This window comes from Gorilla gorilla, chromosome 10 (assembly GCF_029281585.2).
Source record: "Gorilla gorilla gorilla isolate KB3781 chromosome 10, NHGRI_mGorGor1-v2.1_pri, whole genome shotgun sequence".
In the NCBI taxonomy this organism is placed as follows: domain Eukaryota; kingdom Metazoa; phylum Chordata; class Mammalia; order Primates; family Hominidae; genus Gorilla; species Gorilla gorilla.
Window position 1 is genome coordinate 148,819,556 of NC_073234.2, and position 136,272 is coordinate 148,955,827.

At 56.4% G+C, this 136,272-nt stretch overlaps 1 protein-coding gene across 4 annotated transcripts; it reads left to right on the forward strand.

Moving 5' to 3' along the window:
* Positions 1-512: 512 nt before the first annotated feature.
* Positions 513-66,016, forward strand: LOC134756600 (mucin-2-like). 4 transcript variants are annotated; one of them, XM_063694527.1, is made up of 3 exons: positions 513-523; positions 932-1,064; positions 62,103-66,016. In XM_063694527.1, the coding sequence occupies exon 3, from the start codon at positions 62,516-62,518 to the stop codon at positions 63,812-63,814; it is 1,299 nt and encodes a 432-aa protein (XP_063550597.1). In that variant the 5' UTR covers positions 513-523; positions 932-1,064; positions 62,103-62,515; the 3' UTR covers positions 63,815-66,016. The 4 variants fall into 4 exon arrangements, with proteins under 4 accessions (XP_063550597.1, XP_063550596.1, XP_063550595.1 ...); XM_063694526.1 differs by lacking the exon at positions 513-523 and adding an exon at positions 2,318-2,389 and having other exon boundaries at positions 930-1,064; XM_063694525.1 differs by lacking the exon at positions 513-523 and adding an exon at positions 2,321-2,389 and having other exon boundaries at positions 933-1,064.
* The last annotated feature ends 70,256 nt before the right edge of the window (positions 66,017-136,272 follow it).

Genomic DNA, 136,272 nt, shown 5'->3' on the forward strand with positions numbered 1-136,272 from the left:
GTCAGTAAGCTCCCCGCCCCGGACCCGGCCCCGGCCCCCCGGCCCCGGCCTGGCCCCCCGGCCCGGTCCCCCGGCCCGAAACGCGCGCAGCGGGCGCGGGAGGTCAGTAAGCTCCCCGCCCTGGCCCCGGCCCCGGCCCCGGCCCCCCGGCCCGGCCCCCCGGCCAGAAACGCGCGCAGCGGGCGCGGGAAGTCAGTAAGCTCCCCGCCCCGGCCCCGGCCCCGGCCCCGGCCCCCCGGCCCGAAACGCGCGCAGCGGGCGCGGGAGGTCAGTAAGCTCCCCGCCCCGGACCCGGCCCCGGCCCCCCGGTCCCGGCCTGGCCCCCCGGCCCGGTCCCCCGGCCCGAAACGCGTGCAGCGGGCGCGGGAGGTCAGTAAGCTCCCCGCCCCCCGGCCCGGGACCCCGCCGCGACCCGGCCCCGCCTTTTTCTCTGCCTCCCCTCCCTGCACGTACGGGTCGCGCTCCTCGCGCGACGTGTTTTGTTGACCGGGAAATGGGTTCTCCGGAGCCAAGGTCCGCTCGGGTGAGTGCCGTCCGCTTTTTGTGGCCAAACCCAGCCACGCAGTCCCCTTCCTGCGGCATCCTCCACACCCGGGGCCTGCTGGTCTCCGCGGATGTCACAGGCTCGGCAACCGCCCTCCTGTCGGCGGGGAGTCCCGCGACGCCCGGAAATGCTCCGGAGCCTGTCGCTCAGCTGCCAGATCTGCGTCTGTGTCCGGTTCCGTCACTGAGGTCGCCCCTGTCCGGCCCTTCCACCCTAGTTCTCTTCACCGTCCGCCCATCCTGTCGCGCGCCGCGTCAGGTCCCCATTCGGCATGTGGCTTGTCTTCCATCGTCCCCACCCTCGCCCCTCTTGGCCCCTCAGGGCAGCCCTGGGATTCGGCAGACGCCAGTCCTCCCTGAGATGCTTCCCCATCCTTCCCTCTGCCAGGCCCTACGTCTCCGCAAACCCCACGCTTCGGGGTGACCGCCTCAGACAGGACCCTGAGCCCGAGACTGGGGTAGGGGACCTGCCCGATCCTGTAACAACCCTCGTGCTTCTGCACAGTCGCCTCCCACTAGCGGTGAGTGTTGGGTGTTTACCTTCCCGGTGTCCCACTGAGAAGTGGGCTCTTCCTTGGCGGAGGCGTCTTCATTGCCTCGCTGTGGATGTCGAGGTGGGGCAGGAGAGTGAGGAGAAAACGGAGAGGAGGGAGGTAGAGCCAACGAGCGAGAAAAGGGGAGGGAAGTTTAGATGGGAAGTGGATGGGTCTGAGGAATTTGAACAAACACTGACAGTGAAGGAGAGTGACCTGAGCAAGTAGTAGTGGGGTAAATGGAAATAGACAAAATGGGAATCAGCAGAGACATGGAGGACAGAATACAATGAGGAGGCCTTGGCCGTCAGTAGCAGAGAGGGCAACAGAAGCCTAATTCCCAAATTCCTTAGATGGTTTTCTGATTTCCAAATTAGTTTCCCTTTTAAATTTGTTGTGTCAGGTTCAGCTTATGAGGCCTCAATACTTTTCAGTCTTAATTGTATATTGAAAATACTTTTTGTTTACTAAATACTTTTTACATTAATTCAGTGTGCACTTCGTAAGGATATTGATGATTTGAGTTAGTTTAGTATTCAACAGCTTCCTCTATTCCTTTATATGATCTCTGTATTTAATGGCTGTGGCATAAAGTTTCCAACTAAGTATAAGTATCAGGTTTTCTTTGTGCTGTTTTCTGCAAATATTGAAGGATGACCTGGATTGTCCTAGAACTTTGTTCCAACAGATTACATGTGTTCATAATGAATAAATTGCTCAAGGATATTTCCAAAGCTCACCTTTTATGTTTTTCAGTTCCAATAATTACATCTTTTTAAGGTTTATATTTTTTGATGACTTAATGTGATGTTCTGGAGAAGACAAATGCTTTTAATCAATATGACTGAAACCGTGAAAGACAAATCGCTGTTACTTAAGAGTGTGACATATGATCTGAAATCTTTAGGGGGCAGGGATGTTAAGGGAAAACTGCCGCTATCGTATCAAGGTCATGCCATTCCTGTGAAGCTGGTGCTGGTTACTCTCTACTGGCTTCTGTTCACCTTTCCACCGGCCCCAAGACACACACATACTGACACAAGGCAGTGGATAGGGAAAGAGCAAGACTTTATAAAGTAAGCACAGAACAAAGGTATCTTTCTAATGAGGAGGAGGTGTTGGTTCTGGGAAGGAAGCTTGGGATTTGGGTATTCAGGATCCAGAAGTGAGAGAGCCTGGGAAGTTCAGGAACCAGAGAAAGAAAAAGACTTGCCCATTCTCACCCATGACCCTGTGCTCAGCAGGTACTAGAAGAGACTTCAGGCTCCGTGACTAAAAGGCGTCAGACCAGTTGATATACCCACAGCTGCCATGTAAGTATGTGTGTGGACTTCACTAGGGAAGAACGGTGTTATGAAAGAAGGGGCAGAAAAACTCACCTGTTGGTCTCCATGTAGACATTTATTGTCCTGAATTCCTGGAGGTTCAGTGAAAAGCAGAAGATTGTCTTTTACACATGTTGAGTTATGCCCCCATATATGTGGTTGTGGTAAAGAAAGAGGATGTGTTGATGAGAGGTCCTGAAATGCATTTTCCTAATACTCAGCAGGGGCTTCTCAAGAAGGATCTTCCCTAAGAAAGAAGCTCAGAGAACAAAAATGGAAAAGGATTAGATATGGCACTTTCACTGGAAAAAGTCATGTTATTCATTGACTGTTTTGTCATCTCCCTCCTTAAGTGTTGTTTTTAGGATGTGGTAATCTCTGACCCTGCCTAACACATTTCCCAACTCACCCATAGCCTTCCCTTAACGTCCTCCCATCTTCACACTATCACACTGTGACCCAGTGAATTCGAACTTGTGAAGTTCCATTCGGGGGATCATATGGGAAGGGCTTCACACTCAGACATAGATTATAGATGGGAAGTGGGCCACATGGTGTCAGTGAGGCAAGTATGGATCGTTTAGGGACAATGCACTGTCAGATCTTTGTTGACCATGATTAGAGAAACTGTGCATATTAGTAGTGAATTAATGTCAGGAATAGCTGACAAATCCTGGAAAAGAAGACTGATGAGAGGAAATGTGTTCTGCCCAACTGTATAATGCATTTGAAGCTTAAAACAATGAATCAGTATTGATCTGGTCACAAAATATTAATGATTTGAATTAAAAAGAAAAGTTTAGAAAATGATAGCTTTGACAAATTAAGGTAGCATTACATCCACACGATGGAATGTGTTTTATTCAGTAATTGATTTAAAAATGGAATCAACCTAAGTGTCTAACAGGAGGGAGTTTTATAAATTGTTCACAGAGCATCTGTTCCAAGGAGACCTTGATGTTCATAGATTTGTAAAGAATGCTGCTTACTAGCACACTGACTCCTCTGCAAATGTCTGAGGGTTCGTCCACTTGGGGCAAGTTGGGGGTTTGATCGCAGAGTAAATAAATGGTGCATTTTGTAATGTAATATATTCTAGCAAGATGCAGCCCACAAACTGTATAGATACTCTTATGTACCACGTAAAGTTCATCTACTACTTTAACCAGAACTTGATACTGTATGTATGTTTTTTTTTAGATTTGGATAAAATGACAACTCATTGTTATTTCCAGTTCACAAAGTAATTGTGAGGCTGAATAAATTTTATTATTTTATAGACATATATGTAAAATGAATTTTTCTATGGAACTCATTTTTGATGTATATTAGATACTATTTTATATTCTGTAGTTTAATTATATGTACGCACACACAAACACACACTTCGGTGTCTTATTATGTTTCTGCAGTGAAACCAAAATCCTTCCTTCACGCCCTTTGATTTTATGTTTTCCTCAGGAAGGCAGGAGCTATGGTATATGATAAAATATTATGTTTTATTCAGTCCACTTATGAAATTGTTTAATATTGTTATAAATATTTATATAACTTATTTTAATTTTCCAAATAACATAGGTCACATGAAATTTGACAACTTTTTTTCTTCTCACAACTATTTTGACTGTATACTCAACAAAAATCAAAATTTAGACAAAATTGACTTTTAGACTAATTCTCATTTTTTACATGTAAAAGACGACATGGGACTTTTAAGTCTAGGTTGCCCTGAGTCTACAGTCACTGAGGTTTTATGTCACTATGTCCTCCATTCAAATAATATGATTTTCGGGCTTTATTCATGTCATTTTTATATCCTCATTAAGATTTAAAATTTATTTACATGGGTCTACAAATTTATTTCAAATCGTAGTCATAATATTTGGCTGTTGTAAATAGACACTGATTTTGTGTGTTTGCTTTTTTTAAGGACTAATGTTGCTGGACAGGCAGGTATTAGAGACAGGGTGGATCTGCTGGCCAGGCAGGTAGTGTAGACAGGGTGGATCTGGTGGGGAGGCAGGTACTGTAGACAGGGTGGATGTGCTGGGGAGGCAGGTAGTGTAGATAGCGTGGATCTACTGGCCAGGCAGGTAGTGTAGACAGGCTGCATCTGCTGGGGAGGCAGGTACTGTAGACAGGGTGGATGTGCTGGGGAGGCAGGTAGTGTAGATAGCGTGGATCTACTGGCCAGGCAGGTAGTGTAGACAGGCTGGATCTGCTGGGGAGGCAGGTACTGTAGACAGGGTGGATCTGCTGGGCAGGCAGGTAGTGTAGACAGGGTGGACATGCTGGACAAGCAGGCAGTGTAGACAGGGTGGATCTGCCAGCCAGGCAGGTAGTGTAGATACCGTGGATCTACTGGCCAGGCCGGTATTGTAGACAGGGTGGATCTGCTGGGCAGGCAGGTAGTGCAGACAGGATGGATCTGCTGGACAGGCAGGTAGTGTAGATAGCGTGGATCTGCTGGACAGGCAGGTATTAGAGACAGGGTGGATCTCCTGGACAGGCAGGCAGCGTAGATAGGGTGGACATGCTGGACAGGCAGCTAGTGTAGACAGGGTGGATCTGCTGGACAAGCAGGTAGTGTAGACAGGGCGGATCTTCTGGGCAGGCAGGTAGTGTAGACAGGGTGGATCTGCGGGCCAGGCAGGTGTAGTACACACAGGGTGGATCTGCTGCCCAGGCAGGTAGTATAGACAGGGTGGATCTGCTGGCCAGGGAGGTAGTGTAGACAGGGTGGATCTGCTGGGAAGGCAGGTACTGTAGACAGGGTGGATATGCTGGACAGGCAGGTAGTACAGACAGGGTGGACCTGCTGGACAAGCAGGTAGTGTAGACAGGGTGGATCTGCTGGCGAGGCAGGTAGTGTAGATTGCGTGGATCTGCTGGACAGGCAGGTAGTGTAGACAGGGCGGATCTGCTGGCCAGGCAGGTAGTGTAGACAGGGTGGATCTGCTGGCCAGGCAGGTAGTATAGACAGGGTGGCTCTGCTGGCCAGGGAGGTAGTATAGACAGGGTGGATCTATTGGACCGGCAGGTAGTATAGACAGGGTGGATCTGCTGGCCAGGCAGGTAGTGTAGACAGGGTGGATCTGCTGGGGAGGCAGGTAGTGTAGACAGGATGGATCTGCTGGGAGGCAGGTACTGTAGACAGGTAGGATCTGCGGAGCAGGCAAGTAGTGTAGACAGGGTGGACTTGTTGGAAAAGCAGGTAGTGTAGACAGGGTGGATCTGCTGGCCAGGCAGGTAGTGTAGACAGGGTGGATCTGCTGGGAAGGCAGGTACTGTAGACAGGGTGGATATGCTGGACAGGCAGGTAGTACAGACAGGGTGGACCTGCTGGACAAGCAGGTAGTGTAGACAGGGTGGATCTGCTGGCGAGGCAGGTAGTGTAGATTGCGTGGATCTGCTGGACAGGCAGGTAGTGTAGACAGGGCGGATCTGCTGGCCAGGCAGGTAGTGTAGACAGGGTGGATCTGCTGGCCAGGCAGGTAGTATAGACAGGGTGGCTCTGCTGGCCAGGGAGGTAGTATAGACAGGGTGGATCTATTGGACCGGCAGGTAGTATAGACAGGGTGGATCTGCTGGCCAGGCAGGTAGTGTAGACAGGGTGGATCTGCTGGGGAGGCAGGTAGTGTAGACAGGATGGATCTGCTGGGAGGCAGGTACTGTAGACAGGTAGGATCTGCGGAGCAGGCAAGTAGTGTAGACAGGGTGGACTTGTTGGAAAAGCAGGTAGTGTAGACAGGGTGGATCTGCTGGCCAGGCAGGTAGTATAGACAGGTTGAATCAGCTGGCCAGGGAGGTAGTATACACAGGGTGGATCTGCCGGAGAGGCAGGTAGTATAGACAGGGTGTATCTGCTGGCCAGGCAGGTAGTGTAGATAGCGTGGAGCTAATGGCCAGGCAGGTAGTATAGACAGGGTGGATCTGCTGGGAAGGCAGGTAGTGTATACAGGGTGGACCTGCTGGAGAAGCAGGTAGTGATGACAGGGTGGATCTCCTGGCCAGGCAGGTAGTGTAGATAGCGTGGATCTACTGGACAGGCAGGTTGTGTAGACAGGGTGGATCTGCTGGGCAGGGTGGTAGTGTAGACAGGGTGGACCTGCTGGATAGGCAGGTAGTATAGACAGGGTGGATCTGCTCAACAGGCAGGTAGTATAGACACGGTGGACCTGCTGGACAAGCAGGTAGTGTAGACAGGGTGGATCTGCTTTCCAGGCAGGCAGTGTAGATACCGTGGATCTACTGTCCAGGCAGGTAGTGTAGACAGCGTGGATCTGCTGAGCAAGCAGGTAGTGTAGACAGGGTGGACATGCTGGATAGGCAGGTAGTTTAGGCAGGGTGGATCTGCTGGAAAGGCAGTTAGTATAGACAGAGTGGATGTGCTGGACAGGCAGGGAGTGTAGATAGCGTGGATCTACTGGCCAGGCAGGGAGTGTAGACAGGGTGGATATGCTGGGTAGGCAGGTAGTGTAGACAGGTTGGACCTGCTGGACAAGCAAGTAGTGTAGACAGGGTGGATCTGCTGGCCAGGTAGGTAGTATAGATAGCATGGATCTATTGGCCTGGCTGGTAGTATGGACAGGGTGGATCTGCTGGACAAGCAGGTAGCGTAGATAGGGTGGACATGCTGGACAGGCAGCTAGTGTAGACAGGGTGGATCTGCTGGAGAAGCAGGTAGTGTAGACAGGGCGGATCTTCTGGGCAGGCAGGTAGTGTAGACAGGGTGGATCTGCTGGGCAGGGTGGTAGTGTACACAGGGTGGACCTGCTGGATAGGTGGGTAGTATAGACAGGGTGGATCTGTTCAACGGGCAGGTAGTATACACACGGTGGATGTGCTGGACAGGCAGGTAGTGTAGATAGGGTGCACCTGCTGGACAGGCAGGTAGTGTATACAGGGTGGACCTGCTGGACAAGCAGGTAGTGTAGACAGGGTGGATCTGCTGGCCAGGCAGGTAGTGTGGATAGCATGGATCTATTGGCCAGGCAGGCAGTGTAGACAGGGCGGATCTGCTGGTCAGGTAGGTAGTGCAGACAGGGCGGATCTGCTGGCCAGGCATGTAGTGTAGACAGGGTGGATCTACTGGCCAGGCAGGTAGTGTAGACAGGGCTGAACTGCTGGAGAGGCAGGTAGTATAGACAGGGTGGATGTGCTGGAGAGGCAGGTTGTATACACAGGGCGGATCTGATGTACTGGCAGGTAGTGTAGACAGAGTGGATCTGCTGGACAGGCAAGAAGTATAGACAGGGCGTGTCTGCTGGTCAGGCAGGTAGTGGAGATAGCATGGAACTACTGACCAGGCAGGTAGTGGACATAGCATGGAACTACTGACCAGGCAGGTAGTATGGACAGGGTGGATCTGCTCGGAAGGCAGGTAGTGTATACAGGGTGGACCTGCTGGAGAAGCAGATAGTGATGACAGGGTGCATCTCCTGGCCAGGCAGGTAGTGTAGATAGCGTGGATCTACTGGACAGGCAGGTTGTGTAGACAGTGTGGATCTGCTGGACAGGCAGGCAGTGTAGATAGCGTGGATCTACTGTCCAGGCAGGTACTGCAGACAGCGTGGATCGGCTGCGCAAGCACGTAGTGTAGACAGGGTGGACATGCTGGATAGGCAGGTAGTGTAGACAGGGTTGACCTGCTGGACAAGCAGGTAGTGTAGACAGGGTGGATCTGCTGGCCAGGCAGGCAGTGTAGATAGCTTGGATCTACTTGCCAGGCAGGTAGTATAGACAGGGTGGACCTCCTGGACAAGTAGGTAGTGTAGACAGGGTGGATCTGCTGGGCAGGCAGGCAGTGTAGATAGCGTGGATCTACTGGCCAGGCAGGTAGTATAGACAGGGTGGATCTGCTGGTCAGGCAGGTAGTGTAGATAGGGTGGATGTGCTGGCGAGGAAGGCAGTGTAGATAGCGTGGATCTACTGGCCAGGCAGGTAGTGTAGACAGGGTGGATCTGCTGGGAAGTCAGGGAATGTAGACAGGGTGGATCTGCTGGCTAGGCAGGTAGTGTAGATTGCGTGGATCTGCTGGACAGGCAGGTAGTATAGAGAGGGCAGATATGCTGGCCAGGCAGGTAGTGTAGACAGGGTGGATCTGCTGGCCAGGCAGGTAGTGTAGACAGGGGGGATCTGCTGGCCAGGGAGGTAGTATAGACGGGGTGTATCTATTCGACAGGCAGGTAGTATAGACAGGGTGGGTCTGCTGGCCAGGCAGACAGTGTACACAGGGTGGATCTGCTGGGGAGGCAGGTAGTGTAGACAGGATGGATCTGCTGGAAGGCAGGTAGTGTAGACAGGTAGGATCTGCGGGGCAGGCAAGTAGTGTAGACAGGGTGGACTTGCTGGAGAAGCAGGTAGTGTAGACAGGGTGGATCTGCTGGCCAGGCAGGTAGTGTAGTTTGCGTTGATCTGCTGGCCAGGGAGGTAGTATAGACAGGGTGGATCTGCTGGCCAGGGAGGTAGTATAGACAGGGTGGATCTACTGGACATGCAGGTAGTATTGACAGGGTGGATCTGCTGGCCAGGCAGGTAGTGTAGACAGGTTGGACCTGCTGGACAAGCAAGTAATGTAGAGAGGGTGGATCTGCTGGCCAGGAAGGTAGTGTAGATAGTGTCGATCTATTGACCTGGCAGCTAGTATAGACAGGGTGGATCTGCTGGGCAGGCAGGTAGTGTAGACAGGGTGGATCTGCTGTACAAGCAGGTAGTGTAGACGTCGGATCTGCTGGGCAGGCAGGTAGTATAGACAGGGTGGATCTGCTGCAGAGGCACGTAGTATAGACAGGGCGGGTCCGCTGGACAGGCAGGTATTGGAGATAGCGTGGAACTACTGGCCAGGCAGGTAGTGTAGACAGGGTGGATCTGCTGGGCAGGCAGGTAGTGTAGATAGCGTGGATCTACTGGTCAGGTAGGTAGTGTAGACAGGGAGGATCTTCTGGGCAGGCAGGTAGTTTAGACAGGGTGGACCTGCTGGAGAAGCAGGTAGTGTAGACAGGGTGGATCTGCTGTCCACGCTGGTAGTGTAGATAGTGTGGATCTACTGGCCAGGCAGGTAGTGTAGACACGGTGGATATGGTGGGCAGGCAGGTAGTGTAGACAGGGAGGACCTCCTGGACAAGAAGGTAGTGTAGACAGGGTGGATCTGCTGGCCAGGCAGGTAGTGTAGACTGGGTGGATCTGCTGGGCAGGCAGGTAGTGTAGACTGGGTGGATCTGCTGGGCAGGCAGGTAGTGTAGACAGGGTGGATCTGCTGGCCAGGCAGGTAGTGTAGACAGGGTGGATCTTCTGGACAGGCAGGTAATTTAGACAGGGTGGATCTGCTGGCCAGGAAGGTCGTGTAGATAGCGTGGATCTACTGGCCAGGCAGATAGTATAGACATGGTGGATCTGCTGGGGAGTCACGTACTGTAGACACGGTGGATTTGCTGGGTAGGCAGGTAGTGTAGACAGGGTGGACCTGCTGGACAAGCAGGTAGTGTAGACAGGGTGGATCTGCTGGCTACGCAGGTAGTGTAGATTGCGTGGATGGGCTGGACAGGCAGGTAGTGTAGACAGGGCAGATCTGCTGGCCAGGCAGGTAGTGTAGACAGGGTGGATCTGCTGGCCCGGCAGGTAGTATAGACATGATTGATCTGCTGGCCAGGGAGGCAGTATAGACAGGGTGGATCTATTGGACAGGCAGGTAGTATACACAGGGTCGATCTGCTGGCCAGGCAGGTAGTGTAGACAGGGTGGATCTGCTGGGGAGGCAGGTAGTGTAGACAGGGTGGATCTGCTGGCCAGGTAGGTAGTGTAGAAAGGGTGGATCTGCTGGCCAGGCAGCTAGTGTAGACAGGGTGGATCTGCTGGCCAGGCAGGTAGTATAGACAGGGTGGATCTGCTGGACAGGCACGTAGTGTATAGAGGGTGGACCTGCTGGACAAGCAGGTAGTGTAGACAGGGTGGATCTGCTGGTGAGGCACGTAGTGTAGATAGCATAGATCTGCTGGCCAGGCAGGTAGTATAGACAGGGTGGATCTGCTGGGCAGGCAGGTAGTGTAGACAGGGTAGATCTGCTGGACAGGCAGTTAGTATAGACAGGACGGATCTGCTGGACAGGCAGGTAGTGTGGACATGGCGGATGTGCTGGCCAGGCAAGTAGTACAGAAAGGGCGGATTTGCTGGGCAGGCAGGTAGTATAGACAGGGCGGATCTGCTGGACAGGCAGGTAGTGTAGACAGGGTGGTTCTACTGGAAAGGCAGGTAGTGTAGACAGGGTGGTTCTACTGGAAAGGCAGGTAGTGTAGACAGGGTGGACCTGCTTGAAAGGCAGGTACTGTACACAGGGTGGATCTGCTGGATAGGCAGGTAGTGTAGACAGGGTGGATCTGCTGGCCAGGCAGGTAGTACAGACAGGGTGGATCTGCTGGACAGGCAGATAGTATAGACAGGGTGTATCTGCTGGCCCGGCAGGTAGTATAGACAGGGTGGATCTGCTGGCCAGGGAGGTAGTATAGACAGGGTGGATCTGCTGTATATGAAGGTAGTGTAGACAGGGTGGATCTGCTGGCCAGGCAGGTAGTGTAGACAGGGAGGACCTGTTGGACAGGCAGGTAGTGTAGACAGGGTGGATCTGCTGGCCAGGCACCGAGTGTAGATAGCGTGGATCTGCTGGCCAGGCAGGTAGTGTAGATAGCGTGTATCTACTGGCCAGGCAGGTTGTGTAGACAGAGTGGACCTGCTGGACAGGCAGGTACTGTAGACAGGGTAGATATGCTGGACAGGCAGTTAATGTAGACGGGGTGGATCTGCTAGACAGGCAGGTAGTGTAGACAGGTTGGATCTGCTGGACAGGCAGGTAGTGTAGACAGGGTGGATCTGCTGGCAAGGCAGCTAGTATAGACAGGGTGTATCTGCTGGCCAGGCAGGTAGTATACACAGGGTGGGTCGGCTGGCCAGGCAGGTAGTATAGACAGGGTGGATCTAGTGGACAGGCAGGTAGTGTAGACAGGGTGGATCTGCTGGGCAGGCAGGTAGTGCAGACAGGGTAAATCTGCTGGACATGCAGGTAGTGTAGACAGGGTGGATCTGCTGGACAGGCAGGTAGTGTAGACAGGGTGGATCTGCTGGGCAGGGAGGTAGTGTAGACAGGGTGGACCTGCTGGATAGGCAGGTATTGTAGAAAGGGTGGATCTGCTTGACAGGCAGGTAGTATAGACACGGTGGATCTCCTCCACAGGCAGGTGGTGTAGATAGCGTGGATCTACTGACCAGCCAGGTAGTGTAGACAGGGTGGATCTACTGGCCAGCCAGGTATTGTAGACAGGGTGGATCAGCTGGGCAGGCACGTAGTGTAGACATGGTGGATCTGCAGGAGAAGCAGGTAGTGTACACAGGGTGGATCTGCTGCCCAGGCAGGTAGTATAGATAGCTTGGATCTACTGGCCAGGCAGGTAGTGTAGAGAGGGTCGATCTGCTGGACAGGCAGGTAGTGGAGACAGCGTGGATCTACTGGCGTGGCAGGTAGTGTAGACGGGGTGAATCTGCTGGCAGGCACGTAGTGTAGACAGGGTGGATCTGCTGGACAAGCAGGTAGTGTAGACAGGGTGGATCTGCTGCCCAGGCAGGTAGTGTAGATAGCGTGGATCTACTGGCCAGGCAGGTAGTGTAGACAGTGTGGATCTGCTGGGCAAGCAGGTAGTGTAGACAGGGTGGACCTGCTGGACAGGCAGGTAGTATAGACAGGGTGGATCTGCTCGAAAGGCAGGTAGTATAGACAGGGTGAATCTGCTGGACAGGCAGGGAGTGTAGATAGCCTGGATCTAATGGCCAGGCATGTAGTGTAGACAGGGTGGATCTGCAGGGTAGGCAGGTAGTGTAGACAGGGTAGACCTGCTGGACAAGCAAGTAGTGTAGACAAGGCGGATCTGCTGCCCAGGCAGGTAGTGTAGATAGGCTGGATCTACTGTACAGGGAGGTAGTATAGACAGGGTGGATCTGTTGGGTAGGCAGGTAGTGTAGACAGGGTGGATCTACTGGACAAGCAGGTAGTGTAGACAGGGCGGATCTGCTGGGCTGGCAGTTAGCGTAGACAGGGCCGACCTGCTGAGCAGGCAGGTAGTGTAAACAGGTTGGTCTGCTGGACAGGCAGGTAGTATGGACAGGGTGGATCTGCTGGTCCGGCAGGTAGTATAGACAGGGTGGATCAGCTGGCCAGGGAGGTAGTATAGACAGAGTGGATCTGCTGGACAGGCAGATAGTATAGACAGGGTGTATCTTCTGGCCAGGCAGGTAGTGTAGATAGTGTGGAGATAATGGCCAGGCAGGTAGTGTAGACATGGTGAATCTGCTGGCCAGGCAGGTAGTGTAGATAGCGTGGATCTACTCGACAGGCAGGTAATGTAGACAGGGTGGATCTGCTGGGCAGGCAGGTAGTGTAGACAGAGTGGATCTGCTGGCAAGGCAGGTAGTATAGACAGGGTGGATCTCCTGGCCAGGGAGGTAGTATAGACAGGGTGGATCTTCTGGACAGGCAGGTAGTATAGACAGGGTGGATCTGCTCGCCAGGCAGGTAGTTTAGATAGCGTGGATCTACTGGCCAGGCAGGTAGTGTAGACAGGGTGGACCTTCTGGGCAGGCAGGTAGTGTAGACAGGGTGGATCTGCTGGCCAGGCAGGTTGTACAGACAGGGTGGATGTGCTGGCCAGGCAGTTAGTATAGATAGGGCAGATCTGCTGGACAGGAAGGTAGTGTAGACACAGAGGAACTGCAGGACAGGCAAGTAGTATAGACAGGGCGGGTCTCCTGAACAGGCAGGTAGTGGAGATAGCGTGGAACTACTGGCCAGGTAGGTAGTGTAGACAGGGTGGATCTGCTGGGTAGGCAGGTAGTGTAGACTGGGTGGACCTGCTGGACAAGCAGGTAGTGTAGACAGGGTGGATCTGCTGGCCAGGCAGGCAGTGTAGATAGCATGGATCTACTGTCCGGGCAGGTAGTGTAGACAGCGTGGATATGCTGGGCAAGCAGGTAGTGTAGAGAGAGTGTACTTGCTGGATAGGCAGGTAGTATAGACAGGGAGGATCTGCTGGACAGGCAGGGAGTGTAGACAGGGTGGATATGCTGGGCAGGCAGGTAGTGTAGACAGGTTGGACCTGCTGGACAAGCAAGTAATGTAGAGAGGGTGGATCTGCTGGCCAGGAAGGTAGTGTAGATAGTGTCGATCTATTGACCTGGCAGCTAGTATAGACAGGGTGGATCTGCTGGGCAGGCAGGTAGTGTAGACAGGGTGGATCTGCTGTACAAGCAGGTAGTGTAGACATGTCGGATCTGCCGGGCAGGCAGGTAGTATAGACAGGGTGGATCTGCTGCAGAGGCACGTAGTATAGACAGGGCGGGTCCGCTGGACAGGCAGGTATTGGAGATAGCGTGGAACTACTGGCCAGGCAGGTAGTGTAGACAGGGTGGATCTGCTGGGCAGGCAGGTAGTGTAGATAGCGTGGATCTACTGGCCAGGCAGGTAGTGTAGACAGGGTAGATCTGCTGGGCAGGCAGGTAGTGTAGATAGCATGGATCTACTGGCCAGGTAGGTAGTGTAGACAGGGAGGATCTTCTGGGCAGGCAGGTAGTTTAGACAGGGTGGACCTGCTGGAGAAGCAGGTAGTGTAGACAGGGTGGATCTGCTGTCCACGCTGGTAGTGTAGATAGTGTGGATCTACTGGCCAGGCAGGTAATGTAGACACAGTGGATATGCTGGGCAGGCAGGTAGTGTAGACAGGGAGGACCTCCTGGACAAGAAGGTAGTGTAGACAGGGTGGATCTGCTGGCCAGGCAGGTAGTGTAGACTGGGTGGATCTGCTGGGCAGGCAGGTAGTGTAGACTGGGTGGATCTGCTGGGCAGGCAGGTAGTGTAGACAGGGTGGATCTGCTGGCCAGGCAGGTAGTGTAGACAGGGTGGATCTTCTGGACAGGCAGGTAATTTAGACAGGGTGGATCTGCTGGCCAGGAAGGTCGTGTAGATAGCGTGGATCTACTGGCCAGGCAGATAGTATAGACATGGTGGATCTGCTGGGGAGTCACGTACTGTAGACACGGTGGATTTGCTGGGTAGGCAGGTAGTGTAGACAGGGTGGACCTGCTGGACAAGCAGGTAGTGTAGACATGGTGGATCTGCTGGTGAGGCACGTAGTGTAGATAGCATAGATCTGCGGGCCAGGCAGGTAGTATAGACAGGGTGGATCTGCTGGACAGGCACGTAGTGTATAGAGGGTGGACCTGCTGGACAAGCAGGTAGTGTAGACAGGGTGGATCTGCTGGTGAGGCACGTAGTGTAGATAGCATAGATCTGCGGGCCAGGCAGGTAGTATAGACAGGGTGGATCTGCTGGGCAGGCAGGTAGTGTAGACAGGGTAGATCTGCTGGACAGGCAGTTAGTATAGACAGGACGGATCTGCTGGACAGGAAGGTCGTGTGGACATGGCGGATGTGCTGGCCAGGCAAGTAGTACAGAAAGGGCGGATTTGCTGGGCAGGCAGGTAGTGTAGACAGGGTGGATCTGCTGGACAAGCAGGTAGAGTAGACAGGGTGGATCTGCTGGCCAGGTAGGTAGTGAAGACAGGGTAGATCTGCTGGGGAGGTAGGCAGTGTAGACAGGGTAGATATGCTGGATAGGCAGGTAGTATAGACAGCGTGGATCTGCTGGACAGGCAGGTAGTGTAGACAGGGTGGATCTTCTGGACTGGCAGGTATTGTAGAGAGGGTGGACCTGCTGGACAAGCATGTAGTGTAGACAAGGTGGATCTGCTTGTAAGGCAGGTAGTGTAGATAGTGTGGATCTGCTGTCCAGGCAGGTAGTGTAGAGAGGGTCAATGTGCTGGACAGGAAGGTAGTAAAGAGAGGGTGGATCTGCTGGAAAGGCAGGTAGTGGAGATAGCATGGATCTACTGTCCAGGCAGGTAGTGTAGAAAGCTTGGATCTGCTGGCAGGCACGTAGTTTAGACAGGGTGGACCTGCTGGACAAGCAGGTAGTGTAGACTGGGTGGATCTGCTGGCCAGGGAGGTAGTGTAGGTACCGTGGATCTACTGGCCAGGCAGGTATTGTAGACAGGGTGGACCTGCTGGATAGGCAGGTAGTATAGACAGGGTGGATCGGCTCGAAAGGCAGGTAGTATAGACAGGGTGGCTCTGCTGGACAGGTAGGGATTGTAGATAGCGTGGATCTACTGGCCAGGGAGGTAGTATCGAGAGGGTGGATCTGCTGAGCAGGCAGGTAGTGTAGAGAGGGTGGACCTGCTGGAAAAGCAAGTAGTGTAGACCTTGTGGATCTGCTGTACAGGCAGGTAGTGTAGATAGCGTGGATCTACTGGCCAGGTAGGGAGTATAGAGAGGGCAGATCTGCTGGGCAGGCAGGTAGTGTAGAGAGGGTGGACCTGCTGGAAAAGCAAGTAGTGTAGACCTTGTGGATCTGCTGTACAGGCAGGTAGTGTAGATAGCGTGGATCTACTGGCCAGGTAGGGAGTATAGAGAGGGCAGATCTGCTGGGCAGGCAGGTAGTGTAGAGAGGGTGGACCTGTTGGAAAGGCAGGTAGTGTAGACCTTGTGGATCTCCTGGACAGGCAGGTAGTATAGATAGCGTGGATCTACTGGCCAGGTAGGGAGTATAGACAGTGTGGATCTGCTGGGCAGGCAGGTAGTGTAGACAGGGTGGACCTGCTGGATAGGCAGGTAGTATAGACAGGTTGTATCTGCTGGACATGAAGGTAGTGTAGATAGCGTGGGTCTACTGGCCAGTCAGGTAGTGTAGACAGGGTGGATCTGCTTTGCAGGCAGGTAGTGTAGACAGGGTGGACCTGCTGGATAAGCAGGTAGTGTAGAGAGGGTGGATCTGCTGGCCAGGCAGGCAGTGTAGATAGCGTGGATGTACTGGCCAGTCAGGTAGTATAGACAGGGTGGACCTGCTGGGCAAGCAGGTAGTGTAGACAGGGTGGTCTGCTGGGCAGGCAGGTAGTGTAGAGAGGGTGGATCTACTGGCCAGGTAGGTAGTGTAGACGGGGGATCTGCTGGATAGTCAGGTAGTATAGACAGGGTGGATGTGCTGTAGAGGCAGGTAGCATAGACAGGGCGGATCTGCTGGACAGGCAGGTAGTGTAGACAGGGTGGATCTGCTGGACAGGCAAGTAGTGTAGACAGGGCGGGCCTCGTGGACAGGCAGGTAGCGGAGATGGCGTCGGACTACTTCCCGGGCAGGTAGTGTAGACAGGGTGGATCTGCTGGGAAGGCAGGTAGTGTATACAGGGTGGACCTGCTGGAGAAGCAGGTAGTGTAGAGAGGGTGGATCTCCTGGGCAGGCAGGTAGTGTAGACGGCGTGGACCTGCTGGACAAGCAAGTAGTGTAGACAGTGCGGACCTGCTCGCCAGGCATGTAGTGTAGATTGCATGGATCTACTGGTCAGGCAGGTAGTATAGACAGTGTGGATCTGCTGAGCAGGCAGGTAGTGTAGACAGGCTGTATCTGCTGGACAAGCAGGTTGTGTATGCAGGGCGGATGTGCTGTGTAGGCAGGTAGTATAGACAGGGCGGATCTGCTGGGCAGGCAGGTAGTGTAGACAGGGTGGTCTGCTGGACAGGCAGGTAGCATAGACACGGTGGATTTGCTGGCCAGGCAGGTAGTATAGACAGATTGGGTCATCTGGCCAGTGAGGTAGTATAGACAGGGTGGATCTGCTGGAGAGGTAGGTAGTATAGACAGGGTGTATATCTTGGCCAGGCAGGTAGTGTAGATAGCGTGGAGCTAATGGCCAGGCAGGTAGTGTAGACATGGTGGATCTGCACGCCAGGCAGGTAGTGTAGATAGCGTGGATCTACTGGGCAAGCAGGTAGTGTAGAAAGGGTGGATCTGCTGGGCAGGCAGGTAGTGTAGACAGGGTGGATGTGCTGGCCAGTCAGGTAGTATGGATTGGGCGGATCTGCTGGACAGGCAGGAAGTGTAGACAGGGCAGATCTGCTGGACAGGCAGGTAGTGTAGACAGGGTGGACCTGCTGGACAGGCTGGTAGTGTAGACAGGGTGGACCTGCTGGATAAGCAGGTAGTGTAGAGAGGGTGGATCTGCTGGCCAGGCAGGCAGTGTAGATAGCGTGGATGTACCGGCCAGTCAGGTAGTATAGACAGGGTGGACCTGCTGGACAAGCAGGTAGTGTAGACAGGGTGGTCTGCTGGGCAGGCAGGTAGTGTAGACAGGGTGGATCTACTGGCCAGGTAGGTAGTGTAGACGGGGGATCTGCTGGATAGTCAGGTAGTTTAGACAGGGTGGATGTGCTGTAGAGGCAGGTAGCATAGACAGGGCGGATCTGCTGGACAGGCAGGTAGTGTAGACAGAGCGGATCTGCTGGACAGGCAGGTAGTGTAGACAGAGCGGATCTGCTGGACAGGCAAGTAGTGTAGACAGGGCGGGTCTCGTGGACAGGCAGGTAGCGGAGATGGCGTCGAACTACTTCCCGGGCAGGTAGTGTAGACAGGGTGGATCTGCTGGGAAGGCAGGTAGTGTATACAGGGTGTACCTGCTGGAGAAGCAGGTAGTGTAGAGAGGGTGGATCTCCTGGGCAGGCAGGTAGTGTAGACAGCGTGGACCTGCTGGACAAGCAAGTAGTGTAGACAGTACGGACCTGCTCGCCAGGCATGTAGTGTAGATTGCATGGATCTACTGGCCAGGCAGTTAGTATAGACAGTGTGGATCTGCTGAGCAGGCAGGTTGTGTAGACAGGGTGTATCTGCTGGACGGGCAGGTTGTGTATGCAGGGCGGATGTGCTGTGTAGGCAGGTAGTATAGACAGGGCGGATCTGCTGGGCAGGCAGGCAGTGTAGACAGGGTGGTCTGCTGGACAGGCAGGTAGCATAGACACGGTGGATCTGCTGGCCAGGCAGGTAGTATAGACAGATTGGGTCATCTGGCCAGTGAGGTAGTATAGACAGGGTGGATCTGCTGGAGAGGTAGGTAGTATAGACAGGGTGCATATCTTGGCCAGGCAGGTAGTGTAGATAGCGTGGAGCTAATGGCCAGGCAGGTAGTGTAGACATGGTGGATCTGCACGCCAGGCAGGTAGTGTAGATAGCGTGGATCTACTGGGCAAGCAGGTAGTGTAGAAAGGGTGGATCTGCTGGGCAGGCAGGTAGTGTAGACAGGGCGGACGTGCTGGACAGGCAGGTAGTGTAGACAGGGTGGACCTGCTGGACAGGCTGGTAGTGTAGACAGGGTGGACCTGCTTGAAAGGCATGTAGTGTAGACAGGGTAGACCTGCTTGAAAGGCAGGTAGTGTAGACAAGGTGGATCTGCTGGACAGGCAGGTAGTGTAGACAGGGTGGATCTGCAGGAAAGGCAGGTAGTGTAGACATGGCGGAACTGCTGGACAGGCAGGTAGTGTAGACAGGGCGGATCTGCTGGCCAGGGAGGTAGTATAGACAGGGCGGATCTGCTGGACAGGCAGGTAGTGTGTAGAGGGTGGACCTGCTGGACAAGTAGGTAGTGTAGACAGGGTGGATCTGCTGGCCAGGCACGTAGTGTAGATAGCGTGGATCTACTGTCCAGGCAGGTAGTATAGACAGGGTGGATCTGCTGGGCAGGCAGGTAGTGTAGACAGGGTAGATCTGCTGGACAGGCAGGTAGTGTAGACAGGGTGGATCTGCAGGAAAGGCAGGTAGTGTAGACATGGCGGAACTGCTGGACAGGCAGGTAGTGTAGACAGGGCGGATCTGCTGGCCAGGGAGGTAGTATAGACAGGGCGGATCTGCTGGACAGGCAGGTAGTGTGTAGAGGGTGGACCTGCTGGACAAGTAGGTAGTGTAGACAGGGTGGATCTGCTGGCCAGGCACGTAGTGTAGATAGCATGGATCTACTGTCCAGGCAGGTAGTATAGACAGGGTGGATCTGCTGGGCAGGCAGGTAGTGTAGACAGGGTAGATCTGCTGGACAGGCAGGTAGTGTAGACAGGGCGGATCTGCTGGACAGGCAGGTAGTGTAGAGAGGGCGGATCTGTTGGATAGGCAGGTAGTGTAGAGAGGGCGGATGTGCTGGTCAGGCAGGTAGTATAGAAATGGCGGATCTGCTGGACAGGCAGGTAGTGTAGACAGGGCGGATCTGCGGGACAGGCAGGTAGTGTAGACAGGGCGGACCTGCTTTAAAGGCAGGTACTGTAGACAGGGTGGATCTGCTGGACAGGCAGGTAGTGTAGACAGGGTGGACCTGCTGGCCAGGCAGGTAGTATAGACAGCGTAGATCCGCTGGACAGGTAGGTAGTGTAGATAGCGTGGATCTACTGGCCAGGCAGGTAGTGTAGACAGGGTGGATCTGCTGGGCAGGCAGGTAGTGTAGACAGCGTGGACCTGCTGTATAGGCAGGTAGTATAGACAGCGTGGAGCCGCTGGACAGGCAGTTAGTGTAGATAGCGTGGATCTACTGGCCAGGCAGATAGTGTAGACAGGGTGGATCTGCTGGGCAGGCAGGTAGTGTAGACAGGGTGGACCTGCTGTACAGGCAGGTAGTATAGACAGCGTGGATCCGCTGGACAGGCAGGTAGTGTAGATAGCGTGGATCTACTGGCCAGGTCGGTAGTATAGATAGGTTGGATCTGCTGGGCCGCCAGGTAGTGTAGACAGGGTTGATCTGCTGGATTGGCAGGTAGTGTAGACAGGGTGGATCTGCTGTACGGGCAGCTGGTGTAGACAGGGTGGACCTGCTGGACAAACAGGTAGTGTAGACAGGGTGGTTCTGCTGGCCAGGCAGGTAATGTAGATAGCGTGGATGTATTGGCCAGGTAGATAGTGTAGACAGGGCGGATCTGCTGGTCAGGTAGGTAGTGCAGACAGGGCGGATCTGCTGGCCAGGCATATAGTGTAGATAGGGTGGATCTACTGGCCAGGCAGGTATTGTAGACAGAGTGGATGTGCTGGAGAGGCAGGTAGTAGAGACAGGGCGGATCTGCTGGACTGGCAGGGAGTGTAGATGGCATGGATGTAATGGGCAGGCAGGTAGTGTAGACATGGTGGATCTGCAGGGCAGGCAGGTAGTGTAGACGGGGTAGACCTGCTGGATAAGCAAGTAGTGTAGACAGGGCGTATCTGCTGGTCAGGCAGGTAGTGTAAATAGCGTGGATCTACTGGCCAGGGAGGTAGTATAGACAGGGTGGATCTGCTGGGCAGGCAGGTAGTGTAGACAGGGTTGATCTGCTGGACAGGCAGGTAGTATTGACAGGGTGGATCTGCTGGACAGGCAGGGAGTGTAGATAGCATGGATGTAATGGCCAGGCAGGTAGTGTAGACAGGGTAAATCTGCAGGCCAGGCAGGTAGTTTAGACAGGGTGGATCTACTGGACAAGCAGGTAGTGTAGACAGGGCGGATCTGCTGGGTAGGCAGGTAGTGTAGACAGGGGCGACCTGCTAGGCAGGCAGGTAGTGTAGACAGGTTGGTCTGCTGGACAGGCAGGTAGTATAGACACGGTGGATCTGCTGGCCAGGCACGTAGTATAGACAGGGTGGATCAGCTGGCCAGGGAGGTAGTGTAGACAGGGTGGATCTGCTGGACAGGCAGATGGTATAGACAGGGTGTATCTGCTGGCCAGGCATGTAGTGCAGATAGCGTGGACATAATGGGCAGGCAGGTAGTGTAGACAGGGTGGATCTGCTGGTCAGGCAGGTAGTGTAGATAGCGTTGATCTACTGGACAGGCAGGTTGTGTAGACAGAGTGGATCTGCTGGGCAGGAAGGTAATGTAGACCGGATGGATCTGCTGGCCAGGCAGGTAGTGTAGACAGGTCGGATCTGCTGGCCAGGCAGGTAGTATAGACAGGGCGGATATGCTGGCCAAGGTGGTGGTGTAGACAGGGCGAACATGCTGGACAGGCAGGTAGTGTATACAGGGTGGATCTGCTGTCCAGGCACATAGTGTAGATAGCGTGGATCTACTGGCCTGGCAGGTAGTATAGACAGGTTGTATCTGCTGGGCAGGCAGGTAGTGTAGGCAGGGTAGATCTGCTGGATAGGCAGGTAGTATTGACAGGGTGGATCTGCTGGAGGGGCAGGTAGTGTAGACAGGGTGGATCTGCTGGACGGGCAGGTAGTGTAGATAGGGCGGACCTGCTGGACGGGCAGCTAGTGTAGACAGGGTGGACCTGTTGGACGGGCAGGTAGTGTAGACAGGGTGGACCTGCTAGCCAGGCCGGTAGTGTAGATATCGTGTATGTATTGGCCAGGCAGTTAGTGTAGACAGGGCGGCGGATCTGCTGGTCAGGTAGGTAGTGTAGACAGGGCAAATCTGCTGGCCAGGCATGTAGTGTAGATAAGGTGGATCTACTAGCCAGGCAGGTCGTGTAGACAGGGCGAATCTGCTGGACAGGCAGGTAGTATAGACACGGTGGACGTGCTGGAGCGGCAGGTAGTATACACAGGGCGGATCTGCTGGACAGGCAGGAAGTGTACACAGAGTTGATCTGCTGGACAGGCAGGTCGTGTAGATACGGTGCACGTGCTGGACAGGCTGGTAGTTTAGACAGGGTGGACCTGCTGGAGAAGCAGGTAGTGTAGACAGGGTGGATCTGCTGGCATGGCATGTAGTTGTAGATAGCTTGGATCTTCTGGCCAGGCAGGTAGTGAAGACAGGGACGATCTGCTGGACAGGCTGGTAGTATAGAGAGGGTGGATCTGCTGGACAGGTAGGTAGTGTAGATAGCGTGGATCTACCAGCCAGACAGGTAGTGTAGACAGGGTGGACCTGCTGGACAAGCAGCTAGTGTAGACAAGGTGGATCTGCTGGCTAGGCAGGTAGTGTTGATTGCTTGGATGGGCTGGACAGGCAGGTAGTGTAGACAGGGCGGATATGCTGGACAGGCAGGTAGTGTAGACAGGGTGGATCTGCTGGCCAGGTAGGTAGCATAGACAGGGTGGATTTACTGGCCAGGGAGGTAGTATAGAGATGGTGGATCTATTGGAAAGGCAGGCAGTGTAGAGAGGGTGGATCTGCTGGCCAGGCAGGTAGTGTAGACAGGGTGGATCTGCAGGGCAGGCAGGTAGTGTAGACAGGGTATTCCTGCTGCACAAGCAAGTAGTGTAGACAGGGCGGATCTGCTGGCCAGGCAGGTAGTGTAGATAGCGTGGATCTACTGGCCAGGGAGGTAGTATAGACAGGGTGGATCTGCTGGGCGGGCAGGTAGTGTAGACAGGGTGGATCTACTGGAGAAGCAGGTAGTGTAGACAGTGCGGATCTGCTGGGGAGGTAGGTAGTGTACACAGGTCGGACCTGCTGGGCAACCAGGTAGTGTGGACAGTTTGGTCTGCTGGACAGGCAGGTAGTATTGACACGGTGGATTTGCTGGCCAGGCAGGTAGTATAGACAGGGTGGATCAGCTGGCCAGGGAGGTAGTATAGACAGGGTGGATCTGCTGGACAGGCAGATAGTATAGACAGGGTGGATTTGTTGGCCATGAAGGTAGTGTAGATAGCGTGGAGATAATGGCCAGGCAGGTAGTGTAGACAGGGTGGATCTGCTGGGCAGGCAGGTAGTGTAGATAGCATGGAACTACTGGACAGGCAGGTAGTGTAGACTGGGTGGATCTGCTGGGCAGGCAGGTAGTGTAGACAGGGTGGATCTGCTGGCTAGGCAGGTAGTATACCCAGGACCAATCTGCTGGACAGGCAGGTAGTGTAGACAGTGTGGACCTGCTGTATAGGCAGGTAGTATAGAAAGGTTGGATCTGCTCGACAGGCAGGTAGTATAGACAGGGTGGATCTGCTGGCCAGGCAGGTAGTATAGACCGCGTGGATCAGCTGGACAGGCAGGTAGTGTAGATAGCGTGGATCTACTGGCCAGGCAGGTAGTGTAGACAGGGTGGACCTGCTGGGCAGGCAGGTAGTGTAGACAGGGTGGACCTGCTTGACAGGCAGGTAGTGTAGGCAGGGTGGATCTGCTGGGCAGGCAGGTAGTGTAGATAGGTTGGATCTGCTGGCCAGGTAGGTAGTATAGACAGGGTGGATCTTCTGGACAGGCAGGTAGTATAGACAGGGTGGATCTGCTGGACTGGCAGGTAGTGTAGACAGAGTGGATCTGTTGCGCAGGCACGTAGTATAGACAGGGCGTGTCTGCTGGTCAGACAGGTAGTGCAGATAGCGTGGAACTACTGGCCAGGCAGGTAGTATAGACAGGGTGGATCTGCTGGTAAGGCAGGTAGTGTGTACAGGGTGGACCTCCTAGAGAAGCAGGTTGTGATGACATGGTGGATCTGCTGGCCTGGCAGGTAGTGTATATAGCGTGGATCGACTGGCCAGGCAGGGTGTGTAGACAGGGTGGATCTGCTGGGCAATGTGGTAGTGTCGACAGGGTGGACCTGCTGTATAGGCAGGTAGTATAGATAGGGTGCACCTGCTGGAACGGCAGGTAGTGTAGACAGGGTGGACCTGCTGGACAGGCAGGTAGTGTAAACAGGGTGGATCTGCTGGCAAGGCAGGTAGTGTAGATAGCGTGGATCTACTGGCCAGGCAGGTAGTGTAGATAGGGTCAATCTGCTGGACAAACAGATAGTATAGACAGGGTGGATCTGCTGGACAGGGAGGTAGTGGAGATAGCGTGGATCTACTGGCGAGGCAGGTAGTGTAGACAGGTTGCATCTGCTGGCAGGCACGTAGTGTACACAGGGTGGACCTACTGCATAAGCAGGTAATATAGACAGGGTGGATCTGCTGTTCAGGCAGGCAGTGTAGAAAGCGTGGATCTGCTGTCCAGGCAGGTAGTGTAGACAGCATGGATCTGCTGGGCAAGCAGGTTGTGTAGACACGGTGGACTTGCTGGGTAGGCAGGTAGTATAGACAGGGTGAATCTGTTCGAAAGGCAGGTAGTATAGACAAGGTGGATCTGCTGGACAGGCAGGGAGTGTAGATAGTGTGGATCTACTGGCCAGGTAGGTCGTGTAGACAGGGTGGATCTGCTGGGCAGGGAGGTAGAGTAGACAGGGTTGATGTGTTGTCCACGCTGGTAGTGTAGATAGCATGGATCTGCTGGCCAGGCAGGTAGTGTAGACACGGTGGATCTGCTGGGCAGGCAGGTAGTGTGGACAGGGTGGACCTCCTGGACAAGAAGGTAATGTAGACAGGGTGGATCTGCTGGCCAGGCAGGTAGTGTAGATAGCGTGGATCTGCTGGCCAGGCAGGTAGTGTAGAGTAGGTGGATCTGCTGGGCAGGCAGGTAGTGTAGACAGGTTGGATCTGGTGGCCAGGGAGGTAGTATAGACAGGGTGGATATTCTGGACAGGCAGGTAGTATACACAGGGTGGATCTGCTCGCCGGGCGAGTACTGTAGATAGCGTGGAACTACCGGCCAGAGAGGTAGTGTAGACGGGGTGGGTCTGCTGGGCAGACAGGTAGTGTAGACAGGGTGGACCTGCTGGACAAGCAGCTAGTGTAGACAAGGTGGATCTGCTGGCTAGGCAGGTAGTGTTGATTGCGTGGATGGGCTGGACAGGCAGGTAGTGTAGACACGGCGGATATGCTGGACAGGCAGGTAGTGTAGACAGGGTGGATCTGCTGGCCAGGTAGGTAGTATAGACAGGGTGGATTTACTGGCCAGGGAGGTAGTATAGACATGGTGGATCTATTGGAAAGGCAGGCAGTGTAGAAAGGGTATTCCTGCTGCAGAAGCAAGTAGTGTAGACAGGGCGGATCTGCTGGCCAGGCAGGTAGTGTAGATAGCGTGGATGTACTGGCCAGGGAGGTAGTATAGACAGGGTGGATCTGCTGGGCATGCAGGTAGTGTAGACAGGGTGGATCTACTGGACAAGCAGATAGTGTAGACAGGGCGGATCTGTTGGGCAGGCAGGTAGTGTAGACAGGGCGGACCTGCTGGGCAGCCAAGTAGTGTGGACAGGTTGGTCTGCTGGATAGGCAGGTAGTATAGGCACGGTGGATCTGCTGGCCAGGCAGGTAGTATAGACAGGGTGGATTAGCTGGCCAGGGAGGTAGTATAGACAGGGTGGATCTGCTGGACAGGCAGATAGTATAGACAGGGTGTATTTGTTGGCCAGGAAGGTAGTGTAGATAGCGTGGAGATAATGGCTAGGCAGGTAGTGTAGACAGGGTGGATCTGCTGGCCAGGCAGGTAGTGTAGACAGGGTGGATCTGCTGGCCAGGCAGGTAGTATAGACAGCGTCGATCCGCTGGACAGGCAGGTAGTGTAGATAGCGTGGATCTACTGGACAGGCAGGTAGTGTAGACAGGGTGGACCTGCTGGGCAAGCAGGTAGTGTAGACAGGGTGGACCTGCTTGACAGGCAGGTAGTGTAGACAGGGTGGATCTGTTCGAGAGGCAGGTAGTATAGACAGGTTGGATCTGCTGGCCAGGGAGGTAGTATAGACCGGGTGAATCTTCTGGACAGGCAGGTAGTATAGACAGGGTGGATCTGCTGGTTAGGCAAGTAGTGTGGATAGCGTGGATCTACTGGCCAGACAGGTAGTGTAGACAGGGTGGATCTGCTGGGTAGACAGGTAGTGTAGACAGAGTGGATCTGCTGGAGAAGCAGCTAGTGTAGAGAAGGTGGATCTGCTGGCTAGGCAGGTAGTGTTGATTGCGTGGATGGGCTGGACAGGCAGGTAGTGTAGACAGGGCGGATCTGCTGGCCAGGCAGGTAGTGTAGACAGGGTGGATCTGCTGGCCAGGTAGGTACTATAGACAGGGTGGATTTACTGGCCAGGGAGGTTGTATAGACATTGTGGATCTGTTGGAATGGCAGGTAGTGTAGAGAGGGTGGATCTGCTGGCCAGGCAGGTAGTGTACACCGGGTGGATCTGCAGTGCAGATAGGTAGTGTAGACAGGGTATTCCTGCTGCACAAGCAGGTAGTGTAGACAGGGCGGATCTGCTGGCCAGGCAGGTAGTGTAGATAGCGTGGATCTACTGGCCAGGGAGGTAGTATAGACAGGGTGGATCTGCTGGGCAGGCACGTAGTGTAGATAGCCTGGATCTACTTGACAGGCAGGTAGTGTAGACTGGGTGGATCTGCTGGGCAGGCAGGTAGTGTAGACAGGGTGGATCTGCTGGCTAGGCAGGTAGTATACACAGGACGGATCTGCTGGACAGGCAGGTAGTGTAGACAGGGTGAACCTGCTGTGTAGGCAGGTAGTGTAGAATGGGTGGATCTGCTCGACAGGCAGGTAGTATAGACAGGGTTGATCTGCTGGCCAGGCAGGTAGTATAGACAGCGTGGATCTGCTGGACAGGCAGGTAGTGTTGATAGCGTGGATCTACTGGCCAGGCAGGTAGTGTAGACAGGGTGGACCTGCTGGGCAGGCAGGTAGTGTAGACAGGGTGGACCTGCTGGGCAGGGAGGTAGTGTAGACAGGGTGGATCTGCTAGCCAGGCAGGTAGTGTAGATAGCGTGGATCTGCTGGCCAGGCAGGTAGTGTAGACAGGGTGGATCTGCTGGGCAGGCAGGTAGTGTAGACAGGGTGGACCTGCTGGACAATCAAGTAGTGTAGAGAGTTGGATCTGCTGGCCAGGCAGGTAGTGTAGATTGCGTGGATCTACTGGCCAGGCAGGTAGTATAGACAGTGTGGATCTGCTGAGTAGGCAGGTAGTGTAGACAGCATGTATCTTCTGGACAAGCAGGTTGTGTAGACAGGGCGGATGTGCTGTGTAGGCAGGTAGTATAGACAGGGCGGATCTGCTGGGCAGGCAGGTAGTGTAGACAGGGTGGACCTGCTGGACAGGCAGGTAGTGTAGACAGGGTGGACCTGCTTCAAAGGCATGTGGTGTAGACAGGGCGGATCTGCTGGCCAGGCAGGTAGTGTAGATAGCGTGGATCTACTGTCCAGGGAGGTAGTATAGACAGGGTGGATCTGCTGGGCAGGCACGTAGTGTAGACAGGGTAGATCTGCTGGATACGCAGGTAGTATAGACAGGGTGGATCTGCTGGATAGGCAGGGAGTGTAGATAGCATGGATGTAATGGCCAGGCAGGTAGTGTAGACAGGGTAGATCTGCAGGGCAGGCAGGTAGTGTAGACAGGGTGGATCTACTGCACAAGCAGGTAGTGTAGACAGGGCGGATCTGCTGGGCAGGCAGGTAGTGTAGACAGGGGCGACCTGCTGGGCAGGCAGGTAGTATAGACAGGTTGGTCTGCTGGACAGGCAGGTAGTATAGACACGGTGGATCTGCTGGCCAGGCAGGTTGTATAGACAGGGTGGTTCAGCTGGCCCGGGAGGTAGTATAGACAGGGTGGATCTGCTGGACAGGCAGATAGTATAGATAGGGTGTATCTGCTGGCCAGGCATGTAGTGCAGATAGCGTTGAGATAATGGCCAGGCAGGTAGTGTAGACAGGGTGGATCTGCTGGCCAGGCAGGTAGTGTAGATCGCGTGGATCTACTGGACAGGCAGGTAGTGTAGACAGGGTGGATCTGCTGGGCAGGCAGGTAGTGTAGACAGGGTGGATCTGCTGGCCAGGCAGGTAGTATAGACAGGGCAGATCTGCTGGACAGGCAGGTAGTATTGACAGGGTGGATCTGCTGGCCAGAGAGGTAGTATAGGCAGCGCGGACATGCTGGACAGGCAGGTAGTGTATACAGGGTGGACATGCTGGACAGGAAGGTATTGTAGACAGGGTGGATCTGCTGCCCAGGCAGGTAGTGTAGATAGCGTGGATCTACTGGCCAGGCAGGTAGTATAGACAGGTTGGATCTGCTGGGCAGGGAGGTGGTGTAGACAGGGTAGATCTGCTGGATAGGCAGGTAGTATAGACAGGGTGGATCTGCTGGACTGGCAGGTAGTGTAGACAGGGTGGATCTGCTGGAGGAGCAGGTAGTGTAGGTAGGGCGGACCTGCTGGACAGGCAGCTAGTGTAGACAGCGTGGACCTGCTGGACAGGCAGGTAGTGTAGACAGGGTGGATCTGCTGGTCAGGCCGGTAGTGTAGATAGCGTGGATCTATTGGCCTGGCAGGTAGTGTAGACAGGGCGGACCTGCTGGTCAGGTAGGTAGTGTAGACTGGGCGAATCTGCTGGCCAGGCATGTAGTGCAGATAGGGTGGATCTACTGGCCAGGCAGGTAGTGTAGACAGGGCGGATCTGCTGTTCAGGCAGGTAGTGTATACAGGGTGGATGTGCTGGTCAGGCAGGTAGTATAGACAGGGCAGATATGCTGGACAGGGAGGTAGTGTAGACAGAGTGAATCTGCTGGAAGGCAAGTAATATAGACAGGGCATGTCTGCTGGTCAGGCAGGTAGTGGAGATAGCGTGGAACTACTGGCCAGGCAGGTAGTATAGACAGGGTGGATCTGCTGGGAAGGCAGGTAGTGTAGATAGGGTGCACCTGCTGGATAGGGAGGTAGTGTATACAGGGTGGACCTGCTGGGCAAGCAGGTAGTGTAGACAGGGAGGATGTGCTGGCAAGGCAGATAGTGTCGATAGCGTGGATCTACTGGCCCGGCACGTAGTGTAGACAGGGTCGATCTGCTGGACAGGCAGGTAGTATGGACAGGGTGGATCTGCGGGACAGGCAGGTAGTATGGACAGGGTGGATCTGCTGGACAGGCAGGTAGTGGAGATAGCATGGAACTGCTGGCCAGGCAGGTAGTGTAGACAGGTTCGATCTGCTGGCAGGCACGTAGTGTAGACAGGGTGGACCTGCTGGACAAGCAGATAGTGTAGACAGGGTGGATCTGCTGGCCAGGCAGGTGGTGTAGATAGCGTGGATCTACTGGACAGGCGGGTTGTGTAGACAGGGTGGTCCTGCTGGGCAGGGAGGTAGTGTAGACAGGGTGGATCTGCTCGACAGGCAGGTAGTGTAGATAGCGTGGATCTGCTGGACAGGCAGGTAGTGTAGAGAGGGTGGACCTGCTGGACAAGCAGGTAGAGTAGACAGGGTGGATCTGCTGGCCAAGTAGGTAGTGAAGACAGGGTAGATCTGCTGGGCAGGCAGGCAGTGTAGACAGGGTAGATATGCTGGATAGGCAGGTAGTATAGACAGCGTGGATCTGCTGGACAGGCAGGTAGTGTAGACAGGGTGGATCTTCTGGACTGGCAGGTATTGTAGAGAGGGTGGACCTGCTGGACAAGCATGTAGTGTAGACAAGGTGGATCTGCTTGTAAGGCAGGTAGTGTAGATAGCGTGGATCTGCTGTCCAGGCAGGTAGTGTAGAGAGGGTCAATGTGCTGGACAGGAAGGTAGTAAAGAGAGGGTGGATCTGCTGGAAAGGCAGGTAGTGGAGATAGCATGGATCTACTGTCCAGGCAGGTAGTGTAGACAGCTTGGATCTGCTGGCAGGCACGTAGTTTAGACAGGGTGGACCTGCTGGACAAGCAGGTAGTGTAGACTGGGTGGATCTGCTGGCCAGGGAGGTAGTGTAGGTACCGTGGATCTACTGGCAGGCAGGTATTGTAGACAGGGTGGACCTGCTGGATAGGCAGGTAGTATAGACAGGGTGTATCTGCTCGAAAGGCAGGTAGTATAAACAGGGTGGCTCTGCTGGACAGGTAGGGATTGTAGATAGCGTGGATCTACTGGCCAGGGAGGTAGTATCGAGAGGGTGGATCTGCTGGGCAGGCAGGTAGTGTAGAGAGGGTGGACCTGCTGGAAAAGCAAGTAGTGTAGACCTTGTGGATCTGCTGTACAGGCAGGTAGTGTAGATAGCGTGGCCAGGTAGGGAGTATAGAGAGGGCGGATCTGCTGGGCAGGCAGGTAGTGTTGAGAGGGTGGACCTGCTGGACAGGCAGGTAGTGTAGACCTTGTGGATCTCCTGGACAGGCAGGTAGTATAGATAGCGTGGATCTACTGGCCAGGTAGGGAGTATAGACAGTGTGGATCTGCTGGGCAGGCAGGTTGTGTAGACAGGGTGGACCTGCTGGATAGGCAGGTAGTATAGACAGGGTGTATCTGCTCGACAGGCAGGTAGTATAGACAAGTTGGATCTGCCTGACATGAAGGTAGTGTAGATAGCGTGGGTCTACTGGCCAGTCAGGTAGTGTAGACAGGGTGGATCTGCTTTGCAGGCAGGTAGTGTAGACAGGGTGGACCTGCTGGATAAGCAGGTAGTGTAGAGAGGGTGGATCTGCTGGCCAGGCAGGCAGTGTAGATAGCGTGGATGTACTGGCCAGTCAGGTAGTATAGACAGGGTGGAGCTGCTGGACAAGCAGGTTGTGTAGACAGGGCGGATCTGCTGGCCAGGGAGGTAGTATAGACAGGGCGGATCTGCTGGACAGGCAGGTAGTGTGTAGAGGGTGGACCTGCTGGACAAGCAGGTAGTGTAGACAGGGTGGATCTGCTGGATAGGCAGGTAGTGTGTAGAGGGTGGACCTGCTGGAGAGGCAGGTAGTGTAGACAGGGTGGACCTGCTTTAAAGGCAGGTACTGTAGACAGGGTGGATCTGCTGGAGAGGCAGGTAGTGTAGACAGGGTGGACCTGCTGTATAGGCAGGTAGTATAGAAAGGGTGGATCCGCTCGACAGGCAGGTAGTATAGACAGGGTGGATCTGCTGGCCAGGCAGGTAGTATAGACAGCGTGGATCCGCTGGACAGGCAGGTAATGTAGATAGCGTGGATCTACTGGCCAGGCAGATAGTGTAGACAGGGTAGATCTGCTGGGCAGGCAGGTAGTGTAGACAGGGTGGACCTGCTGTTCAGGCAGGTAGTATAGACAGCGTGGATTCGCTGGACAGGCAGGTAGTGTAGATAGCGTGGATCTACTGGCCAGGCCGGTAGTATAGATAGGTTGAATCTGCTGGGCCGCCAGGTGGTGTAGACAGGGTAGATCTGCTGGATAGGCAGGTAGTATAGACAGGGTGGATCTGCTGGACGGGCAGGTAGTGTATATAGGGTGGATCTGCTGTACGGGCAGCTGGTGTAGGCAGGGTGGACCTGCTAGACAAACAGGTAGTGTAGACAGGGTGGTTCTGCTGGCCAGGCAGGTAATGTAGATAGCGTGGATGTATTGGCCAGGTAGATAGTGTAGACAGGGCGGATCTGCTGGTCAAGTAGGTAGTGTAGACAGGGCGGATCTGCTGGCCAGGGATACAGTGTAGATAGGGTGGATCTACTGGCCCGGCAGGTAGTGTAGACAGAGTGGATGTGCTGGAGAGGCAGGTAGTAGAGACAGGGCGGATCTGCTGGACTGGCAGGTAGTGTAGACAGAGTGGATCTGCTGCAGAGGCACCTAGTATAGACAGGGCGTGTCTGCTGGTCAGGCAGGTAGTGGAGATAGTGTGGAACTACTGGCCAGGCAGGTAGTATAGACAGGGTGGATCTGCTGGTAAGGCAGGTAGTGTGTACAGGGTGGACCTCCTGGAGAAGCAGGTTGTGATGACATGGTGGATCTGCTGGCCTGGCAGGTAGTGTATATAGCGTGGATCGACTGGCCAGGCAGGGTGTGTAGACAGGGTGGATCTGCTGGGCAGGGTGGTAGTGTCGACAGGGTGGATCTGCTGGCCAGGCCCGTAGTGTAGATAGCGTGGATGTACTGGCCAGGCAGGTAGTGTAGACAGGGTGGATCTCCTGGGCAGGCAGGTAGTGTAGACTGGGTGGATCTGCTGGACAGGCAGATATTATAGACAGGGTGGATCTCCTGGACAGGTAGGGAGTGGAGATAGCGTGGATCTACTGGCCAGGCAGGTAGTGCAGACAGGGTGCTTCTGCTGGGCAGGCAGATAGTGTTGGTAGGGTGGATCTGCTGGGCAGACAGGTAGTGTAGACAGGGTGGATCTGCTAGCCAGGCAGGTATTATAGACAGGGCGGATGTGCTGGGTAGGCAGGTAGTGTAGATAGGGTGGACCTGCTGGGCAAGCAGGTTGTGTTGAGAGGGTGGATCTGCTTGTAAGGCAGGTAGTGTAGATAGCGTGGATCTGCTGGCCAGGCAGGTAGTATAGACAGGGTGGATCTGCCGAGCAGGCAGGTAGTGTAGACAGGGTAGATCTGCTGGATAGGCAGGTAGTGTAAACAAGGGGGATCTGCTGGACAGGCAGGTATTAGAGATAGGGTGGTTCTGCTAGACAGGCAGGTAGCGTAGATAGGGTGGACATGCTGGACAGGCAGCTAGTGTCCACAGGGTGGATCTGCTGGCCAAGCAGGTAGTGTAGACAGGGTGGATCTGCAAGGCAGGCAGGTAGTGTAGACAGGGTATTCCTGCTGCACAAGCAAGTAGTGTAGACAGGGCGGATCTGCTGTCCAGGCAGGTAGTGTAGATAGCGTGGATCTACTGGCCAGGGAGGTAGTATAGACAGGGTGGATCTGCTGGGCAGGCAGGTAGTGTAGACAGGGTGGATCTACTGGACAAGCAGATAGTGTAGACAGGGTGGATCTGCTGGGCAGGCAGGTAGTGTAGACAGGGTGGTCTGCTGGACAGGCAGGTAGCATAGACACGGTGGATCTGCTGGCCAGGCAGGTAGTATAGACAGATTGGGTCAGCTGGCCAGTGAGGTAGTGTAGACTGGGTGGATCTGCTGGAGAGGTGGGTAGTATAGACAGGGTGTATATCCTGGCCAGGCAGGTAGTGTAGATAGCGTGGAGCTAATGGCCAGGCAGGTAGTGTAGACATGGTGGATCTGCACGCCAGGCAGGTAGTGTAGATAGCGTGGATCTACTGGGCAAGCAGGTAGTGTAGAAAGGGTGGATCTGCTGGGGAGGCAGGTAGTGTAGACAGGGCGGATGTGGTGGCCAGTCAGGTAGTATAGATTGGGCGGATCTGCTGGACAGGCAGGAAGTGTAGACAGGGTGGACCTGCTGGACAGGCAGGTAGTGTAGACAGGGTGGACCTGCTGGACAGGCTGGTAGTGTAGACAGGGTGGACCTGCTTGAAAGGCATGTAGTGTAGACAGGGTAGACCTGCTTGAAAGGCAGGTAGTGTAGACAAGGTGGATCTGCTGGACAGGCAGGTAGTGTAGACAGGGTGGATGTGCAGGACAGGCAGGTAATATAGACATGGCGGAACTTCTGGACAGGCAGGTAGTGTAGACAGGGTGGATCTGCTGGCCAGGGAGGTAGTATAGACAGGGCGGATCTGCTGGACAGGCAGGTAGTGTGTTGAGGGTGGACCTGCTGGACAAGTAGGTAGTGTAGACAGGGTGGATCTGCTGGCCAGGCACGTAGTGTAGATAGCGTGGATCTACTGGCCAGGCAGGTAGTATAGACAGGGTGGATCTGCTGGGCAGGCAGGTAGTGTAGACAGGGTAGATCTGCTGGACAGGCAGGTAGTGTAGACAGGGTGGATCTGCTGGACAGGCAGGTAGTGTAGAGAGGGCGGATCTGCTGGACAGGCAGGTAGTGTAGACAGGGCGGATGTGCTGGCCAGGCAGGTAGTATAGAAATGGTGGATCTGCTGGACAGGCGGGTAGTGTAGACAGGGCGGGTCTGCGGGACAGGCAGGTAGTGTAGACAGGGCGGACCTGCTGGGCAGGCAGGTAGTGTAGACAGGGTGGACCTGCTTTAAAGGCAGGTACTGTAGACAGGGTGGATCTGCTGGACAGGCAGGTAGTGTAGACAGGGTGGACCTGCTGGCCAGGCAGGTAGTATAGACAGCGTAGATCCGCTGGCCAGGCAGGTAGTGTAGATAGCGTGGATCTACTGGCCAGGCAGATAGTGTAGACAGGGTGGATATGCTGGGCAGGCAGGTAGTGTAGACAGGGTGGACTTGCTGTATAGGCAGGTAGTATAGACAGCGTGGAGCCGCTGGACAGGTAGGTAGTGTAGATAGCGTGCATCTACTGGCCAGGCAGATAGTGTAGACAGGGTGGATCTGCTGGGCAGGCAGGTAGTGTAGACAGGGTGGACCTGCTGTACAGGCAGGTAGTATAGATAGCGTGGATCCGCTGGACAGGCAGGTAGTGTAGATAGCGTGGATCTACTGGCCAGGTCGGTAGTATAGATAGGTTGGATCTGCTGGGCCGCCAGGTAGTGTAGACAGGGTAGATCTGCTGGATTGGCAGGTAGTATAGACAGGGTGGATCTGCTGGACGGGCAGGTAGTGTATATAGGGTGGATCTGCTGTACGGGCAGCTGGTGTAGACAGGGTGGACCTGCTGGACAAACAGGTAGTGTAGACAGGGTGGTTCTGCTGGCCAGGAAGGTAATGTAGATAGCGTGGATGTATTGGCCAGGTAGATAGTGTAGACAGGGCGGATCTGCTGGTCAGGTAGGTAGTGCAGACAGGGCGGATCTGCTGGCCAGGCATATAGTGTAGATAGGGTGGATCTACTGGCCAGGCAGGTATTGTAGACAGAGTGGATGTGCTGGAGAGGCAGGTAGTAGAGACAGGGCGGATCTGCTGGACTGGCAGGGAGTGTAGATAGCATGGATGTAATGGGCAGGCAGGTAGTGTAGACATGGTGGATCTGCAGGTCGGGCAGGTAGTGTAGACGGGGTAGATCTCCTGGATAAGCAAGTAGTGTAGACAGGGCGGATCTGCTGGTCAGACAGGTAGTGTAGATAGCGTGGATCTACTGGCCAGGGAGGTAGTATAGACAGGGTGGATCTGCTGGGCAGGCAGGTAGTGTAGACAGGGTAGATCTGCTGGATAGGCAGGTAGTATTGACAGGGTGGATCTGCTGGACAGGCAGGGAGTGTAGATAGCATGGATGTAATGGCCAGGCAGGTAGTGTAGACAGGGTAGATCTGCAGGCCAGGCAGGTAGTTTAGACAGGGTGGATCTACTGGGCAAGCAGGTAGTGTAGACAGGGCGGATCTGCTGGGTAGGCAGGTAGTGTAGACAGGGGCGACCTGCTAGGCAGGCAGGTAGTGTAGACAGGTTGGTCTGCTGGACAGGCAGGTAGTATAGACACGGTGGATCTGCTGGCCAGGCACGTAGTATAGACAGGGTGGATCAGCTGGCCAGGGAGGTAGTGTAGACAGGGTGGATCTGCTGGACAGGCAGATGGTATAGACAGGGTGTGTCTGCTGGCCAGGCATGTAGTGCAGATAGCGTGGACATAATGGGCAGGCAGGTAGTGTAGACAGGGTGGATCTGCTGGTCAGGCAGGTAGTGTAGATAGCGTTGATCTACTGGACAGGCAGGTTGTGTAGACAGAGTGGATCTGCTGGGCAGGAAGGTAATGTAGACAGGGTGGATCTGCTGGCCAGGCAGGTAGTGTAGACAGGTCGGATCTGCTGGCCGGGCAGGTAGTATAGACAGGGCGGATATGCTGGCCAGGGTGGTGGTATAGACAGGGCGGACATGCTGGACAGGCAGGTAGTGTATACAGGGTGGATCTGCTGTCCAGGCACATAGTGTAGATAGCGTGGATCTACTGGCCTGGCAGGTAGTATAGACAGGTTGTATCTGCTGGGCAGGCAGGTAGTGTAGGCAGGGTAGATCTGCTGGATGGGCAGGTAGTATAGACAGGGTGGATCTGCTGGACGGGCAGGTAGTGTAGATAGGGTGGACCTGCTGGACGGGCAGCTAGTGTACACAGGGTGGACCTGTTGGACAGGCAGGTAGTGTAGACAGGGTGGACCTGCTGGCCAGGCCGGTAGTGTAGACAGGGTGGTCTGCTGGACAGGCAGGTAGCATAGGCACGGTGGATCTGCTGGCCAGGCAGGTAGTATAGACAGATTGGGTCAGCTAGCCAGTGAGGTAGTATAGACAGGGTGGATCTGCTGGAGAGGTAGGTAGTATAGACAGGGTGTATATCCTGGCCAGGCAGGTAGTGTAGATAGCGTGGAGCTAATGGCCAGGCAGGTAGTGTAGACATGGTGGATCTGCATGCCAGGCAGGTAGTGTAGATAGCGTGGATCCACTGGGCAAGCAGGTAGTGTAGAAAGGGTGGATCTGCTGGGCAGGCAGATAGTGTAGACAGGGCGGATGTGCTGGCGAGTCAGGTAGTATAGATTGGGCGGATCTGCTGAACAGGCAGGAAGTGTAGACAGGGTGGACCTGCTGGACAGGCTGGTAGTATAGACACGGTGGATCTGCTGGCCAGGCACGTAGTATAGACAGGGTGGATCAGCTGGCCAGGGAGGTAGTGTAGACAGGGTGGATCTGCTGGACAGGCAGATGGTATAGACAGGGTGGACCTGCTGGCCAGGCCGGTAGTGTAGATATCGTGGATGTATTGGCCAGGCAGTTAGTGTAGACAGGGCGGATCTGCTGGTCAGGTAGGTAGTGTAGACAGGGCGAATCTGCTGGCCAGGCATGTAGTGTAGGTAAGGTGGATCTACTGGCCAGGCAGGTCGTGTAGACAGGGCGAATCCCCTGGACAGGCAGGTAGTATAGACACGGTGGACGTGCTGGAGAGGCAGGTAGTATACACAGGGCGGATCTGCTGGACAGGCAGGAAGTGTACACAGAGTTGATCTGCTGGACAGGCAGGTCGTGTAGATACGGTGCACGTGCTGGACAGGCTGGTAGTTTAGACATGGTGGACCTGCTGGAGAAGCAGGTAGTGTAGACAGGGTGGATCTGCTGGCAAGGCATGTAGTTGTAGATAGCTTGGATCTTCTGGCCAGGCAGGTAGTGTCGACAGGGTCGATCTGCTGGACAGGCTGGTAGTATAGAGAGGGTGGATCTGCTGGACAGGTAGGTAGTGGAGATAGCATGGATCTACTGGCCAGGCAGGTAGTGTAGACGGGGTGGATCTGCTGGCAGGCACGTAGTGTAGACAGGGTGGACCTGCTGGACAAACAGGTAGTGTAGAGAGGATGGATCTGCTGGCCAGGGAGGTAGTGTAGATAGCTTGGATCTAATGACCAGGCAGGTAGTGTAGACAGGGTGGTTCTGCTGGGCAAGCCGGTGGTGTAGACAGGGTGGACCTGCTTGATAGGTAGGTAGTATAGACAGGGTGGATCTGCTGGCCAGGCAGGTATTGTAGACAGAGTGGATGTGCTGGAGAGGCAGGTAGTAGAGACAGGGCCTATCTGCTGGACTGGCAGGGAGTGTAGATAGCATGGATGTAATGGGCAGGCAGGTAGTGTAGACATGGTGGATCTGCAGGGCGGGCAGGTAGTGTAGACAGGGTAGACCTGCTGGATAAGCAAGTAGTGTAGACAGGGCGGATCTGCTGGTCAGACAGGTAGTGTAGATAGCGTGGATCTGCTGGCCAGGGAGGTAGTATAGACAGGGTTGATCTGCTGGGCAGGCACGTAGTGTAGACAGGGTAGATCTGCTGGATAGGCAGGTAGTATTGACAGGGTGGATCTGCTGGACAGGCAGGGAGTGTAGATAGCATGGATGTAATGGCCAGGCAGGTAGTGTAGACAGGGTAGATCTGCAGGCCAGGCAGGTAGTTTAGACAGGGTGGATCTACTGGACAAGCAGGTAGTGTAGACAGGGCGGATCTGCTGGGTAGGCAGGTAGTGTAGACAGGGGCAACCTGCTAGGCAGGCAGGTAGTGTAGACAGGGTGGACCTGCTGGATAAGCAGGTAGTGTAGAGAGGGTGGATCTGCTGGCCAGGCAGGCAGTGTAGATGGCGTGGATGTACTGGCCAGTCAGGTAGTATAGACAGGGTGGACCTGCTGGACAAGCAGGTAGTGTAGACAGGGTGGTCTGCTGGGCAGGCAGGTAGTGTAGACAGGGTGGATCTACTGGCCAGGCAGGTATTGTAGACAGGGTGGACCTGCTGGATAGGCAGGTAGTATAGACAGGGTGGATCTGCTGGACAAGCAGGTAGTATACACAGGGTGGATCTGCTGGCCAGGCCAGTAGTGTAGATAGTGTGGATCTACCGGCCAGACAGGTAGTGTAGACAGGGTGGATCTGCTGGGTAGACAGGTAGTGTAGACAGGGTGGACCTGCTGGACAAGCAGCTAGTGTAGACAAGGTGGATCTGCAGGCTAGGCAGGTAGTGTTGATTGCGTGGATGGGCTGGACAGGCAGGTAGTGTAGACAGGGCGGATATGCTGGACAGGCAGGCAGTGTAGACAGGGTGGATCTGCTGGCCAGGTAGGTAGCATAGACAGGGTGGATTTACTGGCCAGGGAGGTAGTATAGACATGGTGGATCTATTGGAAAGGCAGGCAGTGTAGAGAGGGTGGATCTGCTGGCCAGGCAGGTAGTGCAGACAGGGTGGATCTGCAGGGCAGGCAGGTAGTGTAGACAGGGTATTCCTGCTGCACAAGCAAGTAGTGTAGACAGGGCGGATCTGCTGGCCAGGCAGGTAGTGTAGATAGCGTGGATGTACTGGCCAGGGAGGCAGTATAGACAGGGTGGATCTGCTGGGCGGGCAGGTAGTGTAGACAGGGTGGATCTACTGGTCAAGCAGGTAGTGTAGACAGGGCGGATCTGCTGGGCAGGCAGGTAGTGTACACAGGTCGGACCTGCTGGGCAGCCAGGTAGTGTGGACAGTTTGGTCTGCTGGACAGGCAGGTAGTATAGACACGGTGGATCTGCTGGCCAGGCAGGTAGTATAGACAGCATAGATCCGCTGGCCAGGCAGGTAGTGTAGATAGCGTGGATCTACTGGCCAGGCAGATAGTGTAGACAGGGTGGATCTGCTGGGCAGGCAGGTAGTGTAGACAGGGTGGACCTGCTGTATAGGCAGGTAGTATAGACAGGGTGTATTTGTTGGCCAGGAAGGTAGTGTAGATAGCGTGGAGATAATGGCCAGGCAGGTAGTGTAGACAGGGTGGATCTGCTGGGCAGGCAGGTAGTGTAGACAGGGTGGACCTGCTGTACAGGTAGGTCGTATAGACAGCGTGGATTCGCTGGACAGGCAGGTAGTGTAGATAGCGTGGATCTACCGGCCAGGGAGGTAGTATAGACAGGGTGGATCTGCTGGGCAGGCAGGTAGTGTAGACAGGGTAGATCTGCTGGATAGGCAGGTAGTATAGACAGAGTGGATCTGCTGGACAGGTAGGAAGTGTAGATAGCATGGATGTAATGGCCAGGCAGGTAGTGTAGACTGGGTAGATCTGCGGGGCAGATGGGTAGTGTAGACAGGGTGGATCTACTGGACAAGCAGGTAGTGTAGACAGGGCGGATCTGCTGGGTAGGCAGGTAGTGTAGACAGGGACGACCTGCTGCGCAGGCAGGTAGTGTAGACAGGGTGGTCTGCTGGACAGGCAGGTAGTATAGACACGGTGGATCTGCTGGCCAGGCAGGTTGTATAGACAGGGTGGTTCAGCTGGCCAGGGAGGTAGTATAGACAGGGTGGATCTGCTGGACAGGCAGATAGTATAGATAGGGTGTATCTGCTGGCCAGGCATGTAGTGCAGATAGCGTTGAGATAATGGCCAGGCAGGTAGTGTAGACAGGTTGGATCTGCTGGCCAGGCAGGTAGTGTAGATAGCGTGGATCTACTGGACAGGCAGGTAGTGTAGACAGCTTGGATCTGCTGGCAGGCACGTAGTTTAGACAGGGTGGACCTGCTGGACAAGCAGGTAGTGTAGACTGGGTGGATCTGCTGGCCAGGGAGGTAGTGTAGGTACCGTGGATCTACTGGCCAGGCAGGTATTGTAGACAGGGTGGACCTGCTGGATAGGCAGGTAGTATAGACAGGATGGATCTGCTGGACAGGCAGGTAGTATAGATAGGGTGCACCTGCTGGACAGGCCAGTAGTGTAGACAGGGTGGACCTGCTGGACAGGCAGGTAGTGTAAACAGGGTGGATCTGCTTTCAAGGCAGGTAGTGTAGATAGCGTGGATCTACTGGCCAGGCAGGTAGTGTAGACAGGGTCGATCTGCTGGACAAGCAGGTAGTATGGACAGGGTGGATCTGTTGGACAGGCAGGTAGTGGAGATAGTGTGGATCTATTGGCCAGCAGGTAGTGTAGACAGGTTGCACTTGCTGGGTGTACACTGGGTGGACCTGCTGGACAAGCAAGTAATATAGACAGGGTGGATCTGCTGCTGAGGCAGGCAGTGTAGACAGCGTGGATCTGCTGTCCAGGCAGGTAGTGTAGACAGCGTTGATCTGCTGGCCAGGCAGGTAGTGTGGACAGGGTGGATGTGCTGGCCAGGCTGGTAGTGTAGACATGTTGGATCTGCTGCCCAGGGAGGTAGTATAGACAGGGTGGATCTTCTGGACAAGCAGGTAGTATACACAGGGTGGATCTGCTGGCCAGGCCAGTAGTGTAGATGGTGTGGATCTACCGGGCAGACAGGTAGTGTAGACAGGGTGGATCTGCTGGGTAGACAGGTAGTGTAGACAGGGTGGACCTGCTGGACAAGCGGCTAGTGTAGACAAGGTGGATCTGCTGGCTAGGCAGGTAGTGTTGATTGCGTGGATGGGCTGGACAGGCAGGTAGTGTAGACAGGGCGGATATGCTGGACAGGCAGGTAGTGTAGACAGGGTGGATCTGCTGGCCAGGTAGGTAGCATAGACAGGGTGGATTTACTGGCCAGGGAGGTAGTATAGAGATGGTGGATCTATTGGAAAGGCAGGCAGTGTAGAGAGGGTGGATCTGCTGGCCAGGCAGGTAGTGTAGACAGGGTGGATCTGCAGGGCAGGCAGGTAGTGTAGACAGGGTATTCCTGCTGCACAAGCAAGTAGTGTAGACAGGGCGGATCTGCTGGCCAGGCAGGTAGTGTAGATAGCGTGGATGTACTGGCCAGGGAGGCAGTATAGACAGGGTGGATCTGCTGGGCGGGCAGGTAGTGTAGACAGGGTGGATCTACTGGTCAAGCAGGTAGTGTAGACAGGGCGGATCTGCTGGGCAGGCCGGTAGTGTACACAGGTCGGACTTGCTGGGCAGCGAGGTAGTGTGGACAGTTTGGTCTGCTGGACAGGCAGGTAGTATAGACACGGTGGATCTGCTGGCCAGGCAGGTAGTATAGACAGGGTGGATCAGCTGGCCAGGGAGGTAGTATAGACAGGGTGCATCTGCTGTATATGAAGGTAGTGTAGACAGGGTGGATCTGCTGGACAGGCAGATAGTATAGACAGGGTGTATTTGTTGGCCAGGCAGGTAGTGTAGACAGGGTGGATCTGCTGGGCAGGCAGGTAGTGTAGACAGGGTGGACCTGCTGTACAGGCAGGTCATATAGACAGCGTGGATTCGCTGGACAGGCAGGTAGTGTAGATAGCGTGGATCTACTGGCCAGGCCGGTAGTATAGATAGGTTGAATCTCCTGGGCCGCCAGGTAGTGTAGACAGGGTAGATCTGCTGGATAGGCAGGTAGTATAGACAGGGTGGATCTGCTGGACGGGCAGGTAGTGTATATAGGGTGGATCTGCTGTACGGGCAGCTGGTGTAGGTAGGGTGGACCTGGTAGACAAACAGGTAGTGTAGACAGGGTGGTTCTGCTGGCCAGGCAGGTAATGTAGATAGCGTGGATGTATTGGCCAGGTAGATAGTGCAGACAGGGCGGATCTGCTAGTCAGGTAGGTAGTGTAGACAGGGCGGATCTGCTGGCCAGGGATACAGTGTAGATAGGGTGGATCTACTGGCCAGGCAGGTAGTGTAGGCAGAGTGGATGTGCTGCAGAGGCACGTAATATAGACAGGGCGTGTCTGGTGGTCAGGCAGGTAGTGGAGATAGCGTGGAACTACTGGCCAGGCAGGTAGTATAGACAGGGTGGATCTGCTGGGCGGGCAGGTAGTGTAGACAGGGTGGATCTGCTGGGCAGGCAGGTAGTGTAGATAGCATGGATCTACTGGACAGGCAGGTAGTGTAGATAGCGTGGATCTACTGGCCAGGCAGGTAGTGTAGACAGGGTGGACCTGCTGGGCAGGCAGGTATTGTAGACAGGGTATACCTGCTTGACTGGCAGGTAGTGTAGACAGGGTGGATCTGCTGGCCAGTCAGGTAGTATAGATTGGTCGGATCTGCTGGACAGGCAGGAAGTGTAGACAGGGTGGACCTGCTGGACAGGCAGGTAGTGTAGACAGGGTGGACCTGCTGGACAGGCTGGTAGTGTAGACAGGGTGGACCTGCTTGAAAGGCATGTAGTGTAGACAGGTTAGACCTGCTTGAAAGGCAGGTAGTGTAGACAAGGTGGATCTGCTGGACAGGCAGGTAGTGTAGACAGGGTGGATCTGCAGGACAGGCAGGTAGTGTAGACATGGCGGAACTTCTGGACAGGCAGGTAGTGTAGACAGGGCGGATCTTCTGGCCAGGGAGGTAGTGTGGACAGGGCGGATCTGCTGGACAGGCAGGTAGTGTGTAGCGGGTGGACCTGCTGGACAAGTAGGTAGTGTAGACAGGGTGGATCTGCTGGCCAGGCACGTAGTGTAGATAGCGTGGATCTACTGGCCAGGCAGGTAGTATAGACAGGGTGGATCTGCTGGGCAGGCAGGTAGTGTAGACAGGGTAGATCTGCTGGACAGGCAGGTAGTGTAGACAGGGCGGATCTGCTGGACAGGCAGGTAGTGAAGAGAGGGCGGATCTGCTGGACAGGCAGGTAGTGTAGACAGGGCGGATGTGCTGGCCAGGCACGTAGTGTAGATAGCGTGGATCTACTGGCCAGGCAGGTAGTATAGAAATGGTGGATCTGCTGGACAGGCAGGTAGTGTAGACAGGGTGGATCTGCTGGCCAGGCACGTAGTGTAGATAGCGTGGATCTACTGGCCAGGCAGGTAGTATAGAAATGGTGGATCTGCTGGACAGGCAGGTAGTGTAGACAGGGCGGATCTGCGGGACGGGAAGGTAGTGTAGACAGGGCGGACCTGCTGGACAGGCAGGTAGTGTAGGCAGGGTGGACCTGCTTTAGAGGCAGGTACTGTAGACAGGGTGGATCTGCTGGACAGGCAGGTAGTGTAGACAGGGTGGACCTGCTGGCCAGGCAGGTAGTATAGACAGCGTAGATCCGCTGGCCAGGCAGGTAGTGTAGATAGCGTGGATCTACTGGCCAGGCAGATAGTGTAGACAGGGTGGATCTGCTGGGCAGGCAGGTAGTGTAGACAGGGTGGACCTGCTGTATAGGCAGGTAGTATAGACAGCGTAGATCCGCTGGCCAGGCAGGTAGTGTAGATAGCGTGGATCTACTGGCCAGGTAGATAGTGTAGACAGGGTGGATCTGCTGGGCAGGCAGGTAGTGTAGACAGGGTGGACCTGCTGTATAGGCAGGTAGTATAGACAGCGTGGAGCCACTGGACAGGCAGGTAGTGTAGATAGCGTGGATCTACTGGCCAGGCAGATAGTGTAGACAGGGTGGATCTGCTGGGCAGGCAGGTAGTGTAGACAGGGTGGTCCTGCTGTACAGGCAGGTAGTATAGACAGCGTGGATCCGCTGGACAGGCAGGTAGTGTAGATAGCGTGGATCTCCTGGCCAGGTCGGTAGTATAGATAGGTTGGATCTGCTGGGCCGCCAGGTAGTGTAGACAGGGTAGATCTGCTGGATTGGCAGGTAGTATAGACAGGGTGGATCTGCTGGACAGGCAGGTAGTGTATATAGGGTGGATCTGCTGTACGGGCAGCTGGTGTAGACAGGGTGGACCTGCTGGACAAACAGGTAGTGTAGACAGGGTGGTTCTGCTGGCCAGGCAGGTAATGTAGATAGCGTGGATGTATTGGCCAGGTAGATAGTGTAGACAGGGCGGATCTGCTGGTCAGGTAGGTAGTGCAGACAGGGCGGATCTGCTGGCCAAGCATATAGTGTAGATAGGGTGGATCTACTGGCCAGGCAGGTATTGTAGACAGAGTGGATGTGCTGGAGAGGCAGGTAGTAGAGACAGGGCCTATCTGCTGGACTGGCAGGGAGTGTAGATAGCATGGATGTAATGGGCAGGCAGGTAGTGTAGACATGGTGGATCTGCAGGGCGGGCAGGTAGTGTAGACAGGGTAGACCTGCTGGATAAGCAAGTAGTGTAGACAGGGCGGATCTGCTGGTCAGACAGGTAGTGTAGATAGCGTGGATCTGCTGGCCAGGGAGGTAGTATAGACAGGGTTGATCTGCTGGGCAGGCACGTAGTGTAGACAGGGTAGATCTGCTGGATAGGCAGGTAGTATTGACAGGGTGGATCTGCTGGACAGGCAGGGAGTGTAGATAGCATGGATGTAATGGCCAGGCAGGTAGTGTAGACAGGGTAGATCTGCAGGCCAGGCAGGTAGTTTAGACAGGGTGGATCTACTGGACAAGCAGGTAGTGTAGACAGGGCGGATCTGCTGGGTAGGCAGGTAGTGTAGACAGGGGCGACCTGCTAGGCAGGCAGGTAGTGTAGACAGGGTGGACCTGCTGGATAAGCAGGTAGTGTAGAGAGGGTGGATCTGCTGGCCAGGCAGGCAGTGTAGATGGCGTGGATGTACTGGCCAGTCAGGTAGTATAGACAGGGTGGACCTGCTGGACAAGTAGGTAGTGTAGACAGGGTGGTCTGCTGGGTAGGCAGGTAGTGTAGACAGGGTGGATCTACTGGCCAGGCAGGTATTGTAGACCGGGTGGACCTGCTGGATAGGCAGGTAGTATAGACAGGGTGGATCTGCTGGACAGGCAGGTAGTATAGATAGGGTGCACCTGCTGGACAGGCCAGTAGTGTAGACAGGGTGGACCTGCTGGATAGGCAGGTAGTGTAAACAGGGTGGATCTGCTTTCAAGGCAGGTAGTGTAGATAGCGTGGATCTACTGGCCAGGCAGGTAGTGTAGACAGGGTCGATCTGCTGGACAAGCAGGTAGTATGGACAGGGTGGATCTGCTGGACAGGCAGGTAGTGGAGATAGCGTGGATCTATTGGCCAGCAGGTAGTGTAGACAGGTTGCACCTGCTGGGTGTACACTGTGTGGACCTGCTGGACAAGCAGGTAATATAGACAGGGTGGATCTGCTGTTCAGGCTGGCAGTGTAGACAGCGTGGATCTGCTGTCCAGGCAGGTAGTGTATATAGCGTGGATCTGCTGGCCAGGCAGGTAGTGTGGACGGGGTGGATGTGCTGGCCAGGCTGGTAGTGTAGACATGTTGGATCTGCTGGCCAGGGAGGTAGTATAGACAGGGTGGATCTTCTGGACAAGCAGGTAGTATACACAGGGTGGATCTGCTGGCCAGGCCAGTAGTGTAGATAGTGTGGATCTACCGGCCAGACAGGTAGTGTAGACAGGGTGGATCTGCTGGGTAGACAGGTAGTGTAGACAGGGTGGACCTGCTGGACAAGCAGCTAGTGTAGACAAGGTGGATCTGCAGGCTAGGCAGTTAGTGTTGATTGCGTGGATGGGCTGGACAGGCAGGTAGTGTAGACAGGGCGGATATGCTGGACAGGCAGGTAGTGTAGACAGGGTGGATCTGCTGGCCAGGTAGGTAGCATAGACAGGGTGGATTTACTGGCCAGGGAGGTAGTATAGACATGGTGGATCTATTGGAAAGGCAGGCAGTGTAGAGAGGGTGGATCTGCTGGCCAGGCAGGTAGTGTAGACAGGGTGGATCTGCAGGGCAGGCAGGTAGTGTAGACAGGGTATTCCTGCTGCACAAGCAAGTAGTGTAGACAGGGCGGATCTGCTGGCCAGGCAGGTAGTGTAGATAGCGTGGATGTACTGGCCAGGGAGGCAGTATAGACAGGGTGGATCTGCTGGGCGGGCAGGTAGTGTAGACAGGGTGGATCTACTGGTCAAGCAGGTAGTGTAGACAGGGCGGATCTGCTGGGCAGGCAGGTAGTGTACACAGGTCGGACCTGCTGGGCAGCCAGGTAGTGTGGACGGTTTGGTCTGCTGGACAGGCAGGTAGTATAGACACGGTGGATCTGCTGGCCAGGCAGGTAGTATAGACAGGTTGGATCAGCTGGCCAGGGAGGTAGTATAGACAGGGTGGATCTGCTGGACAGGCAGATAGTATAGACAGGGTGTATTTGTTGGCCAGGAAGGTTGTGTAGATAGCGTGGAGATAATGGCCAGGCAGGTAGTGTAGACAGGGTGGATCTGCTGGGCAGGCAGGTAGTGTAGACAGGGTGGACCTGCTGTACAGGTAGGTCGTATAGACAGCGTGGATTCGCTGGACAGGCAGGTAGTGTAGATAGCGTGGATCTACTGGCCAGGCCGGTAGTATAGATAGGTTGAATCTGCTGGGCCGCCAGGTGGTGTAGACAGGGTAGATCTGCTGGATAGGCAGGTAGTATAGACAGGGTGGATCTGCTGGATGGGCAGGTAGTGTATATAGGGTGGATCTGCTGTACGGGCAGCTGGTGTAGGCAGGGTGGACCTGCTAGACAAACAGGTAGTGTAGACAGGGTGGTTCTGCTGGCCAGGCAGGTAATGTAGATAGCGTGGATGTATTGGCCAGGTAGATAGTGTAGACAGGGCGGATCTGCTGGTCAAGTAGGTAGTGTAGACAGGGCGGATCTGCTGGCCAGGGATACAGTGTAGATAGGGTGGATCTACTGGCCAGGCAGTTAGTGTAGACCGAGTGGATGTGCTGGAGAGGTAGGTAGTAGAGACAGGGCGGATCTGCTGGACTGGCAGGTAGTGTAGACAGAGTGGATCTGCTGCAGAGGCACGTAGTATAGACAGGGCGTGTCTGCTGGTCAGGCAGGTAGTGGAGATAGCGTGGAACTACTGGCCAGGCAGGTAGTATAGACAGGGTGGATCTGCTGGGCGGGCAGGTATTGTAGACAGGGTGGATCTGCTGGGCAGGCAGGTAGTGTAGATAGCGTGGATCTACTGGCCAGGCAGGTAGTGTAGACAGGGTGGACCTGCTGGGCAGGCAGGTATTGTAGACAGGGTATACCTGCTTGACTGGCAGGTAGTGTAGACAGGGTCGATCTGCTGGCCAGGGAGGTAGTATAGACAGGGTGGATCTGCAGGGCAGGCAGGTAGTTTAGACACGGTAGACCTGCTGGACAGGCAAGTAGTATATGCAGGGCGTGTCTGCTGATCAGGCAGGTAGGGTAGATAGCGTTGAACTACTGGCCAGGCAGGTAGTATCGACAGGGTTGATCTGCTGGGAAGGAAGTAGTGTATACTGGGTGGACCTGCTGGAGAAGCGGGTAGTGATGACAGGGTGGATCTCCTGGCCAGGCAGGTAGTGTAGGTAGCGTGGATCTACTGGCAGTCAGGTTGTGTAGACAGGGTGGATCTTCTGGGCAAGCAGGTAGTGGAAACACGGTGGACCTGCTGGATAGGCAGGTAGTATAGACAGGGTGGATCGGCTTGAAAGGCAGGTAGTATAGACAAAGTGGATCTGCTGGATAGTCAGACAGTGTAGACAGGGTGGATCTGTTCAACAGGCAGGTAGTATAGACAGAGTGGATCTGCTGGAGAGGCAGGTAGTGTAGATAGGGTGCACCTGCTGCACAGGCTGGTAGTTTAGACAGGGTGGACCTGCTGCACAAGCAGGTAGTGTAGACAGGGTGGATCTGCTTGCAAGGCAGGTAGTGTATATAGCGTGGATCTACTGGCCCGGCAGGTAGTGTAGACAGGGTCGATCTGCTGGACAGGAAGGTAGTATAGACAGGGTGGATCTGCTGGTACCCTGCCCAGAGGCATGAGCCCCTGCCACACACTGGCTCCTCCCACGCTGAGAGAGGTCAGCGTGAGCCCTTGCCTCACACCGGCCCCTGCCACGCTGAGAGAGTTCGGCGTGAGCCCCTTGCCTCACACCGGCCCCTCCCACGTTGAGAGAGGTCAGAGTGAGCCCTTGCCTCACACCGGCCCCTCCCACACTGACAGAGGTCCATGGGAGCCCCTTGCCTCACACCGGCCCCTCCCACGCTGAGAGAGGTCAGCGTGAGCCCCTTGCCTCACACCGGCCCCTCCCACACTGACAGAGGTCCATGGGAGCCCCTTGCCTCACACCGGCCCCTCTCACGCTGAGAGAGGTCGGCGTGACCCCCTGCCTCAACAGGCCACCGTGAGGGAGGAGCAGGGTCGCACGCGGGCTGCTGGGAGGCAGGCAGCGACTTGGGCCTGGGAGGTCGTGGTGGGGTGAGAGCTGGGCCTGGAGACACCCCTGGGAGGCAACAGCGGGGCCTGTAGACGCTCGCCTCCAGCCCGAGCTGGGACTGTTCAGGTACTGGGAGGTGGGATGTGGGTCTGAAGAGCTTGGTTGCAGAAACTTCGGGGTCTACAAACGCAGGCGGGAGCTGAGCCAAAAAAGCTTGTTTGCTGGGAGGCGGGAGATGCAGCCAGGAGAAACAGCTGTGCCTGCAGAGGCCGCCATGCGGGAGGCGGAGGCCAGGCCTCCTCAAATCGGCCTCTCCAGACCCACTTGCAGCCTCCCGGCATCCTCTCCGGGCCCAGCTCTTCCTCCCGGCTGCGTCTCCAGGCCTGACTCTGGCCTCCCAACAACGTCTTTGGACTCAGCTCCTGCCCAGCTCCCAGCAGGCCCAAGTCGTCGTCAAGTCGGCCTGGAATTGGGCCCGGAAGAGCAGCAAGTCGGCCTCCCCGGGCCCAGCTCCGTCCTCTCGGTGGCCTCTCCAGGTGCAAAACTTCCTCGAGTCAGCCTCTCCAGGCCCAGCTCCTCCTGCCTCCCAGTGGCCTCTTTCAGCCCAGACCAGCTCATGGCTCTCGGCGGCCTTCCCAGGCCCCGCTTTTGACTTTTGGTGGCCTCTTCAGGCCCAGAACTTGACCTCCAGTGGGCCTTTGCAGGCCCGGCCTCCTGCCTCTCGAAGGCCTGCACGGGCCCGGACTCACAGCGGACTCACAGCGGACTCTCCATGCCCAGCTAGCTCTCGCCTCATTGCGGCCTCCCGAGTCCAAAGCTCCTGCCTCTCGGCCGCTTCGGCAGGCCCAGCTCCCGCCTGCCAGTGGCCTCTTTAGGCCCAGCTCATTCCTCACAACGGCCTTCCCAGGCCCCGTTTTTCCCTTCTGGCAGCCTCTTGGCCTCTAATTTGTTTATCTTTTGTGTATAAATCCCAAAATATTGAATTTTGGAATATTTCCACCATTATGTAAATATTTTGGTAGGTGATTTATTTGGGGTGAGTTTCTGCACCAAGCCCGAATTTTTTATTTTATTTTCCTTATTATTTGGTGTTAAACAGGTTTAATGACGGTCACGGCAACTGTTTGACACAATGAAAAATATCGCCCATGATCAACGTGTTCTGTTCTGGGGAAGGGGGCAAAGGCAGGGTGAATCACTTTCTGCAAAAGTATAGCTCAAGTTGGGAGTGCAGAGGGAATGGGGAGAAAACCCTCCCGCTGCCTGTGTCGAAGTGCAGGAGCCCCCACCCCCATACTCACCTGAGTCCAGCCCCTCTGGGGAAAGAAGGGGTGCATGAACTCCCCCTAGTCCACAGGCACCTCCCTGTGGCCCAAGGCCCTCTTCACACTCCATCTTGTAGCCCCAACAGGAGCTATTTTCCGAAAAGTGAAAAGCTCTGAAGGTCCCACAATTCATGGTATGTACAGGGGCTCGGAGGAGGGAAACTGCCCAGCTTTCCCCCGGCGCAGCTGCAAGGGTAGGGGGTATAGATAAGAGGACCAGGCGTTGGCCAGGCGTGGTGGCTCACGCCTGTAATCCCAGCACTTTGGGAGGTGGAGGCAGGCGGATCACGATGTCAGGAGATCGAAATCAGCCTGGCCAAGATGATGAAGCCCCGTCTGTACTAAAAATACAAAAATTAGCCGGACGTGGTAGCGTGCACCTGTAATCCTAGCTACCCGGAAGGCTGAGGCAGGAGAATGGCGTGAACGCGGCAGGAAGAGGTTGCAGTGAGCCAAGATCGCACCACTGCACTCCAGCCTGGGCGACAGAGCAAGACTCCGTCTCAAAAAAAAAAAAAAAAAAAAAAAGAGGCAGGCCTTATTCCATCCCAAACTGAAAGGATTTGGGACCCTGATGACTGAGGAGCCTGGTAGCTCCAGGTCACCCACGCTTTCAGGCCTCTTGCCCCAGAAGGTGGCAGAATCCATTGGGAGGAAACAGGTCACCTTGGAAGGCGTCCGTGGGTCCCCATCCCCAGGGGTAGGGGCCATAGGGGGCCCGCTCTGCTGCCTTGACCATACTCCTGGGCTTTGAAGGCTCCTGGGCCCAGTAAGAAGGAGGTGGGTGCCAAGGTTGAGGAGGAAGCATCCGAGTATGTGTAGGAGGAGGACAGGGTGGGACCATAGACTTTGCCAAAAGCTGCAGGTGGATCGGGGGACCGTGGGGGCTCAGGATCCAGCAAGGGGCGGCAGGAGTAAAGGAGGAAGGAATGACAGGTGCAAATACCTTCCCACCAAAGCCCTTGTTGCCCTCTGGCTCCTCCCCAGAGTTGTCCCCACTCTCAGTCGGTCACCCACTCCTTGAACTTCAGATCAGTGTCAGTGGTGCTAAAGCCATCATCAGCAATGACATCATCACCCCCTCCTCCTCATGGATGACCGTGTGCTCCTCATCACTCGCTATGTCCTCACTGGCCATGTGCTGGGAATGAGCAGCTCAGGTGGACAGCAGCAGGGCTGCCCACTGGTCACCTCCCTCACCAGGGGCTGCAGAGTGGCCTGGAGCTCCATACTGAGTAGAAGGCTTTGGGCCAGAGTATGATGCAGTGCCAGACACCACCTGTGTCAATTCCTGTAGTGCCTGATGGTCTATTTCCCTGCCGTCCAGGCTGTGTACCCCCCTGTGGGAGAAGGCTTGGGCCAGGCTGAGCCAGGTTCCCTGACTGTGCAGTTAACGCAATTATCACAGGGTCCTGCGGGGACATTCATCCTCAGCTTACGAAGATGACCGGATTAAGAGATTAAAGACAGGCATAGGAAATCACAAGGGTATTGATTGGGGAAGTGATAAGTGTCCATGAAATCTTCAGAATTTATGTTCAGAGATTGCAGTAAAGACAGGCCTAAGAAATTATAGAAGTATTAATTTGGGGAACTAATAAATGTCCATGAAATCTTCACAATTTATGTTCTTCTGCCGTGGCTTCAGCCAGTCCCTCCGTTTGGGGTCCCTGACTTCCCGCAACACGTTTCTCTCTACTCACAGACTTCTGACCAAATGTGTGTGCAGAGTTTCTACACCAGTTCTCCAACTCTCTGGATACCAACTGCGTATCCCACGATTCCATTCTGACACTACCTAGAGTTAGCACAGAACCCACAGGTTAGGGGCTCAGCCCCACAAGACCACCCTCACTTCAGATGCCAGTTGCAAGTCCTAGGTTGTCACCTGTATTTGGACCAACCAGTTAGAAATCAGGGTTTCCCATGACCCTCTTCTTGAGTTTAATTATTTACTAGAACAACTCACAGAACTTAGAAAAACAGGTTTTTTTTCTTTTCTTTTTAAGAGACAGGGCCTCGCTCTGTTGTCCAAGCTGGTGTGCAGTGGTGCAATCATAGCTCATTGAAGCCTCAACCTCCAGGGCTCAAGTGATTCTCCTGCTTCAGCCTCTCAAGTAGCTGGAATTACAGGGTTCCCACCACCACATTTGGCTAATGTCTTTTATTTTTTGTATAGATGGGGTCTTCTTATGTTGTTGGTTAGGGTTATGGTTAGGGTTAGGGTTAGGGTCAGGGTCAGGGTTAGGGTGTTAGGGTTAGGGTCAGGGTCAGGGTCAGTTTAGCAATTCTAACAGATATAGACCAGCTGTGCTATCTCATTGTGGTTTTCAATTGTAACCACATTGTGGTTTCAATGTGTTTACTTGCCATCTGTAGATCTTCTTCGGTGAGGTGTCTGTTCAGATGTGTGTGCATTTTTAGTTGGGCTGTTTAACTTATTGTTTAGTTTTAATAATTTTTTATATATTTTGAAGACAAATTCTTTCTCAGATGTGTATTTTGCAAATATTTTCTTCAATATGTGGCTTGTCTTTTTGTTCTCTTAAGAAGGTCTCTTCCAGAGTATAAACTTTAAATATTAAGAAATCCACACTGTCATTTCTTTTGTGTATATCTACCTTTTGTGTCATTTGTTAAAATTCATTACCAAACCCAAAGGCAGATAGCTTTTCTTCTATTGTTTCTTCTAGAAGTTGTATAGTTTTGCATTTTTAGTGTAAGGATGATTTTGAGTGATTATTTGTGTAAGTTGTAAAGTTTTCATCTATATCCATATCATTTCTTATGGTTTCCAATTAATCGTTCCCTCACGATTTTTGGGAAAGTCACAGGATAGTGGGCTTTGTTAGAGTAGATAGGTAGCTAGACATGAACAGGAGGGGCCCTCCTGGAAAAGGGAAAGTCTGGGAAGGCTCACCTGGAGGGACCACCAAAAATTCACATATTAGTAGCATCTCTAGTGCTGGAGTGGATGGGCACTTGTCAATTGTGGGTAGGAGGGAGAAGAGGTGCCTATGCAGAAAGAAACACCCTAGAACTCCTCTGAAGATGCCCCAGTCATTCACTCTGCAATAAAAATGTCAGAATATTGCTAGCTACATGCTGATAAGAAGGCCAAAGGGGACATTCTTAAGAGAAACCTGGCACTATAAGTACAGATTAGGGCAGAGAAGGACATTCAAAAGAGGCAGGTGCAGTAGGTACAAATGTGATCGCTGTCAGCGTGCCTGGGATGGTGGGAAGGAGGCTGGTGCTAAAGTGGATTCGTATTGATCACCACACGTGTACCTCAACCAACAGTGAGGAGGTCCCACAAGCCTAAGTGGGGCAAGTTGGGGAGCTAAGGCAGTAGCAGGAAAACCAGACAAAGAAAACAGGTGGAGACTTGAGACAGAGGCAGGAATGTGACGAAATCCAAAATAAAATTCCCTGCACAGGACTCTTAGGCTGCTTTAATGCACGCTCAGCCCACTCCTCCCTATTTTTCTACAATAAGCTCTTTACACTGTATTTCTTTTCAATGAAGTTATCTGCCATCTTTGTACTGCCTCTTGGTGAAAATGTTTCTTCCAAGTTAAACAAGAACTGGGACATCAGCTCTCCCCAGTAATAGCTCCGTTTCAGTTTGAATTTACAGAACTGATGGGGCTTAATAACTGGCGCTCTGACTTTAGTGGTGCAGGAGGCCGTCACACCGGGACCAAGAGGGCCCTGCCTAGTCCCCATCTGCCCGCAGGTGGTGTGCTGCCACGACACTGACAGCAATAGGGTCTGGCAGTGTCCCCAGCTGCCAGCAGTGGGCGTACGACGACTACACTGTGAGCAAGAGGGCCCTGCAGTGTCCTCAGCTGCCAGCAGGTGGCGTACGGGCACCACACCATGAGCAAGAGGACCCTGCAGTGCCCTGTCGTGCTGCCACTACACTGTGAGCAAGAGGATCCTGTCGTGCCCCCAGCGGCCAGAAGAGGGCGTGCCCCGACTACACTGCAAGCAAGAGGGCCTGGCAGTGTCCCCATCTGCCAGCAGGTGGGCGTGCTGCCACTACACTGTGAGCAAGAGGGCCCTGCAACGTCCCTAGCTGCCTGCAGGAGGCGTGCGGCCACTATATTGCGAGCAAGAGAGCCCTGCAGTGCCCCGGCGCCAGCAGGGGGCGCTGGCCACTACTGTAAGCAAGAGGGCCCTGCAGTTGCCCTAGTCGCTAGCAGGGGGGGCACTGGGACGGCACCGCGGACAAGCGGGTCCTGTAGTGCCTGGCTGCAAGCAGGGGGCACCTGAGCCCGGCATTTCGGATTACTGAGGTTCAACCCGTCTCTGCGCCGCGCCCCCGGGGACGTGCGTCTCTGCGCCTACAACGCTCCACCCCGGCGGTGGCGTGTGACTCTGCGTCTGCACCACTCACCTCCCCCCAAACCCACAGCCCAACGACGTGCGTCTCTGCGCCTGCGCCGCGCCTCCCCCTCGCCCCCCAGGGGACGCGCCTGCGCCGGCGCGCCTCAGTCAATTTAGAAAGCTTATTTTGCCAAGATTAAGGACACGCCCATGACACAGCCTCAGGAGGTCCTGACGACGTGTGTCCAAGGTGGCCAGGGTAGAGCTTGCTTTTGTACATTTTAGGGATACATGAGACGTGTAAGATGTACAGTCATTTGGCCCAGTAAGGCGGGACAACTGGAAGCAGGAAGTGGGGGTGCTTCCAGGTCAGAAGTAGGTTAGAGACAAAAGGCTGCATTCTTTTGAATCCTTCATCAGCCTTCCACTGAATACACAATTTAGTCTGGCTCAATGAATCTGCATTTTTACATAAATAATAGGGCAGAGGAAGCAGTCAGATATGCATCTGTCTCAGGTGAGGGATGACTTTGAGTGCTGTCTGTCCTTTGTCCAAAAGGAAATTCTTTGTGGGCAGATTGTGAGTGAGGTATGTACCTTTTTATCTTTGTAGCTATCTTAGTTAGGAATAGAATGAGGGCAGATTTGCCTGACATAGCTCCCAGCTTGACTTTTCCCTTGGCTTAGTGATTTGGGGGTCCTGAGATTTATTTTCCTTTCATGGTATCAGAACAGAGAAAAGGTAATGCATTGAGCCATGAGTTTATGACAAGATGGCTAGGAAGGAATTTTTCAGCTCCATTTTTATCTCATGGGACCACCATCATATGTATGCAATGCACGAGTGTAAAATCACATTTAGTTAAGTCAGCTTACACTAAGCTATGGACCCAGATGGTCCTGGGGCCTTTTTCCACTGGGAGATCTTTAAGGACCTTTCTTAGCTTTTCTATGCTAATTGGTATATTCATAGTTGCCTTATTTCAGTGCCCATTTTGTTAATGTGTATTTTTACTAGTAAATCACCCATTTTTCTAGGTTTCCAGTTTGATGCAATTATTTGACTTTTAATTTCTCCTCTGTTTTTAGTTTTGTACATAATTTTCCTATCTACTTTTGCACTCTTTTTTCCATCAACAATATTTTTAAAATATACTTTTTAGCTTTTTTGAAGAATTGTTATGTTTGACAATTTTTTATGACCTAATCATGACCGTAAATGATTTTTAATTAATTTCAGCTTAATGTCTTTTGTAGGGCACAACTGTTAAAATACAAAATTACAACAAATGTGGGTTTGCAGGTCTTAATTGGCTTTTTTTTGTGGTTCTAGAATCAGGCAGCAGTCCAGACCAAAAATGGTTCAGAATGATCTGCCACACAACATGTGCGGGTTATATTTATAGCCAGAGAAAAAAAGTGACATACAGAAAACAGAAGTGAGGTATAGAGGTGGCTGGATTGGTTACAGACCTGGTTACAGCCTGGATTTGCCTTCTTGGAACTTGTTTTGAACAGCTGGCTGCCGGCCATTGACTGACACTCGGCTGATGTGATTGGCTGAACCGCCGCTATTTGTTACCATGATACATTCCCAAGTCAGATTTTCAGTTTGTTTCTATACTAAATTAGGTTGCGATTCTTCTTCTTCTTCTTTTTTCTTTTTTGAGGCGGAGTCTCGCTCTGTCGCCCAGGCTGGAGTGCAGTGGCGCGATCTCAGCTCACAGCAAGCTCCGCCTCCCGGGTTCGTGCCATTCTCCTGTCCCGGCCTCCCGAGTAGCTGGGACTGCAGGCTGCCACCACCAAGTCCGGCTAATTTTTTTGTATTTTTTTTTAGTAGAGACTGGGTTTCACCTTGTAAGCCATGATGGTCTCGATTTCCTGACCTCATGATCCACCCGTCTCGGCCTCCCAAAGTGCCGGGATTACAGGCGTGAGCCACGGCGCCCGGCCGCGACTCTTTACAAGGACTCCTTGAGAGGCTTCTAAAGCCCAAATGTTGTTTGATGTAAGAATTCCTCCCTTTTGGTCAGCCTCTCAATTTTGAGATATTGATCAAAACTTTGGGCATTGGTGTCACTCTTTGTTATCGTTGTAAATTGAGTTATTAGGACTTATTTGCTTTCAGTGTGGCATTTTCAAGTTTTATTTGGTCTCAGTGCCCTCTGGGCAATATCAGAACACTGTTGTGTAAGGCGGAAATAGAGCAATAGAAAATAACAACTGATTTGTTAATATCAGATTACTTCAAGTTACTTGTTTTGGTAAGAATTAAAGCAGAGGGGACTTCTTTATGCTGACTCAGGTAGACTGGAATCTCTTCAGGGAAAAAGGGAGCTCTTTTGGGATCTATCTACTTCCTTAAAGTTTCAGCTTTGTTGTGTGTCATTCAGCGTGAGTGTCTCCATTCTGGTTTTGCCTGCTCAGTGTGGCCTAATGCGGGAGTTGTGACCAAAACAATGACCTCCCGTAATTTGTTCAACAGTTCTCCCCTTTTGGTTAGGTTCCTACCTAGGTGAGGGTGTGACTAAAAACTTAGGGCATTAGCAGTATTCTCAGTAACTATCATTTTAGGTTTCCGGTCTCAACACATCATTTAAGAAGTCAGTAAAGCTTTCTTCTATTGTGACAGCATATTTAATACTGAGAAAGAAAAGAAAATTTTTATCTTGCGAATGTGAGCTTCCTCTAAATTATCAGGTCCAGGGAGGCGTGGGAATGAGGCAGCAGTCACGTCCCATTTCCCTCTTAGCTAAGTAATCATATCTTGAAGCTGCTTGCTATGTAGACTAGACTGACTGTCATCAGCTATAGATTAACCTAAGAGTGTCTTTGAATATTTTTTTCCAGTGGCAAATATTTGCTTCTGTTGTATCGTAGCTGAAAGGAATGCTGGGAAACAAAATAAAGACAAGCATTCATTAGAATAAGTGATCCAGTCACAAGGAATCAATTTGAACTTTTTTTTTTTTCACAAAGTCATACTTTGAAAACGTCCAGCCATAAATTGAAATAGTCTCCAAAATGTGAATTTTTTTCCCTGGTTCTAAGATGACCAGCTTTCTTAGAGAGTGAACTACACCATAAGAAAAATGATATGACCATGTTTACACGTATATGTTATCTTAACATAAAACATGTAAAAGGGGCATTTCTTTGAAAGTATATATTAGTCTGTATAATTTACTTTGCAGTATCATGAATGCTCTTATTTTTAAAAATAGGAGTAGTTACTGTCAATTACTAATTTTTAGTACAAATAATTTAGCAGATATCTGAAAAAATTACAATTCTTAAATAGAGGTTTTATTTTAAATTTGTTTTAGATTCATACAGAAATTGGGAAGAAAATGCAGATTTCCCATGTAGATGCAACCTAGTTTCCCCTCTTTTTAACATATCAACATGTATCAGATAGGTTTAACATCTTTTTTTTTTTTTTTTTCCCAGACAGAGTCTCAACCAGGCTGGAGTGCAGTGGCATGATCTCGGCTCACTGCAACCTCCGCCTCCCAGGTTCAAGTGATTCTCCTGCCTCAGCCTCCTGAGTAGCTGGTATTACAGGTGCCTGCCATCATGCCCGGCTAATTTTTGTATTTTTAGTAGAGATGAGGTTTCACTACATTGGCCAGGCTGGTCTTGAACTCCTGATCTCAGGTGATCCGCCCGCCTCAGCCTCCCAAAGTGCTGGGATTACAGGCATGAGCCACCACTCCTGACCAACATCTTACATCATTTCTTGTCATACTTAATGACTGGGTATTACTATATTATTAAATAAGCTCACATCTTATTTGGTTTCCCTTAGTTCTGCCTTTTTCTCTCCCAGGATCCTATCTAGGATCCCATAGGACATTTAGTCATCATGTCAGGCTCTTCTTGGCTGTGACAGTCTCTCAGACTTTACTTCTGAGGACCTGGAACAGTGTTAGGAGGATTGGTCAGGTATTGTGTAGAATGTCCTCCATTGTGGTTTACTTGGGGTTTTTCTCATAATCAGCCTGGGTTTAGGGGTTTGCGGGAAGCAGAGCAGATGTGTAGTGTGTCCACAAAAAGAGTCAAAGACTGTAAAATATTTGAAGAGATGTATTCTGAGCCAAATATGAGTGACCATGGCCCTTGACACAGCCCTCAGGAGACCCTGAGAACATGTGCTCAAGGTCGTTGGGGTACAGGTTGGTTCTATACATTTTAGGGAGATAGGAGACATCAATCAAGTGTATTTAAGATATATATTGGTTCGGTCCAGAAAGGTGGGACAACCCAATGGATTAGGGTGGGGTGGGGCTTCCAGGTTATAGGTACATTTAAAAGTTTTCTGATTGGCAGTTTGTTGAAAGACTTACTATCAATAGAAAGGAGTGTCTGGGTTATGATAAGGGGTTATGGAGACCAAGGTTTTATCATGGAGATGAAGCTTCCAGGTAGCAGGCTTCAGAGAGAATAGATTGTAAATGTTTCTTATCAGATTTAAGGTTGTGTTGATGTTAAATGCTGATTGGCTTTTCCTGAATTCCAAAAGGGAGGAGGGCATAATGAGGCATGTCTGACCACCTCTTTCCCATCATAGCCTGAACCAGTCTTCCAGGTTAACTTTGGTGTCCCCTGGTGGAGAGGTGGTTGTGGGAAAGATCTTTGAATTTTATTTTTGGTTTGCAAGTGCTAGTGTAGTCACTTCATGCTGTCACTTCATGCTCTCAAGATGTGTTATCACCATTAATGTTAACTTTTATCACTTGGTTGAGGCAGTGTTTTCAGGTTTTTCACTGTGAGGTTACTTTTTTCCCATGTCTATATTGTATGTATGCTTTTGGAGGAAGTCATCATGCAGAGCTCATACTTAAAGGAGTGGGGAGTTAGCCTCACCTCCTTGATGGCTGTCTATATCAGGTATTTGGAATTCTTCTGTATAAGAGATTTCTATTCAGCCCATTTGCATATCTGTTTAATCATTTATTTATACCAGTATGGGTCCACAGATAGTTACTTTAATCTTTTGGTTGTTATCTAATTGTACAGTATTTTGTTGCTCTTTGTTCATAGCTGTGGCCATTGGTAGCTCTTTCCACTGGCTCCTTTTACATAATTTCATGGTTTTTTTTTATAATTTATTTCTGTTACTTCAAAAGTACCCTGGCTCATATATTTTCTGTCCCAGTCCTAGTTTCAGCTATTTCTTCTAATAGCCCTGATTTCTTTTGTTAGAGAATGGTATGAAAAACTTACATCTGGCCACTAAATATGGTCATTGCGTCATGACACTTACAGCTGACAGTGCAAAGAAATATATGTGTGTCTTCTAACTTATATGTACCCACTTAATTATAAAGGTTTCTATGTGGAACCATCTATGTATATGTTAAGCTAAATGTGAGTTTATACTTATGTTGTATATATATATATTCTGACTCATTATGACAGAGATCATTCTAGGCTTCCCTATTTTTTATCTGTAACTTCTCACTGTAATAGTGAGGAACCTGGCTCCTACTATCTGCCATTTATTTCATCCCTTGTACTATTGGGAACAAGGAGTTCATTCTTGATCAAGATTCCAGGTTGGGACTTAATAAGAAATATATGTTTGGTCTGTGTCTGCAGTTCCTGGTACAGAGCTTCTAAAACTATTATAATTTCCTGAACAGTAGGGCTGCTAGGAGCATCTTGTGTTCTAATATTTGGTCTTTGGCCCTGGTTCCTGATGCAGAGTTCCTAAATCTCTTGGAATCTCCTGGATAATACGAATGGCTTCTGTTCTAATAAGGACACTCTGTGGGTTCCTGGATGGTTTCAGGATGGGGATGGTCACCAGAAAGACCAAGCCATGATAAGAAGGTTGTAACTTTTAGCTTAACATGCAATCCTTTGAGGGTGTGAAGGGACTGGAAATGGAGTTAATAATCCGTCATGTCTACATGATGAAGCTTCCATAAAAATTCCTAAAATATGGAATTTGGAAAGTTCCAGATCAAGGCTGACAGATTTGATGTCTAGTGAGGGCTCATCTATCATAGATAGTGCCTTTTAGCATGTCGTGACATGGCAGAATGGGGAAACGGGCTCCTAGATGCTTTTATAAGGGCACTGGTTTCATTCATGAGGACAGCACTCTCATGATCCGATCACCTCTCGGTTACCTCTGAATACCATCCCTTTGGGGATTACATTTCAAAATAGGAATTTGGGGTGGGGGTGTACACACATTGAGACCATAATAACTAGTAAACATAAGTAAGTATTTCCTAGTTCCATAAGCCATCATAGCAAATTGTCAAACCTGAAGAGGGGGTGTAGGAATATCTAGTTTCTAGCCAAGTCATATAGAAGTTTGGGTAAACTGGGGATTCACAACTTGTGATTGGCATCTGAGGTTGTGGACAGTCTGGTGTTACTAAGCCCTTAACCTGTAGGGTGTATACTAACTCCAGGTAATCAGTGTCACAGTTGAATTACAGGATACCCAATTGTTTTCCAGAGAGTTGGAATATCGGTTGGTATGGGAAACACCCCCCACCCCCCACAATTTGCTGTTAAAAGTGGAGTGTTGATAGTATAGAGGAAAATCATGGTTATTTTTCTTTTTACAGATATAGTAGTTTCAAAATTAACTATTATCCCTATGGGAAATAACTTTATAAAATAGAGTCCACTGTTCGTGTATATAGTACGTTTTGTTTTTAGTCTATGGATTCTACTCATTTCCAGCTCAGCACCTTTGGCCCACCACTTGCAACATACATTGGTAATACAGTTAGATTCTTGGTTGCACTCTGTATTTTGTCCTTAGATACTTCCACATCCTAAATAATTTAATTTGTGTAGATTGTGATTTGTTCTTTGTGCATTAAAATTCTGTGGGTTTTATCAAATGCATAGTGTCAGATATCCACTACTGAAGTAGCATACAGAATACTTCAAATCCCCACCCCAGACAGTCACTGATCTGACTATCATCTCTTTGGTTGTGCTTTTTCCAGAATGTTATATGAATGGAGTCATATAATGTATAGCATCTTCATACTGCCACCCTTTACTTAGCAACATAGATGCAAGATTCATTCATTTGTTTTCATGGATTGACAGTTCATTCCTTTCTGTTGGTGAATGGTATTCCATTGCATGGTTGTACTTCAAATTGATTGTGCATTCAGCTATTGAAGAACGTTCTGATTACTTCAAGTTTTGGCCATTATGAGTAGAGTGCCTCGTATATAATTACATGCTAGTTTTTGTTTGAACATAATTTTTCAAAGCAGCTGTCTAAACATACACAATTTAGGGGTGCATTTGTTGGATTGTAAGGTAAGACTTGTTTATCTTTGGGAAAAACTGTCAAACTATTTCCCAAAGTGACTGTACCCATTCATGCATTCTGCCAGTAATGAATGGCCGTACCTATTGTTCTTCAACCTCCAATTGTTACTGTTGAGCTTTTTTAAGAGTCCCACAGTTGCACTAGGTGTGCAGTGATATCTCAGCATTATTTTAATTTGCAGTCTCCTAATGAGATATATTGAGCATCCTTTTGTGTGATTATGTGCTATCTGTATATTTTCTTTTTTTTCTTTTTTCTTTCTATTTTTATTGAGATAGAGTCTCGTTCTGTCACTCAGGCTGGAGTGCAGTGGCGTGATCTTGGGTCACTGCAACCTCCACCTCCGATGTTCAAGCAATTCTCTTGCATCAGCCTCCCAAGTAGCTGGGATTACAGGCACCCACCACCATGCCTTGCTAATTTTTTTGTATTTTTAGTAGAGAGGGGGTATCACTATGTTGGCCAGGCTGATCTCAAATTCCTGACCTCGGGTGACTCACCCACCTCAGCCTCCCAAAGTGCTGGGGTTATAGGCATGAGCCACCACACCTGGCCTGCTATCTATATATTTTATTTGGCTGGATGTCTGTTCAGATATTTACCCAGTTTTATTTGGGTTTTTAGTTTTCTTAGTGTTCGTTTGAAGAGTTCTTTGTGTATTTTCAATACAGTTTTTAAGATCACGTTTGTATTCTGTAAATATCTTCTCACAGTGTGTCTTGTCTTTTTGTTCTCTGAATAGGGTTTTTCATAGTAGAAAATTTAGCTTTATAAAGTCTGTTCTCAGTATTTTCACGAATTGGCACTTGATGCTGTGTGTTAAAACTCAACACCAGATCCAATGTCTCTTAGGTTTTCTTTTAGATTATTTATAGTTTTGCATTTGAAGTTGTAGTCTCTGGACTATTTTGAGTAGGTTTTTCTGTTTTAATTTGTGTATAGAGTCATTTCATTCTATATGGCTTCCAAATAATTCTTCCATCACCATTTATGGGAAGGGTATGGATATAGTGGCCTTTATTTCGGTTTGAATTTGCAAAATTATGACACTGAATATTGAATTTTATAGGTATTTCAGGACAGCCAGGAGGGGGCGCACATCCGCCGAGAGACTGTGGGCAAGAGCGTCTGTGCTGAACCACGGAGCCACCAGAGGGCGCGCGATCCCGCCCCAACCAACTTCCCGCGGAGGTGCCAGAAGCAGCGAGGAGCTTCAACTTCCCCAGTGCAGCACGAGGGTCGTGTTACCTTGGTGTTCTTCATTGGTGAGTAAAAAGCTCCTGTCCACGGCCCTGAGTGCCAAGGAGTGAGTCTTTAGAGCACTCAGCAGAGGAAGAAATTCATCTAGAAAAATAAAACCCCCAAATCTCACTGTTTGGAGTACACCCTAACATCATTGTCAATGTCCAAGACACAGTGGCTGCTAATATATATTCTTACAGTGGCCTCTAATATAATAATCACACTGTGCCCTACATTACTATGATATCCACACCGTGCCCTAACACCCATATAATATCCACACCATGCCCTAACACTGATGCAATCCACACCATCGCTTCCAATACTAATGTAATAATATCCACACCATGCCCTAACACTGATATAATCCACATCATCGCTTCCAATACTAATGTAATAATATCCACACCATGCCCTAACACTGATGTAATCCACATCATCGCTTCCAATACTAATGTAGTAATATCCACACCATCCCCTAACACTGATATAATCCACATCATCGCTTCCAATACTAATGTAGTAATATCCACACCATGCCCTAACACTGATCTAATCCACACCATCACTTCCAATACTAATGTACTAATATCCACACCATACCCTATCACTGATCTAGTCCACACCATGGCTTCCAATGCTAATGTCATAATACCCACACCATGCCCTGTCGGTGATCTAATCCACACCATCGCTTCCAATACTATTGTAGTAATATCCACACCAGGACCTAACAGTGATCTAATCCACACCATCTCTTCGAACACTAATGTAATTTTATCCACACCACGCCCTATCACTGATCTAGTCCACGGCATTGCTTCCAATACTAATGAAATGATTTCCACACCATGCCCTATGACTGATCTAATCCACACCATCGCTTCCAATACTAAAGTAGTATTATCCACACCATGCCCTATCACTGTTATAATTCACACCATCGCTTCCAATACTAATATAGTAATATCCACACCATGCCCTGTCACTGATCTAATCCACACCATCGCTTCTGATATTAATGTAATAAAATCCACAACATGCCCTATCACTGATCTAGTCCACACCATCGCTTCCACTAGTAATGTAATAAAATCCACACCATGCCCTAACACTGATCTAATCCACACCATCATTTCCAATACTAATGTAATAATATACACAGCATACCCTATCACTGATCTAATCCACACCATCGCTTCCAATACTAATGTAATAATATCCACACCATGCCCTATCACCGATCTAATCCACACCATCGCATCCAATGCTAATGTAATAATATCCACACCATGCCCTATGTCTGATCTAGTCCACACCATCGCTTCCAATGCTAATGTAATAATATCCACACCATGCCCTAACACTGATCTAATCCACACCATGGCTTCCAATACTAATGTAATAATATCCACTCCATGCCCTATGACTGATCTAATCCACACCATCGCTTCCAATACTAATGTAGTAATATCCACACCATGCCCTATCACTGATCTAATCCACACCATGGCTTCCAATACTAATGCAGTTATATGAACACCATGCCCTATCACTGATCTAGTCCACACCATCACTTCCACTGCTAATGCAATAACATCCGCACCATGCCCTAACACCGATGTAATCCACACCATCGCCTCCAATACCAATGTAGTGATATCCACACCATGCCCTATCACTGAAGTAATCCACACCATCGCTTCCAATACTAATGTAATAACATCCACACCAAGTCCTATCACTGATCTAATCCACAACATCACTTCCAATATTAATGTAATTATATCCACACCATGCCCTATCAGTGATCTAGTCCACACCATCGTTTCCAATACTAATGTACTAATATCCACACCATGCCCTAACACTGATCTAATCCACAAGATCGCTTCCAATACTAATATAATAATATCCACAAACTGCCCTATCACTGATCTAATCCACACCATCGCTTCCAATACTAATGTAGTAATATCCACACCTTGCCCTATCACTGATCTAATCCACACCATCGCTTCCAATACTAATGTAATAATATCCACTCCATGCCCTATGACTGATCTAATCCACACCATCACTTCCAATACTAATGTAGTAATATCCACACCATGCCCTATCACTGATCTAGTTCACACCGTCGTTTGCAAAGCTAACGTAATAATATCCACAGCATACCCTAACACTGATCCAATCCACACCATCGCTTCCAATACTAATGTAGTAATACCCACACCATGACCTAACACTGATCTAATCCACACCATCGCTTCCACTGCTAATGTAATAATATCCACACCATGCCCTATCACTGATCTAATCCACACCATTGCTTTCAATACTAATGTAGTAATATCCACACCATGCCCGAACACTGATCTAATCCACACCATCGCTTCCAATACTAATGTAATAATATCCACGCCATGCCCTATCGGTGATGTAATCCACACCATCGCTTCCAATACTAATGTAATAATATCCACCCCATGCCCTATCAGTGATCTAATCCACACCATCACCTCCAATACTAATGTAGTAATGCCCACACCATGCCCTAACAATGATGTAATCCACACCATCGCCTCCAATACTAATGTAATAATATCGACACCATGCCCTATCACTGATCTAATCAACAGCATCGCTTCCAATACTAATGTAGTAATATCCACACCATGCCCTATCACTGATCATTTAATCCACACCATCGCTTCCAATACTAATGTAATAATATCCACACCATGCCCTATCACTGATCTAATCCACACCATCGCTACCAATACTAATGTAATAATATCCACACCATGCCCTATCAGTGATCTAGTCGACACCATCGCTTCCAATACTAATGTAGTAATATCCGCACCATGCCCTGTCACTGATCTAGTCCACAACATCGCTTCCAATACTATTGTGATAACATCCACACCATGCTCTATCACTGAACTCATCCACACCATCGCTTCCAATACTAATGTAATAATATGCACACCATGCCTTAACACTGATCTAATCCACACCATCGCCTCCAATACTAATGTAATAATATCCACACCATGCCCTATCACTGACCTAATCCACACCATCGCTTTCAATACTAATGTAATAATATCTATACCATGACTTAACAGTGATCTAATCCACACCATCACTTCCAATACTAATGTAATAATATCCACACCATGCCCTATCACTGATCTAGTCCACACCATCGCCTCCAATACTAATGTAGTAATCTCCACACCATGCCTTAACACTGATCTAATCCACACCATCACTTCCAATACTAATGTAGTAATATCCACACCATGCTCTATCACTGATCCAATCCACATCATCGCTTCTAATACTTATGTAGTAATATCCACACCATGCCCTATCACTGATCTAATCCAGACCATTGCCTCCAATCCTAATGTAATAATATCCAAACCATACCCTAACACTGATCAAGTCCACACCATCGCCTCCAACACTAATGTAGTAATATTCTCACCATGCCCTATCGCTGATCTAGTCCACACCATCGCTTCCAATACTAATGTAATAATATCCACACCATGCCCTATCACTGATCTAATCCACACCATCGCTTCCAATACTAATTTAATAATATTCACACCATGCCTTAACACTGATCTAATCCACACCATCGCCTCCAATAGTAATGTAATAATATCCACACCATGCCCTATCACTGATCTAATCCACACGATCGTTTCCAATACTTATGTAATAATATCCACACCATGCCTTAACACTGATCTAATCCACACAATCACTTCCAATACTAATGTAGTAATATTCACACCTTGCCTTAACACTGATCTAATCCACACGATCGCCTCCTATACTAATGTAATAATATCCACACCATGCCCTATCAGTGATCTAATCCACACCGTTTCAAATACTAATGTAATAATATCCACACCATGCCTTAACACTGATCTAATCCACATCATGACTTCTAATACTAATGTAGTAATATCCACACCATGCCTTAACACTGATCTAATCCACACCATCGCCTCCAATAGATATGTAATAATATCCACACCATGCCCTGTCACTGATCTAATCCACACCATCGTTTCCAATACTAATATAATAATATTCACACCATGCCCTATCCCTGATATAATCCACACCATCGCTTCCAATACTAATGTGATAATATCCACACCATGCCCTGTCACTGATGTAATCCACACCATCGCTTCCAATACTAATGTAATAATATCCACACCATGCCTTAACACTGGTCTAATCCAGACCATCGCCTCCAATAGTATTGTAATAATATCCACACCATGCCCAATCACCGATCTAATCCACACCATCCTTTCCAATACTAATGTAATAATATCCACACCATGTCCTATCACTGATCTAATCAACAGCATTGCTTCCAATACTAATGTAGTAATATCCACACGATGCCCTATCACTGATCTAATCCACAACATCGCTTCCAATACTAATGTAATAATATCCATACCATGCCCTACCACTGATCTAATCCACACCATCGCTACCAATACTAATGTAATAATATCCACACCATGCCCTATCAGTGATCTAGTCCACAGCATCCCTTCCAATACTAAGGTAGTAATATCCACACCATGCCCTGTCACTGATCTAGTCCACACCATCGCTTCCAATACTAATTTAATAATATCCACACCATGCATTAACACTGATCTAATCCACACCATCACTTCCAATACTAATGTAATAATATCCACACCATGTCCTATCACTGATCTAGTCCACACCATCGCCTCCAATAGTAATGAAATAATATCCACACCATGCCCTATCACTGATCTAATCGACAACATCGCTTCCAATGCTAATGTAATAATATCCACACCATGCCTTAACACTGATCTAATCGACACCATCACTTCCAATACTAATGTAGTAATATCCACACCATGCCCTATCACTGATGTAATCCACACCATCGCTTCCAATACTAATGTAATAATATCCACACCATGCCTAAACACTGATCTAATCCACACCATCGCTTCCAATACTAATGTAATAATATCTATACCATGACTTAAAAGTGATCTAATGCACACCATCACTTCCAATACTAATGTAATAATATCCACACCATGCCCTAACAATGATCTAATCCACACCATCGCCTCCAATACTAATGTAGTAATCTTCACACCATGCCTTAACACTGATCTAATCCACACCATCGCTTCCAGTATTAATGTAATAATATCCACACCATGCCCTATCACTGATCTAATCCACACCATCACTACCAATACTAATGTAATAATATTCACAACATGCCTTAACACTGATCTAATCCACACCATCACTTCCAATACTAATGTAGTAATATCCACACCATGCTCTATCACTGATCCAATCCACATCATCGCTTCTAATACTTATGTAGTAATATCCACACCATGCCCTATCACTGATCTAATCCAGACCATCGCCTCCAATCCTAATGTAATAATATCCACACCATACCCTAACACTGATCAAGTCCACACCATCGCCTCCAATACTAATGTAGTAATATTCTCACCATGCCCTATCGCTGATCTAGTCCACACCATCGCTTCCAATACTAATGTAATAATATCCACACCATGCCCTATCACTGATCTAATCCACACCATCGCTTCCAATACTAATGTAGTAATATCCACACCATGCCTTAACACTGATCTAATCCACACCATCGCTTCCAATGCTAATGTAATAATATCCACAGCATGCCCTATCAGTGATCGAATCCACACCATCGCCTCCAATACTAATGTAGTAATGCCCACACCATGCCCTAACAATGATGTAATCCATACCATCGCCTCCAATACTAATGTAATAATATCGACACCATGGCCTATCACTGATCTAATCCACACCATCGCCTCCAATACTAATGTAGTAATGTCCACACCATGCCCCAACAATGATGTAATCCACACCATCGCCTCCAATATTAATGTAATAATATCAAACAATGCCCTATCACTGATGTCATCCACACCATCGCCTCCGGTACTAATGTAATAATATCCACACCATACCGTATCACTGGTCGAATCCACAGCATTGCTTCCAATGCTGGTATAATAATATCAACACCATGCCTTAACACTGATCTAATCCACACCGTCACTTCCAAGACTAATGTAATAATATCCACACCACGCCCTGTCACTGATCTAATCCACTCCATCGCCTGCAATACTAATGTGATCATATCCACACCGTGCCCTAACACTGACGTAGTCCACAACATCGCTTCCAGTACTAATGTAATAATATCCACACCATGCCTTACCACTGATATAATCGACACCATCGCTCCCAATACTAATGTAGCAATATCCACACCATGCCCTTTCACTGATCTAATCCACACCATCAATTCCAATACTAATGTAGTAATATCCACACCATGCCCTAACACTGATCTAATCCACATCATCGCTACTAATACTAATGTAATAATATCCACACCATGCCCTAACACTGATCTAATCCACATCATCGCTACTAATACTAATGTAATAATATCCACACCATGCCCTAACACTGATCTAATCCACACCATCGCTTCCAATACTAATGTAATAATATCCACACCATGCCCTAACACTGATCTAATCCACACCATCGCTTCCAATACTAATGTAATAATATCCACACCATGCCCTAACACTGATCTAATCCACATCATCGCTACTAATACTAATGTAATAATATCCACACCATGCCCTATCACTGATCTAATCCACACCATCGCTTCCAATACTAATGTAATAATATCCAAACCATGCCCTATCACTGATCTAATCCACACCATCGCTTCCAATACTAATGTAATAATATGCACACCATGCCCTATCACTGATCTAATTCACACCATCCCTTCCAATACTAATGTGGTCATATCCACACCATGCCTTAACACTGATCTAATCCAAACCATCGCCTCCAATAGTACTGTAATATGATCCACACCGTGCCCAATCGCTGATCTAATCCACACTATCCTTTCCAATACTAATGTAATAATATACACACCATGTCCTATCACTGATCAAATCCACACCATCCCTTCCAATACTAAGGTAGTAATATCCGCACCATGCCCTGTCACTGATCTAGTCCACACCATCGCCTCCAATAGTAATGAAATAATATCCACACCATGCCCTATCACTGATCTAATCGACAACATCGCTTCCAATACTAATGTAATAATATCCACACCATGCCTTATCACTGATCTAATCCACACCATCGCTTCCAATACTAATGTAATAATATCCACACCATGCCCTACCACTGATCTAGTCCACACCATCGCTTTCAATACTAATATAATAATATCTATACCATGACTTAACACTGATCTAATCCACACCATCACTTCCAATACTAATGGAATAATATCCACACCATTCCCTATCATTGATCTAATCGAGAGCATCGCTTCAAATACTAATGTAGTAATATCCACACCATGCCCCATCACTGATCTAATCCACACCATCTCCTCCAGTGCTAATGTAGTAATATCCACACCATGCCTTAACACTGATCTAATCCACACCATTGCCTCCAATACTAATGTAATAATATCCACACCATGCCTTAACACTGATCTAATCGACACCATCACTTCCAATACTAATGTAGTAATGACACCATGCCCTATCAGTGATCTAATCCACACCATCGCCTCCAATACTAATGTAGTAATATCCACACCATGCCCTATCACTGATCTAGTCGACACCATCGCCTCCAATACTAATGTAGTAATATCCATACCATGCCCTATCACTGATCTAATCCACACCATCACTTCCAATACTAATGTAATAATGTCCACACCATGCCCTAATACTGATCTAGTCCACACCATCGCCTCCAATACTAATGTAGTAATATCCACACCGTGGCCGTATCACTGACCTAATCCACACCATTGCTTCCAATACTAATGTAATAATATCCACACCATGCCCTATCACTGATCTAGTCCACACTATCGCCTCCAATACTAATGTAATAATATCCACACCGTGGCCGTATCACTGACCTAATCCACACCATCGCTTCCAATACTAATGTAATAATATCCACACCATGCCCTATCACTGATCTAGTCCACACCATCACTTCCAATACTAATGTAATAATATCCACACCATGCCCTATCACTGATCTAGTCCACACCATCGCCTCCAATACTAATGTAGTAATGTCCACACCATGCCCTAACAATGATGTAATCCACACCATCGCCTCCAATACTAATGTAATAATATCGACACCATGGCCTATCACTGATCTAATCCACACCATCGCCTCCAATAGTAATGTAATAATATCCACACCATGGCCTATCACTGATCTAATCCACACCATCGCTTCCAATACTAATGTAATAATATCCAGAGCATGCCCTAACACTGATCTAATCCACACCATCGCCTCCAGTACTAATGTAATAATATCCACACCATGCCCTAACACTGATCTAATCCACACCATCGCTTCCAATAGTAATGTAATAATATCCACACCATGGCCTATCACTGATCTAATCCACACCATCGCTTCCAATGCTAATGCATTGGGGGAGTAACCTGATGAGATTCATGGATTAGAGACATGGCTGTGGCTGCTGTGGAGAGGGCACCAGGGAGAGCAGATGGCTCAATGGGTGTGCAGGAGACCTCTCTGTGAGTTTAGGGAGAGGTTTTTAAAACAAAAGAAGTTTGAGTAATTTAAATGATGATGAGAAGGAGCTAAAAGTGGGGGATAGGTTAAAGATAAAGGAGAGTGGGAGGAAGAACCGACAAGTGAGGTTCCAGAGAGGGCAGGAGAAGAGGAGATTCCCATAGGGGGATTAACACTTTCTTTTCTTTTTTCTTTCTAAGACAGGGTCTCACTCTGTCGCCCAGGCTGGAGTGCAGTGGCACAATCTTGGCTCACTGTAGTGTAGACTTCCCAGGCTCAAGGGATTTCTCCCACCCCAGACTCCCAGGTAGCTGGAACTACGGGTGTGCACCACTACCACACCTGGCTAATGTCTCTTTTTTTTGGTAGACACAGAGTCTCACTATTTAACACTGATTGGTCTCCAACTCCTGGCCTCAAGCGATCCTCCTGCCTAGGCTGCCTAGGGTTGTTTTAGGGTCAGGGCCCAGGGTTAGGGTTGTTTTAGGGTCGGGGCCCAGGGTTAGGGTTTCAGGCACAGGTCCAGGGCCCAGGGTTGGGGTTTCAGGCTCAGGGCCAGAGCCCAAGGTTAGGGTTTTAGGTTCAGGGTCAGGGCCCAGGGTTAAGGTTTTAGGCTCAGGGCCAGGGCCCAGGGTTAGGGTTTTAGGCTCAGGGCCAGGGCCCAGGGTTAGGGTTTTAGGCTCAGGGCCAGGGCCCAGGGTTAGGGTTTTAGGCTCAGGGCCAGGGCCCAGGGTTGGGGTTTTAGGCTCAGGGCCCAGGGTTAGGGTTGTCTTAGGGTGAGGGCCCGAGGCCCAGGGTTAGGGCTTTAGGGCCAGGGCCCGGGGCCCAGGGTTAGGGCTTTAGGGCCAGGGTCCGGGGCCCAGGGTTAGGGCTTTAGGGCCAGGGCCCGGGGCCCAGGGTTAGGGCTTTAGGGCCAGGGCCCGGGGCCCAGGGTTAGGGCTTTAGTGTCAGGGCCCGGGGCCCAGGGTTAGGGCTTTAGGGGCAGGGCCCGGGGCCCAGGGTTAGGGCTTTAGGGTCAGGGCCCGGGGCCCAGGGTTAGGGCTTTAGGGTCAGGGGCCGGGGCCCAGGGTTAGGGTTGTTTTAGTTACAGGGCCCGGGGCCCTAAGTTAGGGTTGTTTTAGGGTCAGGGCCCAGGGTTAATGTTGTTTTAGGGTCAGGGCCCAGGGTTAGGGTTGTTTTAGGGTCAGGGCCCAGGGTTAGGGTTGTTATAGGGTCAGTGCCAGGGCCCAGGGTTAGCGTTGTTTTAGGGTCACGGCCAGGGCCCAGGCTTAGGGTTGTTTTAGGGTCAGGGCCAGGGCCAAAAGTTAGGGTTGTTTTAGGTTCAGGGCCCAGGGTTAGGGTTTTAGGCTCAGGGCCAGGGCCCAGGTTTAGGGTTGTTTTAGAGTCAGGGCCAGGGCCCAGGGTTAGGGTCGTTTTAGGGTCATGGCCAGGTCCCAGGGTTAGGGTTCTTTTAGGGTCAGGGTCCAGGTTTAGGGTTGTTTTAGGGTCAGGGCCCAGGGTTAGGGTTGTTTTAGGGTCAGGGCCAGGGCCCAGGTTTAGGGTTGTTTTAGGGTCAGGGCCCAGCGTTAGGGTTTTAGGCTCAGGTCCAGGGCCCAGGGATAGGGCTTTAGGGTCAGGGCCAGGGCCCAGGTTTAGGGTTGTTTTAGTGTCAGGTCCAGGGCTCAGGGTTAGGGTTGTTTTAGGGTCATGGCCAGGGCCCAGGGTTAGGGTTGTTTTAGCGTCAGGGTCAGGGCCCAGGGTTATGGTTGTTTTAGGGTCAGAGCCCAGGGTTAGGGTTGTTTTAGGGTCAGGGCCAAGGGTTAGGGTTGTTTTAGGGTCAGGGCCCATGGTTATGGTTGTTTTAGTGTTAGGGCCCAGGGTTAGGGTTTTAGGCTCAGGGCCAGGGCCCAGGGTTAGGGTTTTAGGCTCAGGGCCAGGGCCTAGGGTTGGGGTTTCAGGCTCAGGGCCAGAGCCCAAGGTTAGGGTTTTCGGCTCAGGGCCAGGGCCCAGGGTTAGGGTTTTAGGCTCAGGGCCAGGGCCCAGGGTTAGGGTTGTTTTAGGGTCAGGGCCAGGGCCCAGGGCTAAGGGTGTTTTAGGGTCAGGGCCCAAAGTTAGGGTTGTTTTAGGGTCACGGCCCAGGGTTAGGGTTTTAGGCTCAGGTCCAGGGCCCAGGGTTAGGGTTTTAGGCTCAGGGCCAGGGCCCAGGGTTAGGGTTGTTTTAGGGTCAGGGCCAGGGCCCAGAGTTAGGGTTGTTTTAGGGTCAGGGCCAGGGCCCAGGGTTAGGGTTGTTTTAGGGTCAGGGCCCAGTGTTAGGGTTGTTTTAGGGTCAGGGCCCAGAGTTAGGGTTTTTTTAGGGTAAGGGCCCAGGGTTAGGGTTGTTTTAGGGTCAGGGCCCAGGGTTAGGGTTGTTTTAGGGTCAGGGACCAGGGTTAGGGTTGTTTTAGGGTCAGGGCCCACAGTTAGGGTTTTTTGATCAGGGCCAAGGCCCAGGGTTAGGGTTTTAGGCTCAGGCCCAGGGCCCAGGGTTAGGGTTTTAGGCTCAGGGCCAGGGCCCAGGGTTAGGGTTTTAGGCTCAGGGCCCCGGGCCCAGGGTTAGGGATTTAGGGCCAGGGTCCGTGGCCCAGGGTTAGGGCTTTAGGGCCAGGGCCCGGGGCCCAGGGTTAGGGCTTTAGGGCCAGGGCCCGGGGCCCAGGGTTAGGGCTTTAGGGCCAGGGCCCGGGGCCCAGGGTTAGGGCTTTAGGGGCAGAGCCCGGGGCCCAGGGTTAGGGCTTTAGTGGCAGGGCCCGGGGCCCTGGGTTAGGGCTTTAAGGTCAGGGCCCGGGGCCCAGGGTTAGGGCTTTAGGACCAGGGCCCGGGGCCCAGGGTTAGGGCTTTAGGTTCAGGGCCCGGGGCCCAGGGTTAGGGTTGTTTTAGGGTCAGGGCCCAGGTTTAGCGTTGTTTTATGGTCAGGGCCCAGGGTTAGGGTTGTTTTAGGGTCAGGGCCCAGGGTTAGGGTTGTTTTAGGGTCAGGGCCCAGGGTTAGGGTTGTTTTAGGGTCAGGGCCCAGGGTTAGGGTTTCAGGCTCAGGCCCAGGGCCCAGGGTTGGGGTTTCAGGCTCAGGGCCAGAGCCCAAGGTTAGGGTTTTAGGTTCAGGGTCAGGGCCCAGGGTCAAGGTTCTAGGCTCAGGGCCAGGGCCCAGGGTTAGGGTTTTAGGCTCAGGGCCAGGGCCCAGGGTTAGGGTTTTAGGCTCAGGCCCAGGGCCCAGGGTTAGGGTTTTAGGCTCAGGGTCAGGGCCCAGTGTTAGGGTTTTAGGCTCAGGGCCCCGGGCCCAGGGTTAGGGTTTTAGGGCCAGGGTCCGTGGCCCAGGGTTAGGGCTTTAGGGCCAGGGCCCGGGGCCCAGGGTTAGGGCTTTAGGGCCAGGGCCCGGGGACCAGGTTTAGGGCTTTAGGGCCAGGGCCCGGGGCCCTGGGTTAGGGCTTTAGGGCCAGGGCCCGGGGCCCAGGGTTAGGGCTTTAGGGCCAGGGCCCGGGGCCCAGGGTTAGGGCTTTATGGGCAGAGCCCGGGGCCCAGGGTTAGGGCTTTAGTGGCAGGGCCCGGGGCCCAGGCGTAGGGCTTTAGGGACAGGGCCCGGGGCCCAGGGTTAGGGCTTTAGGACCAGGGCCCGGGGCCCAGGGTTAGGGCTTTAGGGTCAGGGCCCGGGGCCCAGGGTTAGGGTTGTTTTAGCGTCAGGGCCCAGGGTTAGGGCTTTAGGGCCAGGGCCCGGGGCCCAGGTTTAGGGCTTTAGGGGCAGGGCCCGGGGCACAGGGTTAGGGCTTTAGGGGCAGGGCCCGGGGCCCAGGGTTAGGGTTTTAGGGTCAGGGCCAGGGCCCAAAGTTAGGGTTGTTTTAGGTTCAGGGCCCAGGGTTAGGGCTTTAGGCTCAGGTCCAGGGCCCAGGGTTATGGTTTTAGGCTCAGGGCCAGGGCCCAGGTTTAGGGTTGTTTTAGGGTCAGGGCCCAGGGTTAGGGTTGTTTTAGGGTCAGGGCCCAGGGTTAGGGTTGTTTTAGGGTCAGGGACCAGGGGTAGGGTTGTTTTAGGGTCAGGGCCCAGGGTTAGGGTTTCAGGCTCAGGCCCAGGGCCCAGGGTTGGGGTTTCAGGCTCAGGGCCAGAGCCCAAGGTTAGGGTTTTAGGTTCAGGGTCAGGGCCCAGGGTCAAGGTTTTAGGCTCAGGGCCAGGGCCCAGGGTTAGGGTTGTTTTAGGGTCAGGGCCCAGGGTTAGGGTTGTTTTAGGGTCAGGGCCCAGGGTTAGGGGTGTTTTAGGGTCAGGGCCCAGGGTTAGGGTTTCAGGCTGAGGTCCAGGGCCCCGGGTTGGGGTTTCAGGCTCAGGGCCAGAGCCCAGGGTTGGGGTTTTAGGTTCAGGATCAGGGCCCAGGGTTAAGGTTTTAGGCTCAGTGCCAGGGCCTAGGGTTAGGGTTTTAGGCTCAGGGTGAGGGCCCAGGGTTAGGGTTTTAGGCTCATGGTCAGGGCCCAGGGTTAGGGTTTTAGGCTGAGGGTCAGGGCCCAGGGTTAGGGTTTTAGGCTGAGGGCCAGGGTCCAGGGTTAGGGTTTTAGGGCCAGGGCCGTGGCCCTGGGTTAGGGCTTTAGTGCCAGGGCCCGGGGCCCAGGGTTAGGGCTTTAGGGCCAGGGCCCGGGGCCAGGGTTAGGGCTTTAGGGCCAGGGCCCAGGGCCCAGGGTTAGGGCTTTAGGGCCAGGGCCCGGGGCCCAGGGTTAAGGCTTTAGGGCCAGGGCCCGGGGCCCAGGGTTAAGGCTTTAGGGCCAGGGCCCGGGGCCCAGGGTTAGGGCTTTAGGGCCAGGGCCCGGGGCCCAGGGTTAGGGATTTAGGACCAGGGCCCGGGGCCCAGGGTTAGGGTTGTTTTAGGGTCAGGGCCAGGGGCCATGGTTAGCGTTGTTTTAGGGTCAGGGCCAGGGGCCAGGGTTAGGGTTGTTTTAGGGTCAGGGGCAGGGCCCAAAGTTAGGGTTGTTTTAGGGTCAGGGCCCAGGGTTAGGGTTTTAGGCTCAGGTCCAGGGCCCAGGGTTAGGGTTTTCGGCTCAGGGCCAGGGCCCAGGTTTAGGGTTGTTTTAGGGTCAGGGCCAGGGCCCAGGGTTAGGGTTGTTTTAGGGTCATGGCCAGGGCCCAGGGTTAGGGTTGTTTTAGGGTCAGGGCCAGGGCCCATGGTTATGGTTGTTTTAGGGTCAGGGACCAGGGTTAGGGTTGTTTTAGGGTCAGGGCCCAGGGTTGGGGTTGATTTAGGGTCAGGGCCAAGGGTTCGGGTTGTTTTAGGGTCAGGGCCCAGGGTTAGGGTTGTTTTAGGGTCAGGGCCAGGGCCCAGGTTTAGGGTTGTTTTAGGGTCAGGGCCCAGCGTTAGGGTTTTAGGCTCAGGTCCAGGGCCCAGGGATAGGGCTTTAGGGTCAGGGCCAGGGCCCAGGTTTAGGGTTGTTTTAGTGTCAGGTCCAGGGCTCAGGGTTAGGGTTGTTTTAGGGTCATGGCCAGGGCCCAGGGTTAGGGTTGTTTTAGCGTCAGGGTCAGGGCCCAGGGTTATGGTTGTTTTAGGGTCAGAGCCCAGGGTTAGGGTTGTTTTAGGGTCAGGGCCAAGGGTTAGGGTTGTTTTAGGGTCAGGGCCCATGGTTATGGTTGTTTTAGTGTTAGGGCCCAGGGTTAGGGTTTTAGGCTCAGGGCCAGGGCCCAGGGTTAGGGTTTTAGGCTCAGGGCCAGGGCCTAGGGTTGGGGTTTCAGGCTCAGGGCCAGAGCCCAAGGTTAGGGTTTTCGGCTCAGGGCCAGGGCCCAGGGTTAGGGTTTTAGGCTCAGGGCCAGGGCCCAGGGTTAGGGTTGTTTTAGGGTCAGGGCCAGGGCCCAGGGCTAAGGGTGTTTTAGGGTCAGGGCCCAAAGTTAGGGTTGTTTTAGGGTCACGGCCCAGGGTTAGGGTTTTAGGCTCAGGTCCAGGGCCCAGGGTTAGGGTTTTAGGCTCAGGGCCAGGGCCCAGGGTTAGGGTTGTTTTAGGGTCAGGGCCAGGGCCCAGAGTTAGGGTTGTTTTAGGGTCAGGGCCAGGGCCCAGGGTTAGGGTTGTTTTAGGGTCAGGGCCCAGTGTTAGGGTTGTTTTAGGGTCAGGGCCCAGAGTTAGGGTTTTTTTAGGGTAAGGGCCCAGGGTTAGGGTTGTTTTAGGGTCAGGGCCCAGGGTTAGGGTTGTTTTAGGGTCAGGGACCAGGGTTAGGGTTGTTTTAGGGTCAGGGCCCACAGTTAGGGTTTTTTGATCAGGGCCAAGGCCCAGGGTTAGGGTTTTAGGCTCAGGCCCAGGGCCCAGGGTTAGGGTTTTAGGCTCAGGGCCAGGGCCCAGGGTTAGGGTTTTAGGCTCAGGGCCCCGGGCCCAGGGTTAGGGATTTAGGGCCAGGGTCCGTGGCCCAGGGTTAGGGCTTTAGGGCCAGGGCCCGGGGCCCAGGGTTAGGGCTTTAGGGCCAGGGCCCGGGGCCCAGGGTTAGGGCTTTAGGGCCAGGGCCCGGGGCCCAGGGTTAGGGCTTTAGGGGCAGAGCCCGGGGCCCAGGGTTAGGGCTTTAGTGGCAGGGCCCGGGGCCCTGGGTTAGGGCTTTAAGGTCAGGGCCCGGGGCCCAGGGTTAGGGCTTTAGGACCAGGGCCCGGGGCCCAGGGTTAGGGCTTTAGGTTCAGGGCCCGGGGCCCAGGGTTAGGGTTGTTTTAGGGTCAGGGCCCAGGTTTAGCGTTGTTTTATGGTCAGGGCCCAGGGTTAGGGTTGTTTTAGGGTCAGGGCCCAGGGTTAGGGTTGTTTTAGGGTCAGGGCGCAGGGTTAGGGTTGTTTTAGGGTCAGGGCCCAGGGTTAGGGTTTCAGGCTCAGGCCCAGGGCCCAGGGTTGGGGTTTCAGGCTCAGGGCCAGAGCCCAAGGTTAGGGTTTTAGGTTCAGGGTCAGGGCCCAGGGTCAAGGTTTTAGGCTCAGGGCCAGGGCCCAGGGTTAGGGTTTTAGGCTCAGGGCCAGGGCCCAGGGTTAGGGTTTTAGGCTCAGGCCCAGGGCCCAGGGTTAGGGTTTTAGGCTCAGGGTCAGGGCCCAGTGTTAGGGTTTTAGGCTCAGGGCCCCGGGCCCAGGGTTAGGGTTTTAGGGCCAGGGTCCGTGGCCCAGGGTTAGGGCTTTAGGGCCAGGGCCCGGGGCCCAGGGTTAGGGCTTTAGGGCCAGGGCCCGGGGACCAGGTTTAGGGCTTTAGGGCCAGGGCCCGGGGCCCTGGGTTAGGGCTTTAGGGCCAGGGCCCGGGGCCCAGGGTTAGGGCTTTAGGGCCAGGGCCCGGGGCCCAGGGTTAGGGCTTTATGGGCAGAGCCCGGGGCCCAGGGTTAGGGCTTTAGTGGCAGGGCCCGGGGCCCAGGCGTAGGGCTTTAGGGACAGGGCCCGGGGCCCAGGGTTAGGGCTTTAGGACCAGGGCCCGGGGCCCAGGGTTAGGGCTTTAGGGTCAGGGCCCGGGGCCCAGGGTTAGGGTTGTTTTAGCGTCAGGGCCCAGGGTTAGGGCTTTAGGGCCAGGGCCCGGGGCCCAGGTTTAGGGCTTTAGGGGCAGGGCCCGGGGCACAGGGTTAGGGCTTTAGGGGCAGGGCCCGGGGCCCAGGGTTAGGGTTTTAGGGTCAGGGCCAGGGCCCAAAGTTAGGGTTGTTTTAGGTTCAGGGCCCAGGGTTAGGGCTTTAGGCTCAGGTCCAGGGCCCAGGGTTATGGTTTTAGGCTCAGGGCCAGGGCCCAGGTTTAGGGTTGTTTTAGGGTCAGGGCCCAGGGTTAGGGTTGTTTTAGGGTCAGGGCCCAGGGTTAGGGTTGTTTTAGGGTCAGGGACCAGGGGTAGGGTTGTTTTAGGGTCAGGGCCCAGGGTTAGGGTTTCAGGCTCAGGCCCAGGGCCCAGGGTTGGGGTTTCAGGCTCAGGGCCAGAGCCCAAGGTTAGGGTTTTAGGTTCAGGGTCAGGGCCCAGGGTCAAGGTTTTAGGCTCAGGGCCAGGGCCCAGGGTTAGGGTTGTTTTAGGGTCAGGGCCCAGGGTTAGGGTTGTTTTAGGGTCAGGGCCCAGGGTTAGGGGTGTTTTAGGGTCAGGGCCCAGGGTTAGGGTTTCAGGCTGAGGTCCAGGGCCCCGGGTTGGGGTTTCAGGCTCAGGGCCAGAGCCCAGGGTTGGGGTTTTAGGTTCAGGATCAGGGCCCAGGGTTAAGGTTTTAGGCTCAGTGCCAGGGCCTAGGGTTAGGGTTTTAGGCTCAGGGTGAGGGCCCAGGGTTAGGGTTTTAGGCTCATGGTCAGGGCCCAGGGTTAGGGTTTTAGGCTGAGGGTCAGGGCCCAGGGTTAGGGTTTTAGGCTGAGGGCCAGGGTCCAGGGTTAGGGTTTTAGGGCCAGGGCCGTGGCCCTGGGTTAGGGCTTTAGTGCCAGGGCCCGGGGCCCAGGGTTAGGGCTTTAGGGCCAGGGCCCGGGGCCAGGGTTAGGGCTTTAAGGCCAGGGCCCAGGGCCCAGGGTTAGGGCTTTAGGGCCAGGGCCCGGGGCCCAGGGTTAAGGCTTTAGGGCCAGGGCCCGGGGCCCAGGGTTAGGGCTTTAGGGCCAGGGCCCGGGGCCCAGGGTTAGGGATTTAGGACCAGGGCCCGGGTCCCAGGGTTAGGGTTGTTTTAGGGTCAGGGCCAGGGGCCATGGTTAGCGTTGTTTTAGGGTCAGGGCCAGGGGCCAGGGTTAGGGTTGTTTTAGGGTCAGGGGCAGGGCCCAAAGTTAGGGTTGTTTTAGGGTCAGGGCCCAGGGTTAGGGTTTTAGGCTCAGGTCCAGGGCCCAGGGTTAGGGTTTTCGGCTCAGGGCCAGGGCCCAGGTTTAGGGTTGTTTTAGGGTCAGGGCCAGGGCCCAGGGTTAGGGTTGTTTTAGGGTCATGGCCAGGGCCCAGGGTTAGGGTTGTTTTAGGGTCAGGGCCAGGGCCCATGGTTATGGTTGTTTTAGGGTCAGGGACCAGGGTTAGGGTTGTTTTAGGGTCAGGGCCCAGGGTTGGGGTTGATTTAGGGTCAGGGCCAAGGGTTCGGGTTGTTTTAGGGTCAGGGCCCAGGGTTAGGGTTGTTTTAGGGTCAGGGCCAGGGCCCAGGTTTAGGGTTGTTTTAGGGTCAGGGCCCAGCGTTAGGGTTTTAGGCTCAGGTCCAGGGCCCAGGGATAGGGCTTTAGGGTCAGGGCCAGGGCCCAGGTTTAGGGTTGTTTTAGTGTCAGGTCCAGGGCTCAGGGTTAGGGTTGTTTTAGGGTCATGGCCAGGGCCCAGGGTTAGGGTTGTTTTAGCGTCAGGGTCAGGGCCCAGGGTTATGGTTGTTTTAGGGTCAGAGCCCAGGGTTAGGGTTGTTTTAGGGTCAGGGCCAAGGGTTAGGGTTGTTTTAGGGTCAGGGCCCATGGTTATGGTTGTTTTAGTGTTAGGGCCCAGGGTTAGGGTTTTAGGCTCAGGGCCAGGGCCCAGGGTTAGGGTTTTAGGCTCAGGGCCAGGGCCTAGGGTTGGGGTTTCAGGCTCAGGGCCAGAGCCCAAGGTTAGGGTTTTCGGCTCAGGGCCAGGGCCCAGGGTTAGGGTTTTAGGCTCAGGGCCAGGGCCCAGGGTTAGGGTTGTTTTAGGGTCAGGGCCAGGGCCCAGGGCTAAGGGTGTTTTAGGGTCAGGGCCCAAAGTTAGGGTTGTTTTAGGGTCACGGCCCAGGGTTAGGGTTTTAGGCTCAGGTCCAGGGCCCAGGGTTAGGGTTTTAGGCTCAGGGCCAGGGCCCAGGGTTAGGGTTGTTTTAGGGTCAGGGCCAGGGCCCAGAGTTAGGGTTGTTTTAGGGTCAGGGCCAGGGCCCAGGGTTAGGGTTGTTTTAGGGTCAGGGCCCAGTGTTAGGGTTGTTTTAGGGTCAGGGCCCAGAGTTAGGGTTTTTTTAGGGTAAGGGCCCAGGGTTAGGGTTGTTTTAGGGTCAGGGCCCAGGGTTAGGGTTGTTTTAGGGTCAGGGACCAGGGTTAGGGTTGTTTTAGGGTCAGGGCCCACAGTTAGGGTTTTTTGATCAGGGCCAAGGCCCAGGGTTAGGGTTTTAGGCTCAGGCCCAGGGCCCAGGGTTAGGGTTTTAGGCTCAGGGCCAGGGCCCAGGGTTAGGGTTTTAGGCTCAGGGCCCCGGGCCCAGGGTTAGGGATTTAGGGCCAGGGTCCGTGGCCCAGGGTTAGGGCTTTAGGGCCAGGGCCCGGGGCCCAGGGTTAGGGCTTTAGGGCCAGGGCCCGGGGCCCAGGGTTAGGGCTTTAGGGCCAGGGCCCGGGGCCCAGGGTTAGGGCTTTAGGGGCAGAGCCCGGGGCCCAGGGTTAGGGCTTTAGTGGCAGGGCCCGGGGCCCTGGGTTAGGGCTTTAAGGTCAGGGCCCGGGGCCCAGGGTTAGGGCTTTAGGACCAGGGCCCGGGGCCCAGGGTTAGGGCTTTAGGTTCAGGGCCCGGGGCCCAGGGTTAGGGTTGTTTTAGGGTCAGGGCCCAGGTTTAGCGTTGTTTTAGGGTCAGGGCCCAGGGTTAGGGTTGTTTTAGGGTCAGGGCCCAGGGTTAGGGTTGTTTTAGGGTCAGGGCCCAGGGTTAGGGTTGTTTTAGGGTCAGGGCCCAGGGTTAGGGTTTCAGGCTCAGGCCCAGGGCCCAGGGTTGGGGTTTCAGGCTCAGGGCCAGAGCCCAAGGTTAGGGTTTTAGGTTCAGGGTCAGGGCCCAGGGTCAAGGTTTTAGGCTCAGGGCCAGGGCCCAGGGTTAGGGTTTTAGGCTCAGGGCCAGGGCCCAGGGTTAGGGTTTTAGGCTCAGGCCCAGGGCCCAGGGTTAGGGTTTTAGGCTCAGGGTCAGGGCCCAGTGTTAGGGTTTTAGGCTCAGGGCCCCGGGCCCAGGGTTAGGGTTTTAGGGCCAGGGTCCGTGGCCCAGGGTTAGGGCTTTAGGGCCAGGGCCCGGGGCCCAGGGTTAGGGCTTTAGGGCCAGGGCCCGGGGACCAGGTTTAGGGCTTTAGGGCCAGGGCCCGGGGCCCTGGGTTAGGGCTTTAGGGCCAGGGCCCGGGGCCCAGGGTTAGGGCTTTAGGGCCAGGGCCCGGGGCCCAGGGTTAGGGCTTTATGGGCAGAGCCCGGGGCCCAGGGTTAGGGCTTTAGTGGCAGGGCCCGGGGCCCAGGCGTAGGGCTTTAGGGACAGGGCCCGGGGCCCAGGGTTAGGGCTTTAGGACCAGGGCCCGGGGCCCAGGGTTAGGGCTTTAGGGTCAGGGCCCGGGGCCCAGGGTTAGGGTTGTTTTAGCGTCAGGGCCCAGGGTTAGGGCTTTAGGGCCAGGGCCCGGGGCCCAGGTTTAGGGCTTTAGGGGCAGGGCCCGGGGCACAGGGTTAGGGCTTTAGGGGCAGGGCCCGGGGCTCAGGGTTAGGGTTTTAGGGTCAGGGCCAGGGCCCAAAGTTAGGGTTGTTTTAGGTTCAGGGCCCAGGGTTAGGGCTTTAGGCTCAGGTCCAGGGCCCAGGGTTATGGTTTTAGGCTCAGGGCCAGGGCCCAGGTTTAGGGTTGTTTTAGGGTCAGGGCCCAGGGTTAGGGTTGTTTTAGGGTCAGGGCCCAGGGTTAGGGTTGTTTTAGGGTCAGGGACCAGGGGTAGGGTTGTTTTAGGGTCAGGGCCCAGGGTTAGGGTTTCAGGCTCAGGCCCAGGGCCCAGGGTTGGGGTTTCAGGCTCAGGGCCAGAGCCCAAGGTTAGGGTTTTAGGTTCAGGGTCAGGGCCCAGGGTCAAGGTTTTAGGCTCAGGGCCAGGGCCCAGGGTTAGGGTTGTTTTAGGGTCAGGGCCCAGGGTTAGGGTTGTTTTAGGGTCAGGGCCCAGGGTTAGGGGTGTTTTAGGGTCAGGGCCCAGGGTTAGGGTTTCAGGCTGAGGTCCAGGGCCCCGGGTTGGGGTTTCAGGCTCAGGGCCAGAGCCCAGGGTTGGGGTTTTAGGTTCAGGATCAGGGCCCAGGGTTAAGGTTTTAGGCTCAGTGCCAGGGCCTAGGGTTAGGGTTTTAGGCTCAGGGTGAGGGCCCAGGGTTAGGGTTTTAGGCTGAGGGTCAGGGCCCAGGGTTAGGGTTTTAGGCTGAGGGCCAGGGTCCAGGGTTAGGGTTTTAGGGCCAGGGCCGTGGCCCTGGGTTAGGGCTTTAGTGCCAGGGCCCGGGGCCCAGGGTTAGGGCTTTAGGGCCAGGGCCCGGGGCCAGGGTTAGGGCTTTAGGGCCAGGGCCCAGGGCCCAGGGTTAGGGCTTTAGGGCCAGGGCCCGGGGCCCAGGGTTAAGGCTTTAGGGCCAGGGCCCGGGGCCCAGGGTTAGGGCTTTAGGGCCAGGGCCCGGGGCCCAGGGTTAGGGATTTAGGACCAGGGCCCGGGGCCCAGGGTTAGGGTTGTTTTAGGGTCAGGGCCAGGGGCCATGGTTAGCGTTGTTTTAGGGTCAGGGCCAGGGGCCAGGGTTAGGGTTGTTTTAGGGTCAGGGGCAGGGCCCAAAGTTAGGGTTGTTTTAGGGTCAGGGCCCAGGGTTAGGGTTTTAGGCTCAGGTCCAGGGCCCAGGGTTAGGGTTTTCGGCTCAGGGCCAGGGCCCAGGTTTAGGGTTGTTTTAGGGTCAGGGCCCAGGGCCCAGGGTTAGGGTTGTTTTAGGGTCATGGCCAGGGCCCAGGGTTAGGGTTGTTTTAGGGTCAGGGCCAGGGCCCATGGTTATGGTTGTTTTAGGGTCAGGGACCAGGGTTAGGGTTGTTTTAGGGTCAGGGCCCAGGGTTGGGGTTGATTTAGGGTCAGGGCCAAGGGTTCGGGTTGTTTTAGGGTCAGGGCCCAGGGTTAGGGTTGTTTTAGGGTCAGGGCCAGGGCCCAGGTTTAGGGTTGTTTTAGGGTCAGGGCCCAGCGTTAGGGTTTTAGGCTCAGGTCCAGGGCCCAGGGATAGGGCTTTAGGGTCAGGGCCAGGGCCCAGGTTTAGGGTTGTTTTAGTGTCAGGTCCAGGGCTCAGGGTTAGGGTTGTTTTAGGGTCATGGCCAGGGCCCAGGGTTAGGGTTGTTTTAGCGTCAGGGTCAGGGCCCAGGGTTATGGTTGTTTTAGGGTCAGAGCCCAGGGTTAGGGTTGTTTTAGGGTCAGGGCCAAGGGTTAGGGTTGTTTTAGGGTCAGGGCCCATGGTTATGGTTGTTTTAGTGTTAGGGCCCAGGGTTAGGGTTTTAGGCTCAGGGCCAGGGCCCAGGGTTAGGGTTTTAGGCTCAGGGCCAGGGCCTAGGGTTGGGGTTTCAGGCTCAGGGCCAGAGCCCAAGGTTAGGGTTTTCGGCTCAGGGCCAGGGCCCAGGGTTAGGGTTTTAGGCTCAGGGCCAGGGCCCAGGGTTAGGGTTGTTTTAGGGTCAGGGCCAGGGCCCAGGGCTAAGGGTGTTTTAGGGTCAGGGCCCAAAGTTAGGGTTGTTTTAGGGTCACGGCCCAGGGTTAGGGTTTTAGGCTCAGGTCCAGGGCCCAGGGTTAGGGTTTTAGGCTCAGGGCCAGGGCCCAGGGTTAGGGTTGTTTTAGGGTCAGGGCCAGGGCCCAGAGTTAGGGTTGTTTTAGGGTCAGGGCCAGGGCCCAGGGTTAGGGTTGTTTTAGGGTCAGGGCCCAGTGTTAGGGTTGTTTTAGGGTCAGGGCCCAGAGTTAGGGTTTTTTTAGGGTAAGGGCCCAGGGTTAGGGTTGTTTTAGGGTCAGGGCCCAGGGTTAGGGTTGTTTTAGGGTCAGGGACCAGGGTTAGGGTTGTTTTAGGGTCAGGGCCCACAGTTAGGGTTTTTTGATCAGGGCCAAGGCCCAGGGTTAGGGTTTTAGGCTCAGGCCCAGGGCCCAGGGTTAGGGTTTTAGGCTCAGGGCCAGGGCCCAGGGTTAGGGTTTTAGGCTCAGGGCCCCGGGCCCAGGGTTAGGGATTTAGGGCCAGGGTCCGTGGCCCAGGGTTAGGGCTTTAGGGCCAGGGCCCGGGGCCCAGGGTTAGGGCTTTAGGGCCAGGGCCCGGGGCCCAGGGTTAGGGCTTTAGGGCCAGGGCCCGGGGCCCAGGGTTAGGGCTTTAGGGGCAGAGCCCGGGGCCCAGGGTTAGGGCTTTAGTGGCAGGGCCCGGGGCCCTGGGTTAGGGCTTTAAGGTCAGGGCCCGGGGCCCAGGGTTAGGGCTTTAGGACCAGGGCCCGGGGCCCAGGGTTAGGGCTTTAGGTTCAGGGCCCGGGGCCCAGGGTTAGGGTTGTTTTAGGGTCAGGGCCCAGGTTTAGCGTTGTTTTAGGGTCAGGGCCCAGGGTTAGGGTTGTTTTAGGGTCAGGGCCCAGGGTTAGGGTTGTTTTAGGGTCAGGGCCCAGGGTTAGGGTTGTTTTAGGGTCAGGGCCCAGGGTTAGGGTTTCAGGCTCAGGCCCAGGGCCCAGGGTTGGGGTTTCAGGCTCAGGGCCAGAGCCCAAGGTTAGGGTTTTAGGTTCAGGGTCAGGGCCCAGGGTCAAGGTTTTAGGCTCAGGGCCAGGGCCCAGGGTTAGGGTTTTAGGCTCAGGGCCAGGGCCCAGGGTTAGGGTTTTAGGCTCAGGCCCAGGGCCCAGGGTTAGGGTTTTAGGCTCAGGGTCAGGGCCCAGTGTTAGGGTTTTAGGCTCAGGGCCCCGGGCCCAGGGTTAGGGTTTTAGGGCCAGGGCCCGTGGCCCAGGGTTAGGGCTTTAGGGCCAGGGCCCGGGGCCCAGGGTTAGGGCTTTAGGGCCAGGGCCCGGGGCCCTGGGTTAGGGCTTTAGGGCCAGGGCCCGGGGCCCAGGGTTAGGGCTTTAGGGCCAGGGCCCGGGGCCCAGGGTTAGGGCTTTATGGGCAGAGCCCGGGGCCCAGGGTTAGGGCTTTAGTGGCAGGGCCCGGGGCCCAGGCGTAGGGCTTTAGGGACAGGGCCCGGGGCCCAGGGTTAGGGCTTTAGGACCAGGGCCCGGGGCCCAGGGTTAGGGCTTTAGGGTCAGGGCCCGGGGCCCAGGGTTAGGGTTGTTTTAGCGTCAGGGCCCAGGGTTAGGGCTTTAGGGCCAGGGCCCGGGGCCCAGGTTTAGGGCTTTAGGGGCAGGGCCCGGGGCACAGGGTTAGGGCTTTAGGGGCAGGGCCCGGGGCCCAGGGTTAGGGTTTTAGGGTCAGGGCCAGGGCCCAAAGTTAGGGTTGTTTTAGGTTCAGGGCCCAGGGTTAGGGCTTTAGGCTCAGGTCCAGGGCCCAGGGTTATGGTTTTAGGCTCAGGGCCAGGGCCCAGGTTTAGGGTTGTTTTAGGGTCAGGGCCCAGGGTTAGGGTTGTTTTAGGGTCAGGGCCCAGGGTTAGGGTTGTTTTAGGGTCAGGGACCAGGGGTAGGGTTGTTTTAGGGTCAGGGCCCAGGGTTAGGGTTTCAGGCTCAGGCCCAGGGCCCAGGGTTGGGGTTTCAGGCTCAGGGCCAGAGCCCAAGGTTAGGGTTTTAGGTTCAGGGTCAGGGCCCAGGGTCAAGGTTTTAGGCTCAGGGCCAGGGCCCAGGGTTAGGGTTGTTTTAGGGTCAGGGCCCAGGGTTAGGGTTGTTTTAGGGTCAGGGCCCAGGGTTAGGGGTGTTTTAGGGTCAGGGCCCAGGGTTAGGGTTTCAGGCTGAGGTCCAGGGCCCCGGGTTGGGGTTTCAGGCTCAGGGCCAGAGCCCAGGGTTGGGGTTTTAGGTTCAGGATCAGGGCCCAGGGTTAAGGTTTTAGGCTCAGTGCCAGGGCCTAGGGTTAGGGTTTTAGGCTCAGGGTGAGGGCCCAGGGTTAGGGTTTTAGGCTCATGGTCAGGGCCCAGGGTTAGGGTTTTAGGCTGAGGGTCAGGGCCCAGGGTTAGGGTTTTAGGCTGAGGGCCAGGGTCCAGGGTTAGGGTTTTAGGGCCAGGGCCGTGGCCCTGGGTTAGGGCTTTAGTGCCAGGGCCCGGGGCCCAGGGTTAGGGCTTTAGGGCCAGGGCCCGGGGCCAGGGTTAGGGCTTTAGGGCCAGGGCCCAGGGCCCAGGGTTAGGGCTTTAGGGCCAGGGCCCGGGGCCCAGGGTTAAGGCTTTAGGGCCAGGGCCCGGGGCCCAGGGTTAGGGCTTTAGGGCCAGGGCCCGGGGCCCAGGGTTAGGGATTTAGGACCAGGGCCCGGGGCCCAGGGTTAGGGTTGTTTTAGGGTCAGGGCCAGGGGCCATGGTTAGCGTTGTTTTAGGGTCAGGGCCAGGGGCCAGGGTTAGGGTTGTTTTAGGGTCAGGGGCAGGGCCCAAAGTTAGGGTTGTTTTAGGGTCAGGGCCCAGGGTTAGGGTTTTAGGCTCAGGTCCAGGGCCCAGGGTTAGGGTTTTCGGCTCAGGGCCAGGGCCCAGGTTTAGGGTTGTTTTAGGGTCAGGGCCAGGGCCCAGGGTTAGGGTTGTTTTAGGGTCATGGCCAGGGCCCAGGGTTAGGGTTGTTTTAGGGTCAGGGCCAGGGCCCATGGTTATGGTTGTTTTAGGGTCAGGGACCAGGGTTAGGGTTGTTTTAGGGTCAGGGCCCAGGGTTGGGGTTGATTTAGGGTCAGGGCCAAGGGTTCGGGTTGTTTTAGGGTCAGGGCCCAGGGTTAGGGTTGTTTTAGGGTCAGGGCCAGGGCCCAGGTTTAGGGTTGTTTTAGGGTCAGGACCCAGCGTTAGGGTTTTAGGCTCAGGTCCAGGGCCCAGGGATAGGGCTTTAGGGTCAGGGCCAGGGCCCAGGTTTAGGGTTGTTTTAGTGTCAGGTCCAGGGCTCAGGGTTAGGGTTGTTTTAGGGTCATGGCCAGGGCCCAGGGTTAGGGTTGTTTTAGCGTCAGGGTCAGGGCCCAGGGTTATGGTTGTTTTAGGGTCAGAGCCCAGGGTTAGGGTTGTTTTAGGGTCAGGGCCAAGGGTTAGGGTTGTTTTAGGGTCAGGGCCCATGGTTATGGTTGTTTTAGTGTTAGGGCCCAGGGTTAGGGTTTTAGGCTCAGGGCCAGGGCCCAGGGTTAGGGTTTTAGGCTCAGGGCCAGGGCCTAGGGTTGGGGTTTCAGGCTCAGGGCCAGAGCCCAAGGTTAGGGTTTTCGGCTCAGGGCCAGGGCCCAGGGTTAGGGTTTTAGGCTCAGGGCCAGGGCCCAGGGTTAGGGTTGTTTTAGGGTCAGGGCCAGGGCCCAGGGCTAAGGGTGTTTTAGGGTCAGGGCCCAAAGTTAGGGTTGTTTTAGGGTCACGGCCCAGGGTTAGGGTTTTAGGCTCAGGTCCAGGGCCCAGGGTTAGGGTTTTAGGCTCAGGGCCAGGGCCCAGGGTTAGGGTTGTTTTAGGGTCAGGGCCAGGGCCCAGAGTTAGGGTTGTTTTAGGGTCAGGGCCAGGGCCCAGGGTTAGGGTTGTTTTAGGGTCAGGGCCCAGTGTTAGGGTTGTTTTAGGGTCAGGGCCCAGAGTTAGGGTTTTTTTAGGGTAAGGGCCCAGAGTTAGGGTTGTTTTAGGGTCAGGGCCCAGGGTTAGGGTTGTTTTAGGGTCAGGGACCAGGGTTAGGGTTGTTTTAGGGTCAGGGCCCACAGTTAGGGTTTTTTGATCAGGGCCAAGGCCCAGGGTTAGGGTTTTAGGCTCAGGCCCAGGGCCCAGGGTTAGGGTTTTAGGCTCAGGGCCAGGGCCCAGGGTTAGGGTTTTAGGCTCAGGGCCCCGGGCCCAGGGTTAGGGATTTAGGGCCAGGGTCCGTGGCCCAGGGTTAGGGCTTTAGGGCCAGGGCCCGGGGCCCAGGGTTAGGGCTTTAGGGCCAGGGCCCGGGGCCCAGGGTTAGGGCTTTAGGGCCAGGGCCCGGGGCCCAGGGTTAGGGCTTTAGGGGCAGAGCCCGGGGCCCAGGGTTAGGGCTTTAGTGGCAGGGCCCGGGGCCCTGGGTTAGGGCTTTAAGGTCAGGGCCCGGGGCCCAGGGTTAGGGCTTTAGGACCAGGGCCCGGGGCCCAGGGTTAGGGCTTTAGGTTCAGGGCCCGGGGCCCAGGGTTAGGGTTGTTTTAGGGTCAGGGCCCAGGTTTAGCGTTGTTTTATGGTCAGGGCCCAGGGTTAGGGTTGTTTTAGGGTCAGGGCCCAGGGTTAGGGTTGTTTTAGGGTCAGGGCCCAGGGTTAGGGTTGTTTTAGGGTCAGGGCCCAGGGTTAGGGTTTCAGGCTCAGGCCCAGGGCCCAGGGTTGGGGTTTCAGGCTCAGGGCCAGAGCCCAAGGTTAGGGTTTTAGGTTCAGGGTCAGGGCCCAGGGTCAAGGTTTTAGGCTCAGGGCCAGGGCCCAGGGTTAGGGTTTTAGGCTCAGGGCCAGGGCCCAGGGTTAGGGTTTTAGGCTCAGGCCCAGGGCCCAGGGTTAGGGTTTTAGGCTCAGGGTCAGGGCCCAGTGTTAGGGTTTTAGGCTCAGGGCCCCGGGCCCAGGGTTAGGGTTTTAGGGCCAGGGTCCGTGGCCCAGGGTTAGGGCTTTAGGGCCAGGGCCCGGGGCCCAGGGTTAGGGCTTTAGGGCCAGGGCCCGGGGACCAGGTTTAGGGCTTTAGGGCCAGGGCCCGGGGCCCTGGGTTAGGGCTTTAGGGCCAGGGCCCGGGGCCCAGGGTTAGGGCTTTAGGGCCAGGGCCCGGGGCCCAGGGTTAGGGCTTTATGGGCAGAGCCCGGGGCCCAGGGTTAGGGCTTTAGTGGCAGGGCCCGGGGCCCAGGCGTAGGGCTTTAGGGACAGGGCCCGGGGCCCAGGGTTAGGGCTTTAGGACCAGGGCCCGGGGCCCAGGGTTAGGGCTTTAGGGTCAGGGCCCGGGGCCCAGGGTTAGGGTTGTTTTAGCGTCAGGGCCCAGGGTTAGGGCTTTAGGGCCAGGGCCCGGGGCCCAGGTTTAGGGCTTTAGGGGCAGGGCCCGGGGCACAGGGTTAGGGCTTTAGGGGCAGGGCCCGGGGCCCAGGGTTAGGGTTTTAGGGTCAGGGCCAGGGCCCAAAGTTAGGGTTGTTTTAGGTTCAGGGCCCAGGGTTAGGGCTTTAGGCTCAGGTCCAGGGCCCAGGGTTATGGTTTTCGGCTCAGGGCCAGGGCCCAGGTTTAGGGTTGTTTTAGGGTCAGGGCCCAGGGTTAGGGTTGTTTTAGGGTCAGGGCCCAGGGTTAGGGTTGTTTTAGGGTCAGGGACCAGGGGTAGGGTTGTTTTAGGGTCAGGGCCCAGGGTTAGGGTTTCAGGCTCAGGCCCAGGGCCCAGGGTTGGGGTTTCAGGCTCAGGGCCAGAGCCCAAGGTTAGGGTTTTAGGTTCAGGGTCAGGGCCCAGGGTCAAGGTTTTAGGCTCAGGGCCAGGGCCCAGGGTTAGGGTTGTTTTAGGGTCAGGGCCCAGGGTTAGGGTTGTTTTAGGGTCAGGGCCCAGGGTTAGGGGTGTTTTAGGGTCAGGGCCCAGGGTTAGGGTTTCAGGCTGAGGTCCAGGGCCCCGGGTTGGGGTTTCAGGCTCAGGGCCAGAGCCCAGGGTTGGGGTTTTAGGTTCAGGATCAGGGCCCAGGGTTAAGGTTTTAGGCTCAGTGCCAGGGCCTAGGGTTAGGGTTTTAGGCTCAGGGTGAGGGCCCAGGGTTAGGGTTTTAGGCTCATGGTCAGGGCCCAGGGTTAGGGTTTTAGGCTGAGGGTCAGGGCCCAGGGTTAGGGTTTTAGGCTGAGGGCCAGGGTCCAGGGTTAGGGTTTTAGGGCCAGGGCCGTGGCCCTGGGTTAGGGCTTTAGTGCCAGGGCCCGGGGCCCAGGGTTAGGGCTTTAGGGCCAGGGCCCGGGGCCAGGGTTAGGGCTTTAGGGCCAGGGCCCAGGGCCCAGGGTTAGGGCTTTAGGGCCAGGGCCCGGGGCCCAGGGTTAAGGCTTTAGGGCCAGGGCCCGGGGCCCAGGGTTAGGGCTTTAGGGCCAGGGCCCGGGGCCCAGGGTTAGGGATTTAGGACCAGGGCCCGGGGCCCAGGGTTAGGGTTGTTTTAGGGTCAGGGCCAGGGGCCATGGTTAGTGTTGTTTTAGGGTCAGGGCCAGGGGCCAGGGTTAGGGTTGTTTTAGGGTCAGGGGCAGGGCCCAAAGTTAGGGTTGTTTTAGGGTCAGGGCCCAGGGTTAGGGTTTTAGGCTCAGGTCCAGGGCCCAGGGTTAGGGTTTTCGGCTCAGGGCCAGGGCCCAGGTTTAGGGTTGTTTTAGGGTCAGGGCCAGGGCCCAGGGTTAGGGTTGTTTTAGGGTCATGGCCAGGGCCCAGGGTTAGGGTTGTTTTAGGGTCAGGGCCAGGGCCCATGGTTATGGTTGTTTTAGGGTCAGGGACCAGGGTTAGGGTTGTTTTAGGGTCAGGGCCCAGGGTTGGGGTTGATTTAGGGTCAGGGCCAAGGGTTCGGGTTGTTTTAGGGTCAGGGCCCAGGGTTAGGGTTGTTTTAGGGTCAGGGCCAGGGCCCAGGTTTAGGGTTGTTTTAGGGTCAGGGCCCAGCGTTAGGGTTTTAGGCTCAGGTCCAGGGCCCAGGGATAGGGCTTTAGGGTCAGGGCCAGGGCCCAGGTTTAGGGTTGTTTTAGTGTCAGGTCCAGGGCTCAGGGTTAGGGTTGTTTTAGGGTCATGGCCAGGGCCCAGGGTTAGGGTTGTTTTAGCGTCAGGGTCAGGGCCCAGGGTTATGGTTGTTTTAGGGTCAGAGCCCAGGGTTAGGGTTGTTTTAGGGTCAGGGCCAAGGGTTAGGGTTGTTTTAGGGTCAGGGCCCATGGTTATGGTTGTTTTAGTGTTAGGGCCCAGGGTTAGGGTTTTAGGCTCAGGGCCAGGGCCCAGGGTTAGGGTTTTAGGCTCAGGGCCAGGGCCTAGGGTTGGGGTTTCAGGCTCAGGGCCAGAGCCCAAGGTTAGGGTTTTCGGCTCAGGGCCAGGGCCCAGGGTTAGGGTTTTAGGCTCAGGGCCAGGGCCCAGGGTTAGGGTTGTTTTAGGGTCAGGGCCAGGGCCCAGGGCTAAGGGTGTTTTAGGGTCAGGGCCCAAAGTTAGGGTTGTTTTAGGGTCACGGCCCAGGGTTAGGGTTTTAGGCTCAGGTCCAGGGCCCAGGGTTAGGGTTTTAGGCTCAGGGCCAGGGCCCAGGGTTAGGGTTGTTTTAGGGTCAGGGCCAGGGCCCAGAGTTAGGGTTGTTTTAGGGTCAGGGCCAGGGCCCAGGGTTAGGGTTGTTTTAGGGTCAGGGCCCAGTGTTAGGGTTGTTTTAGGGTCAGGGCCCAGAGTTAGGGTTTTTTTAGGGTAAGGGCCCAGGGTTAGGGTTGTTTTAGGGTCAGGGCCCAGGGTTAGGGTTGTTTTAGGGTCAGGGACCAGGGTTAGGGTTGTTTTAGGGTCAGGGCCCACAGTTAGGGTTTTTTGATCAGGGCCAAGGCCCAGGGTTAGGGTTTTAGGCTCAGGCCCAGGGCCCAGGGTTAGGGTTTTAGGCTCAGGGCCAGGGCCCAGGGTTAGGGTTTTAGGCTCAGGGCCCCGGGCCCAGGGTTAGGGATTTAGGGCCAGGGTCCGTGGCCCAGGGTTAGGGCTTTAGGGCCAGGGCCCGGGGCCCAGGGTTAGGGCTTTAGGGCCAGGGCCCGGGGCCCAGGGTTAGGGCTTTAGGGCCAGGGCCCGGGGCCCAGGGTTAGGGCTTTAGGGGCAGAGCCCGGGGCCCAGGGTTAGGGCTTTAGTGGCAGGGCCCGGGGCCCTGGGTTAGGGCTTTAAGGTCAGGGCCCGGGGCCCAGGGTTAGGGCTTTAGGACCAGGGCCCGGGGCCCAGGGTTAGGGCTTTAGGTTCAGGGCCCGGGGCCCAGGGTTAGGGTTGTTTTAGGGTCAGGGCCCAGGTTTAGCGTTGTTTTATGGTCAGGGCCCAGGGTTAGGGTTGTTTTAGGGTCAGGGCCCAGGGTTAGGGTTGTTTTAGGGTCAGGGCCCAGGGTTAGGGTTGTTTTAGGGTCAGGGCCCAGGGTTAGGGTTTCAGGCTCAGGCCCAGGGCCCAGGGTTGGGGTTTCAGGCTCAGGGCCAGAGCCCAAGGTTAGGGTTTTAGGTTCAGGGTCAGGGCCCAGGGTCAAGGTTCTAGGCTCAGGGCCAGGGCCCAGGGTTAGGGTTTTAGGCTCAGGGCCAGGGCCCAGGGTTAGGGTTTTAGGCTCAGGCCCAGGGCCCAGGGTTAGGGTTTTAGGCTCAGGGTCAGGGCCCAGTGTTAGGGTTTTAGGCTCAGGGCCCCGGGCCCAGGGTTAGGGTTTTAGGGCCAGGGTCCGTGGCCCAGGGTTAGGGCTTTAGGGCCAGGGCCCGGGGCCCAGGGTTAGGGCTTTAGGGCCAGGGCCCGGGGACCAGGTTTAGGGCTTTAGGGCCAGGGCCCGGGGCCCTGGGTTAGGGCTTTAGGGCCAGGGCCCGGGGCCCAGGGTTAGGGCTTTAGGGCCAGGGCCCGGGGCCCAGGGTTAGGGCTTTATGGGCAGAGCCCGGGGCCCAGGGTTAGGGCTTTAGTGGCAGGGCCCGGGGCCCAGGCGTAGGGCTTTAGGGACAGGGCCCGGGGCCCAGGGTTAGGGCTTTAGGACCAGGGCCCGGGGCCCAGGGTTAGGGCTTTAGGGTCAGGGCCCGGGGCCCAGGGTTAGGGTTGTTTTAGCGTCAGGGCCCAGGGTTAGGGCTTTAGGGCCAGGGCCCGGGGCCCAGGTTTAGGGCTTTAGGGGCAGGGCCCGGGGCACAGGGTTAGGGCTTTAGGGGCAGGGCCCGGGGCCCAGGGTTAGGGTTTTAGGGTCAGGGCCAGGGCCCAAAGTTAGGGTTGTTTTAGGTTCAGGGCCCAGGGTTAGGGCTTTAGGCTCAGGTCCAGGGCCCAGGGTTATGGTTTTAGGCTCAGGGCCAGGGCCCAGGTTTAGGGTTGTTTTAGGGTCAGGGCCCAGGGTTAGGGTTGTTTTAGGGTCAGGGCCCAGGGTTAGGGTTGTTTTAGGGTCAGGGACCAGGGGTAGGGTTGTTTTAGGGTCAGGGCCCAGGGTTAGGGTTTCAGGCTCAGGCCCAGGGCCCAGGGTTGGGGTTTCAGGCTCAGGGCCAGAGCCCAAGGTTAGGGTTTTAGGTTCAGGGTCAGGGCCCAGGGTCAAGGTTTTAGGCTCAGGGCCAGGGCCCAGGGTTAGGGTTGTTTTAGGGTCAGGGCCCAGGGTTAGGGTTGTTTTAGGGTCAGGGCCCAGGGTTAGGGGTGTTTTAGGGTCAGGGCCCAGGGTTAGGGTTTCAGGCTGAGGTCCAGGGCCCCGGGTTGGGGTTTCAGGCTCAGGGCCAGAGCCCAGGGTTGGGGTTTTAGGTTCAGGATCAGGGCCCAGGGTTAAGGTTTTAGGCTCAGTGCCAGGGCCTAGGGTTAGGGTTTTAGGCTCAGGGTGAGGGCCCAGGGTTAGGGTTTTAGGCTCATGGTCAGGGCCCAGGGTTAGGGTTTTAGGCTGAGGGTCAGGGCCCAGGGTTAGGGTTTTAGGCTGAGGGCCAGGGTCCAGGGTTAGGGTTTTAGGGCCAGGGCCGTGGCCCTGGGTTAGGGCTTTAGTGCCAGGGCCCGGGGCCCAGGGTTAGGGCTTTAGGGCCAGGGCCCGGGGCCAGGGTTAGGGCTTTAGGGCCAGGGCCCAGGGCCCAGGGTTAGGGCTTTAGGGCCAGGGCCCGGGGCCCAGGGTTAAGGCTTTAGGGCCAGGGCCCGGGGCCCAGGGTTAGGGCTTTAGGGCCAGGGCCCGGGGCCCAGGGTTAGGGATTTAGGACCAGGGCCCGGGGCCCAGGGTTAGGGTTGTTTTAGGGTCAGGGCCAGGGGCCATGGTTAGCGTTGTTTTAGGGTCAGGGCCAGGGGCCAGGGTTAGGGTTGTTTTAGGGTCAGGGGCTGGGCCCAAAGTTAGGGTTGTTTTAGGGTCAGGGCCCAGGGTTAGGGTTTTAGGCTCAGGTCCAGGGCCCAGGGTTAGGGTTTTCGGCTCAGGGCCAGGGCCCAGGTTTAGGGTTGTTTTAGGGTCAGGGCCAGGGCCCAGGGTTAGGGTTGTTTTAGGGTCATGGCCAGGGCCCAGGGTTAGGGTTGTTTTAGGGTCAGGGCCAGGGCCCATGGTTATGGTTGTTTTAGGGTCAGGGACCAGGGTTAGGGTTGTTTTAGGGTCAGGGCCCAGGGTTGGGGTTGATTTAGGGCCAGGGCCAAGGGTTCGGGTTGTTTTAGGGTCAGGGCCCAGGGTTAGGGTTGTTTTAGGGTCAGGGCCAGGGCCCAGGTTTAGGGTTGTTTTAGGGTCAGGGCCCAGCGTTAGGGTTTTAGGCTCAGGTCCAGGGCCCAGGGATAGGGCTTTAGGGTCAGGGCCAGGGCCCAGGTTTAGGGTTGTTTTAGTGTCAGGTCCAGGGCTCAGGGTTAGGGTTGTTTTAGGGTCATGGCCAGGGCCCAGGGTTAGGGTTGTTTTAGCGTCAGGGTCAGGGCCCAGGGTTATGGTTGTTTTAGGGTCAGAGCCCAGGGTTAGGGTTGTTTTAGGGTCAGGGCCAAGGGTTAGGGTTGTTTTAGGGTCAGGGCCCATGGTTATGGTTGTTTTAGTGTTAGGGCCCAGGGTTAGGGTTTTAGGCTCAGGGCCAGGGCCCAGGGTTAGGGTTTTAGGCTCAGGGCCAGGGCCTAGGGTTGGGGTTTCAGGCTCAGGGCCAGAGCCCAAGGTTAGGGTTTTCGGCTCAGGGCCAGGGCCCAGGGTTAGGGTTTTAGGCTCAGGGCCAGGGCCCAGGGTTAGGGTTGTTTTAGGGTCAGGGCCAGGGCCCAGGGCTAAGGGTGTTTTAGGGTCAGGGCCCAAAGTTAGGGTTGTTTTAGGGTCACGGCCCAGGGTTAGGGTTTTAGGCTCAGGTCCAGGGCCCAGGGTTAGGGTTTTAGGCTCAGGGCCAGGGCCCAGGGTTAGGGTTGTTTTAGGGTCAGGGCCAGGGCCCAGAGTTAGGGTTGTTTTAGGGTCAGGGCCAGGGCCCAGGGTTAGGGTTGTTTTAGGGTCAGGGCCCAGTGTTAGGGTTGTTTTAGGGTCAGGGCCCAGAGTTAGGGTTTTTTTAGGGTAAGGGCCCAGGGTTAGGGTTGTTTTAGGGTCAGGGCCCAGGGTTAGGGTTGTTTTAGGGTCAGGGACCAGGGTTAGGGTTGTTTTAGGGTCAGGGCCCACAGTTAGGGTTTTTTGATCAGGGCCAAGGCCCAGGGTTAGGGTTTTAGGCTCAGGCCCAGGGCCCAGGGTTAGGGTTTTAGGCTCAGGGCCAGGGCCCAGGGTTAGGGTTTTAGGCTCAGGGCCCCGGGCCCAGGGTTAGGGATTTAGGGCCAGGGTCCGTGGCCCAGGGTTAGGGCTTTAGGGCCAGGGCCCGGGGCCCAGGGTTAGGGCTTTAGGGGCAGAGCCCGGGGCCCAGGGTTAGGGCTTTAGTGGCAGGGCCCGGGGCCCTGGGTTAGGGCTTTAAGGTCAGGGCCCGGGGCCCAGGGTTAGGGCTTTAGGACCAGGGCCCGGGGCCCAGGGTTAGGGCTTTAGGTTCAGGGCCCGGGGCCCAGGGTTAGGGTTGTTTTAGGGTCAGGGCCCAGGTTTAGCGTTGTTTTAGGGTCAGGGCCCAGGGTTAGGGTTGTTTTAGGGTCAGGGCCCAGGGTTAGGGTTGTTTTAGGGTCAGGGCCCAGGGTTAGGGTTGTTTTAGGGTCAGGGCCCAGGGTTAGGGTTTCAGGCTCAGGCCCAGGGCCCAGGGTTGGGGTTTCAGGCTCAGGGCCAGAGCCCAAGGTTAGGGTTTTAGGTTCAGGGTCAGGGCCCAGGGTCAAGGTTTTAGGCTCAGGGCCAGGGCCCAGGGTTAGGGTTTTAGGCTCAGGGCCAGGGCCCAGGGTTAGGGTTTTAGGCTCAGGCCCAGGGCCCAGGGTTAGGGTTTTAGGCTCAGGGTCAGGGCCCAGTGTTAGGGTTTTAGGCTCAGGGCCCCGGGCCCAGGGTTAGGGTTTTAGGGCCAGGGTCCGTGGCCCAGGGTTAGGGCTTTAGGGCCAGGGCCCGGGGCCCAGGGTTAGGGCTTTAGGGCCAGGGCCCGGGGACCAGGTTTAGGGCTTTAGGGCCAGGGCCCGGGGCCCTGGGTTAGGGCTTTAGGGCCAGGGCCCGGGGCCCAGGGTTAGGGCTTTAGGGCCAGGGCCCGGGGCCCAGGGTTAGGGCTTTATGGGCAGAGCCCGGGGCCCAGGGTTAGGGCTTTAGTGGCAGGGCCCGGGGCCCAGGCGTAGGGCTTTAGGGACAGGGCCCGGGGCCCAGGGTTAGGGCTTTAGGACCAGGGCCCGGGGCCCAGGGTTAGGGCTTTAGGGTCAGGGCCCGGGGCCCAGGGTTAGGGTTGTTTTAGCGTCAGGGCCCAGGGTTAGGGCTTTAGGGCCAGGGCCCGGGGCCCAGGTTTAGGGCTTTAGGGGCAGGGCCCGGGGCACAGGGTTAGGGCTTTAGGGGCAGGGCCCGGGGCCCAGGGTTAGGGTTTTAGGGTCAGGGCCAGGGCCCAAAGTTAGGGTTGTTTTAGGTTCAGGGCCCAGGGTTAGGGCTTTAGGCTCAGGTCCAGGGCCCAGGGTTATGGTTTTAGGCTCAGGGCCAGGGCCCAGGTTTAGGGTTGTTTTAGGGTCAGGGCCCAGGGTTAGGGTTGTTTTAGGGTCAGGGCCCAGGGTTAGGGTTGTTTTAGGGTCAGGGACCAGGGGTAGGGTTGTTTTAGGGTCAGGGCCCAGGGTTAGGGTTTCAGGCTCAGGCCCAGGGCCCAGGGTTGGGGTTTCAGGCTCAGGGCCAGAGCCCAAGGTTAGGGTTTTAGGTTCAGGGTCAGGGCCCAGGGTCAAGGTTTTAGGCTCAGGGCCAGGGCCCAGGGTTAGGGTTGTTTTAGGGTCAGGGCCCAGGGTTAGGGTTGTTTTAGGGTCAGGGCCCAGGGTTAGGGGTGTTTTAGGGTCAGGGCCCAGGGTTAGGGTTTCAGGCTGAGGTCCAGGGCCCCGGGTTGGGGTTTCAGGCTCAGGGCCAGAGCCCAGGGTTGGGGTTTTAGGTTCAGGATCAGGGCCCAGGGTTAAGGTTTTAGGCTCAGTGCCAGGGCCTAGGGTTAGGGTTTTAGGCTCAGGGTGAGGGCCCAGGGTTAGGGTTTTAGGCTCATGGTCAGGGCCCAGGGTTAGGGTTTTAGGCTGAGGGTCAGGGCCCAGGGTTAGGGTTTTAGGCTGAGGGCCAGGGTCCAGGGTTAGGGTTTTAGGGCCAGGGCCGTGGCCCTGGGTTAGGGCTTTAGGGCCAGGGCCCGGGGCCCAGGGTTAGGGCTTTAGGGCCAGGGCCCGGGGCCAGGGTTAGGGCTTTAGGGCCAGGGCCCAGGGCCCAGGGTTAGGGCTTTAGGGCCAGGGCCCGGGGCCCAGGGTTAAGGCTTTAGGGCCAGGGCCCGGGGCCCAGGGTTAGGGCTTTAGGGCCAGGGCCCGGGGCCCAGGGTTAGGGATTTAGGACCAGGGCCCGGGGCCCAGGGTTAGGGTTGTTTTAGGGTCAGGGCCAGGGGCCATGGTTAGCGTTGTTTTAGGGTCAGGGCCAGGGGCCAGGGTTAGGGTTGTTTTAGGGTCAGGGGCAGGGCCCAAAGTTAGGGTTGTTTTAGGGTCAGGGCCCAGGGTTAGGGTTTTAGGCTCAGGTCCAGGGCCCAGGGTTAGGGTTTTCGGCTCAGGGCCAGGGCCCAGGTTTAGGGTTGTTTTAGGGTCAGGGCCAGGGCCCAGGGTTAGGGTTGTTTTAGGGTCATGGCCAGGGCCCAGGGTTAGGGTTGTTTTAGGGTCAGGGCCAGGGCCCATGGTTATGGTTGTTTTAGGGTCAGGGACCAGGGTTAGGGTTGTTTTAGGGTCAGGGCCCAGGGTTGGGGTTGATTTAGGGTCAGGGCCAAGGGTTCGGGTTGTTTTAGGGTCAGGGCCCAGGGTTAGGGTTGTTTTAGGGTCAGGGCCAGGGCCCAGGTTTAGGGTTGTTTTAGGGTCAGGGCCCAGCGTTAGGGTTTTAGGCTCAGGTCCAGGGCCCAGGGATAGGGCTTTAGGGTCAGGGCCAGGGCCCAGGTTTAGGGTTGTTTTAGTGTCAGGTCCAGGGCTCAGGGTTAGGGTTGTTTTAGGGTCATGGCCAGGGCCCAGGGTTAGGGTTGTTTTAGCATCAGGGTCAGGGCCCAGGGTTATGGTTGTTTTAGGGTCAGAGCCCAGGGTTAGGGTTGTTTTAGGGTCAGGGCCAAGGGTTAGGGTTGTTTTAGGGTCAGGGCCCATGGTTATGGTTGTTTTAGTGTTAGGGCCCAGGGTTAGGGTTTTAGGCTCAGGGCCAGGGCCCAGGGTTAGGGTTTTAGGCTCAGGGCCAGGGCCTAGGGTTGGGGTTTCAGGCTCAGGGCCAGAGCCCAAGGTTAGGGTTTTCGGCTCAGGGCCAGGGCCCAGGGTTAGGGTTTTAGGCTCAGGGCCAGGGCCCAGGGTTAGGGTTGTTTTAGGGTCAGGGCCAGGGCCCAGGGCTAAGGGTGTTTTAGGGTCAGGGCCCAAAGTTAGGGTTGTTTTAGGGTCACGGCCCAGGGTTAGGGTTTTAGGCTCAGGTCCAGGGCCCAGGGTTAGGGTTTTAGGCTCAGGGCCAGGGCCCAGGGTTAGGGTTGTTTTAGGGTCAGGGCCAGGGCCCAGAGTTAGGGTTGTTTTAGGGTCAGGGCCAGGGCCCAGGGTTAGGGTTGTTTTAGGGTCAGGGCCCAGTGTTAGGGTTGTTTTAGGGTCAGGGCCCAGAGTTAGGGTTTTTTTAGGGTAAGGGCCCAGGGTTAGGGTTGTTTTAGGGTCAGGGCCCAGGGTTAGGGTTGTTTTAGGGTCAGGGACCAGGGTTAGGGTTGTTTTAGGGTCAGGGCCCACAGTTAGGGTTTTTTGATCAGGGCCAAGGCCCAGGGTTAGGGTTTTAGGCTCAGGCCCAGGGCCCAGGGTTAGGGTTTTAGGCTCAGGGCCAGGGCCCAGGGTTAGGGTTTTAGGCTCAGGGCCCCGGGCCCAGGGTTAGGGATTTAGGGCCAGGGTCCGTGGCCCAGGGTTAGGGCTTTAGGGCCAGGGCCCGGGGCCCAGGGTTAGGGCTTTAGGGCCAGGGCCCGGGGCCCAGGGTTAGGGCTTTAGGGGCAGAGCCCGGGGCCCAGGGTTAGGGCTTTAGTGGCAGGGCCCGGGGCCCTGGGTTAGGGCTTTAAGGTCAGGGCCCGGGGCCCAGGGTTAGGGCTTTAGGACCAGGGCCCGGGGCCCAGGGTTAGGGCTTTAGGTTCAGGGCCCGGGGCCCAGGGTTAGGGTTGTTTTAGGGTCAGGGCCCAGGTTTAGCGTTGTTTTATGGTCAGGGCCCAGGGTTAGGGTTGTTTTAGGGTCAGGGCCCAGGGTTAGGGTTGTTTTAGGGTCAGGGCCCAGGGTTAGGGTTGTTTTAGGGTCAGGGCCCAGGGTTAGGGTTTCAGGCTCAGGCCCAGGGCCCAGGGTTGGGGTTTCAGGCTCAGGGCCAGAGCCCAAGGTTAGGGTTTTAGGTTCAGGGTCAGGGCCCAGGGTCAAGGTTTTAGGCTCAGGGCCAGGGCCCAGGGTTAGGGTTTTAGGCTCAGGGCCAGGGCCCAGGGTTAGGGTTTTAGGCTCAGGCCCAGGGCCCAGGGTTAGGGTTTTAGGCTCAGGGTCAGGGCCCAGTGTTAGGGTTTTAGGCTCAGGGTCCCGGGCCCAGGGTTAGGGTTTTAGGGCCAGGGTCCGTGGCCCAGGGTTAGGGCTTTAGGGCCAGGGCCCGGGGCCCAGGGTTAGGGCTTTAGGGCCAGGGCCCGGGGACCAGGTTTAGGGCTTTAGGGCCAGGGCCCGGGGCCCTGGGTTAGGGCTTTAGGGCCAGGGCCCGGGGCCCAGGGTTAGGGCTTTAGGGCCAGGGCCCGGGGCCCAGGGTTAGGGCTTTATGGGCAGAGCCCGGGGCCCAGGGTTAGGGCTTTAGTGGCAGGGCCCGGGGCCCAGGCGTAGGGCTTTAGGGACAGGGCCCGGGGCCCAGGGTTAGGGCTTTAGGACCAGGGCCCGGGGCCCAGGGTTAGGGCTTTAGGGTCAGGGCCCGGGGCCCAGGGTTAGGGTTGTTTTAGCGTCAGGGCCCAGGGTTAGGGCTTTAGGGCCAGGGCCCGGGGCCCAGGTTTAGGGCTTTAGGGGCAGGGCCCGGGGCACAGGGTTAGGGCTTTAGGGGCAGGGCCCGGGGCCCAGGGTTAGGGTTTTAGGGTCAGGGCCAGGGCCCAAAGTTAGGGTTGTTTTAGGTTCAGGGCCCAGGGTTAGGGCTTTAGGCTCAGGTCCAGGGCCCAGGGTTATGGTTTTAGGCTCAGGGCCAGGGCCCAGGTTTAGGGTTGTTTTAGGGTCAGGGCCCAGGGTTAGGGTTGTTTTAGGGTCAGGGCCCAGGGTTAGGGTTGTTTTAGGGTCAGGGACCAGGGGTAGGGTTGTTTTAGGGTCAGGGCCCAGGGTTAGGGTTTCAGGCTCAGGCCCAGGGCCCAGGGTTGGGGTTTCAGGCTCAGGGCCAGAGCCCAAGGTTAGGGTTTTAGGTTCAGGGTCAGGGCCCAGGGTCAAGGTTTTAGGCTCAGGGCCAGGGCCCAGGGTTAGGGTTGTTTTAGGGTCAGGGCCCAGGGTTAGGGTTGTTTTAGGGTCAGGGCCCAGGGTTAGGGGTGTTTTAGGGTCAGGGCCCAGGGTTAGGGTTTCAGGCTGAGGTCCAGGGCCCCGGGTTGGGGTTTCAGGCTCAGGGCCAGAGCCCAGGGTTGGGGTTTTAGGTTCAGGATCAGGGCCCAGGGTTAAGGTTTTAGGCTCAGTGCCAGGGCCTAGGGTTAGGGTTTTAGGCTCAGGGTGAGGGCCCAGGGTTAGGGTTTTAGGCTCATGGTCAGGGCCCAGGGTTAGGGTTTTAGGCTGAGGGTCAGGGCCCAGGGTTAGGGTTTTAGGCTGAGGGCCAGGGTCCAGGGTTAGGGTTTTAGGGCCAGGGCCGTGGCCCTGGGTTAGGGCTTTAGTGCCAGGGCCCGGGGCCCAGGGTTAGGGCTTTAGGGCCAGGGCCCGGGGCCAGGGTTAGGGCTTTAGGGCCAGGGCCCAGGGCCCAGGGTTAGGGCTTTAGGGCCAGGGCCCGGGGCCCAGGGTTAAGGCTTTAGGGCCAGGGCCCGGGGCCCAGGGTTAGGGCTTTAGGGCCAGGGCCCGGGGCCCAGGGTTAGGGATTTAGGACCAGGGCCCGGGGCCCAGGGTTAGGGTTGTTTTAGGGTCAGGGCCAGGGGCCATGGTTAGCGTTGTTTTAGGGTCAGGGCCAGGGGCCAGGGTTAGGGTTGTTTTAGGGTCAGGGGCAGGGCCCAAAGTTAGGGTTGTTTTAGGGTCAGGGCCCAGGGTTAGGGTTTTAGGCTCAGGTCCAGGGCCCAGGGTTAGGGTTTTCGGCTCAGGGCCAGGGCCCAGGTTTAGGGTTGTTTTAGGGTCAGGGCCAGGGCCCAGGGTTAGGGTTGTTTTAGGGTCATGGCCAGGGCCCAGGGTTAGGGTTGTTTTAGGGTCAGGGCCAGGGCCCATGGTTATGGTTGTTTTAGGGTCAGGGACCAGGGTTAGGGTTGTTTTAGGGTCAGGGCCCAGGGTTGGGGTTGATTTAGGGTCAGGGCCAAGGGTTCGGGTTGTTTTAGGGTCAGGGCCCAGGGTTAGGGTTGTTTTAGGGTCAGGGCCAGGGCCCAGGTTTAGGGTTGTTTTAGGGTCAGGGCCCAGCGTTAGGGTTTTAGGCTCAGGTCCAGGGCCCAGGGATAGGGCTTTAGGGTCAGGGCCAGGGCCCAGGTTTAGGGTTGTTTTAGTGTCAGGTCCAGGGCTCAGGGTTAGGGTTGTTTTAGGGTCATGGCCAGGGCCCAGGGTTAGGGTTGTTTTAGCGTCAGGGTCAGGGCCCAGGGTTATGGTTGTTTTAGGGTCAGAGCCCAGGGTTAGGGTTGTTTTAGGGTCAGGGCCAAGGGTTAGGGTTGTTTTAGGGTCAGGGCCCATGGTTATGGTTGTTTTAGTGTTAGGGCCCAGGGTTAGGGTTTTAGGCTCAGGGCCAGGGCCCAGGGTTAGGGTTTTAGGCTCAGGGCCAGGGCCTAGGGTTGGGGTTTCAGGCTCAGGGCCAGAGCCCAAGGTTAGGGTTTTCGGCTCAGGGCCAGGGCCCAGGGTTAGGGTTTTAGGCTCAGGGCCAGGGCCCAGGGTTAGGGTTGTTTTAGGGTCAGGGCCAGGGCCCAGGGCTAAGGGTGTTTTAGGGTCAGGGCCCAAAGTTAGGGTTGTTTTAGGGTCACGGCCCAGGGTTAGGGTTTTAGGCTCAGGTCCAGGGCCCAGGGTTAGGGTTTTAGGCTCAGGGCCAGGGCCCAGGGTTAGGGTTGTTTTAGGGTCAGGGCCAGGGCCCAGAGTTAGGGTTGTTTTAGGGTCAGGGCCAGGGCCCAGGGTTAGGGTTGTTTTAGGGTCAGGGCCCAGTGTTAGGGTTGTTTTAGGGTCAGGGCCCAGAGTTAGGGTTTTTTTAGGGTAAGGGCCCAGGGTTAGGGTTGTTTTAGGGTCAGGGCCCAGGGTTAGGGTTGTTTTAGGGTCAGGGACCAGGGTTAGGGTTGTTTTAGGGTCAGGGCCCACAGTTAGGGTTTTTTGATCAGGGCCAAGGCCCAGGGTTAGGGTTTTAGGCTCAGGCCCAGGGCCCAGGGTTAGGGTTTTAGGCTCAGGGCCAGGGCCCAGGGTTAGGGTTTTAGGCTCAGGGCCCCGGGCCCAGGGTTAGGGATTTAGGGCCAGGGCCCGTGGCCCAGGGTTAGGGCTTTAGGGCCAGGGCCCGGGGCCCAGGGTTAGGGCTTTAGGGCCAGGGCCCGGGGCCCAGGGTTAGGGCTTTAGGGCCAGGGCCCGGGGCCCAGGGTTAGGGCTTTAGGGGCAGAGCCCGGGGCCCAGGGTTAGGGCTTTAGTGGCAGGGCCCGGGGCCCTGGGTTAGGGCTTTAAGGTCAGGGCCCGGGGCCCAGGGTTAGGGCTTTAGGACCAGGGCCCGGGGCCCAGGGTTAGGGCTTTAGGTTCAGGGCCCGGGGCCCAGGGTTAGGGTTGTTTTAGGGTCAGGGCCCAGGTTTAGCGTTGTTTTAGGGTCAGGGCCCAGGGTTAGGGTTGTTTTAGGGTCAGGGCCCAGGGTTAGGGTTGTTTTAGGGTCAGGGCCCAGGGTTAGGGTTGTTTTAGGGTCAGGGCCCAGGGTTAGGGTTTCAGGCTCAGGCCCAGGGCCCAGGGTTGGGGTTTCAGGCTCAGGGCCAGAGCCCAAGGTTAGGGTTTTAGGTTCAGGGTCAGGGCCCAGGGTCAAGGTTTTAGGCTCAGGGCCAGGGCCCAGGGTCAGGGTTTTAGGCTCAGGGCCAGGGCCCAGGGTTAGGGTTTTAGGCTCAGGCCCAGGGCCCAGGGTTAGGGTTTTAGGCTCAGGGTCAGGGCCCAGGGTTAGGGTTTTAGGCTCAGGGCCCCGGGCCCAGGGTTAGGGTTTTAGGGCCAGGGTCCGTGGCCCAGGGTTAGGGCTTTAGGGCCAGGGCCCGGGGCCCAGGGTTAGGGCTTTAGGGCCAGGGCCCGGGGCCCAGGGTTAGGGCTTTAGGGCCAGGGCCCGGGGCCCTGGGTTAGGGCTTTAGGGCCAGGGCCCGGGGCCCAGGGTTAGGGCTTTAGGGCCAGGGCCCGGGGCCCAGGGTTAGGGCTTTATGGGCAGAGCCCGGGGCCCAGGGTTAGGGCTTTAGTGGCAGGGCCCGGGGCCCAGGCGTAGGGCTTTAGGGACAGGGCCCGGGGCCCAGGGTTAGGGCTTTAGGACCAGGGCCCGGGGCCCAGGGTTAGGGCTTTAGGGTCAGGGCCCGGGGCCCAGGGTTAGGGTTGTTTTAGCGTCAGGGCCCAGGGTTAGGGCTTTAGGGCCAGGGCCCGGGGCCCAGGTTTAGGGCTTTAGGGGCAGGGCCCGGGGCACAGGGTTAGGGCTTTAGGGGCAGGGCCCGGGGCCCAGGGTTAGGGTTTTAGGGTCAGGGCCAGGGCCCAAAGTTAGGGTTGTTTTAGGTTCAGGGCCCAGGGTTAGGGCTTTAGGCTCAGGTCCAGGGCCCAGGGTTATGGTTTTAGGCTCAGGGCCAGGGCCCAGGTTTAGGGTTGTTTTAGGGTCAGGGCCCAGGGTTAGGGTTGTTTTAGGGTCAGGGCCCAGGGTTAGGGTTGTTTTAGGGTCAGGGACCAGGGGTAGGGTTGTTTTAGGGTCAGGGCCCAGGGTTAGGGTTTCAGGCTCAGGCCCAGGGCCCAGGGTTGGGGTTTCAGGCTCAGGGCCAGAGCCCAAGGTTAGGGTTTTAGGTTCAGGGTCAGGGCCCAGGGTCAAGGTTTTAGGCTCAGGGCCAGGGCCCAGGGTTAGGGTTGTTTTAGGGTCAGGGCCCAGGGTTAGGGTTGTTTTAGGGTCAGGGCCCAGGGTTAGGGGTGTTTTAGGGTCAGGGCCCAGGGTTAGGGTTTCAGGCTGAGGTCCAGGGCCCCGGGTTGGGGTTTCAGGCTCAGGGCCAGAGCCCAGGGTTGGGGTTTTAGGTTCAGGATCAGGGCCCAGGGTTAAGGTTTTAGGCTCAGTGCCAGGGCCTAGGGTTAGGGTTTTAGGCTCAGGGTGAGGGCCCAGGGTTAGGGTTTTAGGCTCATGGTCAGGGCCCAGGGTTAGGGTTTTAGGCTGAGGGTCAGGGCCCAGGGTTAGGGTTTTAGGCTGAGGGCCAGGGTCCAGGGTTAGGGTTTTAGGGCCAGGGCCGTGGCCCTGGGTTAGGGCTTTAGTGCCAGGGCCCGGGGCCCAGGGTTAGGGCTTTAGGGCCAGGGCCCGGGGCCAGGGTTAGGGCTTTAGGGCCAGGGCCCAGGGCCCAGGGTTAGGGCTTTAGGGCCAGGGCCCGGGGCCCAGGGTTAAGGCTTTAGGGCCAGGGCCCGGGGCCCAGGGTTAGGGCTTTAGGGCCAGGGCCCGGGGCCCAGGGTTAGGGTTGTTTTAGCGTCAGGGCCCAGGGTTAGGGCTTTAGGGCCAGGGCCCGGGGCCCAGGTTTAGGGCTTTAGGGGCAGGGCCCGGGGCACAGGGTTAGGGCTTTAGGGGCAGGGCCCGGGGCCCAGGGTTAGGGTTTTAGGGTCAGGGCCAGGGCCCAAAGTTAGGGTTGTTTTAGGTTCAGGGCCCAGGGTTAGGGCTTTAGGCTCAGGTCCAGGGCCCAGGGTTATGGTTTTAGGCTCAGGGCCAGGGCCCAGGTTTAGGGTTGTTTTAGGGTCAGGGCCCAGGGTTAGGGTTGTTTTAGGGTCAGGGCCCAGGGTTAGGGTTGTTTTAGGGTCAGGGACCAGGGGTAGGGTTGTTTTAGGGTCAGGGCCCAGGGTTAGGGTTTCAGGCTCAGGCCCAGGGCCCAGGGTTGGGGTTTCAGGCTCAGGGCCAGAGCCCAAGGTTAGGGTTTTAGGTTCAGGGTCAGGGCCCAGGGTCAAGGTTTTAGGCTCAGGGCCAGGGCCCAGGGTTAGGGTTGTTTTAGGGTCAGGGCCCAGGGTTAGGGTTGTTTTAGGGTCAGGGCCCAGGGTTAGGGGTGTTTTAGGGTCAGGGCCCAGGGTTAGGGTTTCAGGCTGAGGTCCAGGGCCCCGGGTTGGGGTTTCAGGCTCAGGGCCAGAGCCCAGGGTTGGGGTTTTAGGTTCAGGATCAGGGCCCAGGGTTAAGGTTTTAGGCTCAGTGCCAGGGCCTAGGGTTAGGGTTTTAGGCTCAGGGTGAGGGCCCAGGGTTAGGGTTTTAGGCTCATGGTCAGGGCCCAGGGTTAGGGTTTTAGGCTGAGGGTCAGGGCCCAGGGTTAGGGTTTTAGGCTGAGGGCCAGGGTCCAGGGTTAGGGTTTTAGGGCCAGGGCCGTGGCCCTGGGTTAGGGCTTTAGTGCCAGGGCCCGGGGCCCAGGGTTAGGGCTTTAGGGCCAGGGCCCGGGGCCAGGGTTAGGGCTTTAGGGCCAGGGCCCAGGGCCCAGGGTTAGGGCTTTAGGGCCAGGGCCCGGGGCCCAGGGTTAAGGCTTTAGGGCCAGGGCCCGGGGCCCAGGGTTAGGGCTTTAGGGCCAGGGCCCGGGGCCCAGGGTTAGGGATTTAGGACCAGGGCCCGGGGCCCAGGGTTAGGGTTGTTTTAGGGTCAGGGCCAGGGGCCATGGTTAGCGTTGTTTTAGGGTCAGGGCCAGGGTTAGGGTTGTTTTAGGGTCAGGGGCAGGGCCCAAAGTTAGGGTTGTTTTAGGGTCAGGGCCCAGGGTTAGGGTTTTAGGCTCAGGTCCAGGGCCCAGGGTTAGGGTTTTCGGCTCAGGGCCAGGGCCCAGGTTTAGGGTTGTTTTAGGGTCAGGGCCAGGGCCCAGGGTTAGGGTTGTTTTAGGGTCATGGCCAGGGCCCAGGGTTAGGGTTGTTTTAGGGTCAGGGCCAGGGCCCATGGTTATGGTTGTTTTAGGGTCAGGGACCAGGGTTAGGGTTGTTTTAGGGTCAGGGCCCAGGGTTGGGGTTGATTTAGGGTCAGGGCCAAGGGTTCGGGTTGTTTTAGGGTCAGGGCCCAGGGTTAGGGTTGTTTTAGGGTCAGGGCCAGGGCCCAGGTTTAGGGTTGTTTTAGGGTCAGGGCCCAGCGTTAGGGTTTTAGGCTCAGGTCCAGGGCCCAGGGATAGGGCTTTAGGGTCAGGGCCAGGGCCCAGGTTTAGGGTTGTTTTAGTGTCAGGTCCAGGGCTCAGGGTTAGGGTTGTTTTAGGGTCATGGCCAGGGCCCAGGGTTAGGGTTGTTTTAGCGTCAGGGTCAGGGCCCAGGGTTATGGTTGTTTTAGGGTCAGAGCCCAGGGTTAGGGTTGTTTTAGGGTCAGGGCCAAGGGTTAGGGTTGTTTTAGGGTCAGGGCCCATGGTTATGGTTGTTTTAGTGTTAGGGCCCAGGGTTAGGGTTTTAGGCTCAGGGCCAGGGCCCAGGGTTAGGGTTTTAGGCTCAGGGCCAGGGCCTAGGGTTGGGGTTTCAGGCTCAGGGCCAGAGCCCAAGGTTAGGGTTTTCGGCTCAGGGCCAGGGCCCAGGGTTAGGGTTTTAGGCTCAGGGCCAGGGCCCAGGGTTAGGGTTGTTTTAGGGTCAGGGCCAGGGCCCAGGGCTAAGGGTGTTTTAGGGTCAGGGCCCAAAGTTAGGGTTGTTTTAGGGTCACGGCCCAGGGTTAGGGTTTTAGGCTCAGGTCCAGGGCCCAGGGTTAGGGTTTTAGGCTCAGGGCCAGGGCCCAGGGTTAGGGTTGTTTTAGGGTCAGGGCCAGGGCCCAGAGTTAGGGTTGTTTTAGGGTCAGGGCCAGGGCCCAGGGTTAGGGTTGTTTTAGGGTCAGGGCCCAGTGTTAGGGTTGTTTTAGGGTCAGGGCCCAGAGTTAGGGTTTTTTTAGGGTAAGGGCCCAGGGTTAGGGTTGTTTTAGGGTCAGGGCCCAGGGTTAGGGTTGTTTTAGGGTCAGGGACCAGGGTTAGGGTTGTTTTAGGGTCAGGGCCCACAGTTAGGGTTTTTTGATCAGGGCCAAGGCCCAGGGTTAGGGTTTTAGGCTCAGGCCCAGGGCCCAGGGTTAGGGTTTTAGGCTCAGGGCCAGGGCCCAGGGTTAGGGTTTTAGGCTCAGGGCCCCGGGCCCAGGGTTAGGGATTTAGGGCCAGGGTCCGTGGCCCAGGGTTAGGGCTTTAGGGCCAGGGCCCGGGGCCCAGGGTTAGGGCTTTAGGGCCAGGGCCCGGGGCCCAGGGTTAGGGCTTTAGGGCCAGGGCCCGGGGCCCAGGGTTAGGGCTTTAGGGGCAGAGCCCGGGGCCCAGGGTTAGGGCTTTAGTGGCAGGGCCCGGGGCTCTGGGTTAGGGCTTTAAGGTCAGGGCCCGGGGCCCAGGGTTAGGGCTTTAGGACCAGGGCCCGGGGCCCAGGGTTAGGGCTTTAGGTTCAGGGCCCGGGGCCCAGGGTTAGGGTTGTTTTAGGGTCAGGGCCCAGGTTTAGCGTTGTTTTAGGGTCAGGGCCCAGGGTTAGGGTTGTTTTAGGGTCAGGGCCCAGGGTTAGGGTTGTTTTAGGGTCAGGGCCCAGGGTTAGGGTTGTTTTAGGGTCAGGGCCCAGGGTTAGGGTTTCAGGCTCAGGCCCAGGGCCCAGGGTTGGGGTTTCAGGCTCAGGGCCAGAGCCCAAGGTTAGGGTTTTAGGTTCAGGGTCAGGGCCCAGGGTCAAGGTTTTAGGCTCAGGGCCAGGGCCCAGGGTTAGGGTTTTAGGCTCAGGGCCAGGGCCCAGGGTTAGGGTTTTAGGCTCAGGCCCAGGGCCCAGGGTTAGGGTTTTAGGCTCAGGGTCAGGGCCCAGTGTTAGGGTTTTAGGCTCAGGGCCCCGGGCCCAGGGTTAGGGTTTTAGGGCCAGGGTCCGTGGCCCAGGGTTAGGGCTTTAGGGCCAGGGCCCGGGGCCCAGGGTTAGGGCTTTAGGGCCAGGGCCCGGGGACCAGGTTTAGGGCTTTAGGGCCAGGGCCCGGGGCCCTGGGTTAGGGCTTTAGGGCCAGGGCCCGGGGCCCAGGGTTAGGGCTTTAGGGCCAGGGCCCGGGGCCCAGGGTTAGGGCTTTATGGGCAGAGCCCGGGGCCCAGGGTTAGGGCTTTAGTGGCAGGGCCCGGGGCCCAGGCGTAGGGCTTTAGGGACAGGGCCCGGGGCCCAGGGTTAGGGCTTTAGGACCAGGGCCCGGGGCCCAGGGTTAGGGCTTTAGGGTCAGGGCCCGGGGCCCAGGGTTAGGGTTGTTTTAGCGTCAGGGCCCAGGGTTAGGGCTTTAGGGCCAGGGCCCGGGGCCCAGGTTTAGGGCTTTAGGGGCAGGGCCCGGGGCACAGGGTTAGGGCTTTAGGGGCAGGGCCCGGGGCCCAGGGTTAGGGTTTTAGGGTCAGGGCCAGGGCCCAAAGTTAGGGTTGTTTTAGGTTCAGGGCCCAGGGTTAGGGCTTTAGGCTCAGGTCCAGGGCCCAGGGTTATGGTTTTAGGCTCAGGGCCAGGGCCCAGGTTTAGGGTTGTTTTAGGGTCAGGGCCCAGGGTTAGGGTTGTTTTAGGGTCAGGGCCCAGGGTTAGGGTTGTTTTAGGGTCAGGGACCAGGGGTAGGGTTGTTTTAGGGTCAGGGCCCAGGGTTAGGGTTTCAGGCTCAGGCCCAGGGCCCAGGGTTGGGGTTTCAGGCTCAGGGCCAGAGCCCAAGGTTAGGGTTTTAGGTTCAGGGTCAGGGCCCAGGGTCAAGGTTTTAGGCTCAGGGCCAGGGCCCAGGGTTAGGGTTGTTTTAGGGTCAGGGCCCAGGGTTAGGGTTGTTTTAGGGTCAGGGCCCAGGGTTAGGGGTGTTTTAGGGTCAGGGCCCAGGGTTAGGGTTTCAGGCTGAGGTCCAGGGCCCCGGGTTGGGGTTTCAGGCTCAGGGCCAGAGCCCAGGGTTGGGGTTTTAGGTTCAGGATCAGGGCCCAGGGTTAAGGTTTTAGGCTCAGTGCCAGGGCCTAGGGTTAGGGTTTTAGGCTCAGGGTGAGGGCCCAGGGTTAGGGTTTTAGGCTCATGGTCAGGGCCCAGGGTTAGGGTTTTAGGCTGAGGGTCAGGGCCCAGGGTTAGGGTTTTAGGCTGAGGGCCAGGGTCCAGGGTTAGGGTTTTAGGCTGAGGGTCAGGGCCCAGGGTTAGGGTTTTAGGCTGAGGGCCAGGGTCCAGGGTTAGGGTTTTAGGGCCAGGGCCGTGGCCCTGGGTTAGGGCTTTAGTGCCAGGGCCCGGGGCCCAGGGTTAGGGCTTTAGGGCCAGGGCCCGGGGCCAGGGTTAGGGCTTTAGGGCCAGGGCCCAGGGCCCAGGGTTAGGGCTTTAGGGCCAGGGCCCGGGGCCCAGGGTTAAGGCTTTAGGGCCAGGGCCCGGGGCCCAGGGTTAGGGCTTTAGGGCCAGGGCCCGGGGCCCAGGGTTAGGGATTTAGGACCAGGGCCCGGGGCCCAGGGTTAGGGTTGTTTTAGGGTCAGGGCCAGGGGCCATGGTTAGCGTTGTTTTAGGGTCAGGGCCAGGGGCCAGGGTTAGGGTTGTTTTAGGGTCAGGGGCAGGGCCCAAAGTTAGGGTTGTTTTAGGGTCAGGGCCCAGGGTTAGGGTTTTAGGCTCAGGTCCAGGGCCCAGGGTTAGGGTTTTCGGCTCAGGGCCAGGGCCCAGGTTTAGGGTTGTTTTAGGGTCAGGGCCAGGGCCCAGGGTTAGGGTTGTTTTAGGGTCATGGCCAGGGCCCAGGGTTAGGGTTGTTTTAGGGTCAGGGCCAGGGCCCATGGTTATGGTTGTTTTAGGGTCAGGGACCAGGGTTAGGGTTGTTTTAGGGTCAGGGCCCAGGGTTGGGGTTGATTTAGGGTCAGGGCCAAGGGTTCGGGTTGTTTTAGGGTCAGGGCCCAGGGTTAGGGTTGTTTTAGGGTCAGGGCCAGGGCCCAGGTTTAGGGTTGTTTTAGGGTCAGGGCCCAGCGTTAGGGTTTTAGGCTCAGGTCCAGGGCCCAGGGATAGGGCTTTAGGGTCAGGGCCAGGGCCCAGGTTTAGGGTTGTTTTAGTGTCAGGTCCAGGGCTCAGGGTTAGGGTTGTTTTAGGGTCATGGCCAGGGCCCAGGGTTAGGGTTGTTTTAGCGTCAGGGTCAGGGCCCAGGGTTATGGTTGTTTTAGGGTCAGAGCCCAGGGTTAGGGTTGTTTTAGGGTCAGGGCCAAGGGTTAGGGTTGTTTTAGGGTCAGGGCCCATGGTTATGGTTGTTTTAGTGTTAGGGCCCAGGGTTAGGGTTTTAGGCTCAGGGCCAGGGCCCAGGGTTAGGGTTTTAGGCTCAGGGCCAGGGCCTAGGGTTGGGGTTTCAGGCTCAGGGCCAGAGCCCAAGGTTAGGGTTTTCGGCTCAGGGCCAGGGCCCAGGGTTAGGGTTTTAGGCTCAGGGCCAGGGCCCAGGGTTAGGGTTGTTTTAGGGTCAGGGCCAGGGCCCAGGGCTAAGGGTGTTTTAGGGTCAGGGCCCAAAGTTAGGGTTGTTTTAGGGTCACGGCCCAGGGTTAGGGTTTTAGGCTCAGGTCCAGGGCCCAGGGTTAGGGTTTTAGGCTCAGGGCCAGGGCCCAGGGTTAGGGTTGTTTTAGGGTCAGGGCCAGGGCCCAGAGTTAGGGTTGTTTTAGGGTCAGGGCCAGGGCCCAGGGTTAGGGTTGTTTTAGGGTCAGGGCCCAGTGTTAGGGTTGTTTTAGGGTCAGGGCCCAGAGTTAGGGTTTTTTTAGGGTAAGGGCCCAGGGTTAGGGTTGTTTTAGGGTCAGGGCCCAGGGTTAGGGTTGTTTTAGGGTCAGGGACCAGGGTTAGGGTTGTTTTAGGGTCAGGGCCCACGGTTAGGGTTTTTTGATCAGGGCCAAGGCCCAGGGTTAGGGTTTTAGGCTCAGGCCCAGGGCCCAGGGTTAGGGTTTTAGGCTCAGGGCCAGGGCCCAGGGTTAGGGTTTTAGGCTCAGGGCCCCGGGCCCAGGGTTAGGGATTTAGGGCCAGGGTCCGTGGCCCAGGGTTAGGGCTTTAGGGCCAGGGCCCGGGGCCCAGGGTTAGGGCTTTAGGGCCAGGGCCCGGGGCCCAGGGTTAGGGCTTTAGGGCCAGGGCCCGGGGCCCAGGGTTAGGGCTTTAGGGGCAGAGCCCGGGGCCCAGGGTTAGGGCTTTAGTGGCAGGGCCCGGGGCCCTGGGTTAGGGCTTTAAGGTCAGGGCCCGGGGCCCAGGGTTAGGGCTTTAGGACCAGGGCCCGGGGCCCAGGGTTAGGGCTTTAGGTTCAGGGCCCGGGGCCCAGGGTTAGGGTTGTTTTAGGGTCAGGGCCCAGGTTTAGCGTTGTTTTAGGGTCAGGGCCCAGGGTTAGGGTTGTTTTAGGGTCAGGGCCCAGGGTTAGGGTTGTTTTAGGGTCAGGGCCCAGGATTAGGGTTGTTTTAGGGTCAGGGCCCAGGGTTAGGGTTTCAGGCTCAGGCCCAGGGCCCAGGGTTGGGGTTTCAGGCTCAGGGCCAGAGCCCAAGGTTAGGGTTTTAGGTTCAGGGTCAGGGCCCAGGGTCAAGGTTTTAGGCTCAGGGCCAGGGCCCAGGGTTAGGGTTTTAGGCTCAGGGCCAGGGCCCAGGGTTAGGGTTTTAGGCTCAGGCCCAGGGCCCAGGGTTAGGGTTTTAGGCTCAGGGTCAGGGCCCAGTGTTAGGGTTTTAGGCTCAGGGCCCCGGGCCCAGGGTTAGGGTTTTAGGGCCAGGGTCCGTGGCCCAGGGTTAGGGCTTTAGGGCCAGGGCCCGGGGCCCAGGGTTAGGGCTTTAGGGCCAGGGCCCGGGGACCAGGTTTAGGGCTTTAGGGCCAGGGCCCGGGGCCCTGGGTTAGGGCTTTAGGGCCAGGGCCCGGGGCCCAGGGTTAGGGCTTTAGGGCCAGGGCCCGGGGCCCAGGGTTAGGGCTTTATGGGCAGAGCCCGGGGCCCAGGGTTAGGGCTTTAGTGGCAGGGCCCGGGGCCCAGGCGTAGGGCTTTAGGGACAGGGCCCGGGGCCCAGGGTTAGGGCTTTAGGACCAGGGCCCGGGGCCCAGGGTTAGGGCTTTAGGGTCAGGGCCCGGGGCCCAGGGTTAGGGTTGTTTTAGCGTCAGGGCCCAGGGTTAGGGCTTTAGGGCCAGGGCCCGGGGCCCAGGTTTAGGGCTTTAGGGGCAGGGCCCGGGGCACAGGGTTAGGGCTTTAGGGGCAGGGCCCGGGGCCCAGGGTTAGGGTTTTAGGGTCAGGGCCAGGGCCCAAAGTTAGGGTTGTTTTAGGTTCAGGGCCCAGGGTTAGGGCTTTAGGCTCAGGTCCAGGGCCCAGGGTTATGGTTTTAGGCTCAGGGCCAGGGCCCAGGTTTAGGGTTGTTTTAGGGTCAGGGCCCAGGGTTAGGGTTGTTTTAGGGTCAGGGCCCAGGGTTAGGGTTGTTTTAGGGTCAGGGACCAGGGGTAGGGTTGTTTTAGGGTCAGGGCCCAGGGTTAGGGTTTCAGGCTCAGGCCCAGGGCCCAGGGTTGGGGTTTCAGGCTCAGGGCCAGAGCCCAAGGTTAGGGTTTTAGGTTCAGGGTCAGGGCCCAGGGTCAAGGTTTTAGGCTCAGGGCCAGGGCCCAGGGTTAGGGTTGTTTTAGGGTCAGGGCCCAGGGTTAGGGTTGTTTTAGGGTCAGGGCCCAGGGTTAGGGGTGTTTTAGGGTCAGGGCCCAGGGTTAGGGTTTCAGGCTGAGGTCCAGGGCCCCGGGTTGGGGTTTCAGGCTCAGGGCCAGAGCCCAGGGTTGGGGTTTTAGGTTCAGGATCAGGGCCCAGGGTTAAGGTTTTAGGCTCAGTGCCAGGGCCTAGGGTTAGGGTTTTAGGCTCAGGGTGAGGGCCCAGGGTTAGGGTTTTAGGCTCATGGTCAGGGCCCAGGGTTAGGGTTTTAGGCTGAGGGTCAGGGCCCAGGGTTAGGGTTTTAGGCTGAGGGCCAGGGTCCAGGGTTAGGGTTTTAGGGCCAGGGCCGTGGCCCTGGGTTAGGGCTTTAGTGCCAGGGCCCGGGGCCCAGGGTTAGGGCTTTAGGGCCAGGGCCCGGGGCCAGGGTTAGGGCTTTAGGGCCAGGGCCCAGGGCCCAGGGTTAGGGCTTTAGGGCCAGGGCCCGGGGCCCAGGGTTAAGGCTTTAGGGCCAGGGCCCGGGGCCCAGGGTTAGGGCTTTAGGGCCAGGGCCCGGGGCCCAGGGTTAGGGATTTAGGACCAGGGCCCGGGGCCCAGGGTTAGGGTTGTTTTAGGGTCAGGGCCAGGGGCCATGGTTAGCGTTGTTTTAGGGTCAGGGCCAGGGGCCAGGGTTAGGGTTGTTTTAGGGTCAGGGGCAGGGCCCAAAGTTAGGGTTGTTTTAGGGTCAGGGCCCAGGGTTAGGGTTTTAGGCTCAGGTCCAGGGCCCAGGGTTAGGGTTTTCGGCTCAGGGCCAGGGCCCAGGTTTAGGGTTGTTTTAGGGTCAGGGCCAGGGCCCAGGGTTAGGGTTGTTTTAGGGTCATGGCCAGGGCCCAGGGTTAGGGTTGTTTTAGGGTCAGGGCCAGGGCCCATGGTTATGGTTGTTTTAGGGTCAGGGACCAGGGTTAGGGTTGTTTTAGGGTCAGGGCCCAGGGTTGGGGTTGATTTAGGGTCAGGGCCAAGGGTTCGGGTTGTTTTAGGGTCAGGGCCCAGGGTTAGGGTTGTTTTAGGGTCAGGGCCAGGGCCCAGGTTTAGGGTTGTTTTAGGGTCAGGGCCCAGCGTTAGGGTTTTAGGCTCAGGTCCAGGGCCCAGGGATAGGGCTTTAGGGTCAGGGCCAGGGCCCAGGTTTAGGGTTGTTTTAGTGTCAGGTCCAGGGCTCAGGGTTAGGGTTGTTTTAGGGTCATGGCCAGGGCCCAGGGTTAGGGTTGTTTTAGCGTCAGGGTCAGGGCCCAGGGTTATGGTTGTTTTAGGGTCAGAGCCCAGGGTTAGGGTTGTTTTAGGGTCAGGGCCAAGGGTTAGGGTTGTTTTAGGGTCAGGGCCCATGGTTATGGTTGTTTTAGTGTTAGGGCCCAGGGTTAGGGTTTTAGGCTCAGGGCCAGGGCCCAGGGTTAGGGTTTTAGGCTCAGGGCCAGGGCCTAGGGTTGGGGTTTCAGGCTCAGGGCCAGAGCCCAAGGTTAGGGTTTTCGGCTCAGGGCCAGGGCCCAGGGTTAGGGTTTTAGGCTCAGGGCCAGGGCCCAGGGTTAGGGTTGTTTTAGGGTCAGGGCCAGGGCCCAGGGCTAAGGGTGTTTTAGGGTCAGGGCCCAAAGTTAGGGTTGTTTTAGGGTCACGGCCCAGGGTTAGGGTTTTAGGCTCAGGTCCAGGGCCCAGGGTTAGGGTTTTAGGCTCAGGGCCAGGGCCCAGGGTTAGGGTTGTTTTAGGGTCAGGGCCAGGGCCCAGAGTTAGGGTTGTTTTAGGGTCAGGGCCAGGGCCCAGGGTTAGGGTTGTTTTAGGGTCAGGGCCCAGTGTTAGGGTTGTTTTAGGGTCAGGGCCCAGAGTTAGGGTTTTTTTAGGGTAAGGGCCCAGGGTTAGGGTTGTTTTAGGGTCAGGGCCCAGGGTTAGGGTTGTTTTAGGGTCAGGGACCAGGGTTAGGGTTGTTTTAGGGTCAGGGCCCACAGTTAGGGTTTTTTGATCAGGGCCAAGGCCCAGGGTTAGGGTTTTAGGCTCAGGCCCAGGGCCCAGGGTTAGGGTTTTAGGCTCAGGGCCAGGGCCCAGGGTTAGGGTTTTAGGCTCAGGGCCCCGGGCCCAGGGTTAGGGATTTAGGGCCAGGGTCCGTGGCCCAGGGTTAGGGCTTTAGGGCCAGGGCCCGGGGCCCAGGGTTAGGGCTTTAGGGCCAGGGCCCGGGGCCCAGGGTTAGGGCTTTAGGGCCAGGGCCCGGGGCCCAGGGTTAGGGCTTTAGGGGCAGAGCCCGGGGCCCAGGGTTAGGGCTTTAGTGGCAGGGCCCGGGGCCCTGGGTTAGGGCTTTAAGGTCAGGGCCCGGGGCCCAGGGTTAGGGCTTTAGGACCAGGGCCCGGGGCCCAGGGTTAGGGCTTTAGGTTCAGGGCCCGGGGCCCAGGGTTAGGGTTGTTTTAGGGTCAGGGCCCAGGTTTAGCGTTGTTTTATGGTCAGGGCCCAGGGTTAGGGTTGTTTTAGGGTCAGGGCCCAGGGTTAGGGTTGTTTTAGGGTCAGGGCCCAGGGTTAGGGTTGTTTTAGGGTCAGGGCCCAGGGTTAGGGTTTCAGGCTCAGGCCCAGGGCCCAGGGTTGGGGTTTCAGGCTCAGGGCCAGAGCCCAGGGTCAGGGTTTTAGGTTCAGGGTCAGGGCCCAGGGTCAAGGTTTTAGGCTCAGGGCCAGGGCCCAGGGTTAGGGTTTTAGGCTCAGGGCCAGGGCCCAGGGTTAGGGTTTTAGGCTCAGGCCCAGGGCCCAGGGTTAGGGTTTTAGGCTCAGGGTCAGGGCCCAGTGTTAGGGTTTTAGGCTCAGGGCCCCGGGCCCAGGGTTAGGGTTTTAGGGCCAGGGTCCGTGGCCCAGGGTTAGGGCTTTAGGGCCAGGGCCCGGGGCCCAGGGTTAGGGCTTTAGGGCCAGGGCCCGGGGACCAGGTTTAGGGCTTTAGGGCCAGGGCCCGGGGCCCTGGGTTAGGGCTTTAGGGCCAGGGCCCGGGGCCCAGGGTTAGGGCTTTAGGGCCAGGGCCCGGGGCCCAGGGTTAGGGCTTTATGGGCAGAGCCCGGGGCCCAGGGTTAGGGCTTTAGTGGCAGGGCCCGGGGCCCAGGCGTAGGGCTTTAGGGACAGGGCCCGGGGCCCAGGGTTAGGGCTTTAGGACCAGGGCCCGGGGCCCAGGGTTAGGGCTTTAGGGTCAGGGCCCGGGGCCCAGGGTTAGGGTTGTTTTAGCGTCAGGGCCCAGGGTTAGGGCTTTAGGGCCAGGGCCCGGGGCCCAGGTTTAGGGCTTTAGGGGCAGGGCCCGGGGCACAGGGTTAGGGCTTTAGGGGCAGGGCCCGGGGCCCAGGGTTAGGGTTTTAGGGTCAGGGCCAGGGCCCAAAGTTAGGGTTGTTTTAGGTTCAGGGCCCAGGGTTAGGGCTTTAGGCTCAGGTCCAGGGCCCAGGGTTATGGTTTTAGGCTCAGGGCCAGGGCCCAGGTTTAGGGTTGTTTTAGGGTCAGGGCCCAGGGTTAGGGTTGTTTTAGGGTCAGGGCCCAGGGTTAGGGTTGTTTTAGGGTCAGGGACCAGGGGTAGGGTTGTTTTAGGGTCAGGGCCCAGGGTTAGGGTTTCAGGCTCAGGCCCAGGGCCCAGGGTTGGGGTTTCAGGCTCAGGGCCAGAGCCCAAGGTTAGGGTTTTAGGTTCAGGGTCAGGGCCCAGGGTCAAGGTTTTAGGCTCAGGGCCAGGGCCCAGGGTTAGGGTTGTTTTAGGGTCAGGGCCCAGGGTTAGGGTTGTTTTAGGGTCAGGGCCCAGGGTTAGGGGTGTTTTAGGGTCAGGGCCCAGGGTTAGGGTTTCAGGCTGAGGTCCAGGGCCCCGGGTTGGGGTTTCAGGCTCAGGGCCAGAGCCCAGGGTTGGGGTTTTAGGTTCAGGATCAGGGCCCAGGGTTAAGGTTTTAGGCTCAGTGCCAGGGCCTAGGGTTAGGGTTTTAGGCTCAGGGTGAGGGCCCAGGGTTAGGGTTTTAGGCTCATGGTCAGGGCCCAGGGTTAGGGTTTTAGGCTGAGGGTCAGGGCCCAGGGTTAGGGTTTTAGGCTGAGGGCCAGGGTCCAGGGTTAGGGTTTTAGGGCCAGGGCCGTGGCCCTGGGTTAGGGCTTTAGTGCCAGGGCCCGGGGCCCAGGGTTAGGGCTTTAGGGCCAGGGCCCGGGGCCAGGGTTAGGGCTTTAGGGCCAGGGCCCAGGGCCCAGGGTTAGGGCTTTAGGGCCAGGGCCCGGGGCCCAGGGTTAAGGCTTTAGGGCCAGGGCCCGGGGCCCAGGGTTAGGGCTTTAGGGCCAGGGCCCGGGGCCCAGGGTTAGGGATTTAGGACCAGGGCCCGGGGCCCAGGGTTAGGGTTGTTTTAGGGTCAGGGCCAGGGGCCATGGTTAGCGTTGTTTTAGGGTCAGGGCCAGGGGCCAGGGTTAGGGTTGTTTTAGGGTCAGGGGCAGGGCCCAAAGTTAGGGTTGTTTTAGGGTCAGGGCCCAGGGTTAGGGTTTTAGGCTCAGGTCCAGGGCCCAGGGTTAGGGTTTTCGGCTCAGGGCCAGGGCCCAGGTTTAGGGTTGTTTTAGGGTCAGGGCCAGGGCCCAGGGTTAGGGTTGTTTTAGGGTCATGGCCAGGGCCCAGGGTTAGGGTTGTTTTAGGGTCAGGGCCAGGGCCCATGGTTATGGTTGTTTTAGGGTCAGGGACCAGGGTTAGGGTTGTTTTAGGGTCAGGGCCCAGGGTTGGGGTTGATTTAGGGTCAGGGCCAAGGGTTCGGGTTGTTTTAGGGTCAGGGCCCAGGGTTAGGGTTGTTTTAGGGTCAGGGCCAGGGCCCAGGTTTAGGGTTGTTTTAGGGTCAGGGCCCAGCGTTAGGGTTTTAGGCTCAGGTCCAGGGCCCAGGGATAGGGCTTTAGGGTCAGGGCCAGGGCCCAGGTTTAGGGTTGTTTTAGTGTCAGGTCCAGGGCTCAGGGTTAGGGTTGTTTTAGGGTCATGGCCAGGGCCCAGGGTTAGGGTTGTTTTAGCGTCAGGGTCAGGGCCCAGGGTTATGGTTGTTTTAGGGTCAGAGCCCAGGGTTAGGGTTGTTTTAGGGTCAGGGCCAAGGGTTAGGGTTGTTTTAGGGTCAGGGCCCATGGTTATGGTTGTTTTAGTGTTAGGGCCCAGGGTTAGGGTTTTAGGCTCAGGGCCAGGGCCCAGGGTTAGGGTTTTAGGCTCAGGGCCAGGGCCTAGGGTTGGGGTTTCAGGCTCAGGGCCAGAGCCCAAGGTTAGGGTTTTCGGCTCAGGGCCAGGGCCCAGGGTTAGGGTTTTAGGCTCAGGGCCAGGGCCCAGGGTTAGGGTTGTTTTAGGGTCAGGGCCAGGGCCCAGGGCTAAGGGTGTTTTAGGGTCAGGGCCCAAAGTTAGGGTTGTTTTAGGGTCACGGCCCAGGGTTAGGGTTTTAGGCTCAGGTCCAGGGCCCAGGGTTAGGGTTTTAGGCTCAGGGCCAGGGCCCAGGGTTAGGGTTGTTTTAGGGTCAGGGCCAGGGCCCAGAGTTAGGGTTGTTTTAGGGTCAGGGCCAGGGCCCAGGGTTAGGGTTGTTTTAGGGTCAGGGCCCAGTGTTAGGGTTGTTTTAGGGTCAGGGCCCAGAGTTAGGGTTTTTTTAGGGTAAGGGCCCAGGGTTAGGGTTGTTTTAGGGTCAGGGCCCAGGGTTAGGGTTGTTTTAGGGTCAGGGACCAGGGTTAGGGTTGTTTTAGGGTCAGGGCCCACGGTTAGGGTTTTTTGATCAGGGCCAAGGCCCAGGGTTAGGGTTTTAGGCTCAGGCCCAGGGCCCAGGGTTAGGGTTTTAGGCTCAGGGCCAGGGCCCAGGGTTAGGGTTTTAGGCTCAGGGCCCCGGGCCCAGGGTTAGGGATTTAGGGCCAGGGTCCGTGGCCCAGGGTTAGGGCTTTAGGGCCAGGGCCCGGGGCCCAGGGTTAGGGCTTTAGGGCCAGGGCCCGGGGCCCAGGGTTAGGGCTTTAGGGGCAGAGCCCGGGGCCCAGGGTTAGGGCTTTAGTGGCAGGGCCCGGGGCCCTGGGTTAGGGCTTTAAGGTCAGGGCCCGGGGCCCAGGGTTAGGGCTTTAGGACCAGGGCCCGGGGCCCAGGGTTAGGGCTTTAGGTTCAGGGCCCGGGGCCCAGGGTTAGGGTTGTTTTAGGGTCAGGGCCCAGGTTTAGCGTTGTTTTATGGTCAGGGCCCAGGGTTAGGGTTGTTTTAGGGTCAGGGCCCAGGGTTAGGGTTGTTTTAGGGTCAGGGCCCAGGGTTAGGGTTGTTTTAGGGTCAGGGCCCAGGGTTAGGGTTTCAGGCTCAGGCCCAGGGCCCAGGGTTGGGGTTTCAGGCTCAGGGCCAGAGCCCAAGGTTAGGGTTTTAGGTTCAGGGTCAGGGCCCAGGGTCAAGGTTTTAGGCTCAGGGCCAGGGCCCAGGGTTAGGGTTTTAGGCTCAGGGCCAGGGCCCAGGGTTAGGGTTTTAGGCTCAGGCCCAGGGCCCAGGGTTAGGGTTTTAGGCTCAGGGTCAGGGCCCAGTGTTAGGGTTTTAGGCTCAGGGCCCCGGGCCCAGGGTTAGGGTTTTAGGGCCAGGGTCCGTGGCCCAGGGTTAGGGCTTTAGGGCCAGGGCCCGGGGCCCAGGGTTAGGGCTTTAGGGCCAGGGCCCGGGGACCAGGTTTAGGGCTTTAGGGCCAGGGCCCGGGGCCCTGGGTTAGGGCTTTAGGGCCAGGGCCCGGGGCCCAGGGTTAGGGCTTTAGGGCCAGGGCCCGGGGCCCAGGGTTAGGGCTTTATGGGCAGAGCCCGGGGCCCAGGGTTAGGGCTTTAGTGGCAGGGCCCGGGGCCCAGGCGTAGGGCTTTAGGGACAGGGCCCGGGGCCCAGGGTTAGGGCTTTAGGACCAGGGCCCGGGGCCCAGGGTTAGGGCTTTAGGGTCAGGGCCCGGGGCCCAGGGTTAGGGTTGTTTTAGCGTCAGGGCCCAGGGTTAGGGCTTTAGGGCCAGGGCCCGGGGCCCAGGTTTAGGGCTTTAGGGGCAGGGCCCGGGGCACAGGGTTAGGGCTTTAGGGGCAGGGCCCGGGGCCCAGGGTTAGGGTTTTAGGGTCAGGGCCAGGGCCCAAAGTTAGGGTTGTTTTAGGTTCAGGGCCCAGGGTTAGGGCTTTAGGCTCAGGTCCAGGGCCCAGGGTTATGGTTTTAGGCTCAGGGCCAGGGCCCAGGTTTAGGGTTGTTTTAGGGTCAGGGCCCAGGGTTAGGGTTGTTTTAGGGTCAGGGCCCAGGGTTAGGGTTGTTTTAGGGTCAGGGACCAGGGGTAGGGTTGTTTTAGGGTCAGGGCCCAGGGTTAGGGTTTCAGGCTCAGGCCCAGGGCCCAGGGTTGGGGTTTCAGGCTCAGGGCCAGAGCCCAAGGTTAGGGTTTTAGGTTCAGGGTCAGGGCCCAGGGTCAAGGTTTTAGGCTCAGGGCCAGGGCCCAGGGTTAGGGTTGTTTTAGGGTCAGGGCCCAGGGTTAGGGTTGTTTTAGGGTCAGGGCCCAGGGTTAGGGGTGTTTTAGGGTCAGGGCCCAGGGTTAGGGTTTCAGGCTGAGGTCCAGGGCCCCGGGTTGGGGTTTCAGGCTCAGGGCCAGAGCCCAGGGTTGGGGTTTTAGGTTCAGGATCAGGGCCCAGGGTTAAGGTTTTAGGCTCAGTGCCAGGGCCTAGGGTTAGGGTTTTAGGCTCAGGGTGAGGGCCCAGGGTTAGGGTTTTAGGCTCATGGTCAGGGCCCAGGGTTAGGGTTTTAGGCTGAGGGTCAGGGCCCAGGGTTAGGGTTTTAGGCTGAGGGCCAGGGTCCAGGGTTAGGGTTTTAGGGCCAGGGCCGTGGCCCTGGGTTAGGGCTTTAGTGCCAGGGCCCGGGGCCCAGGGTTAGGGCTTTAGGGCCAGGGCCCGGGGCCAGGGTTAGGGCTTTAGGGCCAGGGCCCAGGGCCCAGGGTTAGGGCTTTAGGGCCAGGGCCCGGGGCCCAGGGTTAAGGCTTTAGGGCCAGGGCCCGGGGCCCAGGGTTAGGGCTTTAGGGCCAGGGCCCGGGGCCCAGGGTTAGGGATTTAGGACCAGGGCCCGGGGCCCAGGGTTAGGGTTGTTTTAGGGTCAGGGCCAGGGGCCATGGTTAGCGTTGTTTTAGGGTCAGGGCCAGGGGCCAGGGTTAGGGTTGTTTTAGGGTCAGGGGCAGGGCCCAAAGTTAGGGTTGTTTTAGGGTCAGGGCCCAGGGTTAGGGTTTTAGGCTCAGGTCCAGGGCCCAGGGTTAGGGTTTTCGGCTCAGGGCCAGGGCCCAGGTTTAGGGTTGTTTTAGGGTCAGGGCCAGGGCCCAGGGTTAGGGTTGTTTTAGGGTCATGGCCAGGGCCCAGGGTTAGGGTTGTTTTAGGGTCAGGGCCAGGGCCCATGGTTATGGTTGTTTTAGGGTCAGGGACCAGGGTTAGGGTTGTTTTAGGGTCAGGGCCCAGGGTTGGGGTTGATTTAGGGTCAGGGCCAAGGGTTCGGGTTGTTTTAGGGTCAGGGCCCAGGGTTAGGGTTGTTTTAGGGTCAGGGCCAGGGCCCAGGTTTAGGGTTGTTTTAGGGTCAGGGCCCAGCGTTAGGGTTTTAGGCTCAGGTCCAGGGCCCAGGGATAGGGCTTTAGGGTCAGGGCCAGGGCCCAGGTTTAGGGTTGTTTTAGTGTCAGGTCCAGGGCTCAGGGTTAGGGTTGTTTTAGGGTCATGGCCAGGGCCCAGGGTTAGGGTTGTTTTAGCGTCAGGGTCAGGGCCCAGGGTTATGGTTGTTTTAGGGTCAGAGCCCAGGGTTAGGGTTGTTTTAGGGTCAGGGCCAAGGGTTAGGGTTGTTTTAGGGTCAGGGCCCATGGTTATGGTTGTTTTAGTGTTAGGGCCCAGGGTTAGGGTTTTAGGCTCAGGGCCAGGGCCCAGGGTTAGGGTTTTAGGCTCAGGGCCAGGGCCTAGGGTTGGGGTTTCAGGCTCAGGGCCAGAGCCCAAGGTTAGGGTTTTCGGCTCAGGGCCAGGGCCCAGGGTTAGGGTTTTAGGCTCAGGGCCAGGGCCCAGGGTTAGGGTTGTTTTAGGGTCAGGGCCAGGGCCCAGGGCTAAGGGTGTTTTAGGGTCAGGGCCCAAAGTTAGGGTTGTTTTAGGGTCACGGCCCAGGGTTAGGGTTTTAGGCTCAGGTCCAGGGCCCAGGGTTAGGGTTTTAGGCTCAGGGCCAGGGCCCAGGGTTAGGGTTGTTTTAGGGTCAGGGCCAGGGCCCAGAGTTAGGGTTGTTTTAGGGTCAGGGCCAGGGCCCAGGGTTAGGGTTGTTTTAGGGTCAGGGCCCAGTGTTAGGGTTGTTTTAGGGTCAGGGCCCAGAGTTAGGGTTTTTTTAGGGTAAGGGCCCAGGGTTAGGGTTGTTTTAGGGTCAGGGCCCAGGGTTAGGGTTGTTTTAGGGTCAGGGACCAGGGTTAGGGTTGTTTTAGGGTCAGGGCCCACAGTTAGGGTTTTTTGATCAGGGCCAAGGCCCAGGGTTAGGGTTTTAGGCTCAGGCCCAGGGCCCAGGGTTAGGGTTTTAGGCTCAGGGCCAGGGCCCAGGGTTAGGGTTTTAGGCTCAGGGCCCCGGGCCCAGGGTTAGGGATTTAGGGCCAGGGTCCGTGGCCCAGGGTTAGGGCTTTAGGGCCAGGGCCCGGGGCCCAGGGTTAGGGCTTTAGGGCCAGGGCCCGGGGCCCAGGGTTAGGGCTTTAGGGCCAGGGCCCGGGGCCCAGGGTTAGGGCTTTAGGGGCAGAGCCCGGGGCCCAGGGTTAGGGCTTTAGTGGCAGGGCCCGGGGCCCTGGGTTAGGGCTTTAAGGTCAGGGCCCGGGGCCCAGGGTTAGGGCTTTAGGACCAGGGCCCGGGGCCCAGGGTTAGGGCTTTAGGTTCAGGGCCCGGGGCCCAGGGTTAGGGTTGTTTTAGGGTCAGGGCCCAGGTTTAGCGTTGTTTTAGGGTCAGGGCCCAGGGTTAGGGTTGTTTTAGGGTCAGGGCCCAGGGTTAGGGTTGTTTTAGGGTCAGGGCCCAGGGTTAGGGTTGTTTTAGGGTCAGGGCCCAGGGTTAGGGTTTCAGGCTCAGGCCCAGGGCCCAGGGTTGGGGTTTCAGGCTCAGGGCCAGAGCCCAAGGTTAGGGTTTTCGGCTCAGGGCCAGGGCCCAGGGTTAGGGTTTTAGGCTCAGGGCCAGGGCCCAGGGTTAGGGTTGTTTTAGGGTCAGGGCCAGGGCCCAGGGCTAAGGGTGTTTTAGGGTCAGGGCCCAAAGTTAGGGTTGTTTTAGGGTCACGGCCCAGGGTTAGGGTTTTAGGCTCAGGTCCAGGGCCCAGGGTTAGGGTTTTAGGCTCAGGGCCAGGGCCCAGGGTTAGGGTTGTTTTAGGGTCAGGGCCAGGGCCCAGAGTTAGGGTTGTTTTAGGGTCAGGGCCAGGGCCCAGGGTTAGGGTTGTTTTAGAGTCAGGGCCCAGTGTTAGGGTTGTTTTAGGGTCAGGGCCCAGAGTTAGGGTTTTTTTAGGGTAAGGGCCCAGGGTTAGGGTTGTTTTAGGGTCAGGGCCCAGGGTTAGGGTTGTTTTAGGGTCAGGGACCAGGGTTAGGGTTGTTTTAGGGTCAGGGCCCACAGTTAGGGTTTTTTGATCAGGGCCAAGGCCCAGGGTTAGGGTTTTAGGCTCAGGCCCAGGGCCCAGGGTTAGGGTTTTAGGCTCAGGGCCAGGGCCCAGGGTTAGGGTTTTAGGCTCAGGGCCCCGGGCCCAGGGTTAGGGATTTAGGGCCAGGGTCCGTGGCCCAGGGTTAGGGCTTTAGGGCCAGGGCCCGGGGCCCAGGGTTAGGGCTTTAGGGCCAGGGCCCGGGGCCCAGGGTTAGGGCTTTAGGGCCAGGGCCCGGGGCCCAGGGTTAGGGCTTTAGGGGCAGAGCCCGGGGCCCAGGGTTAGGGCTTTAGTGGCAGGGCCCGGGGCCCTGGGTTAGGGCTTTAAGGTCAGGGCCCGGGGCCCAGGGTTAGGGCTTTAGGACCAGGGCCCGGGGCCCAGGGTTAGGGCTTTAGGTTCAGGGCCCGGGGCCCAGGGTTAGGGTTGTTTTAGGGTCAGGGCCCAGGTTTAGCGTTGTTTTATGGTCAGGGCCCAGGGTTAGGGTTGTTTTAGGGTCAGGGCCCAGGGTTAGGGTTGTTTTAGGGTCAGGGCCCAGGGTTAGGGTTGTTTTAGGGTCAGGGCCCAGGGTTAGGGTTTCAGGCTCAGGCCCAGGGCCCAGGGTTGGGGTTTCAGGCTCAGGGCCAGAGCCCAAGGTTAGGGTTTTAGGTTCAGGGTCAGGGCCCAGGGTCAAGGTTTTAGGCTCAGGGCCAGGGCCCAGGGTTAGGGTTTTAGGCTCAGGGCCAGGGCCCAGGGTTAGGGTTTTAGGCTCAGGCCCAGGGCCCAGGGTTAGGGTTTTAGGCTCAGGGTCAGGGCCCAGTGTTAGGGTTTTAGGCTCAGGGCCCCGGGCCCAGGGTTAGGGTTTTAGGGCCAGGGTCCGTGGCCCAGGGTTAGGGCTTTAGGGCCAGGGCCCGGGGCCCAGGGTTAGGGCTTTAGGGCCAGGGCCCGGGGACCAGGTTTAGGGCTTTAGGGCCAGGGCCCGGGGCCCTGGGTTAGGGCTTTAGGGCCAGGGCCCGGGGCCCAGGGTTAGGGCTTTAGGGCCAGGGCCCGGGGCCCAGGGTTAGGGCTTTATGGGCAGAGCCCGGGGCCCAGGGTTAGGGCTTTAGTGGCAGGGCCCGGGGCCCAGGCGTAGGGCTTTAGGGACAGGGCCCGGGGCCCAGGGTTAGGGCTTTAGGACCAGGGCCCGGGGCCCAGGGTTAGGGCTTTAGGGTCAGGGCCCGGGGCCCAGGGTTAGGGTTGTTTTAGCGTCAGGGCCCAGGGTTAGGGCTTTAGGGCCAGGGCCCGGGGCCCAGGTTTAGGGCTTTAGGGGCAGGGCCCGGGGCACAGGGTTAGGGCTTTAGGGGCAGGGCCCGGGGCCCAGGGTTAGGGTTTTAGGGTCAGGGCCAGGGCCCAAAGTTAGGGTTGTTTTAGGTTCAGGGCCCAGGGTTAGGGCTTTAGGCTCAGGTCCAGGGCCCAGGGTTATGGTTTTAGGCTCAGGGCCAGGGCCCAGGTTTAGGGTTGTTTTAGGGTCAGGGCCCAGGGTTAGGGTTGTTTTAGGGTCAGGGCCCAGGGTTAGGGTTGTTTTAGGGTCAGGGACCAGGGGTAGGGTTGTTTTAGGGTCAGGGCCCAGGGTTAGGGTTTCAGGCTCAGGCCCAGGGCCCAGGGTTGGGGTTTCAGGCTCAGGGCCAGAGCCCAAGGTTAGGGTTTTAGGTTCAGGGTCAGGGCCCAGGGTCAAGGTTTTAGGCTCAGGGCCAGGGCCCAGGGTTAGGGTTGTTTTAGGGTCAGGGCCCAGGGTTAGGGTTGTTTTAGGGTCAGGGCCCAGGGTTAGGGGTGTTTTAGGGTCAGGGCCCAGGGTTAGGGTTTCAGGCTGAGGTCCAGGGCCCCGGGTTGGGGTTTCAGGCTCAGGGCCAGAGCCCAGGGTTGGGGTTTTAGGTTCAGGATCAGGGCCCAGGGTTAAGGTTTTAGGCTCAGTGCCAGGGCCTAGGGTTAGGGTTTTAGGCTCAGGGTGAGGGCCCAGGGTTAGGGTTTTAGGCTCATGGTCAGGGCCCAGGGTTAGGGTTTTAGGCTGAGGGTCAGGGCCCAGGGTTAGGGTTTTAGGCTGAGGGCCAGGGTCCAGGGTTAGGGTTTTAGGGCCAGGGCCGTGGCCCTGGGTTAGGGCTTTAGTGCCAGGGCCCGGGGCCCAGGGTTAGGGCTTTAGGGCCAGGGCCCGGGGCCAGGGTTAGGGCTTTAGGGCCAGGGCCCAGGGCCCAGGGTTAGGGCTTTAGGGCCAGGGCCCGGGGCCCAGGGTTAAGGCTTTAGGGCCAGGGCCCGGGGCCCAGGGTTAGGGCTTTAGGGCCAGGGCCCGGGGCCCAGGGTTAGGGATTTAGGACCAGGGCCCGGGGCCCAGGGTTAGGGTTGTTTTAGGGTCAGGGCCAGGGGCCATGGTTAGCGTTGTTTTAGGGTCAGGGCCAGGGGCCAGGGTTAGGGTTGTTTTAGGGTCAGGGGCAGGGCCCAAAGTTAGGGTTGTTTTAGGGTCAGGGCCCAGGGTTAGGGTTTTAGGCTCAGGTCCAGGGCCCAGGGTTAGGGTTTTCGGCTCAGGGCCAGGGCCCAGGTTTAGGGTTGTTTTAGGGTCAGGGCCAGGGCCCAGGGTTAGGGTTGTTTTAGGGTCATGGCCAGGGCCCAGGGTTAGGGTTGTTTTAGGGTCAGGGCCAGGGCCCATGGTTATGGTTGTTTTAGGGTCAGGGACCAGGGTTAGGGTTGTTTTAGGGTCAGGGCCCAGGGTTGGGGTTGATTTAGGGTCAGGGCCAAGGGTTCGGGTTGTTTTAGGGTCAGGGCCCAGGGTTAGGGTTGTTTTAGGGTCAGGGCCAGGGCCCAGGTTTAGGGTTGTTTTAGGGTCAGGGCCCAGCGTTAGGGTTTTAGGCTCAGGTCCAGGGCCCAGGGATAGGGCTTTAGGGTCAGGGCCAGGGCCCAGGTTTAGGGTTGTTTTAGTGTCAGGTCCAGGGCTCAGGGTTAGGGTTGTTTTAGGGTCATGGCCAGGGCCCAGGGTTAGGGTTGTTTTAGCGTCAGGGTCAGGGCCCAGGGTTATGGTTGTTTTAGGGTCAGAGCCCAGGGTTAGGGTTGTTTTAGGGTCAGGGCCAAGGGTTAGGGTTGTTTTAGGGTCAGGGCCCATGGTTATGGTTGTTTTAGTGTTAGGGCCCAGGGTTAGGGTTTTAGGCTCAGGGCCAGGGCCCAGGGTTAGGGTTTTAGGCTCAGGGCCAGGGCCTAGGGTTGGGGTTTCAGGCTCAGGGCCAGAGCCCAAGGTTAGGGTTTTCGGCTCAGGGCCAGGGCCCAGGGTTAGGGTTTTAGGCTCAGGGCCAGGGCCCAGGGTTAGGGTTGTTTTAGGGTCAGGGCCAGGGCCCAGGGCTAAGGGTGTTTTAGGGTCAGGGCCCAAAGTTAGGGTTGTTTTAGGGTCACGGCCCAGGGTTAGGGTTTTAGGCTCAGGTCCAGGGCCCAGGGTTAGGGTTTTAGGCTCAGGGCCAGGGCCCAGGGTTAGGGTTGTTTTAGGGTCAGGGCCAGGGCCCAGAGTTAGGGTTGTTTTAGGGTCAGGGCCAGGGCCCAGGGTTAGGGTTGTTTTAGGGTCAGGGCCCAGTGTTAGGGTTGTTTTAGGGTCAGGGCCCAGAGTTAGGGTTTTTTTAGGGTAAGGGCCCAGGGTTAGGGTTGTTTTAGGGTCAGGGCCCAGGGTTAGGGTTGTTTTAGGGTCAGGGACCAGGGTTAGGGTTGTTTTAGGGTCAGGGCCCACAGTTAGGGTTTTTTGATCAGGGCCAAGGCCCAGGGTTAGGGTTTTAGGCTCAGGCCCAGGGCCCAGGGTTAGGGTTTTAGGCTCAGGGCCAGGGCCCAGGGTTAGGGTTTTAGGCTCAGGGCCCCGGGCCCAGGGTTAGGGATTTAGGGCCAGGGTCCGTGGCCCAGGGTTAGGGCTTTAGGGCCAGGGCCCGGGGCCCAGGGTTAGGGCTTTAGGGCCAGGGCCCGGGGCCCAGGGTTAGGGCTTTAGGGCCAGGGCCCGGGGCCCAGGGTTAGGGCTTTAGGGGCAGAGCCCGGGGCCCAGGGTTAGGGCTTTAGTGGCAGGGCCCGGGGCCCTGGGTTAGGGCTTTAAGGTCAGGGCCCGGGGCCCAGGGTTAGGGCTTTAGGACCAGGGCCCGGGGCCCAGGGTTAGGGCTTTAGGTTCAGGGCCCGGGGCCCAGGGTTAGGGTTGTTTTAGGGTCAGGGCCCAGGTTTAGCGTTGTTTTATGGTCAGGGCCCAGGGTTAGGGTTGTTTTAGGGTCAGGGCCCAGGGTTAGGGTTGTTTTAGGGTCAGGGCCCAGGGTTAGGGTTGTTTTAGGGTCAGGGCCCAGGGTTAGGGTTTCAGGCTCAGGCCCAGGGCCCAGGGTTGGGGTTTCAGGCTCAGGGCCAGAGCCCAAGGTTAGGGTTTTAGGTTCAGGGTCAGGGCCCAGGGTCAAGGTTTTAGGCTCAGGGCCAGGGCCCAGGGTTAGGGTTTTAGGCTCAGGGCCAGGGCCCAGGGTTAGGGTTTTAGGCTCAGGCCCAGGGCCCAGGGTTAGGGTTTTAGGCTCAGGGTCAGGGCCCAGTGTTAGGGTTTTAGGCTCAGGGCCCCGGGCCCAGGGTTAGGGTTTTAGGGCCAGGGTCCGTGGCCCAGGGTTAGGGCTTTAGGGCCAGGGCCCGGGGCCCAGGGTTAGGGCTTTAGGGCCAGGGCCCGGGGACCAGGTTTAGGGCTTTAGGGCCAGGGCCCGGGGCCCTGGGTTAGGGCTTTAGGGCCAGGGCCCGGGGCCCAGGGTTAGGGCTTTAGGGCCAGGGCCCGGGGCCCAGGGTTAGGGCTTTATGGGCAGAGCCCGGGGCCCAGGGTTAGGGCTTTAGTGGCAGGGCCCGGGGCCCAGGCGTAGGGCTTTAGGGACAGGGCCCGGGGCCCAGAGTTAGGGCTTTAGGACCAGGGCCCGGGGCCCAGGGTTAGGGCTTTAGGGTCAGGGCCCGGGGCCCAGGGTTAGGGTTGTTTTAGCGTCAGGGCCCAGGGTTAGGGCTTTAGGGCTAGGGCCCGGGGCCCAGGTGTAGTGCTTTAGGGGCAGGGCCCGGGGCACAGGGTTAGGGCTTTAGGGGCAGGGCCCGGGGCCCAGGGTTAGGGTTTTAGGGTCAGGGCCAGGGCCCAAAGTTAGGGTTGTTTTAGGTTCAGGGCCCTGGGTTAGGGCTTTAGTCTCAGGTCCAGGGCCCAGGGTTATGGTTTTAGGCTCAGGGCCAGGGCCCAGGTTTAGGGTTGTTTTAGGGTCAGGGCCCAGGGTTAGGGTTGTTTTAGGGTCAGGGCCCAGGGTTAGGGTTGTTTTAGGGTCAGGGTCCACAGTTAGGGTTTTTTGATCAGGGTCAGGGCCCAGGGTTAGGGTTTTAGGGCAAGGGCCAGGGCCCAGGATTAGGGTTTTAGGGTCAGGGCCAGGGCCCAGGTTTTGGGTTTTAGGGTCAGGGCCAGGGCCCAGGGTTAGGGTTTTAGTCTCAGGGCCAGGGCCCAGGGTTAGGGTTTTAGGCTCAGGGCCAGGGCTCAGAGTTAGGGTTTTAGGCTCTGGGCCAGGGCCCAGGGTTAGGTTTTTAGGGTCAGGGCCAGGGCCCAGGGTTAGAGTTTTAGGGTCAGGGCCCAGGGTTAGGGATTTAGGGTCAGGGCCAGGGCCCAAAGTTAGGGTTGTTTTAGGTTCAGGGCCCAGGGTTAGGGCTTTAGGCTCAGGTCCAGGGCCCAGGGTTATGGTTTTAGGCTCAGGGCCAGGGCCCAGGGTTAGGGTTGTTTTAGGGTCAGGGCCCAGGGTTAGGGTTGTTTTAGGGTCAGGGCCCAGGGTTAGGCTTGTTTTAGGGTCAGGGCCTAGGGTTATGGTTCTCTTAGGTTTAGGGCCCAGGGTTAGGGTTTTAGGCTCAGGGCCAGGGCCCAGGGTTAGGGTTTTAGGCTCAGGGCCAGGGCCCAGGGTTGGGGTTTCAGGCTCAGGGCCCGAGCCCAAGGTTAGGGTTTTCGGCTCAGGGCCAGGGCCCAGGGTTAGGGTTTTAGGCTCAGGGCCAGGGCCCAGGGTTAAGGTTTTAGGCTCAGGGCCAGGTCCCAGGGTTAGGGTTTTAGGCTCAGGGCCAGGGACCGGAGATAGGGTTTTAGGCTCAGGGCCAGGGCCCAGGGTTAGGGTTATAGGGTCAGGGCCCAGGGTTAGGGTTGTTTTAGGGTCAGGGCCCATGGTTAGGGTTGTTTTAGCGTCAGGGCCCAGGGTTAGGGGTGTTTTAGGGTCAGGGCCCAGGGTTAGGGTTTCAGGGTCAGGTCCAGGGCCCAGGGTTGGGGTTTCAGGCTCAGGGCCAGAGCCCAAGGTTAGGGTGTCAGGTTCAGGGTCAGGGCCCAGGGTTAAGGTTTAGGCTCAGGGCCAGGGCCTAGGGTTAGGGTTTTAGGCTCAGGGTGAGGGCCCAGGGTTAGGGTTCTAGGCTCATGGTCAGGGCCCAGGGTTAGGGTTTTAGGCTGAGGGCCAGGGCCCAGGGTTAGGGTTTTAGGCTGAGGGCCAGGGCCCAGGGTTAGGGTTTTAGGCTCAGGGCCAGGGCCCAGGGTTAGGGTTTTAGGCTCAGGGCCCCGGGCCCAGGGTTAGGGTTTTAGGTCCAGGGTCCGTGGCCCTGGGTTAGGGCTTTAGTGCCAGGGCCCGGGGCCCAGGGTTAGGGCTTTAGGGCCAGGGCCCGGGGCCCAGGGTTAGGGCTTTAGGGCCAGGGCCCGGGGCCAGGGTTAGGGCTTTAGGGCCAGGGCCCGGGGCCCAGGGTTAGGGCTTTAGGGCCAGGGCCCGGGGTCCAGGGTTAGGGCTTTAGGGGCAGGGCCTGGGGCCTAGGGTTAGGGCTTTAGGGGCAGGGCCTGGGGCCCAGGGTTAGGGTTTTAGGGTCAGGGCCAGGGCCCAAAGTTGGGTTGTTTTAGGTTCAGGGCCCAGGGTTAGGGCTTTAGGCTCAGGTCCAGGGCCCAGGGTTATGGTTTTAGGCTCAGGGCCAGGGCCCAGGTTTAGGGTTGTTTTAGGGTCAGGGCCAGGGCCCAGGGTTATGGTTGTTTTAGGGTCATGGCCAGGTCCCAGGGTTAGGGTTGTTGTAGGGTCAGGGCCAGGGCTCAGGGTTATGGTTGTTTTAGGGTCAGGGCCCAGGGTTAGGGTTGTTTTAGTGTCAGGGCCCATTGTTAGGGTTGTTTTAGGGTCAGGGCCCAGGGTTAGGGTTGTTTTAGGGTCAGGGACCAGGGTTAGGGTTGTTTTAGGGTCAGGGCCCAGGGTTAGGGTTTCAGGCTCAGGCCTAGGGCCCAGGGTTGGGGTTTCAGGCTCAGGGCCAGAGCCCAAGGTTAGGGTTTTAGGTTCAGGGTCAGGGCCCAGGGTCAAGGTTTTAGGCTCAGGGCCAGGGCCCAGGGTTAGGGTTTTAGGCTCAGGGCCAGGGCCCATGGTTAGGGTTTTAGGCTCAGGCCCAGGGCCCAGGGTTAGGGTTTTAGGCTCAGGGCCAGGGCCCAGGGTTAGGGTTTTAGGCTCAGGGCGCCGGGCCCAGGGTTAGGGATTTAGGGCCAGGGTCCGTGGCCCAGGGTTAGGGCTTTAGGGCCAGGGCCCGGGGCCCAGGGTTAGGGCTTTAGGGCCAGGGCCCGGGGCCCAGGGTTAGGGCTTTAGGGCCAGGGCCCGGGGGCCAGGGTTAGGGCTTTAGGGGCAGAGCCCGGGGCCCAGGGTTAGGGCTTTAGTGGCAGGGCCCGGGGCCCTGGGTTAGGGCTTTAAGGTCAGGGCCCGGGGCCCAGGGTTAGGGCTTTAGGACCAGGGCCCGGGGCCCAGGGTTAGGGCTTTAGGTTCAGGGCCCGGGGCCCAGGGTTAGGGTTGTTTTAGGGTCAGGGCCCAGGTTTAGCGTTGTTTTATGGTCAGGGCCCAGGGTTAGGGTTGTTTTAGGGTCAGGGCCCAGGGTTAGGGTTGTTTTAGGGTCAGGGCCCAGGGTTAGGGTTGTTTTAGGGTCAGGGCCCAGGGTTAGGGTTTCAGGCTCAGGCCCAGGGCCCAGGGTTGGGGTTTCAGGCTCAGGGCCAGAGCCCAAGGTTAGGGTTTTAGGTTCAGGGTCAGGGCCCAGGGTCAAGGTTTTAGGCTCAGGGCCAGGGCCCAGGGTTAGGGTTTTAGGCTCAGGGCCAGGGCCCAGGGTTAGGGTTTTAGGCTCAGGCCCAGGGCCCAGGGTTAGGGTTTTAGGCTCAGGGTCAGGGCCCAGTGTTAGGGTTTTAGGCTCAGGGCCCCGGGCCCAGGGTTAGGGTTTTAGGGCCAGGGTCCGTGGCCCAGGGTTAGGGCTTTAGGGCCAGGGCCCGGGGCCCAGGGTTAGGGCTTTAAGGCCAGGGCCCGGGGACCAGGTTTAGGGCTTTAGGGCCAGGGCCCGGGGCCCTGGGTTAGGGCTTTAGGGCCAGGGCCCGTGGCCCAGGGTTAGGGCTTTAGGGCCAGGGCCCGGGGCCCAGGGTTAGGGCTTTATGGGCAGAGCCCGGGGCCCAGGGTTAGGGCTTTAGTGGCAGGGCCCGGGGCCTAGGCGTAGGGCTTTAGGGACATGGCCCGGGGCCCAGGGTTAGGGCTTTAGGACCAGGGCTCGGGGCCCAGGGTTAGGGCTTTAGGGTCAGGGCCCGGGGCCCAGGGTTAGGGTTGTTTTAGCGTCAGGGCCCAGGGTTAGGGCTTTAGGGCCAGGGCCCGGGGCCCAGGTTTAGGGCTTTAGGGGCAGGGCCCGGGGCACAGGGTTAGGGCTTTAGGGGCAGGGCCCGGGGCCCTGGGTTAGGGTTTTAGGGTCAGGGCCAGGGCCCAAAGTTAGGGTTGTTTTAGGTTCAGGGCCCAGGGTTAGGGCTTTAGGCTCAGGTCCAGGGCCCAGGGTTATGGTTTTAGGCTCAGGGCCAGGGCCCAGGTTTAGGGTTGTTTTAGGGTCAGGGCCCAGGGTTAGGGTTGTTTTAGGGTCAGGGCCCAGGGTTAGGGTTGTTTTAGGGTCAGGGACCAGGGGTAGGGTTGTTTTAGGGTCAGGGCCCAGGGTTAGGGTTTCAGGCTCAGGCCCAGGGCCCAGGGTTGGGGTTTCAGGCTCAGGGCCAGAGCCCAAGGTTAGGGTTTTAGGTTCAGGGTCAGGGCCCAGGGTCAAGGTTTTAGGCTCAGGGCCAGGGCCCAGGGTTAGGGTTGTTTTAGGGTCAGGGCCCAGGGTTAGGGTTGTTTTAGGGTCAGGGCCCAGGGTTAGGGGTGTTTTAGGGTCAGGGCCCAGGGTTAGGGTTTCAGGCTGAGGTCCAGGGCCCCGGGTTGGGGTTTCAGGCTCAGGGCCAGAGCCCAGGGTTGGGGTTTTAGGTTCAGGATCAGGGCCCAGGGTTAAGGTTTTAGGCTCAGTGCCAGGGCCTAGGGTTAGGGTTTTAGGCTCAGGGTGAGGGCCCAGGGTTAGGGTTTTAGGCTCATGGTCAGGGCCCAGGGTTAGGGTTTTAGGCTGAGGGTCAGGGCCCAGGGTTAGGGTTTTAGGCTGAGGGCCAGGGTCCAGGGTTAGGGTTTTAGGGCCAGGGCCGTGGCCCTGGGTTAGGGCTTTAGTGCCAGGGCCCGGGGCCCAGGGTTAGGGCTTTAGGGCCAGGGCCCGGGGCCAGGGTTAGGGCTTTAGGGCCAGGGCCCAGGGCCCAGGGTTAGGGCTTTAGGGCCAGGGCCCGGGGCCCAGGGTTAAGGCTTTAGGGCCAGGGCCCGGGGCCCAGGGTTAGGGCTTTAGGGCCAGGGCCCGGGGCCCAGGGTTAGGGCTTTAGGGGCAGGGCCCGGGGCCCAGGGTTAGGGATTTAGGACCAGGGCCCGGGGCCCAGGGTTAGGGTTATTTTAGGGTCAGGGCCAGGGGCCATGGTTAGCGTTGTTTTAGGGTCAGGGCCAGGGGCCAGGGTTAGGGTTGTTTTAGGGTCAGGGGCAGGGCCCAAAGTTAGGGTTGTTTTAGGGTCAGGGCCCAGGGTTAGGGTTTTAGGCTCAGGTCCAGGGCCCAGGGTTAGGGTTTTCGGCTCAGGGCCAGGGCCCAGGTTTAGGGTTGTTTTAGGGTCAGGGCCAGGGCCCAGGGTTAGGGTTGTTTTAGGGTCATGGCCAGGGCCCAGGGTTAGGGTTGTTTTAGGGTCAGGGCCAGGGCCCATGGTTATGGTTGTTTTAGGGTCAGGGACCAGGGTTAGGGTTGTTTTAGGGTCAGGGCCCAGGGTTGGGGTTGATTTAGGGTCAGGGCCAAGGGTTCGGGTTGTTTTAGGGTCAGGGCCCAGGGTTAGGGTTGTTTTAGGGGCAGGGCCCAGGGTTAGGGTTGTTTTGGGGTCAGGGCCCAGGGTTAGGGTTGCTTTAGGGTCAGGGCCCAGGGTTAGGGTTGTTTTAGGGTCAGGGCCCAGGGTTAGGGTTGTTTTATGGTCAGGGCCCAGGGTTAGGGTTGTTTTAGGGTCAGGGACCAGGGTTAGGGTTGTTTTAGGGTCATGGCCCCGGGTTAGGGTTTCAGGCTCAGGCCCAGGGCCCAGGGTTGGGGTTTAAGGCTCAGGGCCAGAGCCCAAGGTTAGGGTTTTAGGTTCAGGGTCAGGGCCCAGGGTCAAGGTTTTAGGCTCAGGGCCAGGGCCCAGGGTCAAGGTTTTAGGCTCAGGGCCAGGGCCCAGGGTTAGGGTTTTAGGCTCAGGCCCAGGGCCCAGGGTTAGGGTTTTAGGCTCAGGCCCAGGGCCCAGGTCCCGGGGCCCTTGGTTAGGGCTTTAGGGGCAGGGCCCGGGGCCCAGGGTTAGGGCTTTAGTGGCAGGGCCCGGGGCCCAGGGTTAGGGCTTTAGGGTCAGGGCCCGGGGCCCAGGGTTAGGGCTTTAGGACCAGGGTCCGTGGCCCAGGGTTAGGGCTTTAGGGTCAGGGCCAGGGGCCCAGGGTTAGGGTTGTTTTGGGGTCAGGGCCCAGGGTTAGGGTTGTTTTAGGGTCAGGGCCCAGGGTTAGGGTTGTTTTAGGGTCAGGGCGAAGGGTTAGGGTTGTTTTAGGGTCAGGGCCCATGGTTATGGTTGTTTTAGTGTTAGGGCCCAGGGTTAGGGTTTTAGGCTCAGGGCCAGGGCCCAGGGTTAGGATTTTAGACTCAGGGCCAGGGCCTAGGGTTGGGGTTTCAGGCTCAGGGCCAGAGTCCAAGGTTAGGGTTTTAGGCTCAGGGCCAGGGCCCAGGGTTAGGGTTTTAGGCTCAGGACCGGGGCCCAGGGTTAGGGTTGTTTTAGGGTCAGGGCCAGGGCCCAAAGTTAGGGTTGTTTTAGGGTCAGGGCCCAGGGTTAGGGTTTTAGGCTCAGGTCCAGGGCCCAGGGTTAGGGTTTTAGGCTCAGGGCCAGGGCCCAGGTTTAGGGTTGTTTTAGGGTCAGGTCCAGGGCCCAGGGTTAGGGTTGTTTTAGGGTCATGGCCAGGGCCCAGGGTTAGCGTTGTTTTAGGGTCAGGACCCAGGGTTAGGGTTGTTTTAGGGTCAGGACCCAGGGTTAGGGTTGTTTTAGGGTCAGGGCCCAGGGTTTGGGTTGTTTTAGGGTCGGGGCCCAGGGTTAGGGTTGTTTTAGGGTCGGGGCCCAGGGTTAGGGTTGTTTTAGGGTCGGGGCGCAGGGTTAGGGTTTCAGGCTCAGGGCCGGGGCCCAGGGTTAGGGTTTTAGGCTCAGGGCCAGGGCCCAGGGTTAAGGTTTTAGGCTCAGGGCCAGGGCCCAGGGTTAGGGTTTTCGGCTCAGGGCCAGGGCCCAGGGTTAGGGTTTTAGGGTCAGGGCCCCGGGCCCAGGGTTAGGGTTTTAGGGCCACGGCCCGTGGCCCAGGGTTAGTGCTTTAGGGCCAGGGCCCGGGGCCCAGGGTTAGGGTTTAGGGCCTGGGCCCGGGGCCCAGGGTTAGGGCTTTAGGACCTGGGCCCGGGGCCCAGGGTTAGGGCTTTCGGGTCAGGGCCCGGGGCCCAGGGTTCGGGTTGTTTTAGGGTCAGGGCCCAGGGTTAGGGTTGTTTTAGGGACAGGGCCCAGGGTTAGGGTTGTTTTGGGGTCAGAGCCCAGGGTTAGGGTTGTTTTAGGGTCAGGGCCCAGGGTTAGGGTTGTTTTAGGGTCAGGGCCCAGGGTTAGGGTTGTTTTAGGGTCAGGGCCCAGGGTTAGGGTTGTTTTAGGGTCAGGGACCAGGGTTAGGTTTGTTTTAGGGTCGGGGCCCAGGGTTAGGGTTGTTTTAGGGTCGGGG

Excerpts from the sequence above, each read along its gene's own strand:
- LOC134756600 (XM_063694527.1), top strand. The coding sequence starts at position 62,516 with ATGATATCCACACCGTGCCCTAACACCCATATAATATCCACACCATGC.